This window comes from Esox lucius, chromosome 17 (assembly GCF_011004845.1).
Source record: "Esox lucius isolate fEsoLuc1 chromosome 17, fEsoLuc1.pri, whole genome shotgun sequence".
NCBI classification, from domain to species: Eukaryota; Metazoa; Chordata; class Actinopteri; order Esociformes; family Esocidae; genus Esox; species Esox lucius.
In genome coordinates this window covers 31,433,610-31,559,127 of record NC_047585.1, presented here as the reverse complement: position 1 = coordinate 31,559,127, position 125,518 = coordinate 31,433,610, and the positions used below count along the sequence as shown (strand labels likewise).

General features: G+C 41.6%; 9 protein-coding genes and 1 long non-coding RNA gene across 24 annotated transcripts; 5 read left to right on the top strand and 5 right to left on the bottom strand.

The window, feature by feature from the left end:
• Positions 1-7,320: 7,320 nt before the first annotated feature.
• On the top strand, positions 7,321-16,901 carry nelfcd (negative elongation factor complex member C/D). Of its 2 annotated transcripts, none has more exons than XM_010881137.3 (15): positions 7,321-7,546; positions 7,746-7,855; positions 7,984-8,093; positions 9,394-9,503; positions 10,573-10,680; positions 10,973-11,125; positions 11,429-11,559; positions 12,259-12,424; positions 12,630-12,764; positions 12,929-13,068; positions 13,194-13,308; positions 14,789-14,884; positions 15,117-15,257; positions 15,387-15,516; positions 15,628-16,901. In XM_010881137.3, the coding sequence occupies exons 1-15, from the start codon at positions 7,490-7,492 to the stop codon at positions 15,660-15,662; spliced, it is 1,737 nt and encodes a 578-aa protein (XP_010879439.1). In that variant the 5' UTR covers positions 7,321-7,489; the 3' UTR covers positions 15,663-16,901. The 2 variants fall into 2 exon arrangements, with proteins under 2 accessions (XP_010879439.1, XP_010879438.1); XM_010881136.3 differs by having other exon boundaries at positions 7,743-7,855.
• Positions 16,246-22,328, bottom strand: ctsz (cathepsin Z). 2 transcript variants are annotated; one of them, XM_010881139.4, is made up of 6 exons: positions 22,153-22,328; positions 20,414-20,577; positions 18,483-18,662; positions 18,244-18,394; positions 17,955-18,120; positions 16,246-17,464 (listed from the first exon to the last, which is right to left on the bottom strand). In XM_010881139.4, coding segments are annotated over exons 1-6 (789 nt in total). In that variant the 5' UTR covers positions 22,155-22,328; the 3' UTR covers positions 16,246-17,338. The 2 variants fall into 2 exon arrangements, with proteins under 2 accessions (XP_010879441.1, XP_010879440.1); XM_010881138.3 differs by lacking the exon at positions 22,153-22,328 and adding an exon at positions 21,057-21,214.
• A 5,427-nt stretch (positions 22,329-27,755) lies between these two features.
• npepl1 (aminopeptidase like 1) lies at positions 27,756-38,492 on the bottom strand. Its single transcript, XM_010881140.3, has 12 exons — positions 38,301-38,492; positions 36,906-37,091; positions 36,340-36,510; positions 36,022-36,111; positions 35,322-35,403; positions 34,724-34,866; positions 31,403-31,480; positions 31,165-31,265; positions 29,944-30,067; positions 28,871-29,047; positions 28,568-28,678; positions 27,756-28,084 (listed from the first exon to the last, which is right to left on the bottom strand). Exons 1-12 carry the CDS (start codon positions 38,448-38,450, stop codon positions 27,920-27,922), a joined length of 1,578 nt encoding a protein of 525 aa, XP_010879442.1. The 5' UTR covers positions 38,451-38,492; the 3' UTR covers positions 27,756-27,919.
• A 2,293-nt stretch (positions 38,493-40,785) lies between these two features.
• On the bottom strand, positions 40,786-49,659 carry stx16 (syntaxin 16). Of its 4 annotated transcripts, none has more exons than XM_010881141.3 (9): positions 49,163-49,659; positions 45,158-45,169; positions 44,847-44,954; positions 44,242-44,382; positions 43,650-43,812; positions 43,375-43,463; positions 42,507-42,650; positions 42,317-42,397; positions 40,786-42,185 (listed from the first exon to the last, which is right to left on the bottom strand). In XM_010881141.3, exons 1-9 carry the CDS (start codon positions 49,292-49,294, stop codon positions 42,084-42,086), a joined length of 972 nt encoding a protein of 323 aa, XP_010879443.1. In that variant the 5' UTR covers positions 49,295-49,659; the 3' UTR covers positions 40,786-42,083. The 4 variants fall into 4 exon arrangements, with proteins under 4 accessions (XP_010879443.1, XP_010879445.1, XP_010879444.1 ...); XM_010881143.3 differs by having other exon boundaries at positions 49,214-49,658; XM_010881142.3 differs by lacking the exon at positions 45,158-45,169.
• A 3,450-nt stretch (positions 49,660-53,109) lies between these two features.
• eef1akmt3 (EEF1A lysine methyltransferase 3) lies at positions 53,110-56,838 on the top strand. Its single transcript, XM_010881145.3, has 3 exons — positions 53,110-53,389; positions 53,546-53,657; positions 54,597-56,838. Exons 1-3 carry the CDS (start codon positions 53,210-53,212, stop codon positions 54,992-54,994), a joined length of 690 nt encoding a protein of 229 aa, XP_010879447.2. The 5' UTR covers positions 53,110-53,209; the 3' UTR covers positions 54,995-56,838.
• Positions 56,839-60,452: 3,614 nt separating this feature from the next.
• si:ch211-159e12.5 lies at positions 60,453-67,874 on the top strand. The gene is made up of 4 exons (XM_034287427.1): positions 60,453-60,642; positions 60,894-60,997; positions 62,660-65,811; positions 66,823-67,874. The coding sequence occupies exons 2-4, from the start codon at positions 60,921-60,923 to the stop codon at positions 67,872-67,874; spliced, it is 4,281 nt and encodes a 1,426-aa protein (XP_034143318.1). The 5' UTR covers positions 60,453-60,642; positions 60,894-60,920.
• Positions 67,875-73,495: 5,621 nt separating this feature from the next.
• Positions 73,496-124,397, top strand: LOC105016946 (solute carrier family 11 member 2). Of its 7 annotated transcripts, none has more exons than XM_034287477.1 (18): positions 73,496-73,736; positions 81,434-81,518; positions 82,814-82,968; positions 83,492-83,611; positions 83,811-83,930; positions 84,094-84,200; positions 84,405-84,475; positions 84,607-84,674; positions 87,310-87,465; positions 88,464-88,622; positions 89,173-89,259; positions 89,438-89,557; positions 89,738-89,887; positions 90,306-90,379; positions 90,591-90,744; positions 90,954-91,016; positions 93,282-93,314; positions 94,313-95,325. In XM_034287477.1, the coding sequence occupies exons 2-18, from the start codon at positions 81,488-81,490 to the stop codon at positions 94,388-94,390; spliced, it is 1,746 nt and encodes a 581-aa protein (XP_034143368.1). In that variant the 5' UTR covers positions 73,496-73,736; positions 81,434-81,487; the 3' UTR covers positions 94,391-95,325. The 7 variants fall into 7 exon arrangements, with proteins under 7 accessions (XP_034143368.1, XP_010879449.1, XP_034143369.1 ...); XM_034287478.1 differs by lacking the exon at positions 73,496-73,736 and adding an exon at positions 80,200-80,607; XM_034287476.1 differs by lacking the exons at positions 73,496-73,736; positions 81,434-81,518 and adding exons at positions 81,699-81,981; positions 123,475-124,397 and having other exon boundaries at positions 94,313-94,402.
• Positions 82,983-120,821, bottom strand: LOC117592942. Its single transcript, XR_004574681.1, has 3 exons — positions 120,709-120,821; positions 105,479-106,336; positions 82,983-83,302 (listed from the first exon to the last, which is right to left on the bottom strand). It is a non-coding gene; the product is annotated as an uncharacterized LOC117592942 (long non-coding RNA).
• Positions 97,460-99,404, bottom strand: LOC105016947 (HIG1 domain family member 1A, mitochondrial; the record flags this gene model as incomplete). Its single annotated transcript, NM_001310948.1, is given in 3 exon segments — positions 97,460-98,232; positions 98,382-98,516; positions 99,306-99,404. Coding segments are annotated over 3 exon segments (282 nt in total). The 3' UTR covers positions 97,460-98,176.
• On the top strand, positions 104,073-121,605 carry slc11a2 (solute carrier family 11 member 2). Of its 4 annotated transcripts, none has more exons than XM_034287483.1 (15): positions 104,073-104,094; positions 105,113-105,267; positions 105,900-106,019; positions 106,219-106,338; positions 106,507-106,613; positions 106,817-106,887; positions 107,019-107,086; positions 117,709-117,864; positions 118,383-118,541; positions 119,092-119,178; positions 119,357-119,476; positions 119,657-119,806; positions 120,102-120,175; positions 120,387-120,540; positions 120,750-121,605. In XM_034287483.1, exons 3-15 carry the CDS (start codon positions 105,948-105,950, stop codon positions 120,867-120,869), a joined length of 1,458 nt encoding a protein of 485 aa, XP_034143374.1. In that variant the 5' UTR covers positions 104,073-104,094; positions 105,113-105,267; positions 105,900-105,947; the 3' UTR covers positions 120,870-121,605. The 4 variants fall into 4 exon arrangements, with proteins under 4 accessions (XP_034143374.1, XP_034143373.1, XP_034143371.1 ...); XM_034287482.1 differs by lacking the exon at positions 104,073-104,094 and adding an exon at positions 104,483-104,567; XM_034287480.1 differs by lacking the exon at positions 104,073-104,094 and adding an exon at positions 104,483-104,567 and having other exon boundaries at positions 119,657-119,851.
• Positions 124,398-125,518: the final 1,121 nt, after the last annotated feature.

Below are 125,518 nucleotides of genomic sequence, written 5' to 3'. Positions count from 1 at the left end.
TCAAATTGGTTCTGTGTTAGAACGTTGCCCATAGGGGATCTCTCCTATTGGTTTACCCCTCTGCCAATCGGCAGGTGCTGAATATTTAAATATTCAATGGCTCTGGCTGCCACCTGCCCTTGCAGCTGTATCAGAGAGGAACACAACCTGCTCAGTCTCCTTTTTTTCTTCATGAGAGTTTAGCTATGCACCCTGCAATGATCTTCGAAAAAGCCACGGATGGTTTCACCGCAGGTGTCCCAAGTTGGGTGCTGCAGTCGATTCGTGGTTTGCTGTGGTAGCCCTACAAGCAAGGTGCTTTTTGGAGTAGGTCTTAAATCACTTATGGCAGTGTTTCCCAATCCTGGACCTCGGAACCCAAAGGGCTGCACGTTTCTGTTTTTGCCTAAGCACGCAGACCTGAGTTAGGTTTGTGTCACTGAAGATAGCCAGGTCTTCAGGCGTCTCAAGACCCTGAAGCATCTCTCCACCTCAGCAGATGAGGTATGAACAACGAGCAACAAACACAAGTGCTTCAACTTGATTGAAGAGACCTCGGGTACCATGGCCAGGTGCACCTTTAGGGACTGGAACTGCAGCTCTGGATACAGGTCAATCACGTCAACTTGCCCAGAGGGCAGGACGTTCTCCAGCTTTACCAGGTGCTGTAGGCCTTCCTGTTCAAACCGCTTTGTCAGTTGTGTTGTTACAATGTCAAGGACTTGTACACAGTAGTACTCCTGATCTGTGGATGGAACATAGGGCTCAGCTGGACAATAATGTCTCCTGTGGGTTTCATGTGTGGCATCTTTATTGATGTCCAAAGACATAACCAGATCAGTTGCACTGGTGTAGACCTTGTTGAATGCTTCTTCTGTTCGTTGGCTCTGAAAGTGTTTTTTCACACAGTCAACTGCACTTAACATGACTCCAACTGTTTTCCCTCCCCTCTGCAGTGAAGTGTTCAGGCCCTCTAACCCCATCATCACCTCGTTTGCCAGAAGCAGGCCAAGGACCGTGTTGCCCTTTTGGAACCTCTCAAGAAGGCCATTTGTAACAGAAGCTGTGTCGAATGTGCTGGATGAAGCCACCTCTTCCCATGCAGCCAAGGCTGCCTCATATTGACTGAGGACAGCGTGAATGGCTGGGGTGCGCACTTATCATTATCGAAACATTGCAAAAATTAGAAACTTTCTATCAAAAACTGATGCAGAAAAATGTATCCATGCTTTCGTTACTTCTAGACTAGATTACTGCAATGCTCTTCTCTTTGGTTATCCAGACAAATTAATGAATCAACTTCAATTAGTGCTGCACACGGCTGCTAGAATCCTAACTAGAACAAAGAAATTTGAACACATTACTCCTGTCCTGGCATCCTTACACTGGCTGCCTGTTAGGGTTAGGGCTGATTTTAAGGTTTTACTCTTAACCTATAAATCAATACATGGACTTGCTCCTACTTACCTTGCTGAAATGATCCAGCCATACATACCTACACGTAACCTTAGATCGCAAGATGCAGGCCTTTTCATTGTACCTAGAATTTCTAAACAAACAGCTGGCGGCAGGGCCTTTTCTCATAGAGCTCCACTCCTGTGGAATGATCTGCCAATTAAGGTTAGAAATGCAAACTCAGTGCAAACTTTCAAGTGTCTACTAAAAACTCATCTCTACAGCACGGTTTATAATTAGGTGTAGCCTGGCCCAGGGGCGTGAAGGTGACCAGTAGGCTTGATACTGTCCACCCTTGCTGTCTTGCCAGGTGGGCTCTTGTCGCCACTGGGATGCCCTCCATCCAATGCCTTTCGGGGGAAGAGTCACTGGCTTGTTGTTGACTCTCTGTTGCGCACCTGTGCAGTTGGGCTGTACGCTGCTAGCAATACTCTGCCCTCATTCAGGGGGATTGCGGTTGGTGGGTGTCCCTTTGGTTGATGCCTGGCAATGTGGGTGGATTGATTTCCTGCCTGTTGGGCCCTGTCCGGGGTCTCCCCCGGGTGGGGCCACAGTGTCTCCGGACCCCCCCGTCTCAGTTCCAAGGTGTTACGCTGCTATATTATTGTGCTGGGGGATATGAGGAATGCACTACTAACTTTTCTCAATCTCCTCCAGTTTAAAATTTTAGGAGGAGATGAGGTCCTGGTCCACACCTGCGGATTACCTGGTTTGGGGGGCCCGTTGCTGTCCCTGTACTTGTCCACCTGGTCATATTTCTGACCTAGTCTAAAATCAAATAGACTCTGGATTTAGCCCAGAGAAATGTATTTATTATTCCAATTGGACTCTTAATATCTCACCGGCACAGCCAGAAGAGGACTGGTCACCCCTCTGAGCCTGGGTCCTCTCTAGGTTTCTTCCTAAAATTCGACCTTAGGGAGTTATTCCTAGCCACTGAAAGTCAAAACTATTGTTGTTTGCTCCTTGGGGTTTAGGGCCGGGTGTCTCTGTAAGGCACTTTGTGACAACTGCAGTTGTAAAAAGGGCTTTATAAATACATTTGATTGATTGATTGATCATTTTGAATACAAAGGTTTGAGTGTGATGTAGGAACCACATATGGACTTGAAAATGGTCTTAAATGTGCCTGACTGCCCAAATAAGCACCCCAACTCATGATTCCACTGCAATGCCTCACAATTGGTGTGTCTGAGCAGGTTGCTTGCATGACCAGGTTGACGCAGTGAGGCCCACAGTGAACATAAACAGCAGGTTGCTGTTTTCTAATGAGAGCCTGTGCCCCTGACAGATGCCCTGACATATGATGCTGCTCCATCATAGGTTTGGCCACGCAGTCCTGAAAGGGAGAGGAGCACATCAGAGACAATCTTTGAAATGTGCTCACCTGTGGTAAAGGTGGTTTCGTAGAGGCCAATGAATTCCTCTTGTGGTTCCAAGTTGGAATCAACATAGCGGAGACAGATGGACTCCTGCTCTGTGCCACTTACGTCCTGTGTTCCATCAATTATTACTGAATATTGGACCACTGGCAAAGCCATGATTTCCTCTGCAAGGATGCAAGTGATGGTATTGCTCATTAAACTTAGCATTTCATTTTGAACGACAGAGCTGGTGCAGCTGTGGTTCCATTGTAACCTGTGTCCCAATGCAGGGTCTTGAGAAGGTAGTGGAAGTTCCCCCCTTCATTTCCATGCCCCCTTAAAGCTAGGTCTTGTTGGGCCAAGTACTTTACAGAGCTTATTATTTTTAGTAAACTTGACTTGGCCTCCTCTTGTACAGATGCCAAAACACTGGATAGTTGGACATTCATTGATCTTGGCTCATAAATGTGTGTAGTCACTGCAATGTTGTGTGTTTTGCTGTTTGGTTTTGCTCAAATCCCTCCACAGCCCGTTTTCAATTCCTAAAGCATATCGAAATAAATGTTGGCTCTATATTTTTGGCTAGTGAAGATGTTTGCTTTGAAAAGGCTTTGGCACAATAAAAGCACAAAACTCCTTTCTGTCTAGGACAGTAGTGTAACCAAGGGAAATCCTTGAGCCAGCTCTTCTGTAGTCAAAATGTCTTGTAGGCCAACTTCTGCACCTCAATGAACTTTGGATTAGGCTGATGTGTCTCAGTCAAAGGGTCATTTTGCTCTGCCTCTGATTCTCCTCATTCCTCTTTTAAGGTGCCTTCCTGCTCTGATTCATCATCCTCACTGTTCTGATTTGGCACTTTCTCCTTGACATCATTCCTAGCACCAACCACTGCCTGCAGCAGATCCTATTGAAATAAATGTCATTGTACATTAAACATGAGTGTTATACTTTTAAAGTGTAAGATGCACTTTGTAAATTGTTATAACAGAAGTGTTTATATTACTTTTTCTGCAGTATGTAAATCTCACATCTAAACTGCCTGGCTTTTTCTCCTGCTCTCCATCAGCACCTGCCATTGAAAGTGGCTGCTGCTGATTCTTGTGCAAAATGATGACAAAATGTTAACCCAGGACTTAATATGTACAGTATGCTATAAACTATGGCTAAGAAACAGTCTACAACGTTCAGGAAAACTGTTATTGTTCATTAGATAATAGATGTAATCAGCAGCCAGTGTATCGACCTACTGAAAAATCATAATGTAACGTTACATTAAATGGACTGATTAGCTAGTTAACTAGCTAGCTAGATTAGCTAGTTTTGCAAACGTATTAAGATAATTGCCTCTTATTGCTGGATTTTACAGTACATAAGATTGTGACTTATAGTACAGTACTGCTTGCTAAAGTTGTTTCTAATGTCTCCTCCCTTTTTCCTCTTGTACATCGTGCAGTTTGAGTTGCTGTAAATTAGGCTACTGCATGTTTAATGTTTAGCTAGCTACTGTACTACAATTGATTTTCCTGTGCAGTGTTGCCATGTTGGGTGGGTTTCCAATCAATAGAGTTGCTTTTGATTACATTGGGCTGGTAAATGAAATTTGTGTTGCGTTTTTCAACATTTGGCAGATATTTTGAAAATAGTGTGAAACAATATAACCAAACAAGCTGTAATTTTATGGTCGAAAACACAAATAAACTATTCAGAGCTCTTATGTTCCCACCACTTTTCAACCCAAAGTGACGTCCAAGCTTAGAGGAATATAATTTGCACCATTAAGTTATTAGACAGAATTGTATTTTACTTGTATTAAAAATCGGTTTGTTTTTGTGAAAAGTTATTCAGACAATGGAATGCTACTTCCAAGCCATGGTGAACAGCAGAAGCATTTTTTAAGAGTTCTAATACTAAACCACTATTCTGCAAGGGTCATTGTGTTAGAACAGAGAAAAGAAATGACACACCATAGCCTTGCATATGTAGATAATAATTGTTGGAACAACATTAGGTAATGTGCCTTAGTTAGAATAACATTTTATTCATATACAGTTTTGGATTCAGGTTGACTTTGAAGTCATGGCACATCAACGACAGCAGATGGCATGCGAGATTATGGATGCTTCTGGTATGTAGAAAAGCTTGGTATTGATATTGGTCTTGCCAATATCAATAGATGTGCTTAGAGGAAACATCTTCGTATTCTAGCTGTTGTAATGAGGCAAGCCCAGAATTGTAAATTGGACATGACAAAATTAAGTGACAAAATTGAGGTAAAAGTCACACCCAAAGATTGTGTTTGGTGTAACTATGACAATAATTTAGGATTAATTAATTCAAGTGACATTTTGGAATATACAAAAAACTGCTCCATGGATGCGGTCAAAACACCTGTTGACAATGCAATTACAAACAGGGTTAGTGATGTTTCTAACAACTTTATTTGTTTAGGTTTACATAAATGACTATGTATTTTCATTACAGAAATGAATATCTCTCAGCAGTAGTTAGAAATAGACTGCTACGGTCAGCCTTACAGACTTTTATGTTATTGATTTTGCAAATTGCATGTACTGATTGCCAAAGATGGTACCAAACTACGTGCATCAACATAACAATCCAAAAATTCAACAGAGCTATGAAGACATTATGAAAGTGTTGTCTCTGCTGTTAATATAATTTTTCTTGTACAATGTTAATTTTGCAATAAGTTTCCAAATCTAGTAGACTTGACTTTTTTTTTTAAACACTCAAACTACTGAGTTAGTGCAGCATGTTTTTCTCCCATTATTGTGTTTCATTTTACATATTGAAATTCAAAAGTTTTGTCCAAATGTACACTTGACTTTTTTTTTTACAAAATATCTATTTTAGGAACTACTGGAATGACGAAGTTCTGTCATATTTTGAAAATGTACATTTTGAAAAAATTAATTGTGTGCATTGCTCCCCACCCTCCCCTGATCAAGAATATATACAGTTGCGCTCAAAAGTTTGCATACCCTTGGAGAATTGATAATATATGTACAAATTGTAAAGAAAACATGAGTGAGCAGGCAAAACACGTATTTTATTTAATATGGGATTCATAGTCAACTGTAGGTTATAACAGAATGGCACAATCATGAAACAAGTCAACAAAGAAAATGTTACTGATCCCTGTTCGAAAGTCTGCATACCCTTAGTTCTTAATACTGTGTATAAACCATTATACCATCTTATAAACCATGTGGTTGGAATTCTGAATGCTGATTGGCTGATAGCCTTCAGTTTAATGGTGTGTTACTTTTGTACTCACAGGTCGGAATTTCCAAGTTCCAAGTGCGAACTGGAACGCCCCCTCGTGTCGGAATTCCAACTCAGAAAAACTGAAGAACCGCACTAGATCCGAGTTCGTAGTCCAAGATGGTAGCATTTCAACTGACATTATACATATGCCATTTAGCAGACAAGTATTGTAAATTATATAGGAAAATTACGTTTATTGTTAACGTTACAATATTCTGAACAGCACTCGCCTGTCCAGGTTAGGCTACCGATTACGGAATGGCCGATTTAAAAAGCAGTCAAAACATTTTTCTACACAATGAAAAACATTGTATACATTCCGAAAGGGCAAGCACAGCAAAGGCTTAATGGGGGGTACATCTTGTTTTCTGACTTTATTTAGACACTGGAACGAGATAAACTTGGGTTAACTCGGGGGTGGCGTCATTCCCAGTTCCAACTTCCGAGGTAAATCGAACGCACCATAACTGACCCTTTTTGTAAACAGTGATCACCAGTTCGGACGGAGCCGAACTGGTGGCAGACAGTGACAGTAACCTCTTTACAACATATATGAATATGGATTATCCATAAGTCTTCTCCAATTATTTTGTAAAGAAAATGTCATAACACAGATATCATATTACCGTTTATCCCATTCATGCATTACATGCTTTACATAAATACTGAGTGATGTAAGCTAAACTGTCTAAGTATTGGCAACGTGGTTTGTTTGCATGCTAATTCTGCTTACACGCTAACTAATGTTGCTAACATTGGTCCATGGTGTTTACCATTGTAAAATAGCCTACTGAGAATGCCTGCTTTGTGGTTGCTGCTGTTACTAATTTATAGTTATTATTATAACTACATTCCCGATTATGCCTGTGTGTGATAAACAATGGACAAAACTTTACCTGGTATGAAATGAGCACTGCAGAGACGAGCATTCCAGATGATTTTATCAGTCCAGTCTGTCTGTTTTATGGCTTGCAAACATAAACGTCTGCATTTAGCTTCAAAGGGTGGCTTCATCAACAGCAATCTATAATGGAGGCCATCTTTTATTGCATTCCTATTCTGACACAACAGTATTTTTTCCCAGTGGATCTTGCCCCTTTCCATTCACTTGTTCCTGCACTTTTTTGCCATCACCAAACTTCAGTGACGTAACCATGAGCTCCACTCAACGTTTTGTCTTTTACTTGCCCGAGTGCCCGCCTCCTAATACCCACGTCATCTTTACTGCATTTTCTGTTTCCCCCTACCCAGTAGATGGCAGCAGTACACTTTACCACTAAATACCAGAGTGGACGAAGAAGACAAAAAGCAAGCTAGTTAGCTATTTAATTGTTTTGCAAATACATTCTGAATTGGTAGACTTATATATTATCTAGGCTTGTTTTATAATATTTTCTCTCGTCATCATGGACGAGGAATATTACGAGCGAAATATTGGAGACTGGGATGGTCCGGACGGCAATGTAAGCATAGCTAACTGTCCAAATGTAGCTAGCTAACTAGCTAGTGTTAACATATAGTGTAGAAATCATCTTGTTGCTGACTGTCAAATACTTTGACTGCCAAATCACAAATAGTGTAAATATATTTGACATTTGGCTTCAATGTTCGGATGTCCTCTTATTACCTTTCTTTAAAATTGAAACGTGATCTATCTAGCAGGAAGACTATGTGGAAGGGGAGAATGATGGAAAAGTTCAGGAGGACTGTCTACAGAGGTTCTCTAGCAGAGATTACATCATGGAACCGGCTGTGTTCAACACCCTCAAAACGTAAACCCATTGTTTGTTTGTGTGTGTATGAGAGAGAGAGAGAGAGAGAGAGAGAGAGAGAGAAGTAGTGAGAGAAGTAGTGGTGTGTAAAGAGTCAAACCATTTCTTGAAGAGTCTTGTTTCCAAAGGTATTTCCAAGCTGGTGGCTCCCCTGAACACGTCATTCAGCTTCTGTCGGAAAACTACTCTGCTGTGGCCCAGACGGTCAACCTGCTGGCTGAGTGGCTCATCCAGATGGGTAAACATGACAGCATTGGAAATGGCACCTCAGTCCAAGCATTAGAAATGTTAATCACTTAATTAATGACATTATAACCGTTGTCTAACAAGAGCTCTTTAGTTATCTACTACACTGCTTTGCCTTTTACCTGATAAAGCAGCTCATTGCCCACAGTAGAATGCAGGCTAATTGTTATGTGGTTGTGATGAAATTGACATGGGATGAATTTGCTTTGCCGAGCAGTGTCTAGGAGAGTATTGAATACACTTGTTTGAGGCCATCACCCCCCACAAACAGGAATGTCAAAGTTTGTGAATACTCCTTCCAGGTGTGAAACAGCCAAGTGTGTGTGAAAAGCAAGACATAACATATATTCCTTATTTGGGGTTTATTTGTAGCAGCAAAAAATTGGATTTCATTCTTTCTTGGGCACTTCTCAAAAACATTGTCCATCTGTTCAAGTATTATTACAAGTATTATACCACCTTGCACACTCAATTTGCCTTTATTGCACATTTAGAATTGCCATCGTATTTGCATTTGTACAGTTGTTACATATACATGTCTACTTCCGAGACCTCATTGCTGCTATCTCTCCATCCCGGTTGCACATGCTACCTTACTCCTTCCATTTGCCGCGATTGCACATCTAGAATGCCACTGAGAATGGCCATTTGTACCAGCATAACTATTTATCCCACTTGTAATATACACTATACTTAATACTTGTACATTTTCTGCCCTCCTCTATTTACCTTAATTCCACATTTAGCATTGCCATTTGTACTGCATTCATTGCACATATATACATTCCTCTTGTAATATGCGTATACTTAATACTTGTACATTTTCTCTTCTATTTGCACTTCTGGTTAGACGCTAACTACATTTCATTGTACTGTACTTGTTCAACGATAATAAGGTACAATCAAATCTAGATAGATGAGATACCATTCAAAAGAATACACTTACAATAACTCAGGAAAAAAGATTTATTACAAACAGTTTGGCATTTTGATGGAAACTGGTGCCATAGTTAGATGACCTGAAAAATAGAGGTGTTTGGCCATACATTCCAATGGTGGGTTTGGCATTGACTAACGGAAGTGCTAGACCCAAGCTGACCCCCATAAACTACATTTGAGACTTTAATGTGCCACTAGCTGACAAGTGGCTGGGAACAACCTTTCGGCAAGCAAATTAGCTAGGATCACTTGGGCAGCAGGTTGCCCCACCTACAGAGATTCCCTGGTCTCTGTGTTATATAGGACCCTCGTTTGGATCCTTACACTGTTTTTTTACTGTTTGTGAATTACAGGTGTAGAGCCAGCACAGGTGCAGGAGCGTGTGGAGAATCACTTGAAGAGTCTTCTGATTAAGCACTTTGACCCCCAGAAGGCCGATTCAATCTTTACTGTGGAGGGAGAGGTGAGAGCTTAATTGTCAGGGGTAGACCAACCACCATTGCTTCCATAATTTAGCTGTGATAAGGAGCTGAGTCTCCCACACAGACTGGACATCAAATGGTTGTTGTACTTGATGACTCAGATAATGAATCAGCTTTATGTGGAAAATGGAAAATGCAAGTCCATCTTGCTTACACAGAGGCAAAGAAGACATTGAGGACATTTAAAATCAGTGTCTTTCCTTCATCTCAAATTATATTTATTAACATGGGCAGTTCTTGCAATAACCGCCACCAACTACGGGTCCTTGATGAACCCCCCACCCTCCAGTGCTGTTTTTCAAATGTTTCAGTGAACCCCTAACCCTCCGATGCAGTCCTTCAGATAATGTTTCAGTGAACCCCTAACCCTCCGATGCAGTCCTTCAGATAATGTTTCAGTGAACCCCTAACCCTCCGATGCAGTCCTTCAGATAATGTTTCAGTGAACCCCTAACCCTCCGATGCAGTCCTTCAGATAATGTTTCAGTGAACCCCTAACCCTCCGATGCAGTCCTTCAGATAATGTTTCAGTGAACCCCTAACCCTCCGATGCAGTCCTTCAGATAATGTTTCAGTGAACCCCTAACCCTCCGATGCAGCCCTTCAGATAATGTTTCAGTGAACCCCTAACCCTCCGATGCAGTCCTTCAGATAATGTTTCAGTGAACCCCTAACCCTCCGATGCAGTCGTTCAGATAATGTTTCAGTGAACCTCAAACCTCCGATGCAGTCGTTCAGATAATGTTTCAGTGAACCTCAACCCTCCGATGCAGTCGTTCAGATAATGTTTCAGTGAACCTCAAACCTCCGATGCAGTCGTTCAGATAATGTTTCAGTGAACCTCAAACCTCCGATGCAGTCCTTCAGATACCTGTAGTTCAGAGAATCATACAGTTATTTGAGGAAATTAAAAGGTCTTAAAATTACTTAATTGAACCCTTTTTTTAATAGAATGTCCTTAACCACACTATCGAAAACATAAATAAATTAATTTAAATATGATGTCTTATATCGGGCTTATTGTAACCCTGTCCTCCTGTATTCGTTCAGACTCCAGGCTGGCTGGAACAAATGATCGCCCACACCACCTGGAGAGATCTTTTCTACAAGCTGGCCGAGGCCCATCCTGATTGTTTGATGCTCAACTTCACTGTCAAGGTATTCATGATCAACCACAGTTAATATGATGTTTATGAGTCAAACAATGGTCCGTTTCCCTACCTTTGATGGAAGGTTCGGGTTTACTTCTTTATAAACTGCCTTCTTAATAAAAGTTAGGTTGTTAGGATAAAGTCAAGGTAAGGTTTATGTTTGAATTTTAAGATACTGCAAGATTGGGAGGCAGTCAATCAACATTTTTCCCACCGTTCGTTGGTGAAAATAATGATGTGTAATTGGTAAATTAACAGTTAAAAAAAAATTATAATAACTTGTGTGTCTGCTTGCTCAGCTCATCTCAGATGCGGGCTACCAGGGGGAGATCACCAGCGTGTCCACAGCGTGCCAGCAGCTGGAGGTGTTCTCCAGGGTCCTAAGGACCTCTCTGGCCACGCTGCTGGATGGAGGAGAGGACAACCTGGAGAAGAACCTTCCAGAGTTTGCAGTGAGTCTCACTCTCTGCGCTTGAGAGGTCCATGTTTAGATCTTCCCTGCAAATATGTAATTGTATTACTCTGGATTTTAAAAGGCAATGCTGATCATGGATCACAAAGAGAAATGTTATGAATATTCAGAAGAATTAGCTCTACTTATATCTGTCATCTCCATTCAATTGAAAATCTGTATTTCCCTAGTCAGTATGGAATTACAGGACTTTGGTATCCCTACACAACATCTGTGCGTTGACATGGGTGTTGTTGGCTGGTTGCCTAACTCTGTTCTCCCCTTGGTGTTCGGTATTCCACAGAAGATGGTATGTCATGGGGAGCACACATACCTGTTTGCCCAGGCCATGATGTCCATCATGGCTCAGGAGGAGCAGGGTGGATCGGCCATGCGCAGGATTGGCCAGGAAGTACAGAAGTCTGCACATCAGAGGTATCTTGAATGTCCTGGATGAATTTAGAATTAAGTACTTTATTATTAAGGGAAGTTTGTGGTCCCCTGCTGGAGCTGCTGTCCCTGCGACCCGATACCGGATAAGCGGATGAAGATGGGATGAGATGAGAAATACATTGTGAAAAAAAACATAATATGGATTAACTATCAAGTTAACCAACACCACCCAGCCCCCCTTGGGCCAGCCCTGGCAGGAGGGATGGTGGAAATGTATCTACTTGACATGCTCTTGAGACCTATAAGGACCATAGTCCAAGAATGCCCTCAATCTCTGTAGCACTCTACTTTAATTGCTAAGAGCAGTGGTTCTTAAACCTTCTCCTGCGTTTTCATGTGTTAGATCTACTTCAGATTTGATTCAACATGTCAACAAATTATTATCCATTGAATAGGTAAATATTATAAAATTATTTCATTTCATGACATTCCTGTCTTTTGTAAAAGAAATTGTTCTATTATCATCCAGTGGGACAGTTAAAGTTGACTGAGCAGCTTTGTGGTAAGGACAGTGTAATGGTAATATAGTGGTGTTAAGCTACTGCATCCGGGGCGATTCCTCTTATTGTTTCCCCACTGTCACTCTGATAAAGCATAAAATGGCAGAAACACATCTTTAAACGTGACATTTTTCCATATCACAGATTTCACAGCAATAATCACTGTGTTGTTTGATTTCAGGGGCCACGACGCCAGTCAGATCACTCTGGCTTTGGGCACGGCAGCAGCCTACCCTCGAGCCTGCCAGGCCCTGGGTGCAATGCTGTCGAAAGGAGCACTCAACCCCGCCGACATCACGGTTCTCTTTAAGATGTTCAGCAGCATGGACCCACCCCCCGTAGAGCTGGTATCTATCATGACACTTTAGGAGCCCTGATTAAGAACCCTGAGGTGCTTTTCTCTGAGATAGATTGTGGGATATTTTTTACCTTGGCTGTGACAAGTCAAGGTAGCGCAATTGGATCTGAGGCCAGCTTTAACGGGATACTAAACTGAGAATTGCTTTTCTTTCAGCTTTTGGTTTAATCTAGTGTTGTACTGTTTGTCTTCAGATCCGAGTGCCTGCTTTCCTGGACCTCTTCATGCAGTCGTTGTTCAAGCCAGGCTCCAAAATAAACCAGGACCATAAACACAAATACATTCACATCCTGGCTTATGCTGCCAGTGTGGTTGAGACATGGAAAAAGGTACCAGAAACACCCCATCCGATGGTTCAGTCATTGCTCTAATTTCTGTAGACAATTTTAAATGTTTTATTACTAACATGGGAGAAGTTTTATATCAAATTTAGTTCTTATTTTTTTACTTTCGTGAAAAAAATATTGACATAATTGTCTTTATTCATCCTCAGAACAAGCGGGTGAACATCAACAAGGATGAGCTCAAGTCCACGTCCAAAGCCATTGAGACGGTCCATAACCTGTGTTGCAATGAGAACAAAGGAGCGACCGAGCTGGTGGCTGAGCTCAGCACTCTGTACCAGTGCATCCGGTGAGCCCAGCAGACAGCCATGCTAATGAGCCCCGAATGGGTCTCCCACCGTGTTGCCTGAGAATTCTCTAAATGCAACTGGTTACCATTTTTGGTTGAGACTTTCTCCCTGTGTCCATTTGCAGGTTTCCGGTTGTTGCCATGGGGGTGCTGAAGTGGGTTGATTGGACTGTCTCTGAGCCTCGATACTTCCAGCTCCAGACAGACCACACCCCTGTCCACCTGGCACTTCTGGACGAGGTAGGGGTTGGGCTTTTCCACTGGTTAAGGGAAGAGGTTGTATATGTGGTATATGTGGGATGTTGACACAGATCTGAGTCCCAAGCAGTCTAAGGTAGTCTTTCATCATTAGTGATATACATTTAGGTCCATAAATATTTGGACACTGACACAATTTTCAGAATTTTGGCTCTGTGCGCCACCACAGTGGATTTGAAATGAAACAACCAAGATGCAATTGAAGTGCAGACGTTCAGCTTTGTATGAATCGTATGAATCATTTTCATACACAATCCCCATATTTAAGGGGCTCAAAAGTAATTGGACAAATTAACCCAATTTTAAATAAAACTTTCATTTTTAATACCTTTGCAGCAATGACTGCTTGAAGTCTGTAGTGCTCCTGGGTTGCTTTTGCAGTATGTTTTGGGTCATTGTCCATATGTAAAGTGAAGTGCCATCCAATCAACTTTGCTGATTTTGGCTGGATCTGAGCAGACAACATAACCTTATACACTTCAGAATTTGTCCGGCTGCTTCTGTCTTCTGTCACATCATCAATAAATACTAGTGACCCAGTGCCATTGGAAGCCATGCATGCCCATGCCATTACAATGCCTCCACCGTGTTTTGCAGATGATGTGGTGTGCTTCAGATCATTAAGAGGTTGCTGTCAGCTTTTGTCAGGGTATTTACATCCATAATCCGTGAATGTGTAGGAATTATAACCCATTTTATACATAATCCCCTTAAAGTAATTGGACAAATTAACAATCTTAGATAAAATTTTTATATAAAATACTTGACCGCCTGAAGTCTGTGACCCATAGACATCCAGAACACAGTATCTCTCCTGGTGATGCTCTGCCAAGCCTGTACTGCAACCATATAAGATCCTGTTTATTTCTGGCATTTGTTTTTTTACATTCGGTCTGGTCTTCAGCAGGTGGAATTCATGCTCAGTTGGATTCAGCTTGGCTGATTGACTTGGCCAGTCAACAGCATTCCACTTCTTGGCCCTGAAAATCTTGAGTTAGCAGCAGTATGTTTGGGGTAATTGTATTGCTGCAAGGTGCCGTGTTTTTTTTGGTATATGAATTATAATTTTTTTTGGTAAACACTATGTGTTTCTGTACACTTCAGAATTCATGAATTCATGCATCAGCAGTTTATTTATCAATGAAGGCAAGTTAGCCAGTTCCACTGTCAGCCATTCATGTCTATAACATTCTATTTAGAACATATGCCTGGAGGTTTTGCCTGGTCAGGTTGGATTATAGTTCTGGGCTGCTTTGTGATGTTGCAAAGTGGACCTGATTGTAATAGACTGGCTGTTCATCTGAAAGTGGGTGAGTTTTAGGTCATCATATCAACCAACCATGACTGTGTTGTAAATGTCTTCAAATGTTTGCTGTTTTTATTAAATAAACAGTGATTTATAGACGTCCAGTCATAATTACAAAAGAAGTCTTACAAAACCGCATTTGTTTCTGTCCGACAGATCAGCACTTGTCACCAGCTGCTACACCCGCAGGTCCTCCAGCTGCTGATCAAGCTCTTTGAGACAGAACACTCCCAGCTTGATGTCATGGAGCAGGTGGGCGTGGCCGGCTAAGAGTTCCAGTCAGTCTGTCACTAAAGTGTTACGGATTGCTTGATGGAAAAGCAATTTCTGTTTGCGATGACATATGCAGCGTTCGCTGTGAACCCTCCTGTGAGAGTGTTGCCTTATAAATTGCTATTTTAAAACAGAATGAAAAGAGCGCTTAGTCGGGACACATGCCACCTCCCCATAGATGTTCAGTATGTAACCTGACTGTCCCTGTCAGATGGAGCTCAAGAAAACCCTTCTGGATCGTATGGTCCACCTTCTGAGTCGAGGATACGTGCTGCCTGTGGTTGGATACATTCGCAAATGCCTGGAGAAGCTCAACACAGACATCTCTCTTATCCGCTACTTTGTAACAGAGGTAAGGCCTTCTTGTAAAGTATCTTCTGACTCTGGGCTTGCATTGAAAAAGTGAAACCTTCTGAATGAGTGGTAGTTCCAGGGCGCTTGAAGAAAGGGCCCTGAAAAGCTTGCTGTTTGTGTTTGTCAGGTGTTGGATGTCATTGCCCCTCCGTACACGTCAGACTTTGTCCAGCTGTTCTTGCCCATCTTGGAGAATGACAGCATCGCTGGCACCATTCGCACGGAGGGAGAACACGATCCTGTTGCTGAGTTCATAGGTCTTGCTCTTTTACTGTGTTTTACATGACCCAAAACTGCATATTGATTGCTAAATCTTATTTGGCCCAGTTATGGACGCTTAAACTCAACATATTTTTCCGCTGTTTTAGCACACTGCAAATCCAACTTTATCATGATGAACTGAGAGCGACCAAGTGGCCTACCTTAGCTGAGGATCCAGCAGGAATACGTGGGAGGGACAGAAGGCCAGCCTTGGGTTGTGAGCCTATCATCCCAGGACTGGTTCCGCTGAGGACTTACGGAGAAGAGATGAAACGTTGCCAATTTTGAGGCAGACGACTGAATATTTGCATTTAATGGTATTTTTGAGTGGGGCAGTGCCTCCTTTAATATACAATTTTTTTGTTCCTTTGATGAAGGTCAAAGGCCTGGACTGGGTCAAATGGCGGTAGGCCAGATTTGAACCCCTACCAAGTCTCACATATGCCAGGGTCCACAACTGTAACAGCTGTATCATATAGGCCACTGCACGTATGTTTGAACCTGCAGTTTAGAATTCTGTTCCAATATGGTGTAAATATTCTTTGTGATAAGATGTAGTGTCATTGCTTATCACGGTGTCCAGAGGTTTGAGAGCTTTTCATAGTGCAGCACCATAATTGAATACACTGTACTTTACATGTGTGGTATGGGGTTATGTTGCTTTTTCATATTTTTATATGTAACTGAGTGCTCATATTCCCACTGAAAGGATATCTTTTTCATGGTAACCTTGGTACTAACATGTTTTTATTGGTTTCAGTCATAGCAACAGTAAAAAAAAAAATTTTGGTTAAACAAGCTTCCATCATAGGCCTGGGCTCAAACAATGTATTGCACTGTTCAGTGTTACTCAGTAGTCTCACAAATTCTATATTTTAAAATTGTAAGTACAGCTGTCCCATCCCAGCAGGGAATAGATAAGGACATAGGGTCTCAGATGTTGCACACCAAGTTGTTCTGCTTATCACCCAAACACACTTGGGGAGCACTTCGGCTACAGACCAGTTGGCTTGTCGGTGCTGGCCCACCCTTTGGGGAAAATTACCCTGGGTTGTAGTGTTTTAGACTGCTGTACCACTTCAGAGGCCTGTGCCTCACATTTCACGTAGTGAAGAGAGAGGAAAGCCTCAGCATGGGTCACCAGGAGGGTGTCTGGTCTACACTCCAATGTTGTGAGACAGTGCCTTAATGGTTGAATCCTGGCCTTTACTTCTGGATACAATCATTCACTTGATTTACAAACATTGCATTGTTACAAATTTGATCAAGAACAGCAATGAAAAACAAATTAAAATTCCCTCTTCCTGATTTTACAGTTGTAAACTTACTGTAAAGAGCCTGAGATTCACAGAAAACAGTAGATATATCAAAGACAGCATTGTGTTACTGGTTCCTGTTTATTAGAGGTACTACACCCTCAAACTAACCTTCAACATTCATCCACCAACAAAAATGGTGCACGTCAGCAGTCTGGTTGATAATACAGAACAGTGGACAGTCACCTGTTGATATCCTGATTAACATGTAACTTCCTCTGTACTTTAAATGCTCTCCCTGACTGCTAACGTGCACACTTTTGCATTAGAAATTGACTGAAATGTTTGGGAAAATATCCCATTAACATGGATGAAGTATATTGTGAACAGGCAAGTATCCTGCACCAAGTTTGAATCTGACTCATTAACAACCAGTCTATAATATGCATATCACTAAGTTCCTCAGATACATCCTGGAATTATTTTCAGAAATGATGCACAGTTAATCTAACAGTAATTGGCCTTCTTAGAGAAGACCCTGTTTGGCGCCATTTCCTGTGGTCTACATGTAGGTCTTGGGAACAATGGGGTCTCCATACATGCAGTCTTCCTCCAAGGCCAAGTTGTACTGACTGCCACTTCCTCCCTTGTAGGCACTGGTCACAATCCTCAGCCAGCCTTTCTCACCCTGGCAAAAAAGCATTTCAGCAAGATCAATATCACTAGCAATAATAAGTTAAGATGAGTTAACGGTATTAAAAATGTAGAAGTCAACTACAGGAAATGTGACATGCTATATTTAACTTTTTAAACAAATGTATCTCTAGTGGAATGTGAGTTTTCAAATAGTGACATTAGGGAATTTGTGATTGGTTCTGACATGGGTAGGTTGCTTTTCTAAGCAACAGACTTGGCCAAGAGTTAGAGACTGACAAACCAGCCTACACTAATCACCTTAAGGAGATCTGGGGTGGTGAGAGACCTCAAAGGGTAGAAGTCCCATCGAGAACTCCTGTTCCATATCACTTCATACAAATAGTATTACTAAAACCAACCACCCCCATTTATAGTGTGACACTGATCAAATACAATGATAGTGATTGATGTGGTCTACCACACTGTAAACTGCTGCAGATTAGACCGAAATGTTTTCGTAATATTCATTTGTAAACAGTTACCCAGGGCTCTCCCCATGAATTCCGGACGATCCAGAACTCCACACCGTTCTCATCCACGCCCCAGCCAGCAACTGACACAATGTGGTTAATGCCAGGGTTTTCTTGGTACTCAGAGTACACTCCTCCAGTGTAGGCATCCAACTTCTCTGTTGCCATGATCCCACAGCTGCCAGTGACAGAAAAAAATAATTAGTACGGCTTTCAATGGTAAGATTTAATTTCCAAGTCCAGCGAGTCACCATGAATAGGGTGCCATTTGGGATGCAGGCCACATTAACCAGGTCCTAACCTGATTGGTCCTCCAGCATAGATTTCAGCCATCATTTTCTCCCTCCCGCTGACATCACCAAAGTCAGCAACCTTCCACAGGGTGTAGTTTTTGACAATGTTGCAGACTCCAAATGTGGTGCAGGTTCCACACTGATTGAATGGTTTGCACTCTGCAAGACAATATGGGGAACACATTCAATGGACACCTTTGATCAGGTCGCACAGAGATGGGAGGTTGGCATCGTTACATTGTCTTACCTTGGTCCTTGGCCTGATAGTTGTTGCAGGTCTCATCAGGGATGCCTTGTTTGTGGGCGTACTCCCACACTCCAGAGTGATCCCCTCCATGACAGGAGCCAGCCTCGCCACAGTCCACCACATTTTGGACTGACAAGTAAGCAGAAGGCCAGGCTCCCTTACGCTTGATGTTGATGCGATCTGAAAAAAATAAAAATTAGCAAACAAGTTATAGTACAGATTAGTATTTTCACAGTATACATTTGAGAGATACAGGTTATGAGTGTAGATGAGACTGGACAAGGATAATGCTCAGAAAGTGTGAGCTACTGAACAGGTAATCAGGTCAGTCTCAAGGTGCATTTGTGGTGTGGGGCAATAACAGCACTAACACTACACCTGCCTCTCCCTCCACGTTGATATTTGTCAAACTTAGTAAGAAAAATCCCATTATTCTCAAGTTCTGCTGAGATTTTAAATGTCTTGACTCCATCACCATTTCAACCATGGCAACCAGTAAGTGATAGATGAATGACAATCAGTTTGCCATGAAGGAAGCCAAAATAAAAAAATAATTCATAGTGCACTTTTTCCAAGTTTCCTTTTTGACAACATAACGGAGATAGTATTTTACAGTTTACCTGAACAGACCAATGATCAACATCTATGCATCTGAGTTAATCTTTGCAGAAGAATCAACACTACATGCACCAGCTTTACAGGAAACATCTGTAAACCACAATAAATGAGTGACTGATAACAGTATTCTATTCACTGAGCTCTAAATCCCAGCTGAATCTGGTATCTGTTGAGCAAGTAGAGAAAACCCGAATTTGGTGTGACAGATCGTAAACGATCATGGTCAATACATTGATTGGCTGGTGGTAAAGATTGTTAACATCCTGTATCTGGTTGAGTTTCTCCAGTTGACAACACCAAACACCTGCTGCAGACCGCTAGTCTCACATCTGCTTCACTGCCCACTGGTTTAGTCAGGTACCACAAAGATAAAAACCTAGAAAAGCTACAATTAACTAATGTAAACAACATGCCTAACACACTTCTGGTGGAAAGTTGAAGCTAAAACCACTTCCCTTTTGAGGGACATTAATATATTGAGAATACCTAGTTTTTTGTACAGTCAACTACTCTCGCACACAAATACTCCTCAAGACATGGGACTAGAGGTCACTACAACTAAATCCAATGAACTAATGTACTATCCTGCTAGCTGTACTTTTGTAGTCATGTTTTGTGTGGACCCAAGGAAGAGTAGCTGACTTATCTGGATCAGCTAATGGCAATAACTCAAAATAAAATATATTTGTACTTCAGAAGTACTCAGATAAAAAGTTTGTAATACAAATAACTCTGCTAATATGGTAGATTGTAGAAGGAACACTGGAAACCTTCAAGTAGGCTAAATCCAAGTAACTGTTATAATTCATTACATTTCTCAGCTAATGGATTTTTCCAAATGACCCAGCACTATTTACTACTGACCTTTGTCAAAAGGTACAAGAGTTCAACAAAAACAACTGAGAATCTTCCAATGTACTTTTATGATGTAAGAGAAGGGGAAATAAAACATTACATTCCACAGATTCACAGGAAATCATGGTACTTCAGCTGTATGTCAGCACATTCAGGGGTTGTCAAAAGCGTCACTCTAAGACCGCCCTGGGGCTCTGGTGTGAGTCATGTGTTAAAAGCCTGACAGTCACACACCTACATAATCAAAAAACTGGTTTCTGAGTAACTTTGGATTGGCAAACCATTGTGTCGACATATGATAAATGTAGATGTCCAAGATATGCAATCCCTGTAGAACAGAAGTATACAGACATCTGTGGCCACAATAGAGTTTTACAATATTCCTGTCCCTGTCCGACAAAAATACAGAGTAAATTCTATGTTCTGTTAATTCTGAGCTGTACTAGAGTTTACATTACCTGCCATTGCACTGGTGCTGCCATGTGCCCAGCAAGAGCCACAGTACTGGGGAATGTGCTGGTTGCGGGTGGTGCTGACGTAGTTGGTGCCATTGATGTTCCTCCAGTCCCAGGCCTTAGGGAGTTCCTTGATATTCAGATACTCATAGGGTCGGGGCGCAGTCCTGGTGAGAGAAACGACCATGTCTTAAAACAGATATTGAAACCCACAAGTACTTTGCAACATTTCAACCATTATTAAATGGTTTAAATGTGATGTTTGAACGTTTACTTTTGAAGTGATATCCTAAGTAAAAATACAGTAGAGCTAATGCACGGATGAAGAAAAATAAAAGAGATCAGGCAACTCCAAAAGTTGAAACCCCGATTTTGAAAAAAAAATGTGTAGACTGCACAATATCTCGCTTGGTCGTCACACTTCCAGTCTCAGCAAAATGGCCAGCTTTGTTTTAATGGAAATACAAAAAAACGAATTACAGTGTGGTACCAACTACAATATGTCTGATTATCTTTAGAGGAATGACACTGATACAACTAGAAATGAAAGTACTAGAACTATGTTCAAAGAAACCAGTTACCTACCATGTGTACACTAAACATATCAAATTTGCAGGCGGATAGAATAATTCACGGTTTAAGTTACCTGACTCCAACGTGCTTGTGAAGCTTAGGTCTATAGCACGGCTGGTTTTCGTTAAAATATCGTCCAGCAAAGACACCAGACAACATAAAAACCGCGAATAACAACAACGTTCGAGCCATGTTAGAAAATACCAGTCATATGACTTCTGAGGAACGTGATTCGGTTTTTATATTTTAAGTGTAAGTTTCGCTTGCCGCTGATGGGCGTAGTTTGCTCATTTTAGACCATTTCATTGGACCCATCTTTTAAAAAAAAACAAAAAAAAAACAAAAAACATTCTGTTCAGTATTAGAACTCCAAAGGAGAATGTCAGGCACACCCGAGTAATGCAATAATACAGTGACCCAAAGCACGTGTAGGCCTCCACCACAATTTAAGGAAAATATATAATTAAACAATTTGGAATTGCCCAGTCGATCTTATGGCCAATATGTACTTGCAGAACCATTAAAAAGTGGTTAATGACAAAAGTGTTCCGCTGTTCATGGAACAATGGGATGAAATTCCCTACAGTGAAGTGAGAAACAGATCATAAACTGGGCTTGATTACGAGTTACTTTTGTAGCGAAGTGACAACAACAAAAATCTATGTTTACATAACTTTATTAATTGTATGAGTTATTTGTTCCCGAAGACTTCAGTTCAAATGTTGGTTGTGTATAACCAAAAAAGTTAAAACAGAAGGGGTATCTAGTTATGGCACTACGGTTAGTAAACTGTTAAAACCCAAAACACAAGCTTGTGTCAATCCAAGTGTTTGTCAACAATGGAAATATAAACACCGAAAAACATTGTAACGTTTATTGGGATATCATGGTAATCTGGATTGCATCCAGTTATATTATTGAGTAGATGGATTTATCAATTTACAGCCTTGCCAACATGTTTCATCGTATTCAAGACAACTACTTATAATTTGACAGGTTCACCTGTGTTACATAACCAATTATTAGCATACTGACTTGTTCACAGTGGTTATTTCTATAGGTCTTAGGCCAAACCAAAAGTCTGTAATCGGAATCAACCTTTGCATGAACGTGAATCATATGCAATCAAGAGTTAAATTAGTGCAAGTACCAAGAGACAGCAATCTTACATTCAGGGAGAGCCCAGTCACAACATCTATGATCGGCGAGTGGAAGCAGTTTAAAGAGGTAACAAAAAAACCCAAAAAAAGCATATACCATAAAGAAAAGAGGCCTGCCTAAAATACAGGCTAACAAAAATCAAAATCACATGCTAGCCGGCCAAGAACCCTCTGGCTGAATAATGCTAATCAGCCAGATTGCTCACACCTGTTCATTTATGCTGCCACCTAGTGACTATCAGATGACGATCATAGACTGTTAGTTGTTAGTCTTAGTGGCTCTGTGCTAACTAGAGCCGGATAGAGGACTCCCCTGAGAGAAAATCATTTTATGTAGACAGCGCGGTGTGGCTTTCAACTTCATTGTCGAGTTAGGTTGATTGCCATTTAGCAGTACATACTGAATGTGTCCCTTAAAAATAGGTCTGACAATTAACACTTTGATATTTACCTTTGGAAAGCAACATATGGTAACAGAGTTTCATTGAAGCCAAATGGCCTTAACTGAAGGTGCATTGGTCACAAAAACTAAAAAATTATTCTGTGCGTAGAGGGGAACAACTAAAATTCATGAGAGCATATGCCAAACAGGAACAAATTGGTACAGCAGTTGCAAGCTAAAGCGGACCAACAGGGATAGACAAACAGCCCTTTCAGGCATTGAGCACACCCAAAAAGCTAAAAACATTCCACAGAATTGAATCAGCACCTCTGTATCCCAATCTCAACTGTAGATTGTGAGTTCCACAAAGCCAGAATTTATTTCAGGGCTGCTATTCGGAAATTTCTTGTATCCAAGGCCAAAGTACAAAGATGCATGATTTGGTATAAGGAGCACAAAACCTGGATCTCTGAGCAATGGAAATAAAGTAATATGGTCTGCTGAGTCATCCTACAGTCTATTTCCTACATTAAGACAGGTTTACATTTGGAGAAATCCCTCGGCCCACAATGTCTGCTGCCATCTGTTAAACATGGTGGGAGATCTGTAACACTATGGGCAGCCACCTTGTGGAAGTATGTCTCAGATGATTGCTCTGCTTGGTCATATTACTGCCAAGGACTATGAGGTCATTTTACAGGAACAGTTGCACTCTATGTTGTATTCCAGGATTATTATGCTCCCATACACACTGAGATGATGCTTTTTGCGGATGATGTGGTCCTGATGGCATCATCGGTCTGTGACCTTCAGCACTCACTGGACCGGTTCGCAGCCGAGTGCGAAGCGGTTGGGATGAGGATTAGCACCTCTAATCTGTCATTATTAGCATCATTTCTGCACCCTCTCTTTTTTCCCTTTTATTAATTTTTCGAATGCATAATTTCACACAAACTCACACAAAAAAGACACAACATAGAGACAAACACAATACTATGTGAGTGGTGCGTCGTCCCTTGCTTTTATATCCGGGGGATGTGAGGGTCCAGGCAAACCACAAAACAGTCAGCACGTGGATTGGTGCACCAGTCTCAAGTGAGACTGTGACAATGTGTTGGGAATCCAGTGTATTTGTCTGACTGACACTCAACACCTCCCCCGACCTGGTAATCATCACAATGTTCGTGGTCTAAACACTGCTATTTGCTCAGCACAAATCCTGTTTCTGGGTTACGTACACATGTACCTCAGGTCATATAATTAGAATATCATCAAAAAGTTTTTTTATTTCAGTAATTCCATTCAAAAAGTGAAACTTGTATAATGTATACATTCATTCCACAAAGACTGATGTATTTCAAGTGTTTATTTCTTTAAATTTTGATGATTATAATTGACAACTAATGAAACCCCCAAATTCAGTATCTCAGAAAAATAGAATATTGTGAAAAGGTTCAATATTGAAGACACCTGGTGCCACACTCTAATCAGCTAATTAACTCAAAACACCTGCAAAGTCCTTTAAATGGTCTCTCAGTCTATTTCTGTAGGCTACACAATCATGGGGAAGACTGTTGACTTGACAGCAGTCCAAAAGACGACCATTGACACCTTGCACAAGGAGAGCAAGACACAAAAGGTCATTGCTAAAGAGGCTGGCTGTTCACAGAGCTCTGTGTCCAAGCACATTAATAGAGAGGCAAAGGGAAGGAAAGGCTGTGGTAGAAAAAAGTGTACAAGCAATAGGGATAACCGCACCCTGGAGAGGATTGTGAAACAAAACCCATTCAAAAATGTGGGGTAGATACACAAAGAGTGGACTGCAGCTGGAGTCAGTGCTTCAAGAACCACCACGCACAGACGTATGCAAGACATGGGTTTCAGCTGTCGCATTCCTTGTGTCAAGCCACTCTTGAACAAGACACAGCGTTAGAAGCGTCTCGCCTGGTCTAAAGACAAAAAGGACTGGACTACTGCTGAGTTATGTTCTCTGATGAAAGTAAATTTAGCATTTCCTTTGGAAACCAAGGTCCCAGAATCTGGAGGAAGAGAGGAGAGGCACAGAATCCACATTGCTTGAAGTCCTGTGTAAAGTTTCCACAGTCAGTGATGGTTTGGGGTGCCATGTCATCTGCTGGTGTTGGTCCATTGTGTTTTCTGAGGTCCAAGGTCAATGCAGCCATCTACCAGGAAGTTTTAGAGCACTTCATGCTTCCTGCTGCTGACCAACTTTATGGAGATACAGATTTCATTTTCCAACAGGACTTGGCACCTGCACACAGTGCCAAAGGTACCAGTACCTGGTTTAAGGAACATGGTATCCCTGTTCTTAATTGGCCAGCAAACTCGCCTGACCTTAACCCTATAGAAAATCTATGGGGTATTGTGAAGAGGAAGATGCGATACGCCAGACCCAACAATGCAGAAGAACTGAAGGCCACTATCAGAGCAACCTGGGCTCTCATAACACCTGAGCAGTGCCACAGACTGATCGACTCCATGCCACGCCGCATCGCTGCAGTAATTCAGGCAAAAGGATCCCCAACTAAGTATTGAGTGCTGTACATGCTCATACTTTTCATGTTCATACTTTTCAGTTGGCCAACATTTAAAAAAAAAAAAAAGTTTTTGTATTGGTCTTAAGTAATATTACAATTTTCTGAGATACTGAATTTGGGATTTTAATTAGTTGTCAGTGATAATCATCACAATTAAAAGAAATAAACATTTGAAATATATCAGTCTGTGTGCAATGACTGAATATAATATGCAAGTTTCACTTTTTGAATGGAATTACTGAAACTTTTTGATGATATTCTAATTATATGACCAGCACCTGTATATTGTGGATTGTGTCTAGATGCACGACTGTGCCTGTCTTAGGTTATCCCGATATGGCAAATTGGCTTACCAGCCCCTTCACTGGCCACAATTCAGATCACATATCGGGGAGTATTGGAGGATGTAATATATGTAACACGAGTACTTCCCGAGCAGCCCGTAACACACAGCAGTTTTACCATGTGTTACAATAAAAAACTGCCCCACCCACATGCCGCAACATCCGAAGTCCCCCAGAGCACGAGCCAAACCCACCACCAGACTACAAAAACGTGGTGTGCAACAAAAAAACATGTTGCCTGTTCATTCACACTTGTATAATGAGAAGATCTTCCCGAGATTACCAGCGGAATCTCAATGGGATTAATCCATAATTTCTATTCACAAAAACACACATGTACATTCATTCAGACATGTACACATATACACTTTATACACACAATAATTGTATTCTAGTAATTAATTAGTTCCATCCCTCTAGATTCTAAAGAGGCAACCATCTATATAACTATATTGTTAATCTATATAATCTCTATCTAAATTGTTAAGTCTTTGTGATTTTGTCCACCTCCTGTAGATTCCAGGAGATGCTTTACAGGTGGGCGAGCAAAGTATAAAAAGCAGAATGGCTTGAATTGGTAAACATGTTTCAAGTTAGTTTTCTCCCAAACCGGCTGTTAATCGCAAATTGTTAATGAAACTAGGTAAAATTCAAAGAAAAATAAGAAATATATGTACAGTGTATGGATGTTGAGTGATGTTAACAGCAGTAATGGTTTCTTTTTTTGGCAACCGCTGTTGCTATTGTGGTCAAAGGGAACACTCAAATCACACATCGGGTCTCGAAGGAATTATATTAAAGATCAAAATCTTTACTATACATTGTGTAATTAGTTGAGAACAAAATGACATAACAACGGTCAATGGAAAACAAAATCACCAACCAATTGTGGACAAACACACCAAAAATCTAAGTAAACAATTGAAATCACAAGCAGTTCCAACTTGCGTGAATTTCATCACGGCAACTCATATTGTGACTCAGTCGTGTGTATGACCGCCACGTGCCTGTATGTACTCCCGACAACGTCTGGGCATGCTCCTGATGAGACGGTGGGTGGTGTCCTGGGGGATCTCCTCTTAGACCTGGATCAGGGCATCAGTGAGCTCCTGGACAGTCTGTGGCACTTCTTGGATCGGATGCACCGCTATAAAATGTCCCAGAGGTTCTCAAATGGATTCAGGTCTGGGGAACGTGAGGGCCAGTCAATGGCATCAGTGCCTTTGTCAACCAGGATATACCTCCCCAGATCATCACTGAGCCAACACCAAATCAGTCATGCTGGATGTTGCAGGTAGCATAACATTCACCACAATGTCTCCAGACTCTCATGAGCTCTGTGTGAATCTGCTCTCATCTGTGAAGAGAACAGGGCGCCAATGGCAGACCTGCCAATTCAGATGTTCTCTGGCGAATGCCAATCGAGCTGCACACTGCTGGGCTGTGAGCACAGGTCCCACTAGAGGACGTCAGGCCCTCATGCCACCCTCATGAGGTCTGTTTCTGACAGTTTGGTCAGAAACATGCACACCAGCAGCCCGCTGGAGGTCATTTTGTAGGGCTCTGGCAGTTCTCCTCCTGTTCCTCCTCGCACAAAGGAGCAGAATTGGAAGATGCAGCAAACCTTGCGATCACATGGATGGATGTGCCATCCTGGAGGAGCTGGACTGCCTGTGAAACCTGAATGGGCTGCAGGTACCGCCTCATGCTACCAGTAGTGACAAAGACACAAGCAAAACTATAGAAGAATCAGTCAGGAAGGATAAGGAGAGAGCAGTTGTCTGTGGCAAAAAACCCATAAAATCTCTGAACTAACCAAGGTGGTGCAGGCATGCGAGCACATGAACAATAGGAGCGTAAACTACTAATACATTTCCCCTAACACTTCCCCCTAGCCCTCTGCTAATAAAGTTGGCTGCCAACTGCAGTCGTTTTTTTACTGGGGTAAATTGAATTGTCAACTGCACTCCAAATATTAATTACACAAGATGATTAGTACACCAGTCAGTCGCTGCCTGCACTGTCAGGCGCAATGTCTAACAAGCCCATTGGCTTTTATTACAATGCAGTTTCAAATGTTTCTCGCTCCACAAACCAGTATTTAGGCAATCATTGGGAGAAAGGAGTAGAACTAAGCATTAATTGAAACATTAAACTGAGCACCCAGGATTTCACATTTCATGCACATAAAAAGTGCATTTCAGGAAATTTTCACTGTCTTTTAAAATTTTTACAATTAAAAGCAGAACATAAATATGCGCATCGTTCCTCCAGGTTGTTTGTGCAACTGAGAATTCAAAAAAACACAACATGAACAAAAACAAGAAATACTGTCCACATACGATTACATTTTATTGACTACATCTTTAAGGAGTTGAATGAGAACTGGATGTTTGGAAATGCTTTCTAGGTGATCAGTGCATGTCATTGTAGAGCGTGGAGGTGTATGGGCCAGGGCCTGGGTGAGGCAGATGTGGTGGTGCCCGGAGGCTTTACACCAGTCTCCTTCTCTTGCAGTCATGCCCCATCGGCTCCCCGGACACAGCATTCACCGTACCCGCCCCCAGGGGAGAGACCTGGTTGAGCATAGGGTCTTCTGAGGCCTGGCCAAACAGTGCCAGGAGCAGAGCCACACCAAAGCCGGTAGCACGTTCCCCCTGGAGAGAGAAAGAAGCCGGATTTTCCTTCACTATCCTTCTCATGTTGTTTGGGGTAAAACATTATACATATAGGCCTATTACATCCTGTATTTTTCTTTAAATGTGTATGAAGAGTTTGGTACACTTGTTTATGTTGAATTACTACTACGTTCTTTGAAAAACCATTTTACAGGGCATTATGTTCAAAACGCATTATGCTATTAGGACCTTTGTAGTGACAGCGATTTTGTAAAAAGTAATACAAATATTTAATAAGTTATATTCCTCAAATTATGAAAATCTTCACTAAGAGGGGGAAAATCTGAAATGATCCTCATCTCACCACTCAGAAAAGGTGTTAGCCCAGAGCAGGTTCATTCTAAAGGACTTTTATTCCATAGCAAGCTCCAGAGACACCCCTATCCTGGTTATAGCTCCTGTTCTTTCACCAATCTACAAGCACTACCGTAGATTGATAAACCCATATATCCAGTCACTCACAGCATGGACAGGGGAGGCTATGTCCACATGGACCCAGACTCCAGGCCAGTCAAAGCCCAGGTGGGATCCAATGAAGAGGCCTGCACAGGAGCTTGTGGCGTTCTCCCGGTCCTGTCAAAGACAGCACAACATTTAGATTTCAGTCATTTATTAGACTTGTGTATTATATAAGGCTGAAAGAAAGAGTCCACCATAACGGCAGGCTGTAGAAACATCAACTTTCACTTAGTAACATGACTTCAGTCAGGTCCAGGATTAGGACCTGGTAGAGACTCTACAGGGTAAGGAGTGGTGGCCACTCACAGCCACTGAGTTCTTCATGTCCGCCACAGCTGAGGTGAACTCGCTGAAGTGCAGCTCTGGGCAGTACACCAGGGGGTGAGCCAGGTCTCCACTGCTGCGGCCGGCCTTCACACACGCCATCTCCCACTGCTCACTGTTGGTCATCACAGCACAATGGTACTTCCCTGTGGAGATCCCCTAAGATGGACATGCACACATTAAACCATTGAAACAATCACAGAGCCATTCTTTATACTGGAACTATGGTAAGACACCAGGGTCAGTGGTGATGAAGCATGGTGATGTGTTTAGAGTCAGTACTTATTCTGATTTTCAGAACGAGTGGAATCACGAGGGTCATTACTTGAGTAGCCACACCACAAGCTGTTTCATGTCAGGTTAGAGGATCACTGTTCTCAGAACTTAATCAGGCCTAGTCACTGTGACACAAGCACATTTGTGTGAGAGTTCCTCAGAGAATGTGCAGAGTTAGCATTTGCTCAAGGAAATGTCAGCTAGGGCAAAGGTAAAGAAAGTATAAAACTTGGTAACTGTGCATTTTGTTTATCAAGCCCATTAACCTTTGCACATAATTATTCCAGTTTATACAGCTCCGGAAAAAATGGAGACCACTGCACCCTTTTCTCTCCTTTCCAAAAGGAAGGTTCTGATTGAGGAACAGAAGGGTTAAATTGAAGAGACCACTGCAAATTGAACACTTCTGTTCCTCACTCTAAAACTTCCTTTTTGACTTTTTTGGAAAGGAAAGAAAAAGGTGCAGTGGTCTCCATTTTTTCCAGAGCTGTATATGGCTCTGATCGGTGACAGGCCTGACTGGTGTTTATCGATTTTTCAACAGTTTGCATGTGGTGTGACTTTCATGTATTACCTAACCATCACTGCTGTAAATGAAAAGAGAATACAAGTAACCGACTAAATCTTAAAGAAATGGCAAATAAATAAAACGCGGTAGGCTTACATTTACTCTGTAAAAAAAAAAAAAAAATCTTTTTACTGCACAACAACATGCCAATAACAAAGAACTGAAGTCAGGTAGTTTGCTATGGCCCTAGAGAAGGCAGCCCGTCACACACCTGTGCACCTGTCAGAGTGGCCATATCCAGGATGACGTCTGCAGAGAGGTCCTTGCTGGCATAGACCACACCATCAGACAGCACCAGCCTTCCCTCAGCATCAGTGTTGTTGATCTCCACTGTCCTTTTGTAAGTGAGAACAAACTTGAGTAATTATAACAAATTAACCACAAAACAGTCAATATAGTGCAATAATGGTTAATGTAACAACAACAACAGGTCAACTTAGGATTTTACAGACTTAAAATTACAATGAATTTATATTTATTGTTGTACAGAAACAAAACCAAAATATGCTTTGGCTTTCAAATAATGTATCAATCTAAAATATGTAACAAGGTGGACATTGCATGACTACTTTTATTTGATGCCTGGGAGTTGTTATATCCTATAAAGTAAACATGCTCGATTCCCCCATAAATATATTAGATTCAGTGGTGAAACCTTGTATATGAATTATAATAAAGTTAGGACAGCAATTCAGTAAGTAGACAAACCTGATGCCTGGCAATTTAATTCTATCATAATTATAGGCCGTAATCATGAATTGTGCGTCATGTTTATTAGGAATTGTATAGAAGAAAGCCCCAGCTAGGGAACGAGATAGGGATGATTCCTCTCTCTCCATATTAACACAATCAAAACACTTGGGCACTCCTGACCCAGCCAGTAACATTGACACATTTTTACTTTCTTGCCTTTTATAGAAGTGATATAAAAGGGTCATATTTAGACTATGATATTATAATATGATCAATATCAAGGATGGCCTGAATTCAATTGCAGATTATTTTTTCTAGATATAATTACAAAAGGAACATGTGCTGTATGTATAGTGATTTTTAGGTGGCATAAACATAATTAGTGCTTTCCCACAACAATGTATATTAAAATGTTTCAACGAACACAAGCTGTCCATTTCTCTGTGTTTATTAAAACATATTTGAAGTGGGAAAACAATGTATACTGGAACAGAAGAGCTTGAAATAATTAGTATATTGGAAAGGTACTTGAAATAATTATAAAAATTTCAAGTACCTGTCACAGGCCATTTTAAGGATTTGACCAAGTTCCAAATTCTTCCAAGCAGTCAGTACAAACCCCATCAAAAACCGGTCAGTTGTCTTACTATTTCCACTAGGTTGCAAATGTATTAAATGGTTTCCAATATGCCTGCCTAAACTAGTTAACATCAATCCCCAACATTTAGTAATTACGCACTTTCCAGAGTACAGAGTGTGGATATCATCTGGCCGTGTTGCAGTGGGTCCAACTGCATTCTCAGCCAGGCAGAAAACGGCATGCAGATTGTCTTTGAAGCCCTGAAATAAAATGCATTTCAAAAGGTTTGCAAGTAAAGCATTCAAAAGCCGTAATAACCAAATTCTAAGTACACATCCTCATAGGATGTCTCCTAACAAGACCATATGTTGCTAAGTAATGTGAGTAAATAGCTCACCTGTTTCACTGTAGCTTTAAAAGCACCTAAGATGGCTGCTGCCCCACCACAGTCTCTCTTCATCCCAGGCATGTTTGTCTTGAGGAGAGAAAATAAAGTACAATTCATATCCATTTGCTAACACTATGTATATTCCCATGAAACACAAGGTCTCCATAACACCATCTAAAACGAGCAAATTTGAACTTCACAGTAGAATCTACTTCCTCTGTCTTGGTCTGTCCATAAAATTCCAGAATAGAAATTCAGTGTACGTAGACACAGCCTCCCCAATAAAACAAGACAAGATTTTAATATTAAAAGATGAAAAATACACTTATAGATATACTTCAAACACCAATGTTGATCATGCCCATGTATTGTTCTGTGCCTGCCTGTAATGTCAAATTACAAGCCAACGCAGAAAAATGCTCTTTTGCTTGGTGCCACTGCCAGTAATGCTCCCATAAGTGCAATTGCTCTAACTGGTCAACGCCACATTCACAGTGACCTCGCTGACAAAACATACCAAGGCATTTATTGGTAGAAATGACTGGTTCCATAGATAATTTACAAGCTGATTCTGTAGCTTTGTGGTTACTTGGCAAAAACATACATACACACGTAAACCAGAAAAATAGCTAAGAATTCATGCTCTCAACTAGGGCTAGGCGATAATTCAATAAATATCATTACTAAGTTTTGTAAATAATTTCATAACAACAATAATGTAATCGGTGATAGCGATATTGCAAATTATGCTTAGAATTTATTTAGAATTAGAAAGGATGTTTCATTTGGGATGCAGTTATAGTGTTGCACACCAGAGTATTTTTATTTACACTACTCCGATATTTTGTTTGTTTTAGAGAATACCATTATTAAAGGTTGCACAAAATAAGACCCATTTTCTATCTTGATCTCTTGCATTTAACATTAATGTATATAAACCAGAAAAGGAACCAGGCAAGCCTAGTTCAGCCGGTCCGCAAATAAAACTGATGAATGTTGTCGCCCTCACTGGATTCGAACCTGGGTCTCCCACGTGAGTGGCTGAGTCTTTAACTACACACCACAGTGCATCTCGACATTAGATCATTTTGTCACATATTTACATCACGCCAAGTTTGAATATTTCGCAACACACCATTAAGCATTGTGTTCAATTGACTAACGTTTCTAATTAAGTTTACCTCCACCACAAATAGCATCTAGGAAATGTATGGCTTTTGCCACAGGCCGTTTTTACAGCTTTTTAGCCAGTGATATGCTTACTAATATCTAACTTACTACTTGGAATTGTCATAAGACTTGAGCAATTGCTAGCAAGAGTGAATACGAACTTAACGCAACCAAAGCTATTTCATTAAACAAAATGAATGACATTGATACAATAACTATAAATATAGGTGACGATAACAGACTTTTTCATCAAGTGAAGAGATGAGAGATTCATGGACACCCCTACTCTTTTACTTCCCAAAGGGTTTTTATCTAGCCTATATGACCCCAAAAATCATGCACGGATGCGTACTTTGAAAATCCACCAGAAATAGTTGCAATATAAACAGTGAACAGTTTTATAATGTAGCTACTGAAGGCTGTAGCCAGCAAAGTATTTATCTATCCAGAACAAATCATAATGCATAATTTGCATTGACTGTGATGAGATTTAAACGCAGGACCTATTGGTTGCAGGTCCGCGTCTCTAACCACTACGCCATTTAACAACAGGGAGTCAGCAAGAGAGTAAGAGACATTCACTCTTTCTGGCCAGCTCGGCTTACCTGGGCTGGCAAAAATGAAAGTTTGTGTTTGTTTGTTTTTTAAGATCATAATGATGACAAGGTTCAGAAAGCAGCTTGAACAGCAAAACAATTGTATTTGCATTTGTTCATACATTATAAGGTATAATGCTGGCCACAAATCTTAATAGATAATTCCACAGGCAGTTTTAAAATGAACAAGCCTCAAATAATTTGCTATTATAATGACAGTAACTAGCCATATAGAAAAAGAGTATTCTATACATTTTACAGTAGATTACCAGCCACAGACCTCAACAGATTTTACTAATCTAGCCAAAATAAGCAGTATTTCCCACTGTTTGTTTAGCAAGAACCAAGGCACAAAACAGAATTCACTTTTTGGCTGCATTGGTCATGTTAAACTGCTGTGATCCAAATCCAATTAGTAAATACATTCTTCAATCCGTACTGAATTTGTTTCAAAAGGCATGGGGGAAAATAACATAATATTCAGCTACTGTACCACTAACAGTTGGGAAGACAAGACATTGTGCCACTTATTGTAAAGTTAGCTAGCTAGTAGTATCCAGTCTGCTGTGAATAAAAAGAACCCGTCGAGTGGAGATAACGGGGAGGAATTATGGCAGAGCAGGAAGTTAAGGCTGTAAAGTGCAGTCTTTTAGAAAGAGGAAAAATCTAAACGTCATATATTCATCACTATATCTGCCAATAGGAACATCGCTGAAAGACATCCTATGGCGGTCAAACAAGCACAACCAGATATATAATTTACTTGTAGAACAATCGGTACAGCATGGAAACTTAGCAAAATAAAACAAAACATCACTACACTCATTTCTCAGATTTCTCTCGTCCTTCAATACAAAGAGACGTAATAGTATGTGCTTTTTGGTTGGTAAAAAAATATTCCTTGCCCATCAGGGCAAATTGTGTGAGGTACACATCTCACTGCCCTAATAACGTCTCAGACATAACACACACCAGCTAAGGTCCCTCCAGGGTGAAGTGCCCCTTTATTTAATAACCCTAAACTTTATTTCAACCCACACCCTAAACCTTATTCTATACCTAACCCCAGATTTAACAATAGGTTGTTTATCGACAGATAGTTTGTTGAACGTTTTTATAGTATTTCTTTCTATAGAAGAGATGGAAATTGGGACTCAAAATAAAGTGCAAATAAATATATTAACATAAATATATTAACAGTAGCTGGAGAAACAGTTTTCGGGAGCATCTAAAACAACTACATTTATGACACAATGGAAAGAATGACATTTGCATTAATTTGGAGAACAATGCTTGTTCTCAACTGACTAGGTCTTCCTTCCTCATTTATACCATAACATATTTTCCAGAATATGTACAAAAAAAAAAATTGTTATCCCTTAACATTAAAAGCAGTGCAATTTTCCATAGAAACTGCTAGTATGAAAAGGAGCTTTCGACACTATATGGAACATCAATCAAATGTATTTTATAACGCAATTTTTTTCCATAGTACGTAGTGGTCACGAAGGGCTTTTACAACCACCCAGCCTGAATAGGGTGTTATTCGGTCCCACGCCTTTACCTTTCCCTTGATGCTGAGGCCGCCAGTGTCATAAACGATGCCCTTGCCCACCCATGCAATAGTCTGGGTGGCGCCATCTGGTTTGTGACTCAAGACTGCCAGAGCAGGGGGGTTCACTGCTGCTTTGCCCACTCCATAGATCCCTGAAGGCCAGAGATGAAAACCACAGAAACAAGTGAGCACGTCATATGACAACTCTTAAACCGAAATACAATCTTTATATGGAAGTGTAAAATCCATATAATTTGTAACTCTTTTACTACTAAGTATAAGGTACCATTGACACTTTTTTTAAACAATGTAGAATCGAAACACTGAATATCAAAGAGCAGAAGAATACCATCAACAAAACTCCAAAAGGGAAGTGGAATAAAGCATGTGATCAACATAACTGATGCACATGTTAAAATAGAATAACAATTATTAAATACCACATAAGAATGCATTCTGTTCTAAAACAGACTTTTCTAACTGGCCCACAAATTAATTTGCGTTATAGCAAACAGATGACTCAAATTATATCCAAAATGGCTTTCAAACCATCAGAACACATTGCCAAAGCTTGGCCTTGTTATAGCCTCCTACCCTGATACAGTACCTCCAAATCCCTTCTGCTTCAGTTCATCTCCACGAATTATAACAGGAGTAATGCCGAGTTCAGATCCCACAGTCTTAATCTCCTGAAGACAAAGGCATGCCCAGTGTAAGACATTTTTATATAAACTTCTGATTGTGTTGATATTTTAGGTGTGCTATATATGGACGGAGGGGATCCTCAATTGCATTGGTCTCCAGGTCCAAATTGAACCAGGTTGCCAAGTGGTTAATTGTTAATGCTACATTGAAAATAAATAAATAAATATATATATATATATATATATATATATATATATATATATATATATATATATATATATATATATATATATATATATATATATATATTTTTATTATAGTAGATGAAGGAAAAACATTCCCACCATCTTGTCTGTCAATAATTCAAAAACGTTCATATTCTTGTTGAAGAATGTTGGTTATCCACACCATAAGCTAAATAGCAATAATGCATATTCAGATCTATATTTAAAATATCGTTCAGATAATGAAATGTAAATCTTGATGTTCATTATCACTTGATCTGGTAACTTCAGGCTGGACAATTCTCTCTTACACTATAACAATACATTTTTATGACATCTCATTCAAATATTTCCTGCGACCAAATTTGAGATGATCCGATTTCCGTAATCAGGCGTGATTTGGGATGCAGATGAAATCAATATGAAGATCTCTCTTGCCTCCAAAAAGTGATCCGTGTTCATCTCGTTACACGGTGTGTCCACAATCCGTGCAGCCAGTCTCACTCCATCCGCAGCATTAACAAGACACTAGCAAGAACAAAGGCTCAAATCAGTAAAAATAAACTTCTTTACTTTTTTTTTTTTTACAATAATATACATACAAACACCACAGACCAAATAACGTACAGGGCATTTCAGTTCATCTAGAGCTGGTTGGTTTGTTGATACAGCAATAAAAACAGTCAGTGGAAGCAAACCAAGACTCAAGCAAAGGGAGAGTCCTAGAGAAATGACTAGAACAGAATTTGGAGGTACCATCAGTGTATTGGGGTCCAGAGGTCCATTGTCTTGGCCCACGACCATAAACTCCACCGTGACTTGCTTAGTCTCGGTTCTGCGGGAGGTGGCAGAGCGACGGGAGAATATGGGGAAGGCCCGGGCGACAGCACAGGCCGAGGCAAACACATCTGACCGCTCACACACTATCTGGACGGAGGGGAACAAGCTCTCAATTCTTCTATTGTCCACAAATCTGTCATTACAGTGTGCATTGGCATATTTCCTCAGAAGTAAATAAAAAGGACAGGATTGCTGACATGAGACAGTACACAGGCTGAATTTGCTACGTAACCACTATTTGTAGGCCTAACCTAGATTTCTATCAGACTTTGGACATTTCTATGCACCCAGAGCTTAATGACCCCTTTAACACAAAGTATCTGATAAAAATGTAATGAGTCTAAAAGGGCAAGGACAGCAGCGCCAACACACTGTCAGACTTTCCAGCAAAGAATCTAATCCTAGTCCCGGACAAACATTACCAATTACTGTACAGCTCTGAACTAGTCTTTAATCCCGACCAGGTAGGTGAATGGACTGACCAGAATGCAGCGGTTCGTCCCTCCAGGCAAGCAGGTGCGGACCAGACGGGAGAGGAAGTGGGCAGAGGAGGGGCTGTTGTGTCTGCTAACCCGGGAGGGCAACGCTGCAACAGCTGCATGACTCAAGTACAGAGGGCAACTATCTGTAGGGTTAGGGTTTAGAGCACTGAGGGCAGCCTGCCAGACCTGGATGTAAAACACACATTTCACTTGTTAGCACTGATTGACTGACAATTACTGGCTGTATAATGATTGTGTAAGCCCTGTCACCAGACCTGAATGCCAGTGAATAAAATGAGGTCTAATAGATATTACATATATAAAAAATATTTAAAAAAGGCCCAACAGTTGTCTGACACTGTGTAGCCACATTGATTTAACCATTGACTTGAAAGTTCTACAGTTTGTACACAAAAACAGTGATGAAATGTTTGTTAAGAAAATGGCCAAGTGGAAATCAGATTGCAAAATCAGTTGGCTGGGCCATATGGAAAGGATTTATAGATTAATCCAAAATACGCAACTTGACACAAGGTGACATGGGAGGTCTTTACATACTAAATTTAAGTTGCTGTAGTTTTTTCTAAATGGCTAAAATGTAGCAGATTTGCACAATTCACTACTCTTAACAAATCTTGATGTGAATGGCACCCAATCAAGGTTTGCCTACTACTAAGGCGGATCAAAGTGTAGCTGAAAAATAACCAGGAATTGGCTATACTCCTTTCGCTTTTCGCTCAGATTAATCTGGCCTTTCAAATACGGCCACCTTGTATATTACAACCTCTCTTTGAATGAAACAGATTGTCATCAAGGACATGCAGAAACGTGGGGTGGAAACAAAATCTATATATTTGATCGAATTACAAACGAACAGTTTTGCCAATTCCAGATTATTTGTATTTCTCTCGGTACGCTCGATAGGTTTGCTATCTAAACACCACTGACTTTCCTACAGGCCGGCTTATTCTACTGTAACGAAGGTAGAAAAAGTAAAAGTTAAATCAGGAATTTCTCTAAACTATCTATGAAGGCACATAAATCAATAAGGAAAGAAAAGGGTAACGAGTCAATGTGGTTGCTGTAGTAAGTTGTAAAAGGAGATGTAATGTGTCAGGCTAGCATGACTTGATACTTAGCATGTTAGCCAACTTTATACTGACAAAAGCCAAATTCAATTTAATAAGTTAGGCATTAAGCGTTTAAATAGAATACCAAGACTAGAATTACAGTTTCGTAGTATCACACCAACTAGTTAGCAAACTTACTAGCTAAAGCATTTAGTTAACTAGAATGACACAGGCTAAGTTAGGCTAGTAACCTAGCGCGAAGACAGGTGATTGCTTAAATAACGGGGAGCTCCGGCGCAAACAGCCCTGATTTGTTTTTCCTCACCTTTTCACTGACAGCTGACTGCAATTTTCCCTTGACTTGAGACCAGTTAACTTTCTGCAGGTTATTCAGTTGACCGACAATCAATACCGGGCGATTTTGGGGCTCCGAGTCTCCGGCAGAAGCCTTGAACTCGAGCACCACGTTCGCCATCTTTGTATAGCCTTTGGACTTTATCGCTTTTCGTACAATCCCGCTATTCATACAATTGCTATGCATACAGTCACACAGGGGCCCCTAAATATGTTTTCAGTATACTAGCTATCTTTTCTTACTTTGGTCAGGTACGTGAACTATTTTACTTCCAAAATATGTTTTGGAAACAATATTTTTAAATAATATATCATAAAACATTATTTTATTATTTGGAGCATTTGCCTCGTAATTCCCCTTATCCACTGGTGTGCAAATACCAGCACAGCAAGGTGGCCAACTTGCATTTGCTCCAGTACTTTGAATTTAAAATCAGTGTACAGTCGCTGCCATGTGGTTATTAAATGATCAGTGCATCAAATAAATCAATGTTATTTATTTATTGAATATGAAAAATGTAAAGGTATTTCCCAGATAATATTTGTATGCTTGAATCCAGGGATATATGTATGACTGAACTTGACCAGCCCCATGTTAGTGTCCACTGTTCTGACATTTTTATTGGCCACATAAGGTAGCCTATATCAAATATTTCTAGTCACACAAAGTCAAACTATAAAAGTAGTCTACATGCAATAATCTTCCTCTGCCTCAAACACATTTGACTCTCACATATTGGTGTTTGTGTATGGGAATATCCATTTCACAATCAACGTGAGTGTACTATTGTGCTTCACCTTGCATATAAGCTTGGGTATTGTTCATGGGTCCTGGACAATATGTAAGTAATTTGAAATGTAGAGCCTGGTAGCCAAATTCATTTTAGTCTCTTTTAGCTGTGAAACTCATATAGTTCCAGGTACAATGAACAAATCTAGCTGCTACTGTGTTCATTCTTGTCAGATGTTAAGCATACCTTCATACTTCATATATTTTTTTGACCAATCATTCATCCCAATGTTTTTATTTTAAGTGACAGGTTAGGAAAGACAGGGTCCCGGAAAACCATCCCACTTCTCAGCTGTGCAATCATCACAACATTTTACAAATAGGCCTAATAATAAAAACACTTTATATATGCTTCATTTTCTTCAATACATCAAAATGTTGACTTTCGTAGCTCACCATTTCATTCCAGAAACTCAAATGCTGAGATATTATCAAAAACAATTACTGCAAGGTTTTTAGATACAACCATTTGATACAGCCATTTGATACCATATATTGTTGCTGCATATTATTTATATTTAAGCAGGACTTATGAAACTGTTAACAAAAATATTCTGTGCTTGCTTAATTATTATTTATTCATTTTTAATCTGCTAATATCCACAATCAGAAAAGCTAATATACAGTACCACTGTGACATATGTTTTTTCCACACACAGAACATCACAATATTAACAATTTTCCATTGATGGCTATTCCCTATAGAGCTCTTCTTTTGCCCAGACCAAGCCCTATGGAAATGTTATGTTCACTGTGTGCTTCTGAATACAACCCATGAGTACTGTTTCATCCTCAGTAAAAAATGAACACTTGTGCATTAATGAAAAGCATTGTAAAGGTTACTGATTTTAACATGAAATGTGTTGCATATCTTTAATATGCTAGAACTTGTTGTTCTTTCTAAACCAGTGATTTGTTTGCAAAGTGGGTCTTTTTAGATTCATTATCACATGACCATACTGGACCTTTAGAGGGTCTGAAAAAGCAATTTTAGAGCATGGCTTGCATTGGTTTGTTAATACTCACCCTTCAAGCCATGTACGCTGACAGTACGTATGTACAGGACCTTTGGAAAGTGTTAAACCACCTTTTACACACTGAGTGTTGATGGCAGATATTTTATATATTACTAATCTATACGCAAAATCCCATAACATCCCAGTAAGTTGTTTTACGCTGTTTTTGAATGTCTACGCCATCTCTGTACCCCACACATACAGCAAAATACATTTTTGTGATGTCCACACTTGAGTCCTATATAGAAACCTGACCTCCAAAGCATTTCCACGTCAAACCGTTTAGCAATTTTCAATGTTTGCTCAACCTGAAAGTTCCTTTAAGGTGCTTGGTAAATGCATTCACTGGACAGCAACAGAGATTAACTTTGAAGGTGCCAGCGTTCCAAAAGAAGTCACAAGAGCGTGAAAAGGCACCTAAGAATACAAATGAATCCAGAAGTTGCTGATGGCTGGTTTAGGAGTGGCCTGGTCAGAGCCTGGATGTTAAAATTGGTTTTAATGTTTATGAAGACTGGAGAACCTTGAAGCGTGACACCTTGAAGCATATTTAAAAGATTGATGGGCAAATATTGTGCAATCCAAGGCCCTTAAAGACTTACCCAAACTTTAATTGCTGCTTAATGGTAAATCATTATACAATCAACATAGTTTTTTGTCATTTTATTAAATGATCTACTTTAACACTGAGTACTGTGGGAATTGTTGAACAAAAATAAGAGTAGATCCAATTTAATCCCACTGAGTAGTGCAACAAAATGTGGAAAAGTCAAGGGGGTTGAATACTTTCCAAAGGCACTGTATATAGAAAGTATTTTATTTGCTACAGAAAATAGTGTTTTATAAGTCCATCTGGCCTGGGCATCCTAAAGATGCATGACAATATAATAAAATCAATAATGTACAATACACAATAACTCAATGCCATACAGTATGAGACAAAACACTGAACCTTTTATACAATGTAATTCAAAATAAATAATTATAATTTCATATTATACAGTAGACAGTAGTTTTACAGCCATGAAACCAAACCGACCAGACATTTGATATGTGCAAACTGTGAAGGGGATGAAAGACAAAAAAAATTCACAAAAATAAAAGAACTGATGTGTCAGGAATATTGCGCCACAAAGAAATAACAGAAAGCAATAATCAAATGTTCTAAAGGAGCAACTTCCTAAAACATTACAACTGTTGGCAACAGGATCTTTGTTAGGATAGTCAACTTCAGCTCTAAATCCACAATGTTTTGGTATTCAATTAATCAACTATTGTACTTCTTCAGACAGAGACAAAAAACATTTTAATGTCTCCCTCTTTTAAACCCCTCCACATTAAAGCAGAAAAGGAATCAAATGCGCAAAGGAATGTTTGTCATGACCAGGGTAAAAGCAACACCACGAGACAAACAATCATCCTCTATAGACATTCAAAATTGCATGTGCAGTGAACACATACAAGGGAGGACAGAGCATACAATAACACTGGACAGATGATTCTTCCCCTCCAACAAGCAAACCATATTTTCCCTCCAAAAACAGCAAAATGTTGGCCATAACAATTCATCAGTAGTCCTCCAAGGGGGAAAGGAGTACATTTTGTCTGTTCGCAGCAAGAACCATGACACAGAGGATTTGGTTATGTTCAAGAGGGAATTCAGGCACTGGGAGACAATGTGCATGTGTGCAGGCTTGTTGCAAAGTTATTTAACAACTCACCCTGGCTGTTCTCCATCTCTCTCTTGCTCTATCCACTTCCAAGTCTCTTATCATGCATTTAACACACCTCCATGAGCCATACAGCGAAATATTCAGGAAGAGTGATTCATCGGATGTTGATTGGAAAGTAGTCAGCATTGTTTGAAGAACAGATAAGACCCTCAAATAAGCACACATAGTTGCACAGCAAACATACACAGATAAACAGAAAGCAAAGGAATGCATCACTAGAATTTAGTCCCAAATAGAACAAGTATTAGAACGACAACTATAACAGTGAGGATTAAAATGACTAGCATCTTTCGGTTTTTCTTCTGATACTGTTCAGCCTATAAGGGAACAAAGTAAAAGACAATTAAAATGTAAGCTTTAATAAGGACATGATCATTATTTCGTCTTCCTTTGAAATGCTGTGCTCTCCCCACAACACTGATACATCAATCTTATTTGCACTCCTCACCTTTTGTAACTGTTTCAAGCCTTCTTCTGTTTTGACACATGACTGCTCCACATTGAAGTCAATTCTGTCAAGTACTGTGCCCTGATATTGGATTTAAAAAAGAAAATCAACAGGTAATAAGACATGAATAGACAAGCCATAACGCTCCATACAGTTTGTACAGGTGTCATGTTACGTTTACGTCACAGACCTGTTCCACAACCATCCCAGCCAGGTCACGGAAAATCTCATTCAGGTCGGATATGGACTGCACTATCTGTCGGATTTCTTTCTCGCGTTCCTCCACCATCATGGTATTTTGCTCTACCAAGACCAGCTGGTCATCTGTAAACCCCTGGGGAAAATGTGGGCGTAGCAAGGCTTTCCATTAAATTGCTTAATTGGTAGCACTGTTTGCTTTCAAGTGGAAGAAAAACAAAACCTTCATGAACACCAGAGCAATACTTTTTTCAAGATCAATATTTTTCAGACATTTTAAGCTTTATTTGCCAGGAACGTGGTGAGAGATTTTGCTGAAGCCCACACTGCATCAGTACAAGCACACCACAGGCAATGCCTTAGACTGTTGGATCAGGTAGGATTCGAACAGGCCACAGTATTGTTTGGTAATGTATTATTTTATAGGTTTTAAATATGGAGGGGGGGGGGGGGGCGACTAAAGTAAAACACTATTATACAAAAAGGATGGCTGTGGCAAAAATGATGGCACGTGCAAAGGGAGGGGAAGTCACTGCTTGTAGATACATAATCATGTTCTTCCACCAACGAAAATAACATCCTTACTACTGTGAAATTGTGAGGTCCAGGAATTTGAAATTTAGCATGATAACCTTCCAGCCGTGCCTCAAGCTTATTTAAGCTTTAAAGTATAGACACATGGTGGTGCTGTTTGACTGGGAAAGAAAGAAGGCAACCTTTCTCACACAGAAAACGTTGCCTGGCTCGTGAGATTCCAAACTCCTAACTGCTGCAGAAAGCTATGCAATGAGTTGGGGCAGATATATAAGCACCTATGCTTAGCAAGTCAATGTAAAACATACCACCCAGTGTAAGCTCACCCTGTCATATAGTGCTATATCTTCATCCTCCTCCATTAGAGGACCAGAGTCAAAAAAGTGCTTTGACCTCTCCTCCCGATTCTTCATCCCTGTAACAGAAAGTATTACAGCTATACCAAGAGATATTTGATAAGGGTGGAGGTGAAAACAAAGACTACATTCAGAGTTTCCTGAATGGGGGGGGGGGGGTGAAGAAAAGACCGCTGTGAGTCGAGGGTGTAAGGTCACCGAAACGTGAAATACAACTCATTCAGTCAGAGTGAGTGCCTGCTTACGTTTTAAGTAGCTGGACTGTGTGTGTCTGAAGTTGGTGGAAAGCTCCTGTAGGCTCCCAGCCAACGACGACACCACGTTTCTCAGAAGCCTCTCCTCTTGCTCTGTACAGTGGCCACAGCGGGTCTGCAGACCGGTGACTGCACGCTGACATCGGTGGAACATCTACCAGCACAGGGAAGCCAGAGAGCACATGTATTAATCAAAACCACGGTAGAATCTTGAGAAAAAACGATATTCCACAAAAACCCAGCAAATGAAAGAGTACTTGGAATGAGATAAGGCTGCATCGACAGATTACATCAGTAGGCTGCACATACTGTAACCACATCTTATAGGGCTATGTCCCAAGTAAACAAGGGACATCATAACAATACAAGTCAGGCACACTAGCTGTCACCATAAGCCTCAGAAGGGGCTCCATGCAATAATAATTATGATAATAGTGACTTCCAAGTTAGAAGACACTCTTCCAAGTTCTTGCCAGTGGGGTTTTGTTTTTGCCCCAGCACATTTCCTATGTTATATTCATTATATTTGTACTGACTCCTATTAAAATTTCTTTGAATGTGGTTACATGCATCGACTGCCTACCTGAGTGATCTCCTGAGTGGTGATCTCTATAGCATGCTCCTCTTCGCTGCTGTCATCCAGGGTGGGACGGTTCATGTGCTTGTCATGGAGGGCGGCCAGCTCCTTCATTTTCTGTCGAACCCGCGTGATTTCATACTGAATCTGAAAGCCCACACCACAGGATTAACACGCAGGTTTGACCAAACAGGATTAACACGCAGGTTTGACCAAACAGGACACAAACAAATTGAAAGCTCCAAATTATTTTAAATGGATAACTTATTAAAAAGCTGTGGGGTGGCGGGTTCAAGCATCTGACCAGTAACCGAAAGGTTATAGGAGAGAGAAGACAGAGCACTACCTCCGCAGAGCTAAAGCTCTCATGGGGATCATCATATAAACTAAACTTGACCGCTGACATGCACATTTGAGTGAGACTGTGTAATTAGTGAACTGATAAACAAAACAAATTGCTTGAGTAAAATATCCATTTGAAGAACTAAGACTGATACAGGATCCACTATACATTAGGACTGGATCATCTAAAGCATAAACGGTCTATGAATAGCTAATAATTGTAAAACAAAGCATTTCTTCAGAGCTGCAATAGAAGAGCTTGTGATTACCTCATCTACCCCATCGACCCACTTAGGCGACAGCCTCTTGGTGACTCCAATGGCAGCTTCTGGGTCCAGACTGATCCCTGACACCAGGGCCATACGGTCATCCGCCAGCTGAAAGGGAAATAATATATTACACAGCATATCAATACCCATTCAAAGCATTGGAAAGCATGCAACCGTCAACACACACACACACACGCATGTTCTTTTTCCTCCAGAACCCTCCAAATAGATTCTGGTGACTTTTTCTTTCATCAAAATTGGTTCTTGTCAATCTGATTGTACAGTTCTGTTACAAGGAGATCAGACGATACCTCATCAAGCTCCTAATGTGATTGGCAGACCCCAGCGATGTCCCATCCGATTTGGAGAGAAGGAGAAGTGAGAAAGAAGTGACAGTAAGTAAGCAAAGAAAAAATTTAAATAAAAGAGAGAGAGTGATCAGGTTCACACAGAAAGGATGCATGCACTCTCAGAGATACCATTTAAAGAGAGATCCTTGGAAAATTCCAACATTCTGTAAAACATGCATTTTATGGAAATCGATTGAGGTTCCCCAAAACCTGTGAAATAACCCTTTGGATGGTATCTTTGAATAATCTATTGTAATTGTGAGAAATAAAATTTTTGGATATGGTCCTCACAGATCAATTCCAAAATGATCATCAAGAATTTGAGATTAAGTAGCACATTTCCAGAAGCTGAGTGTTGCTAACATTGTGACCTCCAAAATGATTGGTACACATAATAAGTAAGACTATAAAATATTATTTAGAAAGAATACTATCTTTTCATAACATTTCGGGAAAATTTGTCATTTATATTAACATAATTGCTGTTAGTACCACTGGAAAGAGCCAAATTAGCCCAATAAGACATCCACAGTTATTAGAGGGTGTGCACACTTATGCAACCAGGTTTTTGTGAGTTTTTAATTTTAAATTTTTCCCCTCAAAGATTTCAATTTATTTTTCAATTGAATTGTTCACATTATAGGTCACATTAAAAGTGGTAAAAGTTCTGACATGATTTATCTTTGTCTCATTCTTTTACATCACAAGAACCTGGCATTTTAACAGGGGTGTGTAGACTTTTTATATCAACTGTATACACACACACACACACACACACACACACATACATACACATACTCATACACTCATACACTCATACACTCATACACTCATACACTCATACACTCATACACTCATACACTCATACACTCATACACTCATACACTCATACACTCATACACTCATACACTCATGAAATGCTTTTAACAAAATTAACTTGACAGTTTTTATATTACCCCATTCACATTACACACCATTCACACTTTTACATTGTATTATGTGACCTAAACATGATTAAAAACAATTTAAACTTAAAGTTCTTAAAATACTCTTTTGACATTACTAACATTATTATTGTCCACTGAATTGCAACATCATACATTATTACGAAAGCTTCTACTAGGAGTGACAAGATGGTCGACCAGTGGATCCAAATCTAGCACAAGCAATCCAGGGTTCATATACATCAGTTGAGGCAATTCAATTCTGTCTGAGTAGCCTATCTTAGCTACTATCAAGATCAGCTGGACAACAAAGTAAGGAATTTCTAAATCAGAATCTGAGATGTACTTTGAGGCTTCTAGACACAATAACCACCCCCACAGTCAAAACACAATCTCAAGAGTGAGGGTAAATAGTTGAGTGGAAAAGGGAAAACTACACTCTTCAGAAAAAGCAAAAAAGTTTACAAGAGCATACATTCTTAAATAGTATTTGTTAAAGGCACGTCCTTGCAAATTGTACAACATCTGTACAGTTTATTTTAGTTTAAGATGAACTACCTATCGCAAAACTACATTATTTTATCATCTCAGTAATATCTACAGGGCAATGGCATGCATAGGCAGTTTAAATGTAAAGGTGATCAAATACATTTACATGAACACCCAACACCAAGCACAACTAAATCTAGAAATTAGAGCAAACCACCATCTAAGTGATTGTTCATAGAAGACATGCAGATCACTAATAAGCAAAAGGTCAAATTGAGGCCACAGACTAAAAAACACCTCATCAAAATGTAACATGTCAATTGTTACATTTGTCCATCTATAACAAAAGACCAGCCAACTCATTGCAGCATGCTCTGATGTTGCGCCTTCTATTTCAAGTACTGAACATTGCCAATAAATTAACTTTCATGGTCTTCCTGTATCTTACTTCAGAGGACAACACATTTATTGACTATTAACAATAACACTATGCATTTAGGTTGGGGAGTTGATTAAGAATCTTAACATGAACCGCTTGTGAGACGTTTTTGGAAAGATAAGGAACTTATTATCCATATCAGCAAGAAATAATTGGCTAAACAGCCTGCTCCATCTCATCCCAATGATACTCTATCGGGTTAATATCAGTGGACTGTGCAGAAAAAAACGCATATGCTGTCATGTATTTGGAACATTTAGACAGTATGTTCTTTTTTCATTATCTTTGATGGAATTCTTGAAACCAGATGTTTTTAGTTTGTCCAAATACAGTGAAAAGCCAACAATAGTGGCTGATTTTGATGTACAATCATACCAACCACCAAGTCACTTGTCACTAGTTTTGCACACTCTACTGTCCAATCGAACAGTAACTGCAATGCCTCAATGCCTGTCTACCAGCTATATACAGCAAAGCACTTTAAAATTACTCACTATCTGAAGGAGCGATCCATTTTTGTGTACATAATAAACTGCCTACTGAGTGTATATCCATGTTACTGTGCTTGTCTACTGAGGACAATTGGTAATATACAGTAGTCCAACAACCTTACCCAGACCCCATTCCTTCCACCCAGACCCCATTCCTTCCACCCTTCTAGACATGTTCACACAGCTCTGTTATTTCTTTCAGAACCATCTCCTCAAACCTAATCAGTCTGGCTCTACATAGCCAAAGCTGACTGACTGTCCTGTTCCCATCCTCCTACATATGTTTCTGATTCCCTGTGGACTGCTGCATGCCTGATCGGCATCTCAACTTGGATGTTGGCCCACCACCTTAATTTAAGTCTCGACAAAACAGAGATGTTCTTCGTCTTGGGAAAGTCTGTGCTCTCCAAGATCCCCCGGTCACAATTGACAACTCAACGGTTTACCTGTGACCCTGGACAACACAATGTTGTTACTTTCAAACATGAAAGCAGTTAATAGCTTCAGCAGTTTCACACTCTATAACATTCGTAGAGTACAACCTTATCTCAAACAGAAGATTTTGTAGTTACTAACTGAAGTATGTATCTTACATCTAGACTACTGCAACTCACTGTTCATAGGGCTCCCTACTTGTGAAACCAAACCCCGGCAACTTATCAAGAAACCTTCATCTATGGCCAATCTCTTTGTTCTGCAACCTCTGATGTGTTGGCTGTCCCACCCCTACAGGAGGGCAGCTCCTTGTCACCCCAGTCAAAGCTCTTCCCTGTCCTGGTATCATCCCCTTGAAGCTAGGACAAGAGTCCCTTTCTATTTTCCAAAAATCTATTCTGAAACCTTAGCTTTTTTAAAATAGTGTTTAAAATAACTCCAAAATGTTCTAATTTACTGAAATGCACTACCTATTCCTAGCTTTGTCGCTGTTCACAAGAACATCCTCTGAATGACTAGCATGTTAATAGTTAAATAAAAATGCAGTAGAGTTTAATAAGACCGCTCTCTGTGTAAAGTGTAGTTCCATGGCTGCGCATACACATCTGTGCAAAATGATTACTTAAAGTCTATTTTGAATGTAAACAATTATTTCTCGCATATATGAAATACACGTTAGTTATGGTTGAAAACCGTTTCACAAGCAATTATTATTGTTATCATTTAAATGAACAGTTGTGATAGCAGTTGTAGTCATACTGACCGAATAAATGTAGGCCTAAGCTTTGAAAACAACAGGAGCAGCAAGTAAGCTAACTTCTGAGGATCTAACTTCATTATTGGCAACAAACTCAGCTGTTCAAATGTGTTGGTTGGGCATGAAAATTAAGTTAATGGCATCATAGTACTTCAAATTCATGACTTCTTGACATTCCGCAAGACATGGCAAACGTGCGCATCTAGCTTGACAGCTACCTAGTTGCTGCAATCCAGCTTTGACAGCTGAACGAAGCAAGTAGCCAAGTAAGCCAACATCAGATTCACGTTTTGTAGATGGCCAATACTAAACTAAAAAACACATTCACTCAAACTATTACTATCTTACGAATGTGTCTATCATTACACGCACAATCAAATGTCAAATCCAGACGATTAACGTTAGACTCACCGCAGCATTGCTACGTGTACTCAGAGTACGACGGGGGTCGTATGTACTCACTTGCTCAGCCAATATCTGCCGATTTTGGATTGCATTGTTCCGCATTAATAAGAAAGCATCGGTGAGGCGTCTAGTTGCCATGATTAATTTACACACGAAGAATTTACCACTCTCCAATAACAACCCGTAGCACAGCGGCTACGAAGAGAACCTAGCTACGGAAAGTTAGCAAGCAAGCTAGTCTTCAACAGCACACACTAGCACACCGGTCTAACCGAGGGGTAAATCCCCCTTCTTTACAAAAACATTCGTTTATTCTGTCCCTGCCTCTAAATAAATAAAATCATAAAATGTGATCGATGTCTTTTTTCTTCAAAGTAAGATTTAAAGGTGAGAGGTTCAGCTAAAAGTGTTATCATGGCCTCTAACGTCAACAAAGTGCTATACATAAAAACACCGCAAACCCTAAGCTTATCACCGGATTGTTAGAGAATAAAAAATACTTCCGGGTCACCAAGCGTCGAAACATTTCACACTAAAAGTCCACTCGGTATGAACATATGAACAGATAGTTCAACTTCACTCACTAAAATCAATCCACAAAAAATCCAGCCACTTTTACGACCAGTAGCCGAAAATACCAGAATGCATCTTGATGACGAATTTAAAAAAAAAAGGACCTACAAGATGCCCTTTCATTAAAAATAATGTTGTCAATTTATATTTTCATCATCACCACATGATCAAAAGGATGTTAAAAGTTTACTCCTCCCTCCCCACCCCAAGTACCTGCACTAAGTCCTAATTATTTTTAAATAGTGGACAGCACACAGCACTGGACATTATACTAAAGGGGACATCCTTTATGTGCTCCCACTGTGTAAATTAGCCGAACATTTACAGCCTTCCATGTCATTATTCATTGTGAATTTCAAATAATTTAATGCGACTAGATTTCTTTATTTTAAAATAATTTGTAGCTCTGTAATGTTCCCTTAGTCACCATAGAATAAATAGTTTTAGAAAGCCGGGCATTATTCACTGCTTGAAGATGTAAAAACATAGGTAAAAAGGAATTATGACCTTGTAAATTAAAATATACCAATGGCTTAATCTCTGTTACGCTACTCTCGCATAAAGGGTACAGTTATGGGTAAGATTTTTTGAATTTGTAGCAAACCTCAGCACCCCATGGTACACAGTGTCAAGCAAGCGCAATGAGGCTATTGGTGCATGCCTATACAAGGTTTCACCATAATTAATTACAGACAGAAAGGTAGCGAAAATCACTTTTTTAATTCCTTCTTGAAAAACATGATTTATGTTCTAAATAAAAAGCCAACCTGGGCCCCTTTCCACAACAACCCCCCCCCCACACAAAAATTAACATTGTAACGCATTTTATATTAATCACCCTCATTAACCGTCACAGCTCTGATAACAATGAATACATTCCAAATAATGCCACTTCAACATTAAACACTCGTGCCAGGTGTTGTGACAATATATATACAGTATCTCACAAAAGGGAGTACACTCCTCACATTTTTGCAAATATTTGATTATATCTTTTCATGTGACAACACTGAAGAAATGACACTTTGCTACAATGTAAAGTAGTGAGTACAGCTTGTATAATAGTGTACATTTGCTGTCCCTAACTGAACACACAGCCATTAATGTCTAAACCGCTGGCAACAAAAGTGAGTACACCCCTAAATGAAAATGTCCAACTTGGGCACAATTAGCCATTTTCCCTCCCCAGTGTCATGTGACTCGTTAGTGTAACAAGGTCTCAGGTGTTCATGGCAAAGAACTCTCTGAGGATCTGAAAAAAGAATTTTTATGCTCTACATAAAGAAGGCCTGGGCTATATGAAGATTGCCAAGACCCTGAAAATGTGCTGAGGCACGGTGGCCAGGACCATAAAGCAGTTTATCAGGACAGGTCCCACTCATAACAGGCCTCGCCATGGTCGACCAATGAAGTTGAGTGCATGTGCTTCAGCGTCATATCCAGAGGTTGTTTTTTGGAAATAGACGTATGAGTGCTGCTAGCATTGCTGCAAAGGTTGAAGGGGTGGGGGGTCAGCCTGTCAGTGCTCAGACCATACGCCGCACATGCATCAAATTGGTCTGCATGGCTGTCTACTAAAGATGATGCACAAGAACGCTCGCAAACAGTTTGCTGAAGACAAGCAGACTAGGGACATGGATTACTGGAACCACATCCTGTGGTTTGATAAGGCCAAGATAAACTTATTTGGTTCAGATGGTGTCGAGCGCGTGTGGCGGAAACCAGGTGAGGAGTACAAAGACAAGTGTGTCTTGCCTACAGTCAATCATGGTGGTGGGTGAGTCATGGTCTGGGGCTGCATGAGTGCTGCTGGCACTGGAGAGCTACAGTTCATTGAGGGAATCATGAATGCCAACATGTACTGTGACATACTGAAGCAGAGCATGATCCTCTCCCTTCAGAGCCTGGGTCGCAGGGCAGTATTCCAACATGATAACGACCCCAAACACACCTCCAAGACGACCACTGCCTTGCTAAAGAAGCTGGGGGTAAAGGTGATTGACTAGCCAAGCATGTCTCCAGACCTAAACCCTATTGAGCATCGATGGGGCATCCTCAAATAGAAGGTGGAGGAGTGCAAGGTCTCTATCATCCACCAGCTCTTGGATGTTGTCATGGAGGAGTGGAAGAGAACTCCAGTGGCAACCTGTGAAGCTCTGGTGAACTCCATGCCCAAAAGAATAAAGGCAGTGCTGGAAAATAATGGTGGCCACACAAAATATTGACAGATTTCTTCAGTGTTGTCACATGAAAAAATATAATCAAATATTTTCAAAAATGTGAGGGGTGTACTCACTTTTGTGAGATACTGCATATATATATATATTTAAATGTAGGTTTTATTTATAGGTATTTTCTAAGATAATCATTATCAACTGTGTGGACTAGCTAGCTAACAATGTAATGCTAGAAATTTTTACTACTTGATTAAAGTACTCTCTTTTTTTTATCAAAGTGCAATGTACAAACAAAAAGCGCTACATCAGATATACATAGCACCAGCAGAACATCAGCAGATCATAAAAAAACAACAACATTTAAATCGAAAAAAGAAGTGTATATAATAAATATACACTCAAAACCTTCCTTTTCGACTTTTTTGGAAAGGAAAGAAAAAGTTGCAGTGGTTGCTTAATTTTTTCCGGAGCTGTATATCTATATGTACATATAAACGAGCGAACTGGACTACGACATATTTTCTAGGGCACACAAAAAACGATGAGCTCCTTTGTTTACTATAAACGTTAAGGGTTGCTTAAATAGATCAAGTTATTTCTTAAAAATCATCAGCAAGAGTATTGTTTGAAGAAACCTACATTTATGAATACAAAATTTGGCAAGGCTCATTAGTGTGTTGATTAAGAAATCACTGTCTGTACCAAAAACACAAAAAATAATGTTGTCAAGAGAGAACAGAGATAGATGTACAAGCAGTTTTTTAACCACGCATGCAACATCAACGTGTTGTGACAACACCAATGCAAACGTGGCACAACAAATGAAAGAGCATTGAGACAAAAAACTTCCGGGTCAACACAATCTTTTGATTTTACTCAATACAATTTAATATAATTGTCCTTAATATACGTGTTTGTATATAATTATTTTATTAATTATGTATTGATAAAATAACTACCTAAAAGGAGATATTTCTTTTATTTTCCGGGTCAGTCCGGACAAGAATATATGCCACGTTCCAATGTGCCGATATTTCAGAGACGACGCCATACTCAAAGACGAGAAAAAAACGTGCATCATAACAAATAGTTATTCAATACATATGATTGTATTGCTGCATGTTAACATATGTTTAATAAACAAACATCGTTGCTTTTCACAAGACCATCGTATTCGCACAAACGCCAGTATTGAAGTGCTCGTCAACTGCAAATATCAGCAAACACAAACGTACCCATTACAAACCGTGGCGCGCATGTTTCTTCCAATCTGTGGCTAAGGATACATTAACATTGTCTTTACATGTGTTTGCATACAATGGAAGTAAATGGAGAACAAGATGAATTAATGCTCCATGTTGGCGACGATTTGTTCGCTGATACATTTTCTGATGATAGTGTGTACACTTTTGTCGGTCAAGAATTAAAGATCAGCCAGGTGTTCAGCGCGAACCTCGGCGTGGCTGCGCCTGTTTGGGACGCTGTAAGTTCACGATTGTTATCAATCGTGCAGTAGTATTTTTGTACATGATATATGAAGTTCCCTTGATTATTTTGTGGTGGGTTTAATGTAGTACTGTGTTGAAAAGGCTGCAGCGAGATGTTCGCAGTATTTATTGTTCATTTGTTTCTTAAATAGGCGCTTCATTTATGCCGCTATTTTGAGGAAAACTCACTTAGCTTCGAGGGAAAGCGCATCATCGAGTTGGGTGCAGGGACTGGCATTGTTGGAATACTGGCAGCACGATTGGGTACGTTGGTTGATCCTTGGTCCACCCAGTAGAGGTCATTAAAGATGTTCACCAGTCATAGTTCTTTTAGTAGCATAATGATTTTATTTCTCATCACTGTCACAATAATTAGACATAAACGTTGCTGATTTCCTCATACATTTATAACATTAATGTGTTCACCTTGAAAGAGATTTCAGGTTAAATCACGTTATGTAAATAACATTTGTTGCCTTTAGAGAGACTTAGCAGAAAAGGGTATGAATGTTGCATAGGAAATGGAGATTGTCACATTTAACTACAGTTTGCCTAAGCCAGTAACCTATACAAAAACAACTTGAGGATTTTCTGAAGTTGAATTCTTGTGAGACTGGTTTCTATAAAATCTGAATCCTATAGAATTTGTATAAGAAGAAATCCAGCATGAAAACTCAAATAGAAATCCATGTTGGTGCTTCGAAATCCTGATAGAAAACCCTGAAGCATTTTTTGACTAGGGATATCGGACATCTTCTGATGGTTGTGACGGTATGGGCAGTGTATGCATCACCTAGCAGTATCCAAGAATGTATGCAGTTGTTTGATGCTATCACCCCTTTTAAATCTAAATCAGTCGTGGATTGTGTCTTGCTTTTAATCACGCACACCTGTCTGTGTTCGATACCAATTTGTGAGACTGGTGAGGCCCACATTGTGGATTAAACTGTGTGCTGGGTATTGTTTGGCAATGCAAACAAAAATGTCCTCATCATAACCATGTGTTCCCTATTGATACACTCTCTGCCCTGGGAACAGTGTACCAAACAGACACAGGTTTGCCAGTCTTGTACACCTGTACAATGGTGGGCCCTATTAAAGAAGGAATCTTACTGTTTAAATAACTGCACATGACTCGTCCTCCAGTGCATTTCTCAGACTTTACCAAATGGGGTATTTACTTCTTATTTCTCACTGTTACAGGAGCGTATGTGACCTTGACGGACCTCCCGCTCGCTGTCCCACAACTACAAAGCAACCTCTCTGCGAACATGCCGTCGTTTGGCTGGCCTTCTGTCACTCCCTCTGTCCTTCCTCTCTCATGGGGCCAGGACCAGCATAGCTTTCCCTCAGACTGGGACCTGGTGCTGGGTGCAGACATTGTGTACCTCGCTGAGACCTATCCCCTCCTGATGGACACACTTGTTCACCTGTGTCAGGGCGGGGCCATGGTGTACCTGTCTTCCAAGATGAGAGGAGAGCACGGGACACCTGGCTTCTACAGAGACACTCTGCCTCAGAGATTTCATGTAGAGCTGGTGCACTGTGACCCCACGCAGAACATTAACATCTACCGTGCTGTTCTGAGGGGGAAGCAGTGACAGGAACGAGACCCAATTGGACTTGGAAAAGACCAACACGGTGCCTGACTGACTGTCAGTCTAGAGGGATCCCTCTACACATCCTTCCTGAGAAAAATTACATGACTATTGCCAGAACACATACAGTGCATCCTTATGGGTTATTAAGATCAGGGAGAAAAAGACAAATATTTACACACAACATTTTGCTGCGCAGATGCTGGATACCAAAGAAAGTGTACCCAAAATAGGTATGAATGTTTGGACGATCTAGTAACAGATTAAAATATACTTTAGGGGGCAGAAAAAGCAAAAGGGGTTTAATTACTTTGAATATATTGTTTATACCATAGGCTTAAATACCTTTTTTAGTCAACATCGACAGATTTTGCCCCCAGTCCCCCTCCCTTCGTCTGTGTGTACTTCATCCCCTCACTCTCCTGTTCTCTGCTGATGTACAGGGTTTTTTGTTCACAAAAGAAAAGCCTGTTTGTTCCGCTGAAGAGTTTCAAAGAAAGAGAGCCCGGCTGTCCTCCCTCCATCTCTCCCAGTGCTGTGGCTAACCTGACAAAAGCAACAGATCCCTATCTGTTTTCACCATCTGCTCTCCACCAGTGGTCCACAGGGTCCCCACACCAGTAACCAGCACTCATTGTGTTTTTAATAACCTTTTGACTAACATTGATATAGATCTAAATTGTTACAATGCCCAGTGCGATTTGGACAAAAATTAACATCTGGTGCAGCACGAAATATTATATGCATTACTTTACAATGCCAGCTGTGCCTTCAACCATTTTCTAATTGAAAAACAACATAGCTTTTTGAGACGCAACACATAAGACAACGTTTATACAGAAAACCCCATATAATTTAACTTATCTCTCAGAGAAAATGACGCAAACTACAGACAGTGAGCATAGTTGGCTTTACCAATCCCGCTAAAGGAAGTAAAACCAATACCAAGAGATGGAGGCTGGGATGGATTGTGGCAGTTAGAAAAGTTAATATACTAGAAGGCATCCAGCAACAGAATAGAACGTATGAGTCTAATCAATCATCTTAAACTGACAAGTTGTTTGTTAGTAAGCAGTGGTGTGTTGTGTACACAGGTAGGCTACACACTATATACCCACCTTGGGGTATACACACCTTGTCTATCATGAACTATTACCAGTTTGCTAAAATCTGTTAAATCCTTTCCAGAGCTCCATAATTGAATTTGGTGTTGGGGTCAATTTTTGATTGGACCATCGACATTGTCGACACCTTATCACAACAGATTTTCCGCTCATTGAGGAAAGAGGATTTAGAATTAACTTTTCAAGCTGGTTTCGTGGACACCGATTTTGCCTAGTCCTGGACAAAAAAACCTCAAAAGTCAATGGAGGTTCCAATTGAGCTTGATTTTTTTTCCCATTGAGCTGGATATTTTTAGTCTAGATCAAGACTAAATCTGTTTCTGCAAAACCAGCCTTTAGAGGTGAGTCAGATACCTTAAAAGTGTAGGCATATGATATGAATTAATAACCGCAGTTTAGGGTGTTAAAAGTGTTGGAAGTTTTTTCAAATTTTTAGCACACATTAGCCTTCACTTAAATAATGAAGAATATGCACACTTCCAGTCAGATGTAAAATTATTTAATAGTTGAGCTATCTGTCAAATGACCTTCCTCAGAAAAAGACATGGTTATTTTCCTGAAATCTCAACTATTAAAGACATTTGGAATAATGTGCCTTCATATCACCTCTTTGGTGAAACTTGCACTCATGTGGGTTTAGAGATTTTAAACTAAATGGTGACTCGTCAAAAGTTGTTTCAAAATGTTTTACTCAACATGCAAATAAAAAAAGCAATACAAGGACTCTTAGTTTTTCTTTCTTTGAATAAAATAAAAAGGAAAATGGAACAAACATTCATGCCAAAAAGAAAAACATTGCCTGTTGAGTTGCTTGAGGACTCGTGCTGTCACTGCCCACAGGCCCACATGGTCATCCATGTCCAACCGCTTGTGTGATCTGGACTTTATTTACAGACTCTGGAAACACTTGTTTATATTGACCTGCTGATCAAATGAACATGCAAAAATATTTATGTTCTATTAAAAGGTAGTGTCGTCCGGCACTGCCAGAATGACCGTCCCTCAGAGTGTGGTTCAACTCTAGGTTTCTTCCTAGGCTCCCACCCAAGGAGGGAGTTTTTTCTAGCAGCTGGCTCAATTTCAAACTCATCCCAAACCATCTTAAATGGGTTGGGGTCAGGTGATTGTGGAGGCCATGTCATGTGATGCATCAAAATCACTATCCTTGGTCAAATAGCCCTTACACATCCTGTAGGTGTGTTTTGGGACATGGTCCTGTTGAAAAATGATAGGTCCACTGAGTGCAAAACCAGGTGTTATGTATTGCTGCAGAATGCTGTGGTAGCCAACCTGGTTGAGTATGCCTTAAATTCTAAGTAAATCACAGACAGTGTCAACAGCAAAAGACCCCAGACCATCATACCTCCTCCTCCATGCATCGTGGGAACCACACATTGAGAGATCATCCGTTCACCCACTCAAATTTGGACTCATCAAACCAAAGGACAGATTTCCACTGGTATTATGTCAATTTTTCATATTTCTAGGACCAAGCAAGACTCTTCTTATTGGTCCTTCAGTAGTGCTTTCTTATCAGCAATTTGACCATAAAGGCCCGATTCACTCAGTCTCCAAACATCTGATGTATCTGTTACTTGAACTCTGTGAATTTCTGATTTCCGATTTCTGAGGCTGGTCAATCGAAATAACATATCAACTGTAGCAGATGTAACTCTGTGTATTCCTTTTATGTGGTGGCCCTCATGAGAGTCAGTTTCATCACAGTGCTTGATGGTTTTTGTGACTGCACTGAAGAAACATTTTCTGGCATTTTGTATACCCACCCCAACACATTAAAAAGGAAAGAAATTCCACAAATTAAGTTTTAACATGGCATTGTTAAATTAAATGCATTCCATGTGACTATTCCATGAAGCTGGTTCAGAGAATGCCAAGAGTGTGCAAAGCAGTAATCAGAGCAAAGGGTGGCTACTTTGAAGAAACAAGACATGTTTTTTTGTTAATTACATAATTCCAAGTGTTCATTCATAGTTTTGATGCCTTCAGTGAGAATCTACAATGTAAGTAGTCATGAAAATAAAGGAAACTCATTGAATGAGTTTTGGACTCATCAAACTTTTGGCCTGTACTGTATATATATACACACACAAACACACATAGATGCGCTCTAAAGTTTGCATACCCTTGGAGAATTGGTACTATATGTAGCATTTGTAACGAAAACATGAGTGAGCAGGCAAAACAAATGTATTTTATTTCTTATGGGATTCACATTCAACTGTAGGTCATAACAGAATGGCACAATCATAAAACAAAACATGGCAACAAAGAAAAAAAAAATGAACTGACAAAAAGTCTGCATACGCTTAGTTCTTAATACTGTGTATTGCCCCCTTTAGCATCAATGACAGCGTGCAGTCTTTTGTAATAGTTGTCTATGCATTCTTGCAGGTGGTATAGCTGCCCATTCGTCTTGGCAAAATGCCTTCAGGTCATGCAAAGTTGTTGGTCGTCTTGCATGAACCGCATGTTTGAGATCTCCCCAATGTGGCTCGATGATATTATGGTCAGGAGCCTGACCAGAACCACCTTTTTCTGCTGTAACCACACAAGGGTCAACTTGGCCTTGTGCTTAGGGTCATTGTCGTGCTGGAAGGTCCAAGAGCGTCCCATGCGCAGCTTTCGTGCAGAATAATTCTGTATTTTCTGATAACATGCTGCATTTAGTTTGTCATACATTTTCACAAGGCTCCCCCAAAACATCAGTGCAGTAAAGGCTTCTTTCTGGCAACTCGACCATCAAGCAAATTTTTGTTCAAGTATCATTGTATTGTGCTCCTTGAAACAACCACACTGTCTTTTTCCAGAGCAGCCTGTATTTCTCCTTAAGTAACCTGTGGGTTTTTCTTTGTATCCCCAACTATTCTTCTGGCAGTTTTGGCTGAAATCTTTCTTGGTCTACCTGACCTTGGCTTGGTATCAAGAGATCCCTGACTTTTCCACGTCTGAATAAGTGATTGAACAATACTGACTGGCATTTGGAAGGCTTCTTATTCTTTTCATATCCTTTCCCATCTTTATAAAGTTCCATTACCTTGTTACGCAAGGTCTTAGGACATTTCTTTTCTGCTCCCCAAGGGTCAGTATCTAGCCTGCTCAGTGCATCCACATGAGAGCTAACAAACAATTTATACACATACACTAATTGCAATTTAAAAAGCCACAGGTATGGGAAATTCACCTTTATTTGCCATTTTCACCTGTCTGTGTCACATTGTGCATCTGTAACAAGGCCAAACATTCAAGGGTATGTAAACTTTTGATCAGGGCCATTTTGGTAATCATTATGATTTAAAAAGGAGCCAAACTACTATGTGATGATAAATGGATCATACGATCACTATCCTTAAATAAAAGTTTTTTTGCATGATCAGTCATATACAGCTCCGGAAAGAATGAAGAGCCCGCTGCACCTTTTTCTTTCCTTTCCAAAAAAGTCGAAAAGGAAGGTTTTGAGTGAGGAACAGAAGGGTTAAATTTAAGAGACCACTGCAAATTGAAAGCTTCTGTTCCTCACTCTAAACGTTCCTTTTCAACTTTTTTGGAATGTAAAGAAAAAGGTGCAGTGGTCTCTTAATTTTTTCTGGAGCTGTAAATAAATATACATACATTTTTATGCATAGGCTCTCACAATACTGTTTTACATGAGAATCAAAATTATTGTTTGGAACCATTAAACTAAAGGCAGTATTGAGCAGGGGTATAGCTTTTCAATGCAGCCCATCAGTGGATTATCTTTTTCCGAAGAATATCCCACTGGGACACAAAAAGACTGTAATTGGAATGAAACCACCCAGTAAATCAGTCAAGAAACCACAGAAGTAATGGAAAATTATTTTGTTCCTTTTCTAATCACATTGGTGACCAGTTCATAATAACAGTAAAGTACAGTAAATGTCCAATATAACACCATGGCTATCTGTATCTAAGAACTCTGTGCTTTGACGCGCCTAAAAACAGCCTTTTTGACCATATACTCTACCAGATATAATTTTCTATAGTGTTATTCTGAAATCTTATGTGCACAGTCCCTAATCCTCAATCTGGCTTAAATTCGAACGGATCCCAATAAATGGGACAGCTTTTGTTGCCTCAAACAATTGACTTCAGCTAAAAAAGGCTGAAGTAAGCATTTGGGAGCAGCCGTTGTTTTTTTAACTGCTGTGTCATATTGGTCTCTGCGTGTATGTACAGACACAGTCCATGTTTCCACTCTCAGTCAAAAGAGAATGTGGCTGAGTGGGGGATGTCAACCGGGAGAGTGCCTTTAAAAAAAAAAAATTTAATTAAAGAATTTCACTGTTATGTTTTGACGGGAACGTTGGATGTGGATGAGAGAAGGATGTCAGCTGTGCTGGTGACGGGGGAGTGAGGGTGTGCGGCAATAGGACGGGCCCAATAACAGTTGTCCAGTTGGTGTAGACAGGATCTGACCATACTGTGACAGCACGGACCTTCGCCAGTCGCACTGACCAGCGGTATGTGAAAAGATACTGTAGTCATGGGGTAAATAAGACTTGACTTATCTTTATTTAATAACTCTACATTGCCTCACTTGTTTGTTTTGATCCAAACATTAATGTTTTTAGGCAGGTTTGGCCTATAAAAATCACATTTCTGTTACATCAGCAGTTACTGTAGTTTAACTAAATCTCATTTGGTGAGATTTTTTTTTTTTCAAAATGCTAACTTGAAAAGACATCTACATTAGGGATAAAACATTAAAATGTATTTTTTCCCCTCTACAATGTTATCAGAAGTCAGTCCATGGTTTCAGAAGTGTGATGGAGTACTGGGCTGGGAGTCCACCACCCCTGTATGCCAAATGTGGGACTGTTCCTGGACGAAACTTTGCACATGCGTAAGTTGTTTTGAAGTGATTCTGTCTCTGTGAAAGCTTGTCAGTTGAGAAACCTAAACAAATACCTGTACTCTGCTAAGTTACCTTTTGGTCAGTAACACAATATGATGCTATGGATTAGTATGGTCATACCAACTTTCCTCAACTGATTATATAGAGCCTTGAATATGCAAATTTAATGTAACCTTTCAGGATCTACAAATGACATATTGAAGTTCCCAGATTTCTCACTCTTCCTTGCACTTAACAGAACTATTCGCACTGCTCTGTTACAAACATATGAGTACATATTAGCAACCTGGATGCAATTTATTAAAGCCCACTATGAGAGTTTTGTGCTACAGTTTGTTTGAGTGGTATTTCTTTGCTAATATCGCTGTCTGTTTTTCTGGCTCTTAAGCCTAGCTTACTATTGGCAAGTCCTATGAAATGCGAATTCACTCCTTCTGAGAGTGATACTCACAATAGCTGTCTTGTTTGTCTTAGCATGGGCCATGCTCACGCTGCCTTGTCCAATGCAGTGCAAACCTGCTATGCACTGTGCAATGACTGTTATGAGGCATGACAATGCACCTCCAGTGCCCTCTACTCTGGCGGAACTCAAGTTAGAGCTCCTGGGAGTGGAATGGCATGCTATGTTCAGACAGTATGGAACATGGGAAAACTTGCATTTTCAGGGTTTTCTTAATTAGAAGTCTGTGATTTCAGGATTCCATGAGGGTATTATAACAAGCAATTCCCTCACACCTGAGGTTCTCTTGTTGTCAGCCATCTATTTCCTGTGTTTGAGGGGCGTGTAATTCCTGTGCCAGTTAATCATTCCATTTGATAATGTTCGGGGGAAATGTTTCAAACTCCTATCAAACTCATTGTAAATGTCTTAAACGTAAAGATGTCCAACAGACTTGGATCAAGCTCGTCACCCCCTCTTGATTTCTTTGTGTCTACAGTTATTATACACATTTAACTGAATCTTCACTATTATATGTTGCAAATAAACCAATCAAAAAAAATAAAATAATTAAGCTTGTTATGGTCAGGGTTATGGTTCTTATTTTTGATATTTGAATTGATGATGCAGAAGAAGGCATTGCTACCTCACAGGCAGAGTTTCCTAAACATGCAGTAGGCAGCAGTGCCTCCCAGATGCCTTCCAGGGCACCTTTGTCATGTGACATACAAAACCCATAGGTTGTCATACTGATTTACTGACCAAAAAATGAAAGGTGGGGGGCTTCTGGTCAGCTCAATGTTTCAGCTCAATGTTTTCCTTTTTGAAAGTGAAGGTGGATTGAGAGCAAACCCACAGTGTGATATCTCTTCGCCTCCCTCAGGCAAGAGGGATTATAGAAAGAACTGTGCATTGGTTTTCATCTCTCTTTGTTGGCACACAGAAGCAAAAGCAGAATTTTCTTAAGCTGAGCAATCTTTATAATCATAAACAGAGGAAAACTCCCTGCAACAGATGGTACTGTACAAAGATAATGGAAATCATGTAGTTTGTATTTACACCAAAATAGACTAATATTTACAAGAAGTAAACTTGGATCACTAATGTATTTACTTCTTGGTGGGGAACTTTGCAATGCTATGTAAGGGGGGGGGGGGGGGTTGGTTATCATCTCCATGTTTTGCTTTTCATCCAGACTCCTATTTCCACAGGTATCAGGACAAGCATCGGGCTGCAGATGTTCATCCATACATCTGTGAGAGGCAAGACCAGGGAAGGGAGCCCAGCTGTTGGACGGTACCAGGCTCTAGGACTGGAGGGGTCCTACAGGATTACACTAATTGGACTGATCAAGATCTATCTGCCCCTCATTTCCCCTTTGCTCTTGAAAGCCAGGCCCAACAGCTCCAGGGTCTGAGGGACTACCAGGCGCAGGAGAGGAGAGAGAGAGAATGGCTGGTGGGAGAGGTTCACAGAGCTGCAGCCAGGGACAGGGAGAGGGACAGGGAGAGTGAGAGGAGGAGGCAGAGGGAGGGGTGGCAGGCAAGGTGGGAGCCCTGGAGTCCTGTCCACTACAGAAGAGAGCCAGCCAAGAGGAGTCTGAGCAACAGTAGTTACCGGGAGCTGGAGGCCTGGGCAGCACGTTACAGTCACTCCCTCCCGAGGAAGAGGCGCCTGGAGGCAGGTCTGTGGGGTGTAGCCCACGGGTCACAAGACACTGACCGACTCCCGGAGAGAGTGCCATGGGGCCACAGAGGTGGAGCGGAACCAAGAACAGGCGCAGCCCACCTAACCGGAGTGCCTTGTCAGCCGAGAGAGTGGGGACGTTGGGAGAGGAGGGACACACAGCCGGCCGTGTCTCACCGGGGGTCTCAGTTAGTGACCCCTGATAAAACATACCCGTCCGACACCAAGGAGAACGAGTCCCGCTACCAGAAGAGGGGGTTTAGTCAACCGCCAGGCTACATTCCACCTCCGCCTTATAACACCCCACACAGCATTTCACCCGCAACGCAACGTGATGAGAAATACACCGCTAAAGAAGCAATGGCTTCAGCGTATGCCACTTGGGACTGGGGAGCCAGCAGACACACATACAGTACACTGCCTACACCAAGGAAGAAAGACTACTCTGTACTAGACTTTCCCAGGGAAAGGGGAGGGGCAGGTGAGTTCATAAATGAAGAGTGGAAACAGAGGACCTGGTCTGATCCTGGAGGCCACAGGCAGACGGGACGGGCTGTAACTGGTCAGTGGACTGGCTCTTCGGCCCATCCACAGAACACGCCAGTCCAGTCTCATAGCCTTTCACCACCGCAACAGTGCCTGGAACAGCCTCAGGCGGTCGCACTCAGTGAGACGGACTCCCACAGTACCAACACAGAAAGAGAGGTCAGTCTTAAGAAAAGGAGAGGCCGGGAGACCATATTTTGCTTGGTGTCTCGCATGGGTGGAGTAGCAGGGCTGTCAAGTTCTCCTGAGGAACCACATAAACCCCTTTCCCTGCCACTCTTCACCACGTCGCCTCTGACCGCTGTGTCAAACAGCGAGTTAGGCAGGGCATCTCAAAACGTAGAGGAGCCTGATGCTAGTAAAGATTCGCCCGAGCTTGCAGACGAAGTGGATTCAGCGGTGCAATTCCTCCAGCCTGATTCTAGGGTTACAACCCAGACCCCCGCCTCTGTAAGGAACTGCAATAACAAACCTAACCTGAAGGGGGCACTAGAGTGGAAGGGGAGTGAGCAGATAGCAGCACACAGGGAGGAGCTTCTAAGGGCCATTCGAAGAAGACCTAAGCTTCAAGGGGAGGAAACAGACATACACCGCCTGCCCAATACGACGGACAGTGAAGTTGTCTTGCCAGAAGGCACCAGTGTTAAAGCTTTGTCACCTGTGTCCAGGAGAAAAGAGATGCAGACACTGGCTCCTGTGTCAGCCAAGTACCCCTTATGGAGGGAACCCAGTTCCACAGGCAGAGTCAAGAGTGAAAATCCTTCACCTTCCTACTTGACCTGCGAGGGTGAGCTGATTAAGAATCTGGATAATGATTGTACAGAAAATAGACATGATGTTAGAACTCATCCCCACAATGTTGAAGTGAGGCAACTAGAGCTCAAGAGGGACACAGAGTCTGACAGTAGCAGTGGTCTGCTGGTCATCGATGCGACTTGTGTTGTAGTCAGAGTGGAGTTCATTTTTCCTCCTAAAATAGAACATGTCCAGTATTTGTGCTCACCAACTCCTAGTGAACAAACTGAGCCTGACCCCAGCCCCCCTATCAACCCCATGGAAACAGATAAAGAAATCCAGGATGATACTACACCTACACCTGATCAGACCATTGATAAATCAGCCCCGATTTGCTCCCTGTTAGATATGAAGGAGTCTGTGACTAGTTTTGAAGAGCTATATCTACAGGAGAAGGTGGATGAAGAGCATCATATTTCCTCTCACACATCTGTCAGTGAAACAGACATACCTCAGCAGTCAGAGGAGACCAACCAACTCGCTGAATCACTATCTTCCTCAACTTCAGTCCCTGAGAGTGAGACCTTGGAGGAGCGTGCTGAGAGGATTTTGGGGATCCCGTTTCAGAGCTCTTGTGTTCTGGATAAAACAGAAAATAATGAGATGAAACAGCTGACAAAAGATGAGAAGGATGAAGATACTCCGGAGGAGCAAGTGTCAGAGCCGTCACCTGAGACCGAAGAGGATGTTTCTGTTATTGACAGTGACGTTCTTTCATATGACCAGTCTTCAACAGACATGCTCGAAGAGTCCAAGATGGAGCAGAGGGGACAGATATGTGATGTCTCTGTGGAGAACTCCAGTAACTGCTTGTTGGACGTAAAGGTTATGCCAGACAGAGATAGTGAAAACAAGCTCCCATTTGATCCCTGGCATGAAGCTGGCCAATTTGGTGATGTTTTTTTCCCACCCATCTCATGTTGCCCCAACTTACCTCTGAGTTTCTCCAATCCTCCCTCACATTCATCTACAGATGCTGTGTCCCTGAATAATTCCAGACCCTCCTCTCCATCTCATCTCTTGTTAACTTCACCCTCCCAGTTCATTTCTTTATCTCCACATCCTGGCACTGAGTCCTCCTCTCTCTCTGATGAATTTCCACTCTATCCCTCAGATGGAAATGTACCCGTTTTCCCTGCTTCCTGTACACCTGAACTTTCAGATTCCTTGTCCCGATTACCCTCTCCCCCTCCCTCTCACTCAGCCCACCCCTCCTCCTCCAGTACTCCTCCTCCCTCAGGCCCCCACTCCCCTTCGAGTTCTCCTCCTCCCTCCACTTCTGTGCCCCCCTCCACCTCCAGTACCCCTTCTCCTTCGGTTCCCCACTCCCCCTCAAGTTCTACTCCTCTCTCCTCCTCCAGCTCTCCTCCTCCCTCAGTCTCCCTCTCCCCCTCCAGTTCCCTGCATCCCTCAGTCTCCCTCACTCCATCTAGTTCTCCGCCTCCTCCCCCTGTCCCCCACTCCTCCTCCAGTTCTCCTCCCTCTCCATCAGTGTCCCTCTCCCCCTCCTGTTCTCCACCTCCTCCGCCTCCTCCCTCTGTTCCCCACTCCCCCTGCAGTTCTCCTCCTCCCTCTTCCTCAGTCCAGCACCCCACCTCTAGTTCCCCTGCTCCCCCTCCCTCAGTTCCGTTCTCCCCCTCCAGTTCTCCAACTCCTTCCCCTGTCCCACACTCCACCTCTAGTTTACCTCCTCTCTCTTCCTTAGTCCAGCACCCCACTTCTACTTCTCCTTCTCACACTCCCTTAGTCCCCCTCTCCCCCTCCAGTTCTCCTCCCCCTCCTTCAGTCCCCCTCTCCCCCTCCAGTTCTCCTCCCCCTCCTTCAGTCCCCCTCTCCCCCTCCAGTTCTCCTCCCCCTCCTTCAGTCCCCCTCTCCCCCTCCAGTTTTCCTCATCCCACTCCTTCAGTCTCCCTCTCCTCCTCCAGTTCTCCTTCTCCCCCTCCCTCAGTTCCCCTCTCCCCCTCCAGTTCTCCTTCTCCCACTCCCTTAGTCCCCCTCTCCCCCTCCAGTTCTCCTCCCCCTCCTTCAGTCCCCATCTCCCCCTCCAGTTCTCCTCCCCCTCCTTCAGTCCCCCTCTCCCCCTCCAGTTCTCCTCCCCCTCCTTCAGTCCCCCTCTCCCCCTCCAGTTCTCCTCCCCCTCCTTCAGTCCCCCTTTCCCCCTCCAGTTCTCCTCCCCCTCCTTCAGTCCCCCTCTCCCCCTCCAGTTTTCCTCATCCCACTCCTTCAGTCTCCCTCTCCTCCTCCAGTTCTCCTTCTCCCCCTCCTTCCTTCCCCTTCTCCCCCTCCAATTCTCCTTCTCCTTCAAACCAACTCTCCTCCTCTGATTCTCCTCCTACCCTTTCCTTAGTCCCACTCTCCTCCTGTAGTTCTCCTCCTCCACCTCCCTCAATCCCCCACTCCCGCTCCAGTTCTCCTCCCCCTTACACAGCCCAGCTCTCCCCCTCCATTTCTCCCCCTCCCCCAATCCATCTTTCCCCCTCCAGTTCTCCCCCTCCAACTCACTCACTCTCCCCCTCAAGATCTCCTCCCCTTCCAGACCCCTCCTCTAGAGCAAAGAGTCCAGAGATAGTAGGCAAGGCTTTTACCCCTGTCTTGTCCGCGTTCACCACACCCACCACATATATAGAGGAACCCCGATACCCAAAGGCCCTCTGGGATGCAGTGAAATGCATCCGTAAGCATACAGCGCCTGATTCAGAGAATGAGGAGGAGGGTTGTGAGCCGTGGGGTCCAGAGAGTGTTGCTTCGGACGATGCTGCCCTAGATGACCTTGATTTGGGTTTAGGGGAGATGTCTCAGAGAAGAGAAGAGAACGTGTCCAGCTCTAGGGGAAGCCCTCTGGAAGTAGCAGAAGACATGGAGGCGGAAAGGGATCTAGACATGTTGGTAACGTCAACACGTGGTGAAAGAAGCAGCGAGAAGGAGCCCAGCGGGCCCGCTGAAGATGACACACTGTCCTGCAGCAGTACAGACAGCCACGGCTCAGGAGACACTGTGATCATGGGGGCAGATGGAGAGTCTGAGGAGGAGACAGAGACTGAGGAGGAGACCGATTATGAAGCTGACATCATCAGTGAGGAGGAGGAGCCCAACCCCAACATAGGGCACTGTGTTACTGCTGGACAGGAATGGAGCTGCACCGTGGGGCCTAAGAGATACGTCGTAGTGGAGGGGCAGGACGAGGGAGACAGGGAGCTGAGATCCACAGCGGAGCCTCAAAATGAGGGATCTTGGTCTGAGATACAGGCGACAACACAGCAAGTGGAGGGAACGGTAGAGTGTGAGAAGTCTGACGGAGTGAGAAACTTGGAAGGAACGGAGAACAGAGGTTTGTTTGGTGTTATGGCATCTGAAGAGGCTGGTGGTGGTATGGGTGACCATCATTTGAATCATCCCTAATCGGGGAGTCCTGTGAGTGGGATGTTCCCTGTCAGTGAAGTCAATAGCTAAGTCAACAAGTGATATGGTATTTTATCAATAGATGAACTTGAACTTAAAATAACATTTAGTATTACCTAACATTTTAATTCCCTTCAGAGCCTTATATTGAGACTTTTTGTGTGGGATTTTACTTTTTATAGGCATACAATACTTTTAATAGTAGTAAATACATATAAAAACATATCTTAATTTTTTAAGGTCATCTTCCAGATTTGTTAGATTGAAGAGCATAGTTATTGCCAAAGTATTTACCGAGGGTCATGTCTATTTGCTGTGTTTGGGAATGGATCTAGTTTTCCCATTAATATTCATGTTGTGAGATTTTTGTCTTAGAGATGTGCATGTAGTTTTATGCCTTTTTGACTTAGTCCAAATTTTTTTATGATTGAGTAATTGTAATGTATAATAAATCATAATTTAATAAATGAACCTATGAACCTCCTCTTTAGGTAATGTATTCTTCCTGATTTGGCTTTTATTACTTACTGTACATCAGCTAGACCAGGATGCGATGCATAGAAACATAGAAATAATTAAAAAACAAAAAAAATACATTAAAATAATAACTGTAAATACACGCTTATAATAATATCAATTCTACAAAGGAAATGTATTTGTGGCTGTATGCAGTGTGACTATATTTTCTGCCTGCCTTCCAGTTTTGTTTTGCTGTAAAGTGTTGACATAAAATGAGCTGATATACACTCACCTAAAGGATTATTAGGAACACCATACTAATACTATGTTTGACCCCCTTTCGCCTTCAGAACTGCCTTAATTCTACGTGGCATTGATTCAACAAGGTGCTGAAAGCATTCTTTAGAAATGTTGGCCCATATTGATAGGATAGCATCTTGCAGTTGATGGAGATTTGTGGGATGCACATCCAGGGCACAAAGCTCCCGTTCCACCACATCCCAAAGATGCTCTATTGGGTTGAGATCTGGTGACTGTGGAGGCCATTTCAGTACAGTGAACTCATTGTCATGTTCAAGACACCAATTTGAAATGATTCGAGCTTTGTGACATGGTGCATTATCCTGCTGGAAGTAGCCATCAGAGGATGGGTACATGGTGGTCATAAAGGGATGGACATGGTCAGAAACAAACAACCTATTTGTAGTGGAGATGAGTGGTACCCGGTGAGATCTTCTGCTGTTGTAGCCCATCCGCCTCAAGGTTGTGCGTGTTGTGGCTGCACAAATGCTTTGCTGCATTTCAGTCAAAGTTGCTCTTTTATCAGCTTGAATCAGTCGGCCCATTCTCCTCTGACCTCTAGCATCAACAAGGCATTTTCACCCACAGGACTGCCGCATACTGGATGTTTTTCCCTTTTCACACCATTCTTTGTAAACTCTAGAAATGGTTGTGCGTGAAAATCCCTGTAACTGAGGAGATCGTGAAATACTCAGACCGGCCCGTCTGGCACCAACAACCATGCCACGCTCAAAATTGCTAAAATCACCTTTCGTTCCCATTCTGACATTCAGTTTGAAGTTCAGGAGATTGTCTTGACCAGGACCACACCCCTAAATGCATTGAAGCAGCTGCCATGTGATTGGTTGATTAGATAATTGCATTAATGGGAAATTGACCAGGTGTTCCTAATAATCCTTTAGGTGAGTGTATACATGAGATTGTATAGCTTGAGTTACATGTGGTGGAAGAGATAAATATAATCATGGCTCTAGTACTGTGTGTTTCCATGTCTCTGTTCTAATTCTAGTCTTGGACTGTGAGAGACTTCTGCTATATTTTTTGCTGTCCGCATCGTTATTTGACTATAAAGCCAATTCTGGGTTCTCATTACATTAGTTTAATGATTCATGTGACACAACAATGACACAATGATTAATTAGGTCTAGGTGTCTGAATTATTTAATGAACTATTCATGCATATATCACAGAGATTGCATTTTCATTTTGTGGAAATACATTTTGGGGGCAGATCTATCCCTGAGGCAGACATTATGGGATTTGATGCATCCAGCGTGGTGCTTACATTATAAACGGGTTGGAGGACATTTGAGCAGGGGTAGTGCTTGTCTCTACCTTAAGCCATACCAACGGAGCTATTTACATTGAACAGACATCTTCCTGGTTGAATAGATGCTGAATAAATGGGTAACCATCCTTACCCTAACACCAATCATAGATCTAATCTTTCATTTGATTACTTTAGAGTTGGGAAGCAAGTCACCCTATCACACAAATGGCCATTAGGGCAAGGCCGCCTCTGTAAACAATATCTGTGATGAATAAGACTAATCTCTTGGGTACTGCTTATTGTATATTTTTTAGACAAAGTTGATCCAGGCCCTGATTCTGGCATTGCTACTGATATGCAAATGTTCAGTCAAATTTCTATATCTGCAATTTTGAAATAAAATAAAAGGTGTGTATTGTTCTCCATTGAAAATTTGAAAAAATAAAAGGTGTGCATTGTTCTTCACCCTCCCCTGACTGAGAATATATACTTTTTTTTATAGTAATGGCACTATTATTGTATGAGTTTTTGTATGTCATTGTATGATTTTTTTGAACAAGAACCATCACCATCCCTAAGGTATTTTTTTCCATTGTGAGCTTGAATACAGAGGCTAATACACCAAGGGCCAGTTTCACAGACACAGATTACATCTAGTTTAGGACAAAATAAAAAGTTCAATAGCATATGTTTTTAGTCCTAGACTAGGCTTAATGTCTTTGAAACTGACCCCAAGTCTCTGAATTCTTCTGCTCAGTTAAATCATGGGTAAATAAGGAATGCTTTAATAGCCATTTATGGGACGAACTGGTTTCCCCCAAACTATGGGCATGGCTATGTGTGTTCTAAAAAGTGTTATGTTGCTGACCGAACTATATTCAATTTAAGCAGGGGACCGAAAGCTAATTCATCATTTGCACAAGTGTTTCCCAATCCTGGTCCTGGGTCCCCAACGGGTACATATTTTTAACATTGCACTCATACATCTGATTCAAATTAACGCTTGATGATAGATTGTTTATGTCAATCAAGTGTGTAAGTGGTAGGACAACATTTGAAACAGGTGTTTGAGTGCTAGGGTAAAAACCAAAATGTGCAACCCTTGGGGTCCAGAGGACCAGGATTGGGAAACACTGATTTACACAATTTACATTTCACAAGATAGTGAACCACAGAACTTTGTTATAGTCAAATACAAATACATTTCTATTTCTCCTTTTGTTGCCATAAAGATGAAAGAGGTCAGAGGGCAGGACAATCTTTTTCTTCTACTTCTGCAAATCCAAATAGCACTTTACTACTTTTACCAGAGAAAACCTTTCAAGACCTAACTCCTACGTAATAAATAGGGTAAACCAGCACACTATGTTAAAGTCCTGCATGCTGATTACCCCCAAACAACACTCAGTAAGTACATTGTCAACAGCACAGGACTGTATATCAAAATCATTCAAACTGACTTAACATACTTCTAACATACTTCACAAGTCTCCTACAATCTTTACTCTGGTCATGTTGTGATATTTCTTCTCCTACAGGTCTGTGGTATGTTGACACTCCGGATGTAGGAGGACCACCTGAGACCCCCATGACAGAGGGACTGAACCTGGACATCTTGGAGACCTCTAAACAGACTACCCCCCCAGCAACACACTGTTGGGTGCATCATCAACAAAACATATAATCCAGTGAAACCCCTATTCCCTACACAGTTCACTATTTTTGAGCAGGGATTATATTATGGTGCCCTACTTTGTTGCTGATTAAATTATGTACAGCATGCTCATTTATGACCATTCATGATCCTGACCATTCTCTGTATTCTCTTTTGTTTCTTAAGTGTTTCTCACGTGTTTTCTGTGTTTTCCTTCATACAGGAGTAGTGGCACTACCAGTACAGCAAGTGTCACTGGGGCTCACACAACCTTGTCAAGGGAGAGCCACAATAGAGATGTCAGCATCAAAGCTGAAAAAGGAAACTGACAATGTCATGGCCAGATTGGAACATGACAACCGTGGGACCACTAAGCTAGCCGGACCTCTGTAAAAGGAGAAGACTGCCCACGACCAGAAAAGAACTGAGCTGGCAAAAATTATGGGACAAAAGACTATGCTGGTGAACAACCCGGACAGGGCTAAACTCGATTTGGAGACCGTTAAGACCACTTGTGACCAACTGTGGCAGGAGAACATGACCAATGTGGCCAAAACGGAAGGAGTGGTGGGCGAAGTGGATTTAGTTTGACCAGCTCACAGCTGAAATTAAAGGTAAGATGTCCGGAGACATCTTGGATAAAGAGTGGACTGACAAAAATACTTCCTGTGACCACCTTAAGAAGGAGCTGGCAGAAGCAGAAGTGAGAAAGCAGGCAGAAAAACTTCCTGGGACAACAGCAACACTGAGCTGGCCAAAAACCTTTTTGAAATTGAGGAGAAGGTCTGCCAGACTGTTGTAGCCCAGCATTAGGCTGAGGCGGAACTGGAACAGGCCAGGGCCTGCCGCCTGGAGCAAGAGAGGCTGAACATTATGGTTGAGCAGAGGTGGCAAGCCCTACTCAGGGAAACGGATGCCCTGGAAAAGGCAAAAACTCAGAAAGTGTTGTCTTACATTGTTTTATTTTGATATACCAAAGTTGGAAAATACTGTTGTTAACCATTTCTATTAATTCTACATTGTAAATAGTTCTATATTCTCTTCCAGAGGATTGACAATAGTAGGGGGGTTTCAGTCTAAAAAAGAAAAAGTATGAGAACAAGCTTAGGATCAGTAACTTGGAAATCTTTCTTTTTTAAACAAGATCCTCCAGGCTTATTATCCCTCAGGACTGGGTGATATGATACTTCAGTAATAATAATATTAATAAATTGCATTATCTATATTTATTGTTTTTTATTTACAGTAACACAAAATACTTAAGAAAAGTATTCAGACCCCTTATATACAACCACAACCGAATCTACAATTGTACAGTGTATGTTTAAGTCAAAAAGCATTGTGAATTAATTTGTTACAAAAAAAAGAAAAAAATATTATTCATTTATTTTAATGTAAGATTATTGTTTATGCAAGTAGTTATTTATATCTTACACCAGTTACAAAGACAAATGCCAAACCTTGAAACAGTTGAATCTCGAAACCTTTGTTGCTGATGCTTGATATATCAACGCATGAAACGGCTAAAACGGATGAAACAGTTGATGGCGTGTTACGCAAATATTGGTTGATGCAGGTTATGCCGGGTTAAGCAGCGAGACTGATCAGGATAATGTTGCCAAATGGGCAGGTTTCTTGCACAAATTTAGTCTTTTTTTTATGACGATGTGCGGGCGAGAAGGACCCATATAGGGCCGACTTGGGCGGGTCCATTTACTGGTAGGGTTGAATAGTAAAAATAGTTTTTGATTGGTAGTTTGTGGAGGCCGCATGTGATTGGGTAGTATACTGTACATAAAATCTGGCAACCCTGAAGCAGGAACGTTACCCAAATTAAACGTTTTCTTTAAACCTACCGTTGCGTCTTCATTCGTGCCCATCTTTACAAATACAAAAAAATATATAATAACATTAGGTAAAGAAATACATACATTACAATAATGATATTTAATCTTCGTGTTTTTATGATTTTGATATGCTTTATTTCAGTTGGAGTGGCGGGCAGTAGGCGGTCTTTCAAGCAGGAAGAGTCAGGGCATGTGGGCGTGTAGTGTCGGTGTGTCACTGAACTGCTGTCTAGTAATCAATGTCCCAATGTTATGTCAGTTTATTTATGTATTATTTAACGCAATGAAACCAAGTTACCACGCTTTTTGCATATAGTATAAGCTACATCCAGGTAAGACGACTATTTCTGTTTATTCCAGTGATTTCTTTCTCTTACAAGATGTAATCTAAAATGTTAGCTTGCTATGCTATACCTAGGTAGATAGGTCAAAGTAATCTTCAGTACATAGCTGGCTAGTAAGTAAGCATTGTACGATGTCAAGTTCATAGGAAGCTAGCAAATGTGACTGCCGTTGTATCTGTTATAATGTAGTTATAATCTAAGTTAAGGCTACATTTACTGTACTTCAGCAGTTGAGTTACGTATGCGAGTGAGTACACCGAGTTAGCTATCTCATCCTCACCACGCTGAAACGAACTCTTTCATATTCACTACACATACTGTTACCCCACGTAAGTCACAAGGACCGGGCTTCCAGGGCTTTAGCGCGGAATGTGCAATTGTGTAAAAAAAGTTGTTGCTTAGCTTTAGTTCAAGAGCCGTGGTTGGACCTACGTTAAACTCCCCAAATCATTCAACCGTTATAATAAATGTACAGCAGTTGCTGTGTGGTCAAATGACCAATGTCAGTACCGCTTCAAATGGGCAGCGAAATCGGCCTGCTTGGAAACAAGCATTACAAGTACATTCTTAACGTAATTAGATGTAGTTTATTATAAGTCCGTACGCTTTGCCACCAGTGCCTTGGACCACTGTGAACTTTATGCTGTGATAAACTGTCCCTCGCTGCATGCACAACTACAGTCCCCTTGGTACCAACTTATCTAAAAGTCCCAGCTAGACAAATCCCCACTATATGCGCGCTCCTCTGTGTTGCACGTGCGTTCGATATCCAATCAATTCAACCATTATCACTACCTCCCGTTCAAAACATCTTCCGGCGGCCTTGGCCTACCCAGTAGATATCTGCGGGGAGATTAGTCTGGTCATTCCTAAAGTGAACATTTCCTTTGGCCATCATTTCTTTCAGTTCTCTGCTACCAATAACTCGAAAGCATGACAAAAGCACTCCTTACTGCTTCTAACAAATGATCTGAGCTGCTACCTAAACACTACACATATTAAGCACCTTGTACATATTATTTTCTTCATATTTAGCTATGGTGCCAATAATTCTGGACATGGACTCCTGAAGATATTTTAACTCCTTACCTGGTAATTTGAAGTCATTAACTTTTCTGTCAGGCAGTAGAACATTCCTTTACTAAAGGTTAGTTAATATCTAGCTATAGTTTTAGTTTTGGGACGAAGCTAATTTCAGGTTGGCAACCCTTTTTTATTATTAATTTGCTGGCTCAGGCTTGTAAATGTAATGGTCAAGTGTACAAATAAGGTCACTCGCATTGAATTTCCAGGTTGCTTGTTGTGCCAGGCTCAAATGCTTTTTATTTAATAGCCAGGGGATGAGGTTGGTGCCTTTAATGGTTGAGGGATGAGGTTGGGACCTTGTAGTAGTCATAAGGACAATATTTCAGTAGAAGGCAGGTAGGTAGTGTAAATGGTGTTTTCAATTATACATCACTTGTGATGATAGTAATAGTCTAGAATGCATTTCCGTGTACTCAGAATTCAGTGTTCCAAAGAAATTTCTCATCAGGAAAAACTTGTTTGTACTCATTGACACAGGTGTGTTGTAAAAGACTTGTATACAGTGTCCGCAACCAAAACAATGCTGACTGAAGAGAACCTGGCCAATCGGGAACTTAAATAGGCTGCAACATGTCATTTAGGCTATCTGCTTCCAATGAATGACAGTTACAAAGTGTACTATATTAATGAAGAAATAGTGGGAATTAATGGAAATTGATTAATTTCACAGGGCATGTGTCGGTGTTGTAGTACTAGAGATTGATCTGTCACAGTCTCATCATTCCACAGTTATTGTAATCATTCTAGCAAAATTAACTTCAGGGTGGTCACACTTGAAATCTTGTCATGACTCTTTTGGAGGTCTAGAAACTTTTCTATTTCAAAGATGGTTTGAATGAAGAGAGAGCTACCATCACTTTCTATTGGGTGTTACATTAAACAAACCTCCCCACATGTAGTTTTACGTAGAGTCATTAATCATTAATGTCACAGGGATAGACTGGCATGTTTGGGATCATGTGGGTTACGTTTTGTATCACGCACCTGCTGCTGTATGGAACGGCAAACCCAGCCTCACTTCCGCAAGCTCTGGGGCTGCTGGTCTGACAAAAAGATCTAGTTGAGGGATACAAATGATGTTTTCTCCCCCCAAAAAACCAATTATCTCTATACCCTGAATATTTGTTCATGGTCATGTTTGGCCCTGGTTTGTTCAAGCAAATTCACACATTTTCTTCATTAATATAGTACATTTTGTGATTGTCATTCATTGGGAGATCACCTAGGCGACAGTATACGTAATATGTTGAAGCCTATTTAAGTTCCTGCTTGGGCAGGTTCTCTTCAGTTTCAGTTTGGTCAGTCCAGAGCCACTCTGGCCCTGTTCAAAGATAACCCTGAACTGGACCAACCAGACAGGAAATGGATCCTCTCACTTCGCCAAGCACCAGACTAGACTGTACAACTTCAAAATCTTGGTATCAGAGTCTCTGGCATTGTCTTATGATTTATTTTGAATACAAAGCGTAACTTGTTCAAATGCATGTATTAGTTCTATAAAAGGTGCAGACATATAATATATTAGCTTTAGTATTGTGTTACCATAAGAACAGGTTTTCCACTTACATACCTGCGCTAATTCTTCCTGTTTACCTTATAATATGTAATGTGACCAGTGAGCTCAACATATTGTGCCCTCTAGTGTACAAACTAGTGAAAATACCTCTTGACTGACGACATACAACAGATAAATGACACACACACCGATCAGCCATGACATTATGACCACTGACCGGTGAAGGTAATAACACTGATAATCTCGTGGGGAGTGAAGGCTGGCCTGTGTGGTCCGATCCAACAGACAAACTACTGTAGCTCAAATTGCTGAAAAAGTTAATGGTGCTACTGATAGAAAGGTGTCAGAACACACAGTGCATTTCAGTTTGTTGTGTATGGGGCTGCGTAGCCACAGACCAGTCAGGGTGCCCATGCTGACCACTGCCGAAAGTGCCAACAATACGCACGTGAGCATCAGAACTATGCACTATGGGAAGGAGGGAAGCTGGCTGAGGCAGTGTGATGCTTTGGTCAATGTTCTGCTGGGAAACCTTGGGTCCTGCCGTTTATGTGGATGTTACTTTGACATGTACCACCTAACTGAGCATGGTTGCAGACCATGTGCACCCTTTCATGGCAACAGTATTCACTGATGGCATTGGCCTCTTTCAGCTGGATAATGCGCCCTGCCACAAAGCAAAAATGGTTCAGGAATGGTTTGAGGAACACAACAACGAGTTCAAGGTGTTGACTTGGCCTCCAAATTCCCCAGATCTCAATCAAATTGAGCATCTGTGGGATGTGCTGGACAAACAGGTCAGATCCATGGAGGCCCCACCTCACAACTTACATAACTTAAAGGAACTGCTGCTAATGTCTCGGTGCCAGATACCACAGCGCAACTTCATAGGTCTATTGGAGTCCATGCCTCGACGGGTCAGGGCTGCTTTGGTGGCAAAAGGGGGACCTACACAATATTAGACAGGTGGTCATAATGTTATGGCTGATGTATAAAGAAGTCCCGTTTGAAAATGTCCCATTTGAAAATGTCCCATTTTCTGGTACTTTACATTTTACACATCTGATCAAGTCATTTTAAGTACCGGGTCAGACTCCTTTGCCCCACATCAAAGGTTGGTGGCTGGCAATGTGCCTGGCAATGTGGGTGGATTGATTTCCTGCCTGTTGGGTCCTGTCCGGGGCCTGCCCCCGGGTAGGGCCACAGTGTCTCCGGACCCCCCCGTCTCAGTTCCAAGGTGTTACGCTGCTATATTATTGTGCTGGGGGATATGAGGAATGCACTTTCTAACTTTTCTCAGTCTCCTCCAGTTTAAAATTTTAGGAGGAGATGAGGTCCTGGTCCACACCTGCGGAGTACCTGGTTTGGGGTGCCCGTTGCTGTCCCTGTCCTTGTCCACCTGGTCATACTTTTGACCTAGTCTAGAATCAAATAGACTCTGGATTTAGCCCAGAGAAATGTATTTATTATGCCAATTGGACTCTTAATATCTCACCGGCACAGCCAGAAGAGGACTGGTCACCCCTCTGAGCCTGGGTCCTCTCTAGGTTTCTTCCTAAATTTCAGCCTTCTTAGGGAGTTTTTCCTAGCCACTGAAATTCAACACTACTGTTGTTTGCTCCTTGGGGTTCAAGGCCGGGTGTCTCTGTAAAGCACTTTGTGACAACTGCTGTTGTAAAAAGGGCTTTATAAATACATTTGATTGATTGATCTGTAATATTAGATTAGATTCAACTTTATTGCCATTGAACTGTACAGGTACAGTACAACAAAATACAGTACATCCCCAAATGTAATGGCAATGGGATTTATGTTGCATTCCTTTGACAGAGCTTTTCTGGGAATCCTGGTTAGGAAGAGTAGTGTTCTAAACATATGTGATAGTAAAACTGTAATAAAAGAGAAAGCAATAGCCCATTGAAATGAAGTGGCTTTGATGAATATTACTGAAAACCATAATACAACCATAATTCCCCTCTAGGGAAAGTAAAGTAATTTTTTCACACTGCCAATGATTGGAACAAGTCTTAAACTTTATACTTTCCTGATGATTTCATTAATTCCATTTGTATGTCTTGCTGTATGTACAAACATTTTGCAAGTGTTTATCTATTTTCTACAAATGTTTATTGGTAATTTGGTACACATTTTAGGGATGCATCGATAAAAAATCTATTGACCAATACTGCTAGCTCATTCATTTTACACAATCAGCCAATGTCGAAACTAAAATTAATGTTTGTCATTTCTATACTTACGTATCCTGGCATGAATAAATAAAAATGTTGAAGTGTAATTTTGACAATTGCAAATGCAATCATAAAAAACATGTTATATTTATATTATATATATTTTAATAACAAAAAGTCTCCATATAAACAGAAAGTGTTTAAACTATGATAATAAATACACATTCACTTTCTGTAATTATAAATTATAAAATGCCTGGATGTACATTTAGTTAATAAGGTATTTGACTTCATGCAACTGAGAAAAAACAATAGACCGAATAACTTGAGCAAAAAAAATAAATATATATACACATTTCTGGAGCATATTGGTTGCCTATTCTGACAAAATAACAATTGTTCTGAAATAATTGGTCAAATTTTGAGCAATTTAAGTGACCAAAGCCAGGGATTTTATTTTTCACATTTTAAAGTACAGTGAGGGAAAAAAGTATTTGATCCCCTGCGGATTTTGTACGTTTGCCTACTGACAAAGAAATTATCAGTCTGTAATTTTAATGGTAGGTTTATTTGAACAGTGAGAGACAAAATAACAACAAAATATCCAGAAAAACGCATGTCAAAACTTTTTATAAATTGATATCCATTTTAATGAGTAAAATAAGTATTCGACCCCTCTGCAAAACATGACTAGGTACTTGGTGGCAAAATCCTTGTTGGCAATCACAGAGGTCAGACGTTTCTTATAGTTGACCACCAGGTTTGCACACACCTCAGGAGGGATTTTGTCCCACTCCTCGTTTGCAGATCTTCCCCAAGTCATTAAGGTTTCAAGGCTGACGTTTGGCAACTCGTACCTTCAGCTCCCTCCACAGATGTTCTATGGGATTAAGGTCTGGAGACAGGCTAGGCCACTCCAGGACCTTACTGTGCTTCTTCTTGAGCCACTCCTTTGTTCCTTTGGCAGTGTGTTTTGGGTCATTGTAATGCTGGAATACCCATCCACAACCCATTTTCAGTGCCCTGGCTGAGGGAAGGAGGTTCTCACCCAAGATTTGAAGGTACATGGCCCTGTCCATCGTCCCTTTGATGCAGTGAAGTTGTCCTGTCCCCTTAGCAGAAAAACACCCCAAAGCATAATGTTGATGTTCTTGGGGTCATAGGCAGCATTGTAATTGTTGGATACCCCTGCAGTATAAATATTACATCATTACTAAGATGCTGCAACATGCCCAACTACTTTACAAGGTGTACTCAAACCTTTGACTGGTACTGTAGGAGGCCCAGTCATATGCTACATTATCTTGATCAGATTGTGAGTAAAGCTAGAACTTGTGATGGGAAGGGGAAAGGAGTGCGAGCAGCACCTAGTTATGAGAAGAGTAATTAGACTAGTAACACATTGGCAGAATGAGATCCGTAGATGTGCAGAACCTTCTGGGTCCATAGAAATGTAGATTTTTTTTAAAGTGGAAATCAGAGAAAGGCCCTTGTAAAAATGGCAACATAACACAATTAAGTTGCCACTTTTCTGTGTGAAGGCTCTTAACTGAGTGCAGTATTTAAAATCTCCCCAGCGGACTAGGCCCATAGCCTTCCAGTGGTATTTCTCCCATACCGATTTCTAAAGATGCTAATATATAACATTCTTAAGATGCTAACTTGTTAGAACAGGTATTCGGAGTCATTTCTAGTATGTCTAATTGTCTACCCCTTTTGTCACATGTTTTCTAGTTATACCTTGAAAGAGATGGGTATAGGAGTGTTTGCTAGGTCCTTGTTCCGTTAGGGAGGTGACATAGATATGGAGTGATGAGTGAGCTGTTTTCTACTGATTAGGCCTAGGTCTGGTAGAGACAGGAGGGGGGTAGAGTCCCGAGGTTAGAGGGAGAGAAAATCCTCTCTCACTCTGTTCTCTCTCCTGTCAGACGTTTTCAGTCATATGACTTTATAATCACAAGCTTTCACAGACCCTCATTCTTTTCAACTTCACACTTCTTTTCTTGGAATGAATGAATGAGTGACCGGGACTGATAATTTCACCACTTTGACTGAGTTCTCTGAACAGGTGCTTATAACTTCTTTTATAAACATTCACGTGAGTCTTCATAACTCATTTTATTAACTATGATTATGGGAGCAATGAGTCTGAGGTTGAGAAAAAAAGTATGGTGTCAAATGCGACTGAGGTCAGGAGGATGTTGAGAGAAGTTATACTTAGTTAGTGTGTGATCATCCTGGCTGTTGCGTTGTCATTTGGCTGTTACAGAACTAGCAGCATCAATAAGAGTTGTTGTGTCTTCTGTCAAGCATTATTGATACTACCTTCAACAATACTTACCTTGAATTGTTATGAAAACCTTCTTTCCTGGGTTGGCCTTCTTTTACTTTGTAGTTTATTTTGTCTTGTAACTCCATGCAGAAACAAAACTCTATTTTACCCTTGAAAGTTCTGTTACTAGCAGCCTACTTTAAATGACCCATTTAAAGATCACCCATATAAGCAAATGTTTTTGGGCCGGTTTTGCAGACATGGATTATTTTTAGTCCTAGACTAGGCCTAACCTGCGAAACTGGCCCATTCATTTCAAATTACACATATACAGAGCCCAATAGATGTTTTATTATTTTGAAACTGTTATGTCCATGACAGATGAATGCTTTCATCAGTGTAAATCATTTTCAGTTTGTTGTCCAAGCTCTACTTTAACTAACTTTTTACAAACATGGATTATTTTCTGATTTAGTGGCTGACTGGAATGACAGCCTGTAGATACCTACAATAAGCTGAGTTGAACTGATCAGGTTCTAAGGGTAAACCACACATTGGAGTGTTATATTGGAGTGTTACTGGTATTTACAGTTGTTTAATTTGAATTGTCTTTTCCACAAAGATCTCCAGTTGCTGCATTTCCAGAGCGCACACCCCCCCCACCCACCCACCCACAATGACAGAGCAGGAAGCTGACGTCCTGGAAGGTAATGTCTCATTCGAACAGAAAATGTCTTACTGTGGTCAGCTCACACATGGCGACCTAAAGTTCCTATACCACTATACACATTACATTGTCGAAACAATGATAACTTCAATGTGGGCCAGATTGGAACTAAATGCTAATTCTACAGCAGTACTGAATGATTAATTTGTCAGTGTAACAGGATACTTGTCAGAGGACACATTGTGCTCTTAAGGTGGGAACCCCTTGGTCATGACTTTAAATTCAGGAAGCAGTGCCTTGGTTTTCAGTGGGTGGGTGTGTTGCTGGGATCATCGTGAGTCTGACTTATCTATTGAAATAGGAAGTTGTTAAGACATTCAGCGGGGTAGCCTGCATGTAGCAACACTCCCATTAGAAGGTGGACTTGGACCCAGTGAGTCCCTGGTGGCAGTTGAACCGTTGTGAGATGAGCAAGCCGAACCAGAATGAACACTCCAACCTGAGTGAGTAGGGATAGTTGTATCAACCTCCCTGTATTACGCTTGAATGGCATTGGTAACGGCAGATTGAGGCTTTATTATTCTTTCATTATGCACTGTTGCTTACTTTTGGACTCTCATCTCATCTGAAATTACTTCTTGTGTGGTGAAAATGGATAACCCAGGTGAGCTACTGTACCAGGTAGGGCATTCATAATCAAAGGCTTCACTTATGCTGCCGTCAGTGTTTTCCAGGTGTCTTACAACTATTCAGCACTTTTTGAAGGTCAACTCATTGTTTGAAGTTGTATCCTTTAATCTACCTTGACGTTTCATAATGTGCCATACAACATGTTTGTAGTGCTGAGCAATTAGTGCTTTTTGAGGTAAATTCAATATCTATTTTAATTTTCAATAACTGTTTAGAATTTTCTTTTTTACTACAGGACAGACATGATGAAATTATGACATGACATCCTTTCTGTGGCTGGTTGCTTTTCCTGGCAAACACTTGATTTCAGTTATGCACATACTGCACAGAGCCTTGCAGTTTACCTTCCTGTCATATCAAGTTAATATGCTGAAAGGGCTCTATCTCCTCTCCTACCAGACCTCCACCATCAGCTATTACAGGCCTTTTACCTGACATTGACATTGACAAGGTTCAGACAGTTAACTTGCACTCTCACATGGGGCCTTTACATACCAGGCTTTTTGTGGCACATCTTTTCTTTGTCTTGAAAACCTTGAAGTGAAAGCAGAGAATACAAAGACCGTAAGTAGAACGTATTTCGAAATGCCTGTAAAATGCTGTTGTGAAAATGTGTTGTTTCCTTCTCTGCCCTCCCTTTCTCAGAGGAATCTCCTCAGGCCAATGGGGACATCCAGAACACCCAGGGTCAGTACCGGTCCATATCCCCGCCGGCCTCACCAGTGGCCGGAACACTGGACGATGAGCAATTTTCCACATACTTCGAGGAGAAGATTCCCATCCCGGATGATGTCACAAAGGTACTGAAACTTTGACCTCACAGGGATGAACACATCCTAGGATCTCACACAGATTATTAGCACCTCACAGGGATGAACACACATCCTAGGATCTCACACAGATTATTAACACCTCACAGGGATGAACACACATCCTAGGATCTCACACAGATTATTAGCACAGAGCCTCACAGGGATGAACACACACATCCTAGGATCTCACACAGATTATTAGCACAGAGCCTCACAGGGATGAACACACACATCCTAGGATCTCACACAGATTATTAGCACAGAGCCTCACAGGGATGAACACACACATCCTAGGATCTCACACAGATTATTAGCACAGAGCCTCACAGGGATGAACACACACATCCTAGGATCTCACCCAGATTATTAGCACAGAGCCTCACATTCTATGGTATCTCAGGAATGAACCCTCAGACTCTTTGGCATCACATGGGTTATTATGACCTTGCGAGGTTGATTGACTCACAAAGACAATGTCATTCATTGTGCTATTTCTGATTACCTCTTTCAGATTTTCAGTTTTCGCAAACTCTGGGCCTTTACGGGACCAGGTTTCTTGATGAGCATTGCCTATCTGGACCCAGGAAACATTGAGTCTGATCTACAGTCTGGAGCTAAAGCTGGCTTTAAGGTGAACACAGACTGAAAAATAATGGATGTGGCAAAAACAATTTCCTCAAAGGTCTTTCTCTGGTTGAACAGGAAAATTGTAGATTCAGTTGTTTGATTCTTATTGCACTTAGTAGCATCTATTACATTTACTCCCATGCTTTATCATTGTGTTGTTTCCAGTCTCTATCTCACTCTGTCTCTCTGTCTCACTCCCTCAGCTCTTGTGGGTGTTGTTGGTGGCCACCATCATAGGCCTCCTTCTGCAGAGGCTGGGTGCACGCCTGGGGGTCGTCACAGGGATGCACCTCGCAGAGGTCTGCCACCGCCAGTACCCTGCTGTGAGTAGCGCACACACACACACAGACAGACATGGACAGACACACCCATAAAGACACTCTTTATACACACTGCTTTAAACACCCTAGTTTTGATTAAATGAATGTTGTGTGTGGGTATCCAGTTTACACATTCACACCTTCAAACCCCCTCCTCCCCGCACAGGTTCCACGTATCATCCTGTGGTTTATGGTGGAGTTGGCCATCATTGGCTCAGACATGCAGGAGGTCATCGGCTGTGCCATCGCATTCAATCTCCTCTCTGTGGGCAGGTAGCTACAGTACCAATGTCCAACTAAACTACTTTTACACAACACAAATCGTGTGTCCCAAGTAACACCCTACTGTATGTAGTGCCCCCTGTTCAAAATGAGTGCCCTGTATACGAAATAGGGGTTCAACTGGGATAGAGACATACGAATACAATGACTGGTATTGAGGTCTGACCAACATGTTTTTTTTTCTCCATCTAACAGGATTCCACTTTGGGGTGGTGTCCTCATTACTATCACTGACACCTTTGTGTTCCTCTTTCTAGATAAGTATGGTGAGTGTTTCTTTGAGTGATCTTTTCACCCTTTAAGATTTTTCTGTGATCTAATGCTGTTTTGGTACAGGTGTGTGTATCCATTTCTTTCTGAGTCGGTTTTTACATGATTATCTCCTTTTATTTTTTAGGCCTGAGGAAACTTGAACTATTCTTTGGGTTTCTAATCACCATCATGGCAATAAGTTTTGGGTATGAGGTAAGATTTGCGACTTGAGAGTTGGGGGAAAAAACCCAAATTGCACATACCTCTCCACTACAACTTAAGCATCTATCTCTTATGACTAGTACTTGAGCTTCTGTGACTTATGACATTGCTTGGACTTGAGTTGTATTACTCAACTGAGTCAGGAGACACATTTAGATTTCCCTGAATGCAGCTCCTTTTCAAGGCCATGTTAACCTCGTCCCTGGGATATGGCTTGTAGTGAATTGGGCTGCAGTGTCTGGAAATAGGATTACAGCCATAAAAACTTAGCATTGCAGACTGAATCACAGAAATAGAAATAGGCCTCTTCTAAAATGTATTCAACTTAGTAGATAACTTGCGCAAGTTATTTATAAACATAAAACGGCACAGAACTGCCCTGGTGTGCGTTCATCTACGTTTTGCGTAACCGCAATAATAAAACTATTATTTGGTTGAGATGGAAAGGCTTTCCTAAAAACTCTGTATACATTTAAACTTAATTGTGTGCCCCCATGACTACATTTTATTATTATTCCCACCTTACAAGCAAAGATTGTATACATTTACTGTTACATTTCAGTGTGCAAGATTGCTATCTGACTATCCAATTATTTATGTCTTTGAAATTAGTACTGTATGACTCAGTCTTAGCTACAGGCTTTCAACACATAGTGTGCCAATTCACAGCTGTTGTAGCAGATTAAGTCACAAGTAAACCACAATTTTGAAAATAGATTACAAAACACCATCTAACCAGTTAGCAAGCTAGGCTTGCAAGTAACAATTGCTATTTAGCAGCCACCTAGCCTAGCTAGCTAATTCGTCTAGCAAAACACTATAGTTTACATCAGAGCACAAATAAACACAATGGGTCTTTGTCATCATAAAGGTAAGAAAGAGATGGACTTAGAGCCTAATTTCTTGGGCCCATCCAGTGTTAGACGAGTTATGCTGAGAAAGCTACCAGAGCCAGTGAATGAAGCCCAAGGGAATGGGCAAGCCTCAGTCAGTATTAACGGTGGGGATGTGTTAATGATGAATGTGAACACTCTGAAGAGAAAAGAGTGAAACATTTATCTGGGAAGACATAGGGTGGCCACTGGAACAGTCGTTATCTTTCCATTCCTCATAGTTTTTATGTAAGATGCCCCAATTTTGATGACTCCAAAAAGTGACTTCCCCCTATTCGAACGTTTGTGGAGAGAAGTGCTCATCTAGCGCTTTTACAGATACCCAGCCTTAAACCCCAAAGAACAAGCAACAACAAGAATGATGCACGGTGGCTATGAAAAACTCCCTTATGATATGAGGTAGCCTGTTGATGCTTCATAACGTTTGGTGAAAACTGCTCCATATTCTGCTTTCCCCTAGAGTTCAGTAGGTGCTGTTGCTGTCAGCATAGCTAGCCAGATATTTCAAAGTAGTTAAATTAAAATATCTTGATGGAAGTTCTAAGTAGACAAAATTCAATAATCCAGAAGGGCACCTGATGAGGTGAATGCATTAACACAATTGTAATCGCTAAAATTGACAGCTTAAGCTAACTAGTGTTGCTCTGCAATCTGTGAGGTTTGAATAATCTCCCATTTTGCTAATTATATAATATATTGCTTGTATGTGGATAATGTATTTGTAGAACCTCTGTCATTCCAAAGTTAGCCAAAAATACGTTTAAATAATCTATTTCTCAAAATCCCAAAACGTATTTCTGGAGTTACCAAACTGGGGCTTCAATGAGTTACTAGTCTTTTACAAACTACTAAAACAGATAATCGGTACATTTCTTCAGTTGGTTTAACAAGTGTTTCCCATAGGTTTTCACTTAGAACATCCAATTTTGAAAAACGGAAAGCTGGAATAACAAAATTTGCAAAATAAAATGTGGGAAAAATCTACGAATCAGGCAAAACATTTAAAGGATGTTATAGAGTCCTATTTACTGTTATACCCGAGCGTCCACTTTAACACTAGATTTGAGGTCACGTAATGGAATCAAAAACGTAATACTACGAACAGCTCAATCCATCTACTCTCACAGATTCTCGAAAGACCTTGGACATTGCAAAGGCCACAAAAATAAACTTGACTGGGATTCATCAAACCAGCCAATATTTATTCACTTCTGAGTTGCGTAGTGTTGGTGAACATGTGCACACTGGCTGTGCACATGTTCTTATCTTACACTAATAGCAGTGTGTCACAGTGTTGTCGTCTGCTGCGTTAGCCCATCCGTGACAAGGGCAGATGAGTGGTTCGTTCTGATATGCTCTTCTGCTCAGTTATATAGGTCACTCGTTTTGCCCATTCTTCCATTGAATGGAACTGACTGCCTCAATGCCTGTCTAACTGCTTTAAAAAGCAAGCCACACCCAAGGGACTCACTGTTTGTAGGAGTGATCTATTTACGTCATTGATTTCTGTGCTGTGAAAGCTAACTAGTTAGCAAAAATGAAGCAATGCTCTTAAAACGTACTAGCTTGCAGTGTAAAAAAAAGAAAAAGTACAAAAAAAAGTACAAAAGTACAAAATGTAATATAAATTGGCATAAAACACTTTTTCAACCTGAGCTGAGGAACATGGGACTTGATTCAAACCTTGTTTTGGACTTGGAGGATTGTGACATGGTCTCATCTCTGGCCTGCAGTATGTGAAGGTGGGTCCGGACCAGGGGGAGCTGCTGAAGGGGATGTTTCTGCCCTACTGTCAGGGCTGTGGCACTCCCCAAATGGAGCAGGCTGTCGGTATTGTAGGAGCTGTCATCATGCCTCACAACATCTACCTGCATTCAGCCCTTGTCAAGGTAGATCTCCTGCATTCTGACATGTCAGACATGGTACCTAGGAGTCAAAGACCTGCTTATTGGCCTAGTATAGATCAGCTGTGTATTTGTTTTTCAACTATTCTAGATAGCTTCATGAAAAAAACTGGTTATGTTCTTGCCATCAAAATTGTCAAAACAATTTCTTCTATCGGTTGTTTTTCTGTCATCAGCTTTAATATTAGCGGGTACATTCAAGAAGCTTTTAATGTCATTTTAAAGGACCTTCACTGTGACGTAGTAGATTCATCATTGGACCGTCACTGACATAGTAGAGTCCTCATGGACCTTCACTATGACATAGTGAATTCCTCATGGACCTTCACTATGACATAGTGGAGTCCTCATGGACCTTCACTATGACATAGTGGAGTCCTCATGGACCTTCACTATGACATAGTGGAGTCCTCATGGACCTTCACTATGACATAGTGGAGTCCTCATGGACCTTCACTATGACATAGTGGAGTCCTCATGGACCTTCACGATGACATAGTGGAGTCCTCATGGACCTTCACGATGACATAGTGGAGTCCTCATGGACCTTCACGATGACATAGTGGAGTCCTCATGGACCTTCACGATGACATAGTGGAGTCCTCATGGACCTTCACGATGACATAGTGGAGTCCTCATGGACCTTCACGATGACATAGTGGAGTCCTCATGGACCTTTACGATGACATAGTGGAGTCCTCATGGACCTTCACGATGACATAGTGGAGTCCTTATGGACCTTCACGATGACATAGTGGAGTCCTCATGGACCTTCACGATGACATAGTGGAGTCCTCATGGACCTTCACGATGACATAGTGGAGTCCTCATGGACCTTCACGATGACATAGTGGAGTCCTCATGGATCTTCACAATGACATAGTAGAGTCCTCATGAACACAGATTTTTTGACCAGACAGCCTGAAAGTACATTGTCACAATAATTGTGATATTTAAATGTATAAATATATTTTCTCATCTAGTCTCGGCAGATAGATCGTGGAAATAAGAAGGAAGTGAAGGAGGCCAACAAATACTACTTCATTGAGTCCACTATCGCCCTCTTCGTCTCTTTCCTCATCAATGTCTTTGTTGTAGCTGTGTTTGCTGAGGCCTTTTACAAAAAAACCAACAAGGAAGTGGTGAGTATAATAATTTATTAGATATGGAGTTTCTCTTTATGTCTCAGAATGTAACACTCCTTTACAGAAGTTTCATACAAGATTACAAACGAGGTGGTTCGAATCCCAAATGCTTGGCTGATAGCTGCAGTATATGTAAACAATAAGGCGTGAGAGGGTGTGGTATATGGCCAATCTACCATGGCAAAGAGCTGTTTTTAGGCCTGATGCATTGAGATATCACACCCCCTCGTACCTTATTGCTTTCATGCACTGGGTTGTTGGAATCACCCTGAATGCTGTAGTCTATCAGACTTTACACCAAGAATAACTTTTTAATTTTGTAAATATTATAGTGTAATTTTATTTATAAATGGAAATCAAACATGCATAATATCAGTGAGGCACCTTAAGGGTTTGTAGTATGTGGCCACTAAGTCATGGCTAAGGACTGTATACACACACTTCGCGGTGCGTGGTCCCTAGCAGACCTTAGCTGTTATTTGTTAATCATGGCATGGCCTCTAAGCCAGTGACGTTCATATTTAGTTTTTTACTGCTTTTCTGACAGAACTTACAGTGCAATGCATCAGGCAGTCCACACACAGAACTCTTCCCAATGGACGATAACCCACTGGAGGTGGATATTTACAAGGGGGTATGTCTTCCATGGATTAACAACAATCTTTATGACCTATGAAATCACTTAACAACAGTGTGTACCTGCTAACCTTGGCCAATCATTTGGCTATGAATTTAACATTTGTTTGTCCTTGATGAAGTGAATGCCAGTAACACCCACTGAGGGTTACGCTTTTCCTCTCTTTTCTCTCTAGGGGGTGGTGCTGGGCTGTTTCTTTGGCTCTGCAGCCCTCTACATTTGGGCTGTTGGGATCCTGGCTGCTGGACAGAGCTCTACCATGACAGGCACCTACTCTGGACAGTTTGTCATGGAGGTAAGAATAAGGGATTGACACGGTTATATGATGCATATAAGTTATTGTAGGTGTTCATGTTTTAGAAAAAACAAAAAGCTATAGGGCATCAGAAGCCCCTCCCTCACTGTGTGTATGTGAGAGCACATTATATTGTCCTTCCCTGTTTTGTCTGTACTGTTTACACCCTCTCTGCCTCAGGGTTTCCTGAACCTGCGTTGGTCCCGTTTTGCTCGGGTTCTGCTGACCCGGTCCATTGCCATCTTCCCCACATTGCTTGTAGCCATTTTCCAGGATGTTCAACACATGACTGGCATGAACGACTTCCTCAATGTGCTGCAGAGCCTGCAGGTGGGTGAGACTCAACAGATGAAGACAGGGTCTCATATCAAGCAGGTCGGAGAGACCTGTCTCCCTCTGTGTCTGTCTGTCTCCCTCTGTGTCTGTCTGTCTCCCTCTGTGTCTGTCTGTCTCCCTCTGTGTCTGTCTGTCTCCCTCTGTGTCTGTCTGTCTGTCTGCCTCTGTGTCTGTCTGTCTGCCTCGGTGTCTGTCTGTCTGTCTGTCTGCTTCTGTGTCTATCTGTCTGTCTGTCTCTCTGTCTGTCTTTCTGGCTACAAATTTTGCCACTAATATGGCACTCCAGGGTTTTTCTGACAGACAGAGTGGAGATTTGGGGCGGGCCAGGTCCTTTAGGGTAATATACTGATGCATTAAAAGGGACTGAATTTGCTCAGTTCAAAGTTTCTCTTGCCTCCCCCATGTTCCATAGCTGCCGTTTGCTCTGATCCCAATCCTGACCTTCACCAGTATGACGTCCATAATGGATGACTTCGCTAATGGACTGTAAGTCATCATAACCCTTCACCATTAAGACTCACAGTGGTTCTGGGTTTTCACTGAAGACCAGTTCATTCTAATGTGATGACAATGGGTAATAAATGGAGCCTGATTCAGTAGTGCACTTGTTTTGACTGGCTTCTATAGGGAATAGGGTACCAGTCGGGACAACTGTGTTGTTTTTCATTGTACCATCTTGTCTGTGACTGCTCCTCAGGTTCTGGAAGATTGGTGGCGGGGTGGTCGTCTTGATGGTCTGTGCCATTAACATGTACTTTGTGGTGGTGTACGTGCAAAGCCTGGACAGTGTGGCGCTCTATGTATTGGCGGCCTTTCTCTGCATAGCATACCTGTGCTTCGTGTGCTACCTGGTGAGTCATTATCTCAGTCTTTATAACACTGTGGATTGGACTAGAGTCACACAACAAATGGCGATAAGTGCCTAAATAAAGTGGTGACATTTCCGAGCTGAATACTGGAAGGCCGCATTGCAGGGTTACGGTTTGGAAATAAAGTTTTTGAGCTATAATGAGGATTACCTGGACCCTCTTCTGACCTCCAACCCTCTCGGTGTCCACAGGCTTGGCAGTGTCTGATAGCCCTGGGGATCTCCTGTCTGGATGTTTCTTGCCTGGGCGGAAGGGTAAGCAACAACCGACCTGCTTTGCTTATTGAGGAACAGCCAGCGTACGACACCTAAAAACTGATCAGGACAGCAATTTAAAGGACAAGACAGACAAACAGACGTCAGCGAATTGAATCATGGGGAAAAGAAAATGGCATCTTAATCAAAGACCAGGCAACTGCTTTGTGTGGCTCACATGGGTGTTGGTCTGTCTTGTCCTTCAGGGCTTGGGAGGTGTTCAGCTTTTGTAGAGGGAATTTAGAGACATCCCAGTATTTTTTATCATGAGATCCACTATTTTTAGAACCTCTCCCCCAATGTTTTCCATGGTTAGCCAGATGAGCCAGTCCGTGTGTGTGGTTCTTTTGAAGTTCATTATGTCAAACCCAATGACAACAAATAGACGCCTTCCTGTTTAGAGGCCTCCCTGTCCTTTGGGAGGATTTTCAACTGTAAGGCATCATTCCTTCTACATTACAGCTCTTGTATTCTCATTCTCAAGGGTGTAACTTGTTCTCATGATAATGCAGTAGAAAACAACTTTTTAGTTGCCCTGAAATAATGCAATAATGTGTGTATATGTACATTATAAAAACAGTACCAGTCAAAAGTATATTGTGTATACAGTACCATTTTGACTGGTACTGCATACACAATAAAGGTCTGCATGTGAAAATGTCTGATCTGGAGTAATGGAAACCTGATGCATAATAAGCCTAAGTCTATGAAGTATTTTTGGTAATTTGCTGTATTTCCGTTATTGTACCTGTGTTTGTGAAGATACATTTATGATTATTTTCTGTATTTGCTGTGAATGTATCTCTTCCTTTATTTTAGATTTAATTTTGTTGGTTTGTTCAACATTTTAATTAGTGAACTATGTAGTTGACTGTGATGCATGTGAATTTAGTGGGAAACCTCAGTTTGGGGGTTGAGCAGACTTTGTTCAGTAATATGAACACACCTCTACAGTTAACAGGACAAGTGTGTACATTTGTGATTGGGCTCAAATGGACAACTAACCATGTTTATGTCCTTGTTATGGCTAGTAATCCAAGTATTCTACCAGATATTGTTTTATTGAGAGTTTTGCTAATTGTCAGAAACAAAATACCAGTAGAATTTTTATGTGATACTAATAACACTGCACTTTGCAACGTTCAGTTCATTTTGTTATGGATTTCGTTATAACTGTTTGCTGTAGTTTCCCTGTCTACAGTAATGAAACTACTTGATAACTGTGATCTGGACTTTTCAGTATTTATTAGTTTTTTGCTATTATGCATCAGAGTTTTCTCATAAGTATTTATGATTGGTTTTATTCCAACAAAGGTATTTTTGATAACTTAAAACAGTAATTCCAAGTCAGATCTATCGGACACTAAAAGTCTATTGTAGCCCTTGAAATTTGAAGTGTACTTTGCTTAATATTCTTATTTTAAAATTGAGCACAGAATGGGTTTCTTGCTTCTGTTTACTGCTATAGATCCAATCTGTAAACCAATTTTATGCAGTACTTGCATTGTCAAGCAAGTCCGTTTTAACCTGGAATATTGTTGTTCTGCTAAAATAGGTTTTAATGATTTTTCTGTGTTTTACCAAGGTTTTAAGAGGTGAAATTGTAACTTTATATTTCATTTGAGTGTTGTCTTGAGGCATTTTACCATATCTGTGTTTTCATACTAGTGCCTCTCCTTGTCCAGTAGGACAGACTGTTAGCTCAGACTTTATTCTGACTTGAAGCGTTTGAATCTGGCAGAACCAAGTAAAGCATATGTAGGGGATAGTGGCAGACATTCTGTACATTACCATTTAAATAATGGACAATGCATTCATGGAGTACGGTTGATAACAGTTAATTTGAGATATTGTGGGTTTCTCAAAGGTAATATATACAGGACAGACATTTATCCCGCTTATACCACAGTTGACAAGAAACTGTAGATATACTTTTTTTGTTGTTTTAAATCTTCACACTACTGAATGAAGCAATACCATGTGTACAAAATAAAAAGCAAACCAAACATGGATATTTGTAGATGTCTTGTGTCTTGGTATCTGAAAATGTTTTATGGTACAGCATTATTTTAATATCAGTTACTTCTAGTTCATCTCTATTTTAAATACACATTCATTTTGGAGTTAGTAAGTTTATTTGAAGTAGGATGATTAATACAATGACCCTGTAAAACCAGGTGTTTCTCCTTCGCCCTAAATTGGATTTACCTGGTTAATGATGTAATAATTAGCCTTTGATGTGTTTTTGTTCACTTGTTTTACAAGCTGGCTGTTCCTGTTGTACAGGACGTCCATGTAGTAAGTAACCCCCCCCCCCCACCACCAACCTGTGGTCCCCCCCCCCAAATGTTTTATTGATTTCTCATGACAACACTAAAGGGTGAATGGTGTGTAAGGGGTGTAGTCAATACATGATAAAATTATTCATATTCAGTGTCTAAAATAATTTAAACCAATGTAAAATTCATATTTTTTTATGGAAAAATATGCGACAGATAATTTGAATGGTTTGATTCAAGTATAGTATAATCCACCAAAGCAGATATTGTCCCTGTCTTATATAAAGATTTTCTGCTTTTGTCACATCCTGTCAAGTTTGTTTTCCTCACATTCACCATTTAACTAGGGCAAAGGGAAAAGCATGAATGTGTCAATGAGACAATGCATTAGGAAGTGTAGCACTTGATCCTTGCTTCTTTTGGTGTTGAAATATGACTTAACACCTGTCAGTAGGCCTGATGATACTTCTCCTGTTTTTAAGTACAAACAAAGCAAGAGGGGAATGAACTCAAGATCACTTGGATTCAAACCACTATCAGTTGATATTTGCCTGTAGCAACCACTTCATAATAAAAGTCCTGATGACCCAAACATGCAGCTACGCATTGCACTTTGCTGAATGCATTTTATGCTCCTGAATGCTCCGTAAAGTGATTTCACAATCATTATTAAATCACCAGAGTGTAGAAAGCCCAATGAGCAAAGCGTATCAAGTGTTGGTAAGCACATACAATGTTTTTAATTGGTGTTCTTGGTATTTCTGTTTTTTATAAGCTTAGATTCCACTTCATTTGCATTAAACAGTCATAATCTTAGTCACAGTCACTTGATAAAAGGTGCTTTGCTGCTTGCATTGAAGATAACTTGTATTGAACATAACCGCTTAAACATGCTAGGATTTATTCATTAACTGGATGAAAGGGATGTCCCACCCATCGAGTGCTTATGACATTAACTACTAACATTATCTCAGGTGACACAAAGTTAACCATCTGTCACCCTCCTGTTCTCTACAGATGCGTATGGGGTTGACGGGCCACACAGACATTTACCTGCTGAATGACATGGACAGCACGACTTTGGTGGAAAGATGAGGTGCTATAGAGGTGGATAGAAGCACTGGTACAGTCAGACCTAACATGGAGGATGAAGGGACCATTGGCTCAGCTAGTAGTGCTTATCCTCCTGTGCCTTAGCTACTGGCCAGACCTTGGTAAATGCCCTTCTTCATCATCCAAGCCTGACAAGGGGCACTGAGCCACTCACTTGACATTCCACAAGACCGGTGTTCTAGCTATGATAGGGACTATGTCAGGCCAATGTTAAAGTTAACCCCATTGAGTTCAATGGCAATATAATAGTAGTAATAATAGTGTTTAGTGTGTTTTGAACAGACACATTTCTTCAATTGATATGCATGTATGTTGTAGAATTTATATTTATGACAAGAGAACTTGACCTCAACTGGTGAGAGCACTACCGTTTCTTCTGTATTTAACTTTTCAACTAGTTTCTCTGCTAATTGTTACTATAACTAGAAAAATTCTGCCCACTAAGATATTTATTTAAAAAGTGCCGGGGTGTTGAAAATAACACCAATCAAAACGTTACTAATTTCCTGTTACTTTGGTTATTCTCTTGAAAACCCTTCAGTAAAACTGTAGCTTTGGGTTTCTAAATTGTCCCATTTCCTAAGCAAAATGTGTGGTATGTACAAATATGCAGGGACCTCTTTGAAAGACGGTGTTTTTGTTCACTGAAAACTCTACCAATTGAAATTCTGTTCCAGTGCATGTTTGTGTCCAAAGCTTGTTTGAAGATGTAGGCCTTGTATGCTGCTAGGCAGACAAACCTGCTACGAATCAACCATGACACAGGTAGTATGGCTACTCTGGTGGTTACATTACAGAGAGACCATCTTTATATAGACTGACTATAGACTGACATAATAGAATGATTAATATACAGTGGGGAGAACAAGTATTTGATACACTGCCGATTTTGCAGGTTTTCCCACTTACAAAGCATGTAGAGGTCTGTAATTTTTATCATAGGTACACTTCAACTGTGAGAGACAGAATCTAAAAATCCAGAAAATCACATTGTATGATTTTTAAACAATTAATTTGCATTTTATTGCATGACATAAGTATTTGATATCCTACCAACCAGTAAGAAGTCCATCTTTCACAGACCTGTTAGTTTTTCTTTAAGAAGCCCTCCTGTTCTCCACTCATTACCTATATTAACTGCACCTGTTTGAACTTGTTACCTGTATAAAAGACACCTGTCCACACACTCAATCAAACAGACTCCAACCTCTCCACAATGGCCAAGACCAGAGAGCTGTGTAAGGACATCAGGGATAAAATTGTAGACCTGCACAAGGCTGGGATGGGCTACAGGACAATAGGCAAGCAGCTTGGTGAGAAGTTAACAACTGTTGGTGCAATTATTAGAAAATGGAAGAAGTTCAAGTTGACGGTAAATCTCCCTCCGTCTGGGGCTCCATGCAAGATCTCACCTCATGGGGCATCAATGATCATGAGGAAGGTGAGGGATCAGCCCAGAACTACATGGCAGGACCTGGTCAATGACCTGAAGAGAGCTGGGAACACAGTCTCAAAGAGAACCATTAGTAACACACAACGCCGTCATGGATTAAAATCCTGCAGCGCACGCAAGGTCCCCCTTCTCAAGCCAGTGCATGTCCAGGCCCGTCTGAAGTTTGCCAATGACCATCTGGATGATCCAGAGGAGGAATGGGAGAAGTTGGTGTGGTCTGATGAGACAAAAATAGAGCTTTTTGGTCTAAACTCCACCGTGTTTGCATCGTATTGAGGGGAGGATGGATGGGACCATGTATCGCGAGATCTTGGCCAACAACCTCCTTCCCTCAGTAAGAGCATTGAAGATGGGTCGTGGCTGGGTCTGCATGATAACGACCCGAAACACATAGCCAGGGCAACTAAGGAGTGGCTCTGTAAGAAGCATCTCAAGGTCCTGGAGTGGTCTAGCCAGTCTCCAGACCTGAACCCAATAGAAAATCTTTGGAGGGAGCTGAACGTCCGTATTGCCCAGCGACAAACCCGAAACCTGAGCGATCTGGTGAAGGTCTGTATGGAGGAGTGGGCCAAAATCCCTGCTGCAGTGTGTGCAAACCTGGTCAAGAACTACAGGAAATGTATGATCTCTGTAATTGCAAACAAAGGTTTCTGTACCAAATATTAAGTTCTGCTTTTCTGATGTATCAAATACTTATATCATGCAAAAAAATGCAAATTAATTACTTAAAAATCATACAATGTGATTTTCTGGATTTTTGTTTTAGATTCCGTCACTCACAGTTGAAGAGTACCTATGATAAAAATTACAGACTTCTAAATGCTTTGTAAGTGAGAAATCAAATACTTGTTCTCCCCACTGTATGGTCTGTGTGCATGGTCACATCAGTTAAGTAATTACCCACTGTCATCTTTATTACATAATCTTAAAAAAATCACCAACTTAAAGGTAAACACAGAAAAATGACAGATCCTAAAAATAAACAACTAAAAGCATTTTAGTAATTTGGCTATCATGCTTTAACAGAAACAACCTTGTGAACATACTGTGTGTGACAGTATAAAGCAGCATTTCCTTCGGCTGCGCAGCTTTTGATAATGTGATTTTGCATAATATATCTTTAAGACAGTGATTCTCAACTGGTAGGCCACAACCCAAATTGGGTTTTGAATGTCTTACTGAGTAAGAAAATCATTGTATGATTTATAACGAAAATACTCTGAATTTACCAGGTATAAAGTATATTATAACTGTTTTTAACGATTTAGTTCTCTGAAAACAATGATTCTTTAAACATACAACAGAGACACAATATTATATTTAGGCCCTGAAGCAAAACTAGTTGAGGACCACTGCTTTAAGGTATACAGTGTATAGTTGAAAATATATTTTAAGATGGACTTATGTAATTTAGAAAGCCAGACCAGTACTTTTAATTTGTAAATGTAACAATCTAAGAGACGGAATTCTGACCTCTGTACTTTTATGTACCTTTTTTAAAAGAACACCAAAGTATTAACAGTTTGACTGTCATAAGTTTGCTTGTACATTACCATACATTGTGTATGAATAAAAGGATGAATGATGCTTCTTTTTTACAAAAGACCAAACTTTATTTGTTTATGGCACTTTCCAAAGATAAATAAATACTTAACTAATTTCACTATATACACACTCTTGAACAGTTATCAAAAACCTTGATGATGCTGAAATGAACCATGACACACTGAGCATTATAATGAGGTTTTTGTTAATTATTACTGTTAGACAAACTAGAAGTGTGTGGAAAATAAATTGTAGAAAATAACCAATATACTGTATTATATATAATAAGGCTAACCCTTGATGACAACTTAAACACTGATCAATGTTTGGATTAGATATAGTCTCTGGGCCATATTTGCTGACACAGATAAAGTGGAATCCCCACAGACCTTGATTTTTATTTATTTTTTTAGTTCAAGACTAGGTTTAATCTGTTTCAGTAAATCCAAAGCTATGGGTTTAGCCCGTAAAAGTGACTTTTTCCTGGTGGTTTACAACAGACGTCAGACAAAAAGCAAATATAAATTGAAACTTGAAACTGGTAGAAACAGAATTCACAGAACAGATGTGCTAGTTGATTTCCTTCCCAACATATAAAAATGAGTTGCCAAATTGAAAGGCTCCTAAACTGGAAATTAAAGCCTTGACTAAAATAAATAGTTCTGAGATATATATGGTCCATTGTTGGACAATCTAAAACGGCAGAATGCAGAAATGGAAGGCATGGAGCGTTTCTCTGGTCATGTCACTTGCAGACTGGTCTGGTATGCTCACTTGCCGTCTTCCTTGGGGGCCAGATATTGTTTGTACATAGAATAGATCACCCCTAAAAATAAAGTCATATTAGTGTTCCTTTTTATTTAAGTTGTGCATGTGAGAACACTGTCACAGTGCAGTGATGTTTTTGCCCGATAAATTGAATAAGAGCTGTTGGGCCTGTGCATCTGTTATTTAATGAATTGAATTAGTACTTACCTAATGTCATTGCTCCTACTATGAAGCCTTGAGCACCCACACGCATGTGGATGGGATGGACTGACATCTTGGTGTCCCCCCGTGACTTGAGCCTCCACAGACCAAAGGCCACCACTGCAGCGCATCCTGCCATGCCTGTGAGAAACATACATGGGAAGTAGAATGAGGACATGCTAGGAGTATGATAATGTTCTGGAAATCCACACAGAAATAACTGATCTGTGGGTACCAAAACTGAACCTTTATTCATAAATGCAGAAAGCCCCCATCCAGCCAGAACTGGTTGGAAAGGAGGAATGGCAAGAACACCGCTGATGATGAACCCTACGTCTTTTTAGGAGAAGGGACAACAAAAATCTGGTAGTGATTTACCGCCTGATCCATTATCCTTTCAAAATAAACGCTTCAATTAGTTTTCTACCATCGGCATCTTCAATAGACAAGGAAGGCTATAAACACAGGTCAAAGTTTAATCCAAAATACTCTCACATTAACTTCAGAATCAAATTTGGGAGACCAAAGTTAGAATCCTTTGTGGATTAGCCCACAGATCTCACTTGGGGCAGTGCAATTGGCCAGCATTTGCACAGTTGGTAATCAAATGTGGTTGCCTTGCCTCATTGCATTCTGGTGACACCTTGTGGTAGTTCTGGCATCTGTGAACTTACAGTAGAAGCCCTGTGATTGTGTCATCTTTGGCATGTAAGGTCTAGACTTCCTGTTTGAGCAAGCAGCATGATCAGAGTAAGAACAGCACTGGATGTGTATGGCACAAATTGGTTATCACAAAATTGGGTAAAAGTAAGAAAAGAACAAGGGGTTTGAAAAGGGGACTGCAATTTAATAAATGACCGACTGACAGATTAAATCAAACATGCACTATGGAAAACTTCCACTGAAGTGAAACCGCCAGAATTCACTTACCTATTGGGACAAATGGAGAGTCCTTTGCTTTCCTCATGAAGTTTGATTCATTCTCATCATCATATGATGAAAGTGTTTTGTTGGAGGCCATGGTGACTGCTGGTAAAGAGAGGCAACATAAAGGAGAATAAACAAAAATACTGTCTCCATGACAATTCACATTATGAACTGGCAGGTTTGAAACCTGAATGAAAATAACCATGGTATGAGATGTTGAACCATATATAAAAAAATATTAGTAACCACTTTTTTATTTTTAAAGGAGCAATCTGAGATCGACTTAATTTATATTTTGTGTTTTCTCTAAAGTTGTTTAACTTGCTCTGTCATCAAGTTGCAGGGTCTAATGGATAAACATTCCTGATCCCGGCCTTTGTAAACATGAATTAAATAAGGAAATGGAAGTTTACTACGAACGACTTCACCCATGTCATTGCATTGGGGACATCTAGGTTACGTGACACAAAACAGGTGCAGTAGTACACACCTTGTACTTGGATCAGTTTCAACTTGCAAGCTAACTTCGTCACGCGATTGCTATTATAGTAATATAATAAAATAAAATATATTACTAACCAGTTAATTCCTGTACAGAACTACGTAGTTACTAAGTACCAGTTAGATAGATTGTACTGTACAGTACAGTAGGCCTACCGTTACATTCACATGTTAGTCGTTCAACTCTTATTACAGTAAGAGTGGATGTTAGAATCAATCAAATTGAGCATCTGTGGGATGTGCTGGACAAACAGGTCTGATCCATGGAGGCCCCACCTCACAACTTACATAAGTGTGCCAGATACCACAGCGCAACTTCATAGGTCAAGTGGAGTACATGCCTCGACGGGTCAGGGCTGCTTTGGTGGCAAAAGGGGGACCTACACAATATTAGACAGGTGGTCATAATGTTATGGCTGATGTATAAAGAAGTCCCGTTTGAAAATGTCCCGTTTGAAAATGTCCCATTTGAAAATGTCCCATTTTCTGGTACTTTACATTTTACACATCTGATCAAGTCATTTTAAGTACCGGGTCAGACTCCTTTGCCCCACATCAAAGGTTGGTGGGTGTCCTTTTGGTTGATGCCTGGCAATGTGGGTGGATTGATTTCCTGCCTGTTGGGTCCTGTCCGGGGCCTGCCCCCGGGTAGGGCCACAGTGTTGCCAGACCCCCCCGTCTCAGTTCCAAGGTGTTACGCTGCTATATTATTGTGCTGGGGGATATGAGGAATGCACTTTCTAACTTTTCTCAGTCTCCTCCAGTTTAAAATTTTAGGAGGAGATGAGGTCCTGGTCCACACCTGCGGAGTACCTGGTTTGGGGTGCCCGTTGCTGTCCCTGTCCTTGTCCACCTGGTCATACTTTTGACCTAGTCTAGAATCAAATAGACTCTGGATTTAGCCCAGAGAAATGTATTTATTATGCCAATTGGACTCTTAATATCTCACCCGGCACAGCCAGAAGAGGACTGGTCACCCCTCTGAGCCTGGGTCCTCTCTAGGTTTCTTCCTAAATTTCGGCCTTCTTAGGGAGTTTTTCCTAGCCACTGAAATTCAACACTACTGTTGTTTGCTCCTTGGGGTTTAAGGCCGGTGTCTCTGTAAAGCACTTTGTGACAACTGCTGTTGTAAAAAGGGCTATATAAATACATTTGATTGATTGATTGATCTGTCATATTAGATTAGATTCAACTTTATTGCCATTGAACTGTACAGGTACAGTACAACAAAATGCACTACATCCCCAAATGTAATGGCAATGGGATTTATGTTGCATTCTTTTGACAGAGCTTTTCTGGGAATCCTGGTTAGGAAGAGTAGTGTTCTAAACATATGTGATAGCAAAACTGTCTAATAAAAGAGAAAGCAATAGCCCATTGAAATGAAGTGGCTTTGATGAATATTACTGAAAACCATAATACAACCATAATTCCCCTCTGGGGAAAGTAAAGTTATTTTTTCACACCGCCAATGATTGGAACAATTTGCAATAGAGTCTTAAACTTTCCACTTTCTTGATGATTTCGTCAATTCAATTTGTATGTCTTGCTGTATGTACAATCATTTTTCAAGTGTTTGTCTATTTTCTACCAAAGTTTATTGGTAATTTGGTACACATTTTAGGGATGCATCGATAAAAAAATCTATTGACCAATTCTGCTAGCTCATTCATTTTACACAATCAGCCAATGTCGAAACTAAAATTAATGTTTGTCATTTCTATACTTATGTATCCTGGCATGAATAAATAAAAATGTTAAAGTGTAATTTTGACAATTGCAAATGCAATCATAAAAAACCTGTTATATTTATATTATATATATTTTAATAACGAAAAGTCTCAATATAAATAGAAAGTGTTTAAACTATGATAATAAATACACATTCACTTTCTGTAATTATAAATTATAAAATGCCTGGATGTACATTTAGTTAATAAGGTATTTGACTTCATGCAACTGAGAAAAAACAATAGACTGAATAACTTGAGCAAAAAAAAAATATATATACACATTTCTGGAGCATATTGGTTGCCTATTCTGACAAAATAACAATTGTTCTGAAATAATTGGCAACATTTTTGAGCAATTTAAGTGATCAAAGCCAGGGATTTTATTTTTCACATTTTAAAGTACAGTGAGGGAAAAAAGTATTTGATCACCTGCTGATTTTGTACGTTTGATAATTTCATTTGTCAGTGGGCAGTCTGTAATTTTACTGTAAGGTTTATTTGAACAGTGAGAGACAGAATAACAACAAAATATCCAGAAAAACGCATGTCAAAACTTTTTATAAATTGATATCCATTTTAATGAGTAAAATAAGTATTCGCCCCCTCTGCAAAACATGACTTAGTACTTGGTGGCAAAATCCTTGTTGGCAATCACAGAGGTCAGACGTTTCTTATAGTTGGCCACCAGGTTTGCACACATCTCAGGAGGGATTTTGTCTCACTCCTCTTTGCAGATCTTCTCCAAGTCATTAAGGTTTCGAGGCTGACGTTTGGCAACTCGAACCTTCAGCTCCCTCCACAGATGTTCTATGGGATTATGGTCTGGAGACAGGCTAGGCCACTCCAGGACCTTACTGTGCTTCTTCTTGAGCCACTCCTTTGTTCCTTTGGCCGTGTGTTTTTGGTCATTGTAATGCTGGAATACCCATCCACAACCCATTTTCAGTGCCCTGGCTGAGGGAAGGAGGTTCTCACCCAAGATTTGAAGGTACATGGCCCCGTCCATCGTCCCTTTGATGCAGTGAAGTTGTCCTGTCCCCTTAGCAGAAAAACACCCCAAAGCATAATGTTGGTGTTCTTGGGGTCATAGGCAGCATTGTAATTGTTGGATACCCCTGCAGTGTAAATATTACATCATTACTAAGATGCTGCAACATGCCCAACTACTTTACAAGGTGTACTCAAACCTTTGACTGGTACTGTAGGAGGCCCAGTCATATGCTACATTATCTTGATCAGATTGTGAGTAAAGCTAGAACTTGTGATGGGAAGGGGAAAGGAGTGCGAGCAGCACCTAGTTATGAGAAGAGTAATTAGACTAGTAACACATTGGCAGAATGAGATCCGTAGATGTGCAGAACCTTCTGGGTCCATAGAAATATAGATTTTTTTTCAAAGTGGAAATTAGAGAAAATCCTCTCTCACTCTGTTCTCTCTCCTGTCAGACGTTTTCAGTCATATGACTTTATAATCACAAGCTTTCAGAGACCCTCATTCTTTTCAACTTCACACTTCTTTTCTTGGAATGAATGAGTGACCCGGACTGATAATTTCACCACTTTGACTGAGTTCTCTGAAAATGTGCTTATAACTTCTTTTATAAACATTGACGTGAGTCTTCATAACTCATTTTATTAACCATGATTATGGGAGCAATGAGTCTGAGGTTGAGAAAAAAAGTATGGTCTCTTAATTTCTGTGTGGGCATTTTTAAAGCATTGGCGATGTCAAATGCGACTGAGGTCAGGAGGATGTTGAGAGAAGTTATACTTAGTTAGTGTGTGATCATCCTGGCTGTTGCGTTGTCATTTGGCTGTTACAGAACTAGCAGCATCAATAAGAGTTGTTGTGTCTTCTGTCAAGCATTATTGATACTACCTTCAACAATACTTACCTTGAATTGTTATGAAAACCTTCTTTCCTGGGTTGGCCTTCTTTTACTTTGTAGTTTATTTTGTCTTGTAACTCCATGCAGAAACAAAACTCTATTTTACCCTTGAAAGTTCTGTTACTAGCAGCCTACTTTAAATGACCCATTTAAAGATCACCCATATAAGCAAATGTTTTTGGGCCGGTTTTGCAGACATGGATTAAGCCTAGTCTCGGACTCTATTGAGGTTTATTTTTAGTCCTAGACTAGGCCTAACCTGCGAAACTGGCCCATTCATTTCAAATTACACATATACAGAGCCCAATAGATTTTTTTATTATTTTGAAACTGTTATGTCCATGACAGGTGATTGCTTTCATCAGTGTAAATCATTTTCAGTTTGTTGTCCAAGCTCTACTTTAACTAACTTTTTACAAACATGGATTATTTTCTGATTTAGTGGCTGACTGGAATGACAGCCTGTAGATACCTACAATGAGCTTAGTTGAACTGGTCAGGTTCTAAGGGTAAACCACACATTGGAGTGTTATATTGGAGTATTATTGGTCTTTACAGTTGTTTAATTTGAATTGTCTTTTCCACAAAGATCTCCAGTTGCTGTGTTTCCAGAGCGCACCCCCCCCCCACCCACACACAATGACAGAGCGGGAAGCTGACGTCCTGGAAGGTAATGTCTCATTCGAACAGAAAATGTCTTACTGTGGTCAGCTCAGCACACATGGCGACCTAAAGTTCCTATACCACTATACACATTACATTGTCGAAACAATGATAACTTCAATGTGGGCCAGATTGGAACTAAATGCTAATTCTACAGCAGTACTGAATGATTAATTTGTCAGTGTAACCGGATACTTGTCAGAGGACACATTGTACTCTTAAGGTGGGAACCCCTTGGTCATGACTTTAAATTCAGGAAGCAGTGCCTTGGTTTTCAGTGGGTGGGTGTGTTGCTGGTAGGCTGGGATCATCGTGAGTCTGACTTATCTATTGAAATAGGAAGTTGTTAAGACATTCAGCGGGGTAGCCTGCATGTAGAAGGTGGACTTAGAAGGTGGACTTTGACCCAGTGAGTCCCCGGTTGGCAGTTGAACCGTGGTGAGATGAGCAAGCCGAACCAGAATGAACACTCCAACCTGAGTGAGTAGGGATAGTTGTATCAACCTCCCTGTATTACGCTTGAATGGCATTGGTAACGGCAGATTGAGGCCTTATTATTTTTTCATTATGCACTGTTGCTTACTTTTGGACTCTCATCTCATCTGAAATTACTTCTTGTGTGGTGAAAATGGATAACCCAGGTGAGCTACTGTACCAGGTAGGGCATTCATAATCAAAGGCTTCACTTATGCTGCCTTCAGAGTTTTCCAGGTGTCTTACAACTATTCAGCACTTTTTGAAGGTCAACTCATTGTTTGAAGGTCAACTCATCCTACCAGACCTCCACCATCAGCTATCACAGGCCTTTTACCTGACATTGACATTGACAAGGTTCAGACAGTTAACTTGCACTCTCACATGGGGCCTTTACATACCAGGCTTTTTGTGGCACATCTTTTCTTTGTCTTGAAAACCTTGAAGTGAAAGCAGAGAATACAAAGACCGTAAGTAGAACGTATTTCGAAATGCCTGTAAAATGCTGTTGTGAAAATGTGTTGTTTCCTTCTCTGCCCTCCCTTTCTCAGAGGAATCTCCTCAGGCCAATGGGGACATCCAGAACACCCAGGGTCAGTACCGGTCCATATCCCCGCCGGCCTCACCAGTGGCCGGAACACTGGACGATGAGCAATTTTCCACATACTTCGAGGAGAATATTCCCATCCCGGATGATGTCACAAAGGTACTGAAACCTTGACCTCACAGGGATGAACACATCCTAGGATCTCACACAGATTATTAGCACCTCACAGGGATGAACATGCATCCTAGGATCTCACACAGATTATTAGCACCTCACAGGGATGAACACACATCCTAGGATCTCACACATTATTAGCACCTCACTGGGATGAACACATCCTAGGATCTCACACAGATTATTAGCACAGGACCTCACAGGGATGAACACACACATCCTAGGATCTCACACAGATTATTAGCACAGAGCCTCACAGGGATGAACACACACATCCTAGGATCTCACACAGATTATTAGCACAGAGCCTCACAGGGATGAACACACACATCCTAGGATCTCACACAGATTATTAGCACAGAGCCTCACAGGGATGAACACACACATCCTAGGATCTCACACAGATTATTAGCACAGAGCCTCACAGGGATGAACACACACATCCTAGGATCTCACCCAGATTATTAGCATAGAGCCTCACAGTCTATGGTATCTCAGGAATTAACCCTCAGACTCTTTGGGATCACATGGGTTATTATGACCTTGCGAGGTTGATTGACTCACAAAGACATAATGTAGTGTCTATTCATTGTGCTATTTCTGATTACCTCTTTCAGACTTTCAGTTTTCGCAAACTCTGGGCCTTTACGGGACCAGGTTTCTTGATGAGCATTGCCTATCTGGACCCAGGAAACATTGAGTCTGATCTACAGTCTGGAGCTATAGCTGGCTTTAAGGTGAACACAGACTGAAAAATAATGGATGTGGTAAAAACAATTTCCTGAAAGGTCTTTCTCTGGTTGAACAGTAAAATTGTAGATTCAGTTGTTTGATTCTTATTGCACTTAGTAGCATCTATTACATTTACTCCCATGCTTTATCATTGTGTTGTTTCCAGTCTCTATCTCACTCTGTCTCTCTGTCTCACTCCCTCAGCTCTTGTGGGTGTTGTTGGTGGCCACCATCATAGGCCTCCTTCTGCAGAGGCTGGGTGCACGCCTGGGGGTCGTCACAGGGATGCACCTCGCAGAGGTCTGCCACCGCCAGTACCCTGCTGTGAGTAGCGCACACACACACACACACACACACACACATGGACAGACACACCCATAAAGACACTCTTTATACACACTGCTTTAAACACCCTAGTTTTGATTAAATGAATGTTGTGTGTGGGTATCCAGTTTACACATTCACACCTTCAAACCCCCTCCTCCCGCACAGGTTCCACGTATCATCCTGTGGTTGATGGTGGAGTTGGCCATCATTGGCTCAGACATGCAGGAGGTCATCGGCTGTGCCATTGCATTCAATCTCCTCTCTGTGGGCAGGTAGCTACAGTACCAATGTCCAACTAAACTACTTTTACACAACACAAATCGTGTGTCCCAAGTAACACCCTTCTGTATGTAGTGCCCCCTGTTCAAAATGAGTGCCCTGTAGACGAAATAGGGGTTCAACTGGGATAGAGACATACGAATACAATGACTGGTATTGAGGTCTGACCAACATGTTTTTTTTCTCCATCTAACAGGATTCCACTTTGGGGTGGTGTCCTCATTACTATCACTGACACCTTTGTGTTCCTCTTTCTAGATAGATTTGGTGAGTGTTTCTTTGAGTGATCTTTTCACCCTTTAAGATTTTTCTGTGATCTAATGCTGTTTTGGTACAGGTGTGTGTATCCATTTCTTTCTGAGTCGATTTTTACATGATTATCTCCTTTTATTTTTTAGGCCTGAGGAAACTTGAACTATTCTTTGGGTTTCTAATCACCATCATGGCAATAAGTTTTGGGTATGAGGTAAGATTTGCGACTTGAGATTTGGGGAAAAACCCCAAATTGCACATACCTCTCCACTACAACTTAAGCATCTATGTCTTATGACTAGTACTTGAGCTTCTGTGACTTATGACATTGCTTGGACTTGAGTTGTATTACTCAACAGAGTCAGGAGACACATTTAGATTTCCCTGAAAGGTTCTTATATCCTCTCTTTTTGCAGCTCCTTTTCAAGGCCATGTTAACCTCGTCCCTGGGATATGGCTTGTAGTCAATTGGGCTGCAGTGTCTGGAAATAGGATTACAGCCATAAAAACTTAGCATTGCAGACTGAATCACAGAAATAGAAATAAGCCTCTTCTAAAATGTATTCAACTTAGTAGATAACTTGCACAAGTTATTTATAAACATAAAACAGCACAGAACTGCCCTGGTGTGCGTTCATCTATGTTTTGCGTAACCGCAATTATGCTAATAAATAATCTCTCATTACATGTAAACCTCTGGCAGAAATATTTTCAAATGTATACATTTAAACTTAATTGTGTGCCCCCATGACTAAATGTTATTATTGTTCCCACCTTACAAGCAAAGATTGTATACATTTACTGTTACATTTCAGCGTGCAAGATTGCTATCTGACTATCCAATTATTTATGTCTTTGAAATTAGTACTATATGACTCAGTCTTAGCTACAAGCTTTCAACACATAGTGTGCCAATTCACAGCTGTTGTAGCAGATTAAGCCACAAGTAAACCACAATCTTGAAAATAGATTACAATCCACCATCTAACCAGTTAGCAAGCTAGGCTTGCAAGTAACAATTGCTATTTAGCAGCCGCCTAGCTAACTAATTAGTCTAGCAAAACACTATAGTTTACAACAGAGCACAAATAAACACAAGGGGTCTTTGTCATCATAAAGGTAAGAAAGAGATGGACTTAGAGCCTAACTTCTTGGGCCCATCCAGTGTTAGACGAGTTAAGCTGAGTAAGCTTCCAGAGCCAGTGAATGAAGCCCAAGGGAACGGGCAAGCCTCAGTCAGTATTAACGGTGGGGATGTGTTAATGATGAATGTGAACACTCTGAAGAGAAAAGAGTGAAACATTTATCTGGGAAGACATAGGGTGGCCACTGGAACAGTCGTTATCTTTCCATTCCTCATAGTTTTTATGTAAGATGCCCCAATTTTGATGACTCCAAAAAGTGACTTCCCCCTATTCTATCTTTTGTGGAGAGAAGTGCTCATCTAGCGCTTTTACAGATACCCAGCCTTAAACCCCAAAGAACAAGCAACAACAAGAATGATGCACGGTGGCTATGAAAAACTCCCTTATGATGCGAGTTAGCCTGTTGATGCTTCATAACGTTTGGTAAAAACTGCTCCATATTCTGCTTTCCCCTAGAGTTCAGTAGGTGCTGTTGCTGTCAGCATAGCTAGCCAGATATTCCAAAGTAGTTAAATTACAATATCTTGATGGAAGTTCTAAGTAGACAAATTTCAATAATCCAGAAGGGCACCAGATGAGGTGAATGCATTAACACAATTGTAATCGCTAAAATTGACATCTCAAGCTTACTAGTGTTGCTCTGCAATCTGTGGGGTGTGAATAATCTCCCATTTTGCTAATTATATAATATATTGCTTGTATGTGGATAATGTATTTGTAGAACCTCTGTCATTCCAAAGTTAGCCAAAAATAAGTTTAAATAATCTATTTCTCAAAATCCCAAAACGTATTTCTGGAGTTACCAAACTGGGGCTTCAATGAGTTACTAGGCTTTCACAAACTACTAAAACAGGTAATCGGTACATTTCTTCAGTTGGTTTAACAAGTGTTTCCCATAGGTTTTCACTTAGCATAGCATAGCATAGCATAGCATCATCTTCCGCTTATCCGGGGCCGGGTTGCGGGGGCAGCAGTCTAAGCAGGGATGCCCAGACTTCCCTCTCCCCAGACACTTCCTCCAGCTCTTCCGGGGGGACACCGAGGCGTTCCCAGGCCAGCCGGGAGACATAGTCCCTCCAGCGTGTCCTAGGTCTTCCCCGGGGTCTCTTCCCGGTGGGACGGGACCGGAACACCTTCCCAGGAAGGCGTTCCGGAGGCATCCGAAACAGATGCCCAAGCCACCTCAGCTGACCCCTCTCGATGTGGAGGAGCAGCGGCTCTACTCTGAGCTCCTCCCGGGTGACCGAGCTTCTCACCCTATCTCTAAGGGATCGCCCAGCCACCCTGCGGAGAAAGCTCATTTCGGCCGCCTGTATCCGGGATCTTGTCCTTTCGGTCCTGACCCAAAGCTCATGACCATAGGTGAGAGTAGGAACGTAGATTGACCGGTAAATCGAGAGCTTCGCCTTGCGGCTCAGCTCTTTCTTCACCACGACAGACCGATACATCGACCGCATTACTGCAGAAGCTGCACCGATCCGTCTGTCAATCTCCCGTTCCATCCTTCCCTCACTCGTGAACAGGACCCCTAGATACTTAAACTCCTCCACTTGAGGCAGGCACTCTCCACCAACCTGAAGTGGGCAAGCCACCCTTTTCCGACTGAGGACCATGGCCTCGGATTTGGAGGTACTGATTTTCATCCCCACCGCTTCACACTCACCACCCACAGGAGGGACCATAAGGGGCCGGTGCAGAGAGGATCGGGCGGCAGTCGAAGGCGGGGGCCTAGACAACCCGATCCCCGGACACGGAAACTAGCTCTAGGGACGTGGAATGTCACCTCGCTGGCGGGGAAGGAGCCTGAGATGGTGCATGAGGTTGAGAGGTTCCGACTAGAGGTAGTCGGGATCACCTCTACGCACGGCTTGGGCTCTGGAACCACACTCCTTGAGAGAGGATGGACTCTTCACCACTCTGGAGTTGCCCATGGTGAGAGGCGGCGGGCTGGTGTGGGTTTGCTTATAGCTCCCCAGCTCTGCCGCCATGTGTTGGAGTTTATCCCGGTGAATGAGAGGGTCGTTTCCCTGCGCCTACGGGTCGGGGATAGGTCTCTCACTGTTGTTTGTGCCTACGGGCCGAACGGCAGTGCAGAGTACCCGACCTTCTTGGAGTCTCTGGGAGGGGTGCTGGAAAGTGCTCCGACTGGGGACTCTATCGTTCTACTGGGGGACTTCAACGCCCACGTGGGCAACGACAGTGACACCTGGAGGGGCGTGATTGGGAGGAACGGCCCCCCTGATCTGAACCCGAGCGGTGTTCAGTTATTGGACTTCTGTGCTAGTCACAGTTTGTCCATAACGAACACCATGTTCAAGCATAAGGGTGTCCATCAGTGCACGTGGCACCAGGACACCCTAGGCCGCAGGTCGATGATCGACTTTGTTGTCGTTTCATCTGACCTGCGGCCATATGTCTTGGACACTCGGGTGAAGAGAGGGGCGGAGCTGTCAACTGATCACCACCTGGTTGTGAGTTGGATCCGATGGTGGGGGAGGAAGCTGGACAGACTCGGCAGGCCCAAGCGTACTGTAAGGGTCTGCTGGGAACGTCTGGCCGAGTCTCCTGTCAGAGAGATCTTTAACTCCCACCTCCGGCAGAGCTTTGACTGGATCCCGAGGGAGGTTGGAGATATTGAGTCCGAGTGGACCATGTTCTCCACCGCCATTGTTGAAGCGGCCGCTCGGAGCTGTGGCCGTAAGGTCTCCGGTGCCTGTCGAGGCGGCAATCCCCGAACCCGGTGGTGGACACCGGAAGTAAGGGATGCTGTCAAGCTGAAGAAGGAGTCCTATCAGGCCTGGTTGGCTTGTGGGACTCCAGAGGCAGCTGACGGGTACCGACAGGCCAAGCGGACTGCAGCCCGGGTGGTTGTGGAGGCAAAAACTCGGGCCTGGGAGGAGTTCGGTGAGGCCATGGAGAAGGACTATCGGCTGGCCTCGAAGAGATTCTGGCAAACCATCCGGCGCCTCAGGAGAGGGAAACAGTGCCCTACCAACGCTGTTTACAGTAGAGGTGGGCAGCTGTTGACCTCAACTGGGGATGTCGTCGGGCGGTGGAAGGAGTACTTCGAGGATCTCCTCAATCCCGCCGTCACGTCTTCCATTGAGGAAGCAGAGGATGAAGGCTCAGAGGTGGACTCGTCCATCACCCGGGCTGAAGTCACCGAGGTGGTTAAGAAACTCCTCGGTGGCAAGGCACCGGGGGTGGATGAGATCCGCCCTGAGTACCTCAAGTCTCTGGATGTTGTGGGGCTGTCTTGGCTGACACGCCTGTGCAACATCGCGTGGCAGTCGGGGACAGTGCCTCTGGGATGGCAGACCGGGGTGGTGGTCCCTCTTTATAAGAAGGGGGACCGGAGGGTGTGTTCCAACTATAGGGGGATCACACTTCTCAGCCTCCCCGGGAAAGTCTATGCCAGGGTTCTGGAGAGGAGAATACGGCCGATAGTAGAACCTCGGATTCAGGAGGAACAGTGTGGTTTTCGTCCAGGCCGTGGAACACTGGACCAGCTCTATACCCTCTACAGGGTGATGGAGGGTTCATGGGAGTTTGCCCAACCAGTCCACATGTGTTTTGTGGATTTGGAGAAGGCATTCGACTGTGTCCCTCGCGGCATCCTGTGGAGAGTGCTTCGGGAATATGGGGTCCTGGGTCCTTTGCTAAGGGCTGTCAGGTCCCTGTACGACCGAAGCAGGAGCTTGGTCCGCATTGCCGGCAGTAAGTCAGACTTGTTCCCTGTGCATGTTGGACTCCGGCAGGGCTGCCCTTTGTCACCGGTTCTGTTCGTAATTTTTATGGACAGAATTTCTAGGCGCAGCCAGGGGCCGGAGGGTGTCAGGTTTGGGGACCACATGATTTCGTCTCTGCTCTTTGCGGATGATGTTGTCGTGTTGGCCCCTTCAAGCCAGGACCTTCAGCATGCACTTGGACGGTTTGCAGCCGAGGTTTTCACTTAGAACATCCAATTTTGAAAAACTCTGAAAGCTGGAATAACAAAATGGGCAAAATAAAATGTGGAAAAAATCTACGAATCAGGCAAAACATTTAAAGGATGTTATAAAGTCCTATTTAATGTTATACCATCCAGTGTTAGACGAGTTAAGCTGAGTAAGCTACCAGAGCCAATGAATGAAGCCCAAGGGAACGGGCAAGCCTCAGTCAGTATTAACGGTGGGGATGTGCTAATGATGAATGTGAACACTCTGAAGAGAAAAGAGTGAAACATTTATCTGGGAAGACATAGGGTGGCCACTGGAACAGTCGTTATCTTTCCATTCCTCATAGTTTTTATGTAAGATGCCCCAATTTTGATGACTCCAAAAAGTGACTTCCCCCTATTCTAACTTTTGTGGAGAGAAGTGCTCATCTAGCGCTTTTACAGATACCCAGCCTTAAACCCCAAAGAACAAGCAACAACAAGAATGATGCACGGTGGCTATGAAAAACTCCCTTATGATGCGAGTTAGCCTGTTGATGCTTCATAACGTTTGGTAAAAACTGCTCCATATTCTGCTTTCCCCTAGAGTTCAGTAGGTGCTGTTGCTGTCAGCATAGCTAGCCAGATATTCCAAAGTAGTTAAATTACAATATCTTGATGGAAGTTCTAAGTAGACAAATTTCAATAATCCAGAAGGGCACCAGATGAGGTGAATGCATTAACACAATTGTAATCGCTAAAATTGACATCTCAAGCTTACTAGTGTTGCTCTGCAATCTGTGGGGTGTGAATAATCTCCCATTTTGCTAATTATATAATATATTGCTTGTATGTGGATAATGTATTTGTAGAACCTCTGTCATTCCAAAGTTAGCCAAAAATAAGTTTAAATAATCTATTTCTCAAAATCCCAAAACGTATTTCTGGAGTTACCAAACTGGGGCTTCAATGAGTTACTAGGCTTTCACAAACTACTAAAACAGGTAATCGGTACATTTCTTCAGTTGGTTTAACAAGTGTTTCCCATAGGTTTTCACTTAGCATAGCATAGCATAGCATAGCATCATCTTCCGCTTATCCGGGGCCGGGTTGCGGGGGCAGCAGTCTAAGCAGGGATGCCCAGACTTCCCTCTCCCCAGACACTTCCTCCAGCTCTTCCGGGGGGACACCGAGGCGTTCCCAGGCCAGCCGGGAGACATAGTCCCTCCAGCGTGTCCTAGGTCTTCCCCGGGGTCTCTTCCCGGTGGGACGGGACCGGAACACCTTCCCAGGAAGGCGTTCCGGAGGCATCCGAAACAGATGCCCAAGCCACCTCAGCTGACCCCTCTCGATGTGGAGGAGCAGCGGCTCTACTCTGAGCTCCTCCCGGGTGACCGAGCTTCTCACCCTATCTCTAAGGGATCGCCCAGCCACCCTGCGGAGAAAGCTCATTTCGGCCGCCTGTATCCGGGATCTTGTCCTTTCGGTCCTGACCCAAAGCTCATGACCATAGGTGAGAGTAGGAACGTAGATTGACCGGTAAATCGAGAGCTTCGCCTTGCGGCTCAGCTCTTTCTTCACCACGACAGACCGATACATCGACCGCATTACTGCAGAAGCTGCACCGATCCGTCTGTCAATCTCCCGTTCCATCCTTCCCTCACTCGTGAACAGGACCCCTAGATACTTAAACTCCTCCACTTGAGGCAGGCACTCTCCACCAACCTGAAGTGGGCAAGCCACCCTTTTCCGACTGAGGACCATGGCCTCGGATTTGGAGGTACTGATTTTCATCCCCACCGCTTCACACTCACCACCCACAGGAGGGACCATAAGGGGCCGGTGCAGAGAGGATCGGGCGGCAGTCGAAGGCGGGGGCCTAGACAACCCGATCCCCGGACACGGAAACTAGCTCTAGGGACGTGGAATGTCACCTCGCTGGCGGGGAAGGAGCCTGAGATGGTGCATGAGGTTGAGAGGTTCCGACTAGAGGTAGTCGGGATCACCTCTACGCACGGCTTGGGCTCTGGAACCACACTCCTTGAGAGAGGATGGACTCTTCACCACTCTGGAGTTGCCCATGGTGAGAGGCGGCGGGCTGGTGTGGGTTTGCTTATAGCTCCCCAGCTCTGCCGCCATGTGTTGGAGTTTATCCCGGTGAATGAGAGGGTCGTTTCCCTGCGCCTACGGGTCGGGGATAGGTCTCTCACTGTTGTTTGTGCCTACGGGCCGAACGGCAGTGCAGAGTACCCGACCTTCTTGGAGTCTCTGGGAGGGGTGCTGGAAAGTGCTCCGACTGGGGACTCTATCGTTCTACTGGGGGACTTCAACGCCCACGTGGGCAACGACAGTGACACCTGGAGGGGCGTGATTGGGAGGAACGGCCCCCCTGATCTGAACCCGAGCGGTGTTCAGTTATTGGACTTCTGTGCTAGTCACAGTTTGTCCATAACGAACACCATGTTCAAGCATAAGGGTGTCCATCAGTGCACGTGGCACCAGGACACCCTAGGCCGCAGGTCGATGATCGACTTTGTTGTCGTTTCATCTGACCTGCGGCCATATGTCTTGGACACTCGGGTGAAGAGAGGGGCGGAGCTGTCAACTGATCACCACCTGGTTGTGAGTTGGATCCGATGGCGGGGGAGGAAGCTGGACAGACTCGGCAGGCCCAAGCGTACTGTAAGGGTCTGCTGGGAACGTCTGGCCGAGTCTCCTGTCAGAGAGATCTTTAACTCCCACCTCCGGCAGAGCTTTGACTGGATCCCGAGGGAGGTTGGAGATATTGAGTCCGAGTGGACCATGTTCTCCACCGCCATTGTTGAAGCGGCCGCTCGGAGCTGTGGCCGTAAGGTCTCCGGTGCCTGTCGAGGCGGCAATCCCCGAACCCGGTGGTGGACACCGGAAGTAAGGGATGCTGTCAAGCTGAAGAAGGAGTCCTATCAGGCCTGGTTGGCTTGTGGGACTCCAGAGGCAGCTGACGGGTACCGACAGGCCAAGCGGACTGCAGCCCGGGTGGTTGTGGAGGCAAAAACTCGGGCCTGGGAGGAGTTCGGTGAGGCCATGGAGAAGGACTATCGGCTGGCCTCGAAGAGATTCTGGCAAACCATCCGGCGCCTCAGGAGAGGGAAACAGTGCCCTACCAACGCTGTTTACAGTAGAGGTGGGCAGCTGTTGACCTCAACTGGGGATGTCGTCGGGCGGTGGAAGGAGTACTTCGAGGATCTCCTCAATCCCGCCGTCACGTCTTCCATTGAGGAAGCAGAGGATGAAGGCTCAGAGGTGGACTCGTCCATCACCCGGGCTGAAGTCACCGAGGTGGTTAAGAAACTCCTCGGTGGCAAGGCACCGGGGGTGGATGAGATCCGCCCTGAGTACCTCAAGTCTCTGGATGTTGTGGGGCTGTCTTGGCTGACACGCCTGTGCAACATCGCGTGGCAGTCGGGGACAGTGCCTCTGGGATGGCAGACCGGGGTGGTGGTCCCTCTTTATAAGAAGGGGGACCGGAGGGTGTGTTCCAACTATAGGGGGATCACACTTCTCAGCCTCCCCGGGAAAGTCTATGCCAGGGTTCTGGAGAGGAGAATACGGCCGATAGTAGAACCTCGGATTCAGGAGGAACAGTGTGGTTTTCGTCCAGGCCGTGGAACACTGGACCAGCTCTATACCCTCTACAGGGTGATGGAGGGTTCATGGGAGTTTGCCCAACCAGTCCACATGTGTTTTGTGGATTTGGAGAAGGCATTCGACTGTGTCCCTCGCGGCATCCTGTGGAGAGTGCTTCGGGAATATGGGGTCCTGGGTCCTTTGCTAAGGGCTGTCAGGTCCCTGTACGACCGAAGCAGGAGCTTGGTCCGCATTGCCGGCAGTAAGTCAGACTTGTTCCCTGTGCATGTTGGACTCCGGCAGGGCTGCCCTTTGTCACCGGTTCTGTTCGTAATTTTTATGGACAGAATTTCTAGGCGCAGCCAGGGGCCGGAGGGTGTCAGGTTTGGGGACCACATGATTTCGTCTCTGCTCTTTGCGGATGATGTTGTCGTGTTGGCCCCTTCAAGCCAGGACCTTCAGCATGCACTTGGACGGTTTGCAGCCGAGGTTTTCACTTAGAACATCCAATTTTGAAAAACTCTGAAAGCTGGAATAACAAAATGGGCAAAATAAAATGTGGAAAAAATCTACGAATCAGGCAAAACATTTAAAGGATGTTATAAAGTCCTATTTAATGTTATACCATCCAGTGTTAGACGAGTTAAGCTGAGTAAGCTACCAGAGCCAATGAATGAAGCCCAAGGGAACGGGCAAGCCTCAGTCAGTATTAACGGTGGGGATGTGCTAATGATGAATGTGAACACTCTGAAGAGAAAAGAGTGAAACATTTATCTGGGAAGACATAGGGTGGCCACTGGAACAGTCGTTATCTTTCCATTCCTCATAGTTTTTATGTAAGATGCCCCAATTTTGATGACTCCAAAAAGTGACTTCCCCCTATTCTAACTTTTGTGGAGAGAAGTGCTCATCTAGCGCTTTTACAGATACCCAGCCTTAAACCCCAAAGAACAAGCAACAACAAGAATGATGCACGGTGGCTATGAAAAACTCCCTTATGATGCGAGTTAGCCTGTTGATGCTTCATAACGTTTGGTAAAAACTGCTCCATATTCTGCTTTCCCCTAGAGTTCAGTAGGTGCTGTTGCTGTCAGCATAGCTAGCCAGATATTCCAAAGTAGTTAAATTACAATATCTTGATGGAAGTTCTAAGTAGACAAATTTCAATAATCCAGAAGGGCACCAGATGAGGTGAATGCATTAACACAATTGTAATCGCTAAAATTGACAGCTTAAGCTAACTAGTGTTGCTCTGCAATCTGTGAGGTGTGAATAATCTCCCATTTTGCTAATTTTATAATATATTGCTTGTATGTGGATAATGTATTTGTAGAACCTCTGTCATTCCAAAGTTAGCCAAAAATAAGTTTAAATAATCTATTTCTCAAAATCCTAAAACGTATTTCTGGAGTTACCAAACTGGGGCTTCAATGAGTTACTAGTTTTTTGCAAACTACTAAAACAGATAATCGGTACATTTCTTCAGTTGGTTTAACAAGTGTTTCCCATAGGTTTTCACTTAGAACATCCAATTTTGAAAAACTCTGAAAGCTGGAATAACAAAATGGGCAAAATAAAATGTGGAAAAAATCTACGAATCAGGCAAAACATTTAAAGGATGTTATAGAGTCCTATTTACTGTTATACCCGAGCGTCCACTTTAACACTAGATTTGAGGTCACTTAATGGAATCAAAAACGTAATACTACAAACAGCTCAATCCATCTACTCTCACAGATTCTCGAAAGACCTTGGACATTGCAAAGGCCACAAAAATAAACTTGACTGGGATTCATCAAACCAGCCAATATTTATTCACTTCTGAGTTGCGTAGTGTTGGTGAACATGTGCACACTGGCTGCTTCTTATCTTACACTGATAGCAGTGTGTCACAGTGTTGTCGTCTGCTGCGTTAGCCCATCCGTGACAAGGGCAGATGAGTGGTTCGTTATGCTCTTCTGCTCAGTTATATAGGTCACTCGTTTTGCCCATTCTTCCATTGAATGGAACTGACTGCCTCAATGCCTGTCTAACTGCTTTAAAGAGCAAGCCACACCCAAGGGACTCACTGTTTGTAGGAGTGATCTATTTACGTCATTGATTTCTGTGCTGTGAAAGCTAACTAGTTAGCAAAAATTAAGCAATGCTCTTAAAATCTGTGGCCTGCAGTATGTGAAGGTGGGTCCGGACCAGGGGGAGCTGCTGAAGGGGATGTTTCTGCCCTACTGTCAGGGCTGTGGCACTCCCCAAATGGAGCAGGCTGTCGGTATTGTAGGAGCTGTCATCATGCCTCACAACATCTACCTGCATTCAGCCCTTGTCAAGGTAGATCTCCTGCATTCTGACATGTCAGACATGGTACCTAGGAGTCAAAGACCTGCTAATTGGCCTAGTATAGATCAGCTGTGTATTTGTTTTTCAACTATTCTAGATAGCTTCATGAAAAAAACTGGTTATGTTCTTGCCGTCAAAATTGTCAAAACAATTTCTTCTATCGGTTGTTTTTCTGTCATCAGCTTTAATATTAGCGGGTACATTCAAGAAGCTTTTAATGTCATTTTAAAGGACCTTCACTGTGACGTGGTAGATTCATCATTGGACCGTCACTGACTTAGTAGAGTCCTCATGGACCTTCACTATGACATAGTGGAGTCCTCATGGACCTTCACTATGACATAGTGGAGTCCTCATGGACCTTCACTATGACATAGTAGAGTCCTCATGGACCTTCACAATGACATAGTAGAGTCCTCATGAACACAGATTTTTTGACCAGACAGCCTGAAAGTACATTGTCACAATAATTGTGATATTTAAATGTATAAATATATTTTCTCATCTAGTCTCGGCAGATAGATCGTCGAAATAATGAGGAAGTGAAGGAGGCCAACAAATACTACTTCATTGAGTCCACTATCGCCCTCTTCGTCTCTTTCCTCATCAATGTCTTTGTTGTAGCTGTGTTTGCTGAGGCCTTTTACAAAAAAACCAACAAGGAAGTGGTGAGTATAATAATTTATTAGATATGGAGTTTCTCTTTATGTCTCAGAATGTAACACTCCTTTACAGAAGTTTCATACAAGATTACAAACGAGGTGGTTCGAATCCCAAATGCTTGGCTGATAGCTGTAGTATATGTAAACAATAAGGCGTGAGAGGGTGTGGTATATGGCCAATCTACCATGGCAAAGAGCTGTTTTTAGGCCTGATGCATTGAGATATCACACCCCCTCGTACCTTATTGCTTTCATGCACTGGGTTGTTGGAATCACCCTGAATGCTGTAGTCTATCAGACTTTACACCAAGAATAACTTTTTAATTTTGTAAATATTATAGTGTAATTTTATTTAGAAACAGAAATCAAACATGCATAATATCAGTGAGGCACCTTAAGGGTTTGTAGTATGTGGCCACTAAGTCATGGCTAAGGACTGTATACACACACTTCGCGGTGCGTGGTCCCTAGCAGACCTTAGCTGTTATTTGTTAATCATGGCATGGCCTCTAAGCCAGTGACGTTCATATTTAGTTTTTTACTGCTTTTCTGACAGAACTTACAGTGCAATGCATCAGGCAGTCCACACACAGAACTCTTCCCAATGGACGATAACCCACTGGAGGTGGATATTTACAAGGGGGTATGTCTTCCATGGATTAACAACAATCTTTATGACCTATGAAATCACTTAACAACAGTGTGTACCTGTTAACCTTGGCCAATCATTTGGCTATGAATTTAACATTTGTTTGTCCTTGATGAAGTGAATGCCAGTAACACCCACTGAGGGTTACGCTTTTCCTCTCCTTTCTCTCTAGGGGGTGGTGCTGGGCTGTTTCTTTGGCTCTGCAGCCCTCTACATTTGGGCTGTTGGGATCCTGGCTGCTGGACAGAGCTCTACCATGACAGGCACCTACTCTGGACAGTTTGTCATGGAGGTAAGAATAAGGGATTGACACGGTTATATGATGCATATAAGTTATTGTAGGTGTTCATGTTTTAGAAAAAACAAAAAGCTATAGGGCATCAGAAGCCCCTCCCTCACTGTGTGTATGTGAGAGCACATTATATTGTCCTTCCCTGTTTTGTCTGTACTGTTTACACCCTCTCTGCCTCAGGGTTTCCTGAACCTGCGTTGGTCCCGTTTTGCTCGGGTTCTGCTGACCCGGTCCATTGCCATCTTCCCCACATTGCTTGTAGCCATTTTCCAGGATGTTCAACACATGACTGGCATGAACGACTTCCTCAATGTGCTGCAGAGCCTGCTGGTGGGTGAGACTCAACAGATGAAGACAGGGTCTAAGATCAAGCAGGTCGGAGAGACCTGTCTGCCTCTGTGTCTGTCTGTCTCTGTGTCTGTCTGTCTCTATGTATGTGTGTCTCTCTGTCTGTCTTTCTGGCTACAAATGTTGCCACTAATATGGCACTCCAGGGTTTTTCTGACAGACAGAGTGGAGATTTGGGGCAGGCCAGGTCCTTTGGGGTAATATACTGATGCATTAAAAGGGACTGAATTTGCTCAGTTCAAACTTGTGTTTCTCTTGCCTCTCCCATGATCCATAGCTGCCGTTTGCTCTGATCCCCATCCTGACCTTCACCAGTATGACGTCCATAATGGATGACTTCGCTAATGGACTGTAAGTCATCATAACCCTTCACCATTAAGACTCACAGTGGTTCTGGGTTTTCACTGAAGACCAGTTCATTCTTATGTGATGACAATGGGTAATAAATGGAGCCTGATTCAGTAGTGCACTTGTTTTGACTGGCTTCTATAGGGAATAGGGTACCAGTCGGGACAACTGTGTTGTTTTTCATTGTACCATCTTGTCTGTGACTGCTCCTCAGGTTCTGGAAGATTGGTGGCGGGGTGGTCGTCTTGATTGTCTGTGCCATTAACATGTACTTTGTGGTGGTGTACGTGCAAAGCCTGGACAGTGTGGCGCTCTATGTATTGGCGGCCTTTCTCTGCATAGCATACCTGTGCTTCGTGTGCTACCTGGTGAGTCATTATCTCAGTCTTTATAACACTGTGGATTGGACTAGAGTCACACAACAAATGTCGATAAGTACCTAAATAAAGTGGTGACATTTCCGAGCTGAATACTAGAAGGCCGCATTGCAGGGTTACGGTTTGGAAATAAAGTTTTTGAGCTATAATGAGGATTACCTGGACCCTCTTCTGACCTCCAACCCTCTCGGTGTCCACAGGCTTGGCAGTGTCTGATAGCCCTGGGGATCTCCTGTCTGGATGTTTCTTGTCTGAGCGGAGGTGTAAGCAACAACCGACCTGCTTTGCTTATTGAGGAACAGCCAGCGTACGACACCTAAAAACTGATCAGGACAGCAATTTAAAGGACAAGACAGACAAACAGACGTCAGCGAATTGAATCATGGGGAAAAGAAAATGGCATCTTAATCAAAGACCAGGCAACTGCTTTGTGTGGCTCACATGGGTGTTGGTCTGTCTTGTCCTTCAGGGCTTGGGAGGTGTTCAGCTTTTGTAGAGGGAATTTAGAGACATCCCAGTATTTTTTATCATGAGATCCACTATTTTTAGAACCTCTCCCCCAATGTTTTCCATGGTTAGCCAGATGAGCCAGTCGGTGTGTGTGGTTCTTTTGAAGTTTATTATGTCAAACCCAATGACAACAAATAGACGCCTTCCTGTTTAGAGGCCTCCCTGTCCTTTGGGAGGATTTTCAACTGTAAGGCATCATTCCTTCTACATTAAATCTTTTGTATGCTCATTCTCAAGGGTGTAACTTGTTCTCATGATAATGCAGTAGAAAACAACTTTTTAGTTGCCCTGAAATAATGCAATAATGTGTGTATATGTACATTATAAAAACAGTACCAGTCAAAAGTATATTGTGTATACAGTACCATTTTGACTGGTACTGCATACACAATAAAGGTCTGCATGTGAAAATGTCTGATCTGGAGTAATGGAAACCTGATGCATAATAAGCCTAAGTCTATGAAGTATGTTTGGTAATTATCTGTATTTACATTATTGTACCTGTGTTTGTGAAGATACATTTATGATTATTTTCTGTATTTGCTGTGCTCTTCCTTTATTTTAGATTTTATTTTGTTGGTTTGTTCAACATTTTAATTAGTGAACTGTGTAGTTGACTGTGATGCATGTGAATTTAGTGGGAAACCTCAGTTTGGGTTGAGCAGACTTTCAAAAACTTGATTTTGTTCAGTAATATGAACACACCTCTACAGTTAACCGTGTGTACACACAAGTGTGTACATTTGTGATTGGGCTCAAATGGACAACTAACCATGTTTATGTCCTTGTTATGGCTAGTAATCCAAGTATTCTACCAGATATTGTTTTATTGAGAGTTTTGCTAATTGTCAGAAACGAAATACCAGTAGAATTATTATGTGATACTAATAACACTGCACTTTGCAATGTTCACTTCATTTTGTTATGGATTTTGTTATAACTGTTTGCTGTAGTTTCCCTGTCTACAGTAATGAAACTACTTGATAACTGTGATCAGGACTTTTCAGTGTTTGTTAGTTTTTTGCTATTATGCATCAGAGTTTTCTCATAGGAATTTATGATTGGTTTTATTCCAACAAAGGTACCTTTGATAACTTAAAACCGTCATTCCAAGTCAGATCTATTGGACACTAAAAGTCTATTGTAGCCCTTGAAATTTGAAGTGTACTTTGCTTAATATTCTTATTTTAAAATTGAGCACAGAATGGGTTTCTTGCTTCTGTTTACTGCTATAGATCCAATCTGTAAACCAATTTTATGCACTACTTGCATTGTCAAGCAAGTCTGTTTCAACCTGGAATATTGTTGCTAAAATAGGTTTTAATGATTTTTCTGTGTTTTACCAAGGTTTTAAGAGGTGAAATTGTAACTTTATATTTCATTTGAGTGTTGTCTTGAGGCATTTTACCATATCTGTTTTCATACTAGTGCCTCTCCTTGTCCAGTATGACAGACTGTTAGCTCTGATTTTATTCTGACTTGAAGCGTTTGAATCTGGCAGAAACAAGTAAAGCATATATAGGGGATAGTGGCAGACATTCTGTACATTACCATTCAAATAATGGACAATGCATTCATGGAGTACGGTTGATAACAATTAATTTTAGAAATTGTGGATTTCTCAAAGGTAATATATACAGGACAGTCATTTATCCCGCTTATACCACAGTTGACAAGAAACTGTAGATATACTTTTTTTGTTGTTTTAAATCTTCCCACTATTGAATGAAGCAACACCATGTGTACAAAATAAAAAGCAAACCAAACATGGATGTTTGTAGATGTCTTGTGTCTTGGTATCTGAAAATGTTTTATGGTACAGCATTATTTTAATATCAGTTACTTCTAGTTTATCTCTATTTTAAATACACATTAATTTTGGAGTTTATTTGAAGTAGGATGATTAATACAATGACCCTGTAAAACCAGGTGTTTGTCCTTCACCCTAAATTGGATTGACCTGGTTAATGATGTAATAATTAGCCTTTGATGTGTTTTTGTTCACTTGTTTTACAAGCTGGCTGTTCCTGTTGTACAGGACGTCCATGTAGTAAGTAACACCCCCCCCCCTCACCACCAACCTGTGGTCCCCCCCCAAATTTTTTTATTGATGTCTCATACAACACTAAAGGGTGAATGGTGTATAAGGGGTGTAGTCAATACATGATAAAATTATTCATATTCAGTGTCTAAAATAATTTAAACCAATATTCTTTTATGGAAAAATATGCAACAGATAATTTGAATGGTTTGATTCAAGTATAGTATAATCCACCAAAGCAGATATTGTCCCTGTCTTATATAAAGATTTTCTGCTTTTGTCACATCCTGTCAAATTTGTTTTCCTCACATTCACCATTTAACTAGGGCAAAGGGAAAAGCATGAATGTGTCAATGAGATGAGGTGCTGTAGAGGTGGATAGAAGCACTGGTACAGTCAGACCTAACATGGAGGATGAAGGGACCATTGGCTCAGCTAGTAGTGCTTATCCTCCTGTGCCTTAGCTACTGGCCAGACCTTGGTAAATGCCCTTCTTCATCATCCAAGCCTGACAAGGGGCACTGAGCCACTCACTTGACATTCCACAAGACCGGTGTTCTAACTATGATAGGGACTATGTCAGGCCAATGTTAAAGTTAACCCCATTGAGTTCAATGGCAATATAATAGTAGTAATAATAGTGTTTAGTGTGTTTTGAACAGACACATTTCTTCAATTGATATGCATGTATGTTGTAGAATTTATATTTATGACAAGAGAACTTGACCTCAACCTGTGAGAGCACTACCGTTTCTTCTGTATTTAACTTTTCAACTAGTTTCTCTGCTAATTGTTACTATAACTAGAAAAATTCTGCCCACTAAGATATTTATTTAAAAAGTGCGGGGGTGTTGAAAATAACACCAATCAAAACGTTACTAATTTCCTGTTACTTTGGTTATTCTCTTGAAAACCCTTCAGTAAAACTGTAGCTTTGGGTTTCTAAATTGTCCCATTTCCTAAGCAAAATGTGTGGTATGTACAAATATGCAGGGACCTCTTTGAAAGACGGTGTTTTTGTTCACTGAAAACTCTACCAATTGAAATTCTGTTCCAGTGCATGTTTGTGTCCAAAGCTTGTTTGAAGATGTAGGCCTTGTATGCTGCTAGGCAGACAAACCTGCTACGAATCAACCATGACACAGGTAGTATGGCTACTCTGGTGGTTACATTACAGAGAGACCATCTTTATATAGACTGACTATAGACTGACATAATAGAATGATTAATATACAGTGGGGAGAACAAGTATTTGATACACTGCCGATTTTGCAGGTTTTCCCACTTACAAAGCATGTAGAGGTCTGTAATTTTTATCATAGGTACACTTCAACTGTGAGACAGAATCTAAAAATCCAGAAAATCACATTGTATGATTTTTAAACAATTAATTTGCATTTTATTGCATGACATAAGTATTTGATATCCTACCAACCAGTAAGAAGTCCATCTTTCACAGACCTGTTAGTTTTTCTTTAAGAAGCCCTCCTGTTCTCCACTCATTACCTATATTAGCTGCACCTGTTTGAACTTGTTACCTGTATAAAAGACACCTGTCCACACACTCAATCAAACAGACTCCAACCTCTCCACAATGGCCAAGACCAGAGAGCTGTGTAAGGACATCAGGGATAAAATTGTAGACCTGCACAAGGCTGTGATGGGCTACAGGACAATAGGCAAGCAGCTTGGTGAGACGTTAACAACTGTTGGCGCAATTATTAGAAAATGGAAGAAGTTCAAGATGACGGTCAATCTCCCTTGGTCTGGGGCTCCATGCAAGATCTCACCTCGTGGGGCATCAATGATCATGAGGAAGGTGAGGGATCAGCCCAGAACTACACAGCAGGACCTGGTCAATGACCTGAAGAGAGCTGGGACCACAGTCTCAAAGAGAACCATTAGTAACACACAACGCCGTCATGGATTAAAATCCTGCAGCACACGCAAGGACCCCCTGCTCAAGCCAGCGCATGTCCAGGCCTGTCTGAAGTTTGCTAATGACCATCTGGATGATCCAGAGGAGGAATGGGAGAAGTTGGTGTGGTCTGATGAGACAAAAATAGAGCTTTTTGGTCTAAACTCCACTCGCCGTGTTTGGAGGAAGAAGAAGGATGAGTACAACCCCAAGAACACCATCCCAAACGTGAAGCATGGAGGTGGAAACATCATTCTTTGGGGATGCTTTTCTGCAAACGGGACAGGACGACTGCACTGTATTGAGGGGAGGATGGATGGGGAGATCTTGGCCAACATGTATCGCGAGATCTTGGCCAACAACCTCCTTCCCTCAGTAAGAGCATTGAAGATGGGTCATGGCTGGGTCTGCATGGGTCGTGGCTGGGTTGAAAACACATAGCCAGGGCAACTAAGGAGTGGCTCTGTAAGAAGCATCTCAAGGTCCTGGAGTGGCCTAGC

What these genes read in the sequence shown, in the direction of transcription:
- nelfcd (XM_010881136.3), top strand. Translation starts at nt 7,490, where the DNA reads ATGGACGAGGAATATTACGAGCGAAATATTGGAGACTGGGATGGTCCG. An exon ending in ACCTGGCACTTCTGGACGAG is followed by an intron (nt 13,309 to 14,788) that starts GTAGGGGTTGGG and finishes TCTGTCCGACAG; the next exon opens with ATCAGCACTTGTCACCAGCT. An exon ending in TCCGCTACTTTGTAACAGAG is followed by an intron (nt 15,258 to 15,386) that starts GTAAGGCCTTCT and finishes TGTGTTTGTCAG; the next exon opens with GTGTTGGATGTCATTGCCCC.
- ctsz (XM_010881138.3), bottom strand. Translation starts at nt 21,175, where the DNA reads ATGGCTCGAACGTTGTTGTTATTCGCGGTTTTTATGTTGTCTGGTGTC. An exon ending in CTATCAGGCCAAGGACCAAG is followed by an intron (nt 18,395 to 18,482) that starts GTAAGACAATGT and finishes ATTGTCTTGCAG; the next exon opens with AGTGCAAACCATTCAATCAG. An exon ending in TATGCTGGAGGACCAATCAG is followed by an intron (nt 18,121 to 18,243) that starts GTTAGGACCTGG and finishes TGTCACTGGCAG; the next exon opens with CTGTGGGATCATGGCAACAG.
- npepl1 (XM_010881140.3), bottom strand. Translation starts at nt 38,450, where the DNA reads ATGGCGAACGTGGTGCTCGAGTTCAAGGCTTCTGCCGGAGACTCGGAG. An exon ending in ACACGGATCACTTTTTGGAG is followed by an intron (nt 35,404 to 36,021) that starts GCAAGAGAGATC and finishes CTTTGTCTTCAG; the next exon opens with GAGATTAAGACTGTGGGATC. An exon ending in TAGCCTCCCCTGTCCATGCT is followed by an intron (nt 28,085 to 28,567) that starts GTGAGTGACTGG and finishes TTCTCTCTCCAG; the next exon opens with GGGGAACGTGCTACCGGCTT.
- stx16 (XM_010881141.3), bottom strand. Translation starts at nt 49,294, where the DNA reads ATGGCAACTAGACGCCTCACCGATGCTTTCTTATTAATGCGGAACAAT. An exon ending in GGGTCGATGGGGTAGATGAG is followed by an intron (nt 44,383 to 44,846) that starts GTAATCACAAGC and finishes GTGGGCTTTCAG; the next exon opens with ATTCAGTATGAAATCACGCG. An exon ending in ACAGTCCAGCTACTTAAAAC is followed by an intron (nt 43,464 to 43,649) that starts GTAAGCAGGCAC and finishes TTTCTGTTACAG; the next exon opens with GGATGAAGAATCGGGAGGAG.
- eef1akmt3 (XM_010881145.3), top strand. Translation starts at nt 53,210, where the DNA reads ATGTGTTTGCATACAATGGAAGTAAATGGAGAACAAGATGAATTAATG. An exon ending in CTGCGCCTGTTTGGGACGCT is followed by an intron (nt 53,390 to 53,545) that starts GTAAGTTCACGA and finishes TTTCTTAAATAG; the next exon opens with GCGCTTCATTTATGCCGCTA. An exon ending in AATACTGGCAGCACGATTGG is followed by an intron (nt 53,658 to 54,596) that starts GTACGTTGGTTG and finishes TCACTGTTACAG; the next exon opens with GAGCGTATGTGACCTTGACG.
- si:ch211-159e12.5 (XM_034287427.1), top strand. Translation starts at nt 60,921, where the DNA reads ATGGAGTACTGGGCTGGGAGTCCACCACCCCTGTATGCCAAATGTGGG. An exon ending in GGACGAAACTTTGCACATGC is followed by an intron (nt 60,998 to 62,659) that starts GTAAGTTGTTTT and finishes CTATTTCCACAG; the next exon opens with GTATCAGGACAAGCATCGGG. An exon ending in GGTTCCCCACTCCCCCTCAA is followed by an intron (nt 65,812 to 66,822) that starts GTTCTACTCCTC and finishes CCCTTTCCTTAG; the next exon opens with TCCCACTCTCCTCCTGTAGT.
- LOC105016946 (XM_034287476.1), top strand. Translation starts at nt 81,945, where the DNA reads ATGAGCAAGCCGAACCAGAATGAACACTCCAACCTGA. An exon ending in GCCACCGCCAGTACCCTGCT is followed by an intron (nt 83,931 to 84,093) that starts GTGAGTAGCGCA and finishes CTCCCCGCACAG; the next exon opens with GTTCCACGTATCATCCTGTG. An exon ending in AGGTGGATATTTACAAGGGG is followed by an intron (nt 89,260 to 89,437) that starts GTATGTCTTCCA and finishes TTTTCTCTCTAG; the next exon opens with GGGGTGGTGCTGGGCTGTTT.
- slc11a2 (XM_034287480.1), top strand. Translation starts at nt 104,531, where the DNA reads ATGAGCAAGCCGAACCAGAATGAACACTCCAACCTGA. An exon ending in GAATGAACACTCCAACCTGA is followed by an intron (nt 104,568 to 105,112) that starts GTGAGTAGGGAT and finishes TCCCTTTCTCAG; the next exon opens with AGGAATCTCCTCAGGCCAAT. An exon ending in CCTCTTTCTAGATAGATTTG is followed by an intron (nt 106,888 to 107,018) that starts GTGAGTGTTTCT and finishes TTTATTTTTTAG; the next exon opens with GCCTGAGGAAACTTGAACTA.